This window comes from Benincasa hispida, chromosome 8, assembly GCF_027475165.1.
Source record: "Benincasa hispida cultivar pf3 chromosome 8, pf3_genome.v1.1, whole genome shotgun sequence".
NCBI lineage: Eukaryota > Viridiplantae > Streptophyta > Magnoliopsida > Cucurbitales > Cucurbitaceae > Benincasa > Benincasa hispida.
In genome coordinates, this window is record NC_143485.1 from 39351470 (window position 1) to 39473365 (window position 121896).

Below are 121896 nucleotides of genomic sequence, written 5' to 3' on the forward strand. Positions count from 1 at the left end.
CTTTAACAAATACTTCAGCCACAGATTTAGCAGAAAATGGATGTTTTAGGGTGATGAAATGGGCGTACTTGGACAGTCGGTCTACCACTACCAGGATGTATCAAATCCTTCAGATTTTGGAAGCCCTTCAATGAAGTCCATGGAGATATCCACCCATACTCTGTCAGGAATGGGTAGGACTGATAGGAGGCCTGCTGGTGAAAGGGATAAGTACTTGGCCTGCTGGCAGATTCCACAGTTTGCCACAAACTGCTGAACGACTTTCTTCATTCCCTTCCAATATACTTCCTTGGACAGCCTCTGATAGGACTTCAAGCTTCCTTGGTGTCCTCCTATGGGGCTATTGTGGAACTCATATAATAATAGGGGTATTGTGGGTGAAGTGGCCGATAGTACGATCCTTCCTTTATAGCATAGCAATTCACCCTTAATACTGTACCCGGTAGGAGCAGGCTGATCAGTTAACAATGTTTGCCAGATCCCACTCAATTCCTTATCCGCACCCATTTATTTAACAAAAACAGAGGTATTCAACCCCTTCATTACACTGAGCACTCCAAGTTCCAATGAGGTTGATGGTCGAGAAAGAGCTTCTGCTGCCGAATTTTCAGTTCCTCTCTTGTATTCAATGCTAAAGTCATATCCCATGAGTTTGGCGATCCAATGTTGGTATTCTCCGGTGATTACCCTCTGTTCTAGAAGAAATTTTAGGCTTTTCTGGTCTGCCCTGACTATGAAGTGTCTTCCTAGAAGGTAGGGTCTCCATTTTTGAATCGCAAACACCATGGCCATTAATTCCCGCTCGTATACTGCCTTGAAACGATGAGTAGGGGGTAGTGCTTGGCTGAAATACGCCAATGGTCCTTTGTTTTGCATCAACACAGCCCCTACCCCAACACCTGATGCATCCGTCTCTACAACAAAAGGCTCGTTAAAGTTGGGTAATCCCAACACTGGTACATACATCATGGCAGATTTAAGACGTTGAAATGCATCTTCTGCTTCCTCACTCCAGTGGAAACATCCCTTCCTTAGTAATTGAGTCAGTGGCATGGCTATGACGCCATAGTTGGCCACAAATTTTCTGCAATAGCCTATGAGGCCGAGGAAGCCCCTCAATTCCTTCACATTACGTGGTGTAGGCCAGCTGCTCATTGCTTCCAACTTGGATGGGTCGGCCGATACCTCCTGTGCAGAAATAATATGCCCCAAGTACTTATGTGGTTGATAAATGGCTCATGTGTTCCTTCAATGTCTTACTATAAATCAAAATGTCATCGAAGAAGACCAACGCGAATTGACGAAGATATGGTTTGAGGATTTCATTTATGATGGCTTGGAAAGTAGATGGAGCATTCCTCAACCCGAAGGGCATTACCAAAAACTCATAGTGGCCCTCGTGTGTTCTAAAAGCGGTTTTGTGGATGTCCCTTGGGTGAATTCGGATTTGATGATACCCTGATTTTAAGTCAATTTTTGAAAAGATTGTGGCACCGTATAGTTCATCTAATAATTCATCAAAAATGGGAATGGGGTACTTATCTGGGATGGTTATTCAAGGCACGGTAGTCAACACAGAAACGCTAGCTCCCATCTTTCTTTTTGACCAGCAAGACCGGACTAGAAAAAACACTTCGACTTGGCTGAATGACCCCTACCATTAGCATCTCCTTGACCATCCTTTCAGTTTCATCTTTTTGGAATTGTGGGTATCTATAAGGCCTCACATTGATCGACCCTGCCCCTGGAAGTAGCTCAATGGTGTGATCCTGTCTTCGTTGTGGAGGCAGTTTAGATGGTGTTTGAAAAACTGCTTCGAACTTCCTTAGTACCTACTGAATTTCCTGAGGTACATCAGTTTTATCTCCCATGGTCTCAATTGTACTGTCTTCTTCTTCTACTGCCTTATCCCGGTTCAAGTCCAGGCTGTTTAATTCTATCAAGACCCCATAGTCCCCTCCTCTAATTGCCTTGGCCATGGATTTCAAGGATATTTGTGACTTAACCAAGCCTCGGTCTCCTTGTAATTGGACTGTCCACTCCCCAACTTTGAATTCCATGGTTGACAGTCTATAATCGAAAATGATCTGCCCAAGAGTTTCCAGCCACACTACTCCTAGGATAACGTCCGCATGCCCAACGGTAGAGGGAGAAAATCTTGTATAATTGATAAATCGAAAATGGTGATATACACACCTTTACATACTCCGGTGGTTTGAATGGATCCCCCCGAGCCCAACACTACGTCATATCCTTTAGAGAGCGATATTGGCAGCTGCAGTTCCGTGACTAACTCTGAGGTGATGAAGTTATGCGTTGCTCCTTCATCAATCAATACAACAACCTCCCGATCACCAATGACTCCCCGTACCTTGATCGTTTTTGGTGAGCTCAGCCCAACCAATGAGTTTAAAGAAAGATTCGCAATCTCCTTCGCGTCCTTCGGTGATGTTCTGTCTGGTTTGTACTCAAAGATATCAGGTTCCTCCCCATCCTCTGCTAAATCTTCCCCCTCCTGAACAAACATAAATTGCAGTTCCCTCTTCTTACAGCGCGACCAAAACTAAATTTCTTGTCGCACCTAAAGCATAAGCCCTTATCTCATTTCTCCTTCATCTTAGCATCGAATAGTCTTCGAAACGAGCCGTCGCCGACCCCCTTCATCCCTGTTTCTCCTCGCGCTACAATCGTGGTAGACGACTCGGCCGAGCTTCCTCGATTTGGGTTGATTGTGATAGTTCGACTAATCGGGTTGTTTGATCCACGGCTACTCGATCCACTCGTACTTCCCCCCATCTTCGCATTCGGGTTGTGGATCCCCTCCGACCCAGCCCCTTTACCTAGGCGCCGTTGCAGTAATTGGTCTTCCTCGATCAATTGGGCCATCTGCATTTTGGCCTTCAAACCTTCAGGCTTCAATTTCTGTATCTCGCTTTGAATTTCCCCTTTAAGCCCACAAACAAATTGACTCTCTAAGGCCTTATCGGCTAGCTCCTTCAGCCCAGCAGAGTATCATTCGAACTTCCTCCGGTAATCCCTTACTGTCGTCTTGTGTTGTGGCCGCATTACTTTAGCGTAACGGTCTGCTTCACTCGCCGGCCGAAACCTCATAAAAAATAACTCTCTAAACTACGACCAGCTGCTCACCAGTGACCAATCGTTTTCCCATTGATACCAGTCGAGCGCTTCCCCCTCCAAACATAACACAGATGCATTTAATTTATCCTTCTCTGATAGTCTGTTTACCACAAAGTACCTCTCTACCCTATGTAACCAACCGTCGGAATTTTCATCTTCTTCCCCTTTGAAGATCGGTACCTCAAGTTTCCTCAGTGCATATCAAACAACGGAATCTCCTTGCTCCCAGGTGCATGTATTCCCTCTTGATTTTCTGCTTTTAACGAAGATCCTTCTGTTACCTGCTTCCCTTTATTCGTTGGAGTTCTTTCTGATGATGGGGAATGCTTCTCTGGGTTGCTCATCGTCTCTATCTTCGACAAGACTAAGACCATTTGAGCCGACATGCTACCCATCCAATCCTTAACCTCCTTCGACTGCACACTCATCCTTTCCTCCATCTCCAATTGTTTTTCTTCCATAGCAATTAATCGTGCTTCCATCTTTCCCACCATGCCCAGGTGAGTGCTCTGATACTAGTTGATAAGGTTGGAATGCCTTTCCTTATTTTATTAATAGTAGGGAAGAATTTGAGAGCTTCCCTTCTCTCCCATCAGTCTTAACATATAAGAATTGATACAAAATTGCCAATGACTCTCATGGCCTCAATGACCCTTACAAATAACTCTCCCCTTCCCGTGGGCCCCCCCCCTCTCTCTCTCTTTTCTGTTTTTCCTCCTCTAACTAACAATATTCCCTAGCCCTTATATTCTCTCAATATTTTCCTAACTTGCTTATTTTCTTTCCCTTTCTTTTTTCTATCATATACTTTGGTTATTAAGGGTCTATCAGATAATACCTCGGGTAATAGAAGAATAAAATAGTCACAAACTCTGTTATAGTTGGGCCCTTATATTATAGGCTTACATGAAAGAACGATAAACGTAAATTGGCCAAAGTCAGTGGGCTTCCTTAACACCCTTGCAAACCGATGGCAGCTGCAGCAGCAACATTAAGCTTGCTTTTCAATTTGTGAAAATTAGTAGCTGAAAACGGTTTGCAGCTACTTGTTCAGATGCAGGATGGCGATGAATTACAATATTCTGTCGGAATACCAAATCTTGGACATAATATATATCAAGTTCCACATATTTTATCTTAGAATGCAAAATAGGATTAGCACTTAAATGTACTGCACTAAGATTGTCACACATAAAGTAGGAGGGTGAGATAAATCAATACAAAGTTTATTCAAGCCATCAGGGCAAGACACCTATATTCTGCCTCCGTACTGGAATGAGATATAATCAATTGTTTCTTGGAACCCAAAGTAACCAAGTTTCCATAAAAACACACACACACACACACACATACAAACCAGAAGTCAATTTTCTATTTTAAGGGTCCGATGCCTAATTAGCATCAACAAAACCATACATAGTCAAATCAGTTGAGCCTTTAAGTAAGAAACCATGAGCCAAAACACCTTTTAAATAACGTAAAATTCGTTTAACTAACTACCAATGAAGATTAGTTGGTGGGTGCATGAATTGATATGCGTTGTTAACATTGTAAGAAATTTCTAGATGTGTGAGTGTAGCATACTGCAATGCACAAACTACACTTATGTACAAATGAGGATCATCAAACTTTTCATCTCGATAAGCAGACAGAATAGGACCATTAACCATAGGTGTGGCAATTGATTTTGCCTCAGCCATCTTGGTACAGTTTAAGAGATCTAAAATATATTGGGATTGAGAAAGAAACATACCTCTAGTAATAGGATAAGAAACCTAGATTCCAAGAAAATATCTAAGTTTTCCAAAATCTTTTAAAGCAAAAGTAGAATGTAGAGAATTGACTAAGGCATCCAATTCATGTGAAAAGTTGCTCATGACAATAATATCATCAACATAGATTATAACATAACAACAAGCAGTAGAGTTAATACGAATCAACAAAGAATTATCAGCTTGAAAAGTCCAAAAGAAAGATGATGTGAACAAGAGCTCAACCACTCATACTAGGCATGAGGGGCTTGTTTTAAACCATAAAGTGTTTTCTTGAGATGAAAAACCAAAGGTTGGGACCCAGAGACCCGAAATCCAGGGGTTGTTCCATATGAACAGACTCGTGAAGATAGCCATGAAGAAAAACATTATTAACATCAAGCTGACAAATGGTCCAACCCGTCATAAGAGCAAGCGAAAATTCTAATAGTAATCGGCTTAACAAAAGGACTAAATGTCTCAATGTAATCAATATTAGGAGTTTGATGAAACCCTTTGGTTACCAACTGAGCCTTGTACCTAGAAATAAAACCATTTGAGTTTCTTTTAATTTTAAAAGCTCATTTACAATCCATGACCTTCTTATCAATTGCCTTAGGTACTAACACCCATGGTTTATTTTCCATCAAAGCATTATACTCGTCCTCCATTGCCTTCTTTGTTGGTTTGTATGTCTTAAAACTTGTAGTTTGTAAAGTTAAACATTTTCTATTATCAATAAAAATGTTATTTGACATTTATTCAATAAAGTTGTTATTGAATTTATAATTGTACTTGTAAAGACTAAATTCAATAAATTAAGATCTATGGCTATCACATGAATACTTGAACTTTATATGGAGACATAAAGATGAATCAAGTTCGAATAAATAGCCAAAACGATCTATAATATACGAATAAGGTTGTGTGCCTTATTTTGGTAACACTATCGGATGCGACCCATTCTGTAGTTGTTACAATTTGTTGTAAGGTATTACAAACGAAGTGATCCTGATTCGTTCATGTATTGACCTGAGAAGTGGGGGTGTCCTATGCAATGAGTTTGCATAAGGTTGAACCAAGAAATAAGTCACTCTTACTTTATAACGTTGTTTACTGTTTAAGACTGACTATTTCACATTGATGACCTAGGTAGCTCGATCTTAATTCTGAGCTAACTATGAACTCCTATTTATTCGGGATTATACATAGATTTTCATAGGTGAGAGTTAACTCAACAATGGCGGCTCAATAAGCCTCCCATTTCAGGGGTAAGACCGGGTAGATAGTTGGAGATATAGGGTGCAAGATGGAATTCACGCATACCTAATTTAGAGATAGGAGAAAGATTGTTCTCTTAAGTGCTGAATCCAGGTCTTGAACAAAGGGCTCCACCTTCTCATTGGCTTGAGAGAGATTCAGTTATTCATTAGTGAATGGATCAAAAACCAATTATTCATTAGAGGATCAGTGGAACTTACGTAGCAAGATGTAATTTCGGGGGTAAAACAACATTTGACCCAACCGTTATTACGAACAACCTGTGAAGGGTCGACTTACTAATTATGGTTAAATCAAGTAGACACAAATATATCTATAGTGAAGAGAGTGCAACTATCGAGCAATAGTGGTGTGACTCAGTAGTTAACGAATATTGATTAATTAAGTCTAAAGTGTTTTAGCGAATTAATCTCAAATCGTTGGAGCTCATGATTTGTAGGTCCATAAGGTCTCTCTACTAGCTCGTAAAACACGAACACATTGAATTAGTAAATTGAGTAAATTTGAAATGATTTCGATTTGAAGTGTTCAAATTGATTTCAATTTGAAATGTTCAAAATTGAATTTAGGGGTTTTCAATTTGAAGTGTTCAAATTGTAATTAGGGTTTGTATAATTATATTCAATATAATTAACGATTTATTAAAATTAACAAATTTAAAGAGTTTATAATATTTAAATATTTATTTAAATATTAAATACATGAATAATATTCATGTTCAAAATTAGGTGTGCGATTAATTTAATATTTGAAATTAAATTATTATTTTAATTAATAAAAATTGTTTAATTAATTAAAATCAAAATTAATTTTTCAATTTTTCAAATTCATTTTTAGAAATTGAATTTAAAAATAGATTTAAGTTTTGTATTAAACCAAATTAAAAATTAAAAATTAAAAGATAGTGGGAAATTCCAATTATTTGAAAATTGGAGGTGTTTTCACATCAATCTTCTACCTAGCCCACTTAAACTTTGACTTTGATGTGGCATTGAGTCAATTCTTTAGTGCCTACATCAAGAATTAAAACAAAACTCTCAAAATTTCTTAGAATGGAGAAGGGCTTGGCTGGAATTTTCTGAAAATTATGATGCTCTCTCCTTTTACCAAAACCCTTGCAATTCCTTCACATTTTAGCTCAATCTTGAGTTTCCCACTCAAATTCAAGGCTGAGAATAGTAGAGAAGATCTTTTGGTGGTCCATTGAGGTGTTAAAGCTGAGAATTCATGGAGAGCACCTTGGATTTGGAAGATTCTACAAAGGTATGATGTTCTTGAAACCCTTTTATGGAAAATTTGTTTCTGCATGCTTTTAAAACTTAGATCAAAGTAAAGTACTTATTGATTCTAATCGCTTCCATTCCGTGTGTCTACATCTTATCAATTGATATCAGAGCATGATTTAAGCACTCAATTAACGTTAATTTGAGTGGGTGAACTTCTATGATTGCATGTTTGGGGATTGATATAGTGCTTTAATCAACTTTGGCATTAGATTTCTCTTTAATCAACTGTGCTCTAGAGCTTGTAATTTATTTGGAGTCAATAGAGTCGAAATTCGGTTTTAATTTAAAGGTTCAAGCAAGAAAGCACAATAGCAGAATTCTGGAGAAGATGCACCAGGCAGCGTTGCAATGCTGCTTATATGCAGCTCGAGGCATTGCAACACTGGAATAAGCATTGCAATGCTGCTCATCCAGACCAGCAATGCGCGCGTTCTTGAGTCGGTTCGTGTGGGAGGCCTGATTCAATCGATTTTCAAAGATTTCGGTCTGGTTCAGCCACCCTTGGTTCGGTTCAACATCTTTTGAAGGTCTGAAGATTTAGTTTAGGTGCTTTAGGTCTGGTTTGGGTCAGTTTGTGTGGTCCAGAACGGTTTTGGAGTAGATTTTAACCTATTTTGTAATAATTGCTTGCTTAGGATGCCAAAGTTGAACCATATCAGTGTTTTTTAAATATTTATGCATGTGATGTATGTTATATTTAAATTAAAACATGTTTGTGCATTGTGTATGCTATGTAGATTTAAAATTCCACTATAGGAAGCATGTTACATGCATTGGATATATGTTATAAATTGTTATAATATATCGTATGCATGTTTAGGGTTTCTCTTGTTTAATATAAGTGTTATATTAAATGTTGAATGCCTTTGTTGAATGTTATGGATGCAAAGCATGTCCTTTTATAAGTTGTTATAAAATTAAATTAGACATTAAAATCCATAACAAAGATAAGTTACATGCTCACATAGGTTAAACACTTGTTTTAATAGTTAAAATAGGTCGTTATCTTATAAATCATGATTACAAACTCAACCGGTATATAATCCAGTCTAAGGCTGGAGGTTTTTAAGTTGACGGTCTATGGAACATCTAGATGGGGATTATAGTCGAATAATTGAGCGTTGTTAATTGATTTAATAAGCGTACGTGAGCGATGTGAGGTAATAAAATAGTTTATCACCTAGACATCGTAGGTTAAACCCATTTATAAGCATTATAATTGGATAAACCACATAGACTTAGGTTGTTTAATTAGCCGGAATAAACCTGAGTATAAATATACCCAAACAATTAATAGAATACTTCAATGAGAATTTAATAACGTATATGATATATTGTTAGAATGCTTCAGTGGGAGATTAATAACATATATGATATGTTATTTTTAGCTCTCGCGTCCCTAAGAATTCACATCAAGATTCATGCTTCGCTTCGTGTCACCCTGGGAGTGGCCTCCATTCGGAAAGTGTTTGCATGAATCAAGATCTAGGTGAATAAGGGAAGTTGCTCACAGTAAAATCAAATATACAATGTTTTGATTTTAATTCTCATGTCCCTAAAGAGTTTTTACCGTGAGGTTCATGCGACACTTTGTGTCACCCTAGAAGTGACCTCCATTCGGAAAGTGTTTTCATGAGTCAATATCAAGGTAAATAAGGGAAAGTTGTTCATTGTAAAATCAAATATATGGTATATTGATTTCAACTCTCACGCCCCTAGAAAGTGTTTGTTCATATGACGCTTTGTGTCACCTTGGGAGTGACCTCCAATCGAAAGTGTTTGTATGGATCAAGATCAAGGTGGATGGGGGAGGTAGTTCATAGTAAGTGGGTGAAGGATATGTGTTAACATGTCCTGTGGTCTCTTCCGTTGGTTTGGACCGTGAAATTCCTATGTTGCATCTGCTTGTTGACTTTAGGTAACTTTGCTAGTCGTTTAGCGACGACTATCCTCTCGGAGGGTTTTAACATAGGATTCGGAACAACTCAAACTCCAAAAATGGATAGGTTTCTTAGGTCCATTCCCAACCTTGACTCTCCAATTCGGTAGCATCGCTGGGCCGACCTCTGAAGTCTGAAAATGGAGGGTTACACTTACAGAATTACTAAATGTTAGTAATTTTTGACAAAAAAGCGATAACTAAATGACTATAGGAACAATAATTATTTTGAAGATAGTATTTAGTCAAGAATTTTTTGCTTTAGTAAATGAGTATTTGACTGCCCTTTGGTAGTACTTATTCTGACTCACTATAGTATCATTGCAAATAAATAATGATCATAGGCAAATGATTACTTTTTGCTAAAACTTGATTTGGATTTATTTGAAATTTACTAATAAGAATTTGTTTAAATTTTCAGCATGTCAAATTTACTAATAAGAATTTGTTTAAATTTTCAGCATGTCAAATTCTTCTAAAATACTCACTTCTGTTTTAGTTAACAGTAATAACAATTCAACATGTAAAGTACTAGCAAATGATGATTCAAAAGAAGTTTTAAAATAGGAATGTTCTCTATCTCCCAACTCATCTAAAGTTTTGAACTATATAGATGAGAATGCGGAAATCGTACGACATAGTAAATACGATTTACTTGTCATCGACACGTGATTAGTGAAAAACGATAAGAAGACCTGGACAATAGATTCAGGTGCCGCTAATCATATCTGTATTTTCTCTTAGGAAACAAGTTCATGAAGACAATTTACAGAAGGCGAAGAAACCTTTAAGGTAGGAACCGGGGAGGTTGTTTCAGCTAAAGCAGTGGGAGGTATGAAGTTATTTATAGAAGATAGGTACATTTTACTTGAAAATGTTATTACGTTTCTTCTATGAAAAGGAATTTAATCTCTATCTCATTTTTATTGGAACAAAATTACAAAGTTTCTTTTGAAAATAATGAAGTGTTCATTACTTTGAAAGATATCAAAATTTGTTCCGTGAAACTAAAAAATAACTTGTACATGTTAAAATTGATTTGAGATTAAAGTCGTTTCTAACATAGAGATGTTTAAAACATTTAAAACTCAAAATAAGAAATAGAAAATTTCCCCAAATGCCAATCTTTGGCACTTGAGACTTGGTCACATCAATCTCAACAGGATCGAGAGATTGGTGAAGAATGGTCATCTAAATTAGTTAGAAGACAGTTCATTACGTCCATGTGAATCTTGACTTAAGGGTAAAATGACTAAAAGATTTTTTTTTTCTGGAAAAGGTCTTAGAGCCAAAGATCCCTTGGAGCTAGTACATTCGGACCTTTGTAGTCCGATGAATGTTAAAGCTAAAAGAGGGTATGAATATTTCATCAGCTTCGTTGATGATTATTCAAGGTATGGCCATATTTATCTAATGCTTCATAAGTCCGAAACACTTAAAAGGTTCAAGGAATATAAGGCTGAGGTTGAGAACCAATTAGGTAAAAGACTTAAAACACTTCGATCAGATCGATGTGGTGAGTATATGGACTTAAAATTCCATGACTATTTGATAGAACATAGAATTCAGTCGCAACTCACAACTCCTGGCACATCAACAAAATGGTGTGGTAGAAAGGAGAAATAGGACCTTTTAGACATGGTTCGTTCTATGATGAGTTATGCCCAATTGCCAAGTTCTTTTTTAGGACATGCAGTTGAGACTGTGGTGTATATAATGAACACGGTGAAGGATCTCTTACTGAAGAGTTCCATGAGCACGTTTGGATCGCTCCGATCTCACGTGACCGAAATACAACAATATACATTCAAACGAACAATTATGCAAAAAAATCTTAATTAACGACCTGCTATGAACAACAAAATAAAAAAGGAAAGAGTTCCATACAGTTGAAGACAGTCTTCGAAAGTTCGAAACTCACCGCAGTAGAAAACTCCACCCAATCGTCAACGTAGCAACACACACAATTGCAAACTCACGACCGCAACGGGGACGACACCACCAGAAAAAAGCCCCAAGTATTCTCGGAGTGAGAACCCAAAGCGTGGTCTTTGGTGAATTTGGTAAAGGAAGGAGGAAACACGGATCGTGTAGGCGATAAGCAAGTGGAAGGGAAAAAGACGCTATCACATAGCAAAATGCTTATCGTTTAGGAGAAGCTACACGATCGTGTAGGTTTTACTGAATGATTGTTTAGAAAATGGTATACGATCGTTTAGTAAAATCGGCACACTATATGATCGTTGAGAGAAGCTATGTGATCGTGTAGGAACTAGTGTGCGATCGTTTAGGCGCGACGTGGATGATCGTCTAGACGAAAAGCGACTATCGTATAGGCTCTCGATTTTCTTAAGCGATCGTTTTCTTTCACCAACACGATCTCTATAATTTCTTTTGGACGATGATTGAACCAAAACTCAAAACTCAAAACGAAACAATTTCATTTTTATTTCATCGGTTACAATAATCGACTCATTCCCACTAACAAACGTCCAAACGTGATTTTTGGATTAATTATCATATAATTAACCAACTAAAATATTAATAAATATAATCATATTATATTTTTCTCCTATAGTTTGATATCACATATCTACTTGATATAAATCATATTTATATCTAATTTCCTCCAAAATAATGTATCTCATACATTTAGCCAATTATATCATATAGAATTAACCGGTCCAATTATATAATATATAATCGAACTTCCTCTTGTCAATTTGAACATTTCAAATTAATCCAAACACTAGTTCTCGACTTTATCCAAGCTACCTAGGGGACCTAATGGACCTGTGGCTCGAAGTTCCAATGGTCCGTGAATAGTTGACTAAACCATTTAGCCACAAGATCTACCATCCGTTAACTGTCAGACATTCCACTAAAGACCAACAGCTGAACTCTTCTTACCACAGATATATTTCTATGTCCATAGGATATAACCAATCATGAGTACGATGAACCTTCATAAATGCTCGTAAGTACAACAGGGCCAAATTATCGTTTTACCCCTATAGTTACATCTCACTCCTTAAGTACCACTGATTCCTCTAATGAACAATACAACATAGTTCAACTATATGTGAACCCCTCTTGGGCCAAGAGAAGGTGTGTGGCGCCACATTGTTCAAGCCCCGGAATCAGCCTTTAAGGGAGCTATTTATCTACTTACCCTTGCTTCGGGGAAGAAGTGAATTCCATCTTGTGTAGCTGAGTTCCCAGCTCCCAAATCAGAAGAATCCCCAAAATGGTAGGTTTGAATCAACGACCTAGCCACTCGCACCCATACAAATCAAAGAATCGCCCTCAATGGAAGGAGTTCCCAACTCACTCAGGATTGAGGTCATGTTATCTATGGTCATCCTAGTGAAGTGAAGTCTCTGCATGAACGGTGTTATATAACAAGACGTTAATACTTCGTGCTCAGGTCTTATACAAACTCTTTGTATAGGACGCTCCCGCTCACATGTCCCCAACACGAATGATCAGAATCAGACCATATGTGACAAGTCACAACACTTGTGATCATTCCACAAAGCGGGCCGCATCTGTAATATTACCAGGATAAGGTTTCCCTCCTTTATCCATATACTACAGATCATTTTGGTTATCACTCAAGACATGATCCACTTGTATGTCACCACATACATGCTTGAGTCACATACAGATAACCAGGGATTTTATGTTTATTGGTTTGTGGTAAAGAAAATAAAACAAGCAACTGAGAAAAAAATACAAGATGTGAAATAAATATCATATATTAATAACACAAGCACTCGTATAAACTGTTTACAAACTACAGGACACGAGACTTTAGGACATCAATCCCAACAATCTCCCACTTGTCCTAAAGCGAAGTGGGGTGTACAAAATCCTAGTACAAGACAATAAACTAAGGCATAAAATCCCAGTACAAGAAAATCTCCCACTTGCCCTAGTCCAACCGCGGGCGATCCTGTAGACCCATGCTCTGTAGGTGACTCTCAACCATTGTAGCCGCGAGAGCCTTCATAAACAAGCCAGCAACATTAAAATGGCCTGGATTAGACTGATCCGTCTCATCTCCTCAACCTTTTGAGGCGTCTTAGGACATATTTCCTTGGACAAAGTGACTTCATGCCTGAACGGCAGTAGGCCCTTCTTGGAGTTCTGCATCGAGTACGTGAGCATCATCTTATCAATGTACGATGCCTAAGACAGTGCTAGCACTTTGTTCTTACGATCTCGAAAGATCTGTATACCTAGAACAAACTAAGCCTCTCCCAAATATTTCATTTGGAATTGGGTCGCTAGCCAGTTCTTAATTGCATTCAGTAGATCAACATCATTTCCAATGAGTAGGATATCGTCTACGTACAACACTAAGAAGACTACTGAAGTGTTGATGATTTTCTTGTAGACAAAAGGTTCATCAACATTTTGGTTAAAGCTATACGACTTGATCGCAGTATCAAACCGTATGTTCCAAGATCGAGATGCTTGTTTCAGTCCATAAATGGACCGATTTAGTTTGCAAACCTTTTGCTCTTGACCTTGGGCTTTGAATCCTTTGGGTTGCACCATATAAATGGTCTCCTCAAGATTGCCATTCAGAAAGGTCATCTTAACGTCCATTTTCCAGATGTCATGATTATAATAAGCTGCAATGGAATAAGGATGCATATCGACTTTAACATGGCAACAGGCGAGAAATTCTCCTCAAAGTCGACTCCCTCTACCTAGGTATAACCCTTTGCCACAAGTCGAGCCTTGAAGGTTTGTACCTTCCCATCAGCACCCCGTTTGCACTTGTAGATCCATTTACAACCTATAGGTCTTACCCCATTAGGTTGATCTACAAGATCCCATACTGAGTTGAAGTACATCGATTCGATCTCGAGATCCATGGCCTTCACCCATTCATCCCGGTCAACATCCTCCATTGCCTTCTTATAAGACAACGGATCTTCAACGTCACCATCTGCTCCATAACATGGATTTTCGTGAAACCCAGATAGCGAGCGGGTGGGTTCGCAATCCTCCCACTACGTCGAGGTACCCTTAACTCTTGAGGTGGAACTGACCTACTGGATGAACTCCCATCAACAACTCTTGTTGATGTAGCATGCTCTTCAACAACTCTTGTTGAAGTTTCAGTAGTTTCATTGGAAAGCTCACGCAACACAACTTTGCTTCGTGGACTGTGCTCTCTTATATGATCCTCCTCCAGGAAAGTAGCTTTGTTGAAACAAGCACCCTATTTTCCGTTAGATCATAAAAATAACCCCCTCGTGTACCTTTGAGGTAGCCTACAAAGAGGCATAACTGCAACCGTGGTTCCAACTTCTTGGGATTAGCCTCAAGCACATGTGCAGGCAATCCCAAATGCGAAAGTAACGTAAACTAGCTTTACGCCCGTTCCACAACTCCAGAGGTGTTCTTGCAACACTCTTGAAGGGAACACAGTTGAGTATATATACAGCAGTCTCCACTGCGAAACCCTAAAATGAGTCTGGTAAGGAAGCGTAACTCATCATCGAGAAAACCATGTCTAACAAGGTCATATTTCTCCTCTTCGCTACACCATTCTGTTGAGGTGTACCCGACACTGAGAGTTGGGAAATGATTCCATGTTCTATCAAATAGTCCTAGAATGCCGAGTTCAAAAACTCTCTACCTCGATCTGATCGTAGTGTTTTAATCTGTCTATCTAAAGCGTTCTCAACTTCAGCCTTGAACTCTTTGAATTTTTCAAAGGATTCAGACTTCCGTTGCATAAGATAAACATACTCGTACCTTGAGTAATCATCAGTGAAACTGATAAAATACTCATAGCCACCTCGGGCTCGCACATTCATAGGACCACAAAGGTCAGAATATACTAACTCAAGAGGCTTCTTGGCTCTATAAACTTTTCCAGTAAAAGGTCGTTTAGTCATTTTACCCTCAAGGCAAGATTTGCAAACTGGTAAAGAATTTTCTTCTAACTCACTTAGAAGTCCATTTTTCACCAGTCTCTCAATCCTATTGAGATTGATGTGCCCTAAACGAAGATGTCAAAGTTAGGAATTTTCTTTTGGAGAAATTCGTCGACGTTTTGATTGAGTTACAGCAGTTCTGAACAATTCAGTATTATGCAGGGAATTAATGGCTAACAGCCTTAGCACATATAAATTTGATTCCTTATTTGCTGTGCAAATAAAAACACCATCTTTATGAATTAACACTTTATCCACATTAAAAGATATAGTATTTTTACATTGCAATAAACACTTTACAGAAATGAGGTTCCTCTTTAGTTCGGGAACAATATATACATTATTTAAAATAAGAAACCTATTTTGTAAAGCTAACCGAAGTCCTCCCACTGCCATAGCTGAGACGACGTGCCCAGTGCCTACTCGCATCGTCATCTCACCAGCCTCCAGCTGTCGCCAATATCTAATCCCTTAAAAAGAAGAACAAACATGGTTAGTGGTGCCTGAATCAATTATCCAGGCAGAATCATCATTCTCCACTAAACAAGTTTCAAGAACAAATAAATCACATTTACCTTTATCAGCCTTGGCTGTTTTTTTCTCTTTCAAATACCGAGGACAGTTCGTCTTCCAGTGTTCATCTTGGTTACAGTAGAAACACTTTCCTTTAGCAACCTGTGGACTTTTCCTTGGGGCGACAGACGATGGGTTAGTAGGTGCCTTCCCTTTTCCTTTACCACCCTTCTTCTTCTTCCCTTTTGCAGAGTTAGAAGCAGAAGGTGCAGACTTCGTTCCTGAGGTCGAACCTCCATGGAACGTCCTGGAGGATAAAGCAAAATTTGCCTCACCCTTCTGCCTCTCTTTACTTTTCAGTAAAGATTGGTATGTCTGCAACTCGTTGAGAAGAGTTATAAGGTTATATTTCACTTTGTTAAAAATCACATTACTAACAAAGTGCAGGAAGCTCTCCGGAAAAGAATGCAGGATTATGCTAACCTGGCTGCCCTCATCGATGGTAGACCCATTCAACTCTGCCACATTAAAGTGGACCATCATGTTTAGCACATGTTCACGAATAGAGGTTCCTTCTTCCATTTTGGAGTTGAATATGTATTTAAGAGCCTTATGCAAAAGCTGTTCAGATGGTTGTCCAAACATCCCCGTAGGGGCTCCATGATCTCACGTGCTGAGACCATAGGCTCGTGTTTCTTGGCCAAGATTTCAGAAAATCTAGCCAAGATGTAGGCTTGGACCTTTTCATTCGTCCTTGTCCATCGCTCGTATGACTCCCGAACATTTCGAGCGGCATTGGGAGCTGGAATAGGAGGACAAGCCTCCGTGAGAGTGAACATGAGATCCTCGATGATCAGGATCGTCGTGATCATGTGTTTCCATGTTGCAAAATTATCGCTAGTAAGTTCTTCGGCACTTAGCAACGCCAACGTGGTTGTTGCCATTTTGAAAATGTTGCTGAAAATACGAACAAAATTTTATTAGATTTTTCTAAACCACTTTTAAATCAATCAGTTTTGCAAAACAGTTTAAAGTATCCTAAATTATAGACTTCTATTTTGCAATGATGCCCAAGTGAGGTAGGACAAACATCACCGGTGGGGTGATCAGTTGCTCCTTCGCTGGGATGAGACATTCTCAACCATTAGGCAGAATCAAATCTTGGATTTAAACCTAACAGCCACCATTTTTCGGTCCATAATCATTAACCTTTAATTATTTCGCGTAAGTATAACCCCTCGCTTTCGGTGCCAGAGTCCCGTCCTAATTAGCCCACCATAGGGAAGAAGTAGATTAGGACAAGAGATTAAGTTACTTTAACCTCTTACAGGAGATCAAATAAAGAAACGTGAAAAACTGCCATCCTTTAGGGGGACACTCCCAGGGTGCTTCGAGGCGATGCGCAGTAACTTTATTCAACTTAACGAGGGAGACCGAGGGATATGCTGTCGCACTTCCCACTCCCACTTACTATGAACACTCTCTCCATCCACCTTGATATTGACCTACCCAAACACCATCCGTTAGGGGGACACGCCAAAGGTACCGCGAGGGCAAGGGTAGATCTCACGGTGTGGACTATTTAGGAGAAACGTGAAAGATTTAAGTGAAGCATCTTATGCCCCAAGTAACTCCCACTGAATGTTCTACCTAGGGTTCATTAACCTAGACAATCCGGCTACTGATTGTGGTCTATGTCATCTTTTTAAACTCTACTCATAAACAACGTTTGTCTATGAAATATGAACAAGTTCAAGTAGTCACATTTAAACACTTTAATGGAATGTCCTTAACTTGCATGCATGCATCAAATCTATCTAATTCACCTTTCCAGATAAGTTTTCAGGTAGGGGTATTACGTTTCTATCAACTTAAATACCCCAGCCTAGACAGAACCCGCCTTAGACAAAAGGTCCCTTATAGATAGATTTGCTACACTTTAACCTTTTGTTAGCCAATTTAATCCTATTAAAAGATTAAAGCCTTAGGGTTGCTAATCGTATTAGAACCTGATCTTAAGTCTATGTGATCCAAGTTTTAAATACTTTAAAACCATGAATGAAACCTAAGTGAGCATGCATGTCTTTCTTATTTCTTTTAGTTCTAATTTCTTTTTAACTTTTAAAAAGAAACAACTAAAACCATTGCGTATAATGAGGTGTTTATAACATTTATAAAATAATCTATGTGTCATGTTTCATGCAATTTCCGGTCATTACTATATATAACTTTTATATAATGCGTAACAACCAAGAAAACATGCTATCATTCACCCTTATACTATAACAATTATGATATAAAGATGATGCATGTCAATGCTTTTTATGCATGTATAAATATAACTCTTATATTATATGATGCATGAACATGCTTTTACATAATTAAATCATGCGTCTCTAAATTATAACAATTACAATAAAGAGATGATGCATGACCATTGTATAACCTAAGGTGGGATTTACTATATGTGTATACCATATGACATATAAAAAGCATACATCGCATGTAATAAATAAAGGATTAATGGACCGGGATGAGCCTTTACAAAAAATCGGAATGAAAAACTCTATCTATTACATTTTCCATCAAGCAAACCGGTTCATAGGCAAACCGCCAGAGAACTCCATCATGTAGTAAATGCAGTAGGTAGAAGATTGTTCAGCGCGCACTAGACGATAGGAGCATAATTAAACGATCGCGTAGACAACGACGAGGCTGCAAAGCCTGATCGTCTATGCGATCGCGTAGCGTGACGACAGGTAAACGATTTACCTTGCATTACTAAGCGATCGTTTAGTCAGTTACTAAGCGATGAAGCTTGCTGACCTAAACAATCGTTTAGTGCGCGTGTGTTAAACGATCCGTGAGCATCTCATCGTCTACACGACGAGATACTCAGCGATCGCGTACCCGATCGTCAAAACGATATGATCAACTCTTGATCGCATACCCCATCGTTTAACCGATGCGTTTAACAGCGATAGCATACTCTATCGTCTTTATGATGCGATCAACAGCGATCGTGTACCACATCTTTTGCACAATGCGATCAACAGCAGATCGCCTCCTTCCTCGAAGAACCGCAACACTTGCCCAGAACTTCTTCGAACAACTCAAAACTTCAAACAAACTTTGAAAACAGACTCGATAACGATTATTAATGCCCAAAAACGCAGGGGCCTTTACAAACAATTGAAAATGTAAAAGAAACTAAATCAAACCGAGGCTAATCATCCCGAAAACATCCATTAATCCGGCAATTCCACAACAAATTTAACCATTAAATAGTGTAGAAATGCACCGACCAATAATGAAATTTTCATTTCATTGTAACAAATGAAATCAGAGTATCAGAACCTGGCTTTGATACCAATTGAAGGATCTCTTACCGAAGAGTTCCATGAGCACGTTTGAATCGCTCCGCTTTCACACTGACCGAAATACAACAATATACATTCATACGTACAGTTATGCAAACAATTCTTAATTAACGGCATGCTCTAAACAAAAAATTAACAAGGGAAAGAGTTGCCATACCAGTTGAAGACAATCTTCAAACTTCGGAACTCAACGCAGCGGAACTCTCCACGCGATCTACCAACACCTAACAACAGCGTCAACAACAGCAACACGAACAACCGCACAAACACGAACGCTACGAGGACGACACCACCAGAAAAGAGTCCCGGGTATTCTCGGAGTGAGAACCCAAAGCGTGGTCTTTGGTGAATTTGGTAGAGGAAGGAGGAAGCACGGATTGTGTAGGTGATAAGCAAGTGGGAAGGAAGAAGTGCTATCGCATAGTAAAATGCTTATCATTTAGGAAATGGTAGACGATCGTTTAGTAAAATCGACACACACTACGATCGTTTAGAGAAGCTATGCGATCGTGTAGGAATAAGTGTGTGATCGTTTAGGCACGAGGTGGACGATTGTCTAGGCGGAGATGAGCTATCGTATAGGCTTTCGAAATGCTTAAGCGTTCGTTTAGATTTTACCAGCGCGATCTCTCTAATTTCTTTTGGACGAGATTGAACGACTCAAAAAATGAAAATAGTTTTCATTTTGAACAACTCAAAAAATGAAAACAGTTTTCATTTTAATTCATCAGTTACAATAACCGACCCATTCCCACTGACCCACATCCAAATGTAATTTTTGGATTAATTATCATATAATTAACCAATTAATTAATAATAAATATAATCATATTATATTTTTATCCTATAGTTTGATATCACATATCTACTATAGTATTTTCACATCTACTTGATATAAATCATATTTATATCTAATTTCCTCCAAAATAATGTATCTCATACATTTAGCCAATTATATCATATATAATTAACCAATCCAATTATATCATATATAATCGAACTTCCTCTTGTCAATTTGAACATTTCAAATTAACCCAAACACTAGTTCTCGACTTTATCCAAGCTACCCAGGGGATCTAATGAACCTGTGGCTCGAAGCCCCAACGGTCCGTGAATAGCTGACTAAACTCTTTAGCCACAAGATCCACTATCCGTTAATTGTCAGGCATTCCACTAAAGACCAACAGCTGAACTCTTCTTACCACAGATATATTTCCGTGTCCATCGGATATAACCAATCATGAGTACGATGACTCTTCACAGATGCTCGTAAATACAGTTGGGCCAAATTTCCATTTTGCCCCTGTAGTTACATCTCACTCCTTAAGTACCACTGATTTCTCTAATGAACAATACAACATAGTCCAACTATGTGTGAACACCTCTTGGGCCAAGAGAAGGCGTGTGGCGCCACATCGTTTAAGCCCCGGAATCAACCCTTAAGGGAGCTATTTATCTACTTACCCCTGCCTCAAGGAAGGAGTGAATTCTATCTTGTGTAGCTGAGTTCCCAGCTCCCAAATCAGACGAATCCCCAAAAGGGTAGGTTTGAATCAACGACCTGGCTACTCGCACCCATACAAATCAAAGGACCACCCTCAATGGCAGGAGTTCCCAACTCACTCGGGATTGAGGTCATGTTACCTATGGTCATCCTAGTGAAGTGAAATCTCTGTCATGAACGGTGTTATATAACAAGACGTTAACACTTCGTAGTCAGGTCTTATACAAACTCTTTGTATAGGACGCCTCCGCTCGCATGTCCCCAACACAAATGATCAGGATCAGATCATATGTGACAAGTCACAACACTTATGACCATTCCACAAAGCGGGTTGCATCCGTAGCGTTACTAGGATAAGGTTTGCCTCCTTTATCTATATACTACAGACCATTTTGGTTATCACTCAAGACATGGTCCATTTGTATGTCACCATATACATGCTTGAGTCACATACAGATAACCAGGGATTTTATGTTTATTGGTTTGTGTTAAAGCAAATAAAACTAGTAACTAAGCAAAATACTAGATGTGAAGTAAATATCATATATTATACAACACAAGCATTCGTACAAACTATTTACAAACTACAGGACACGAGACTTTAGGGCATCAACCCCAACAGAAACCTCTTGGCTCTGTTGAGTTTTAGTATGTGGCTGCCAATTTTAATTTGTTTGGAACTGCAAATATCAATTTCTTTACTATATTTAAAAATTAGTTAAATAATATTACATGTGACAAAGGTTAGGGTTTTTGTCCAAATGATAGATATTTAGTGCTACGAGAGTACCATACTTTCTTTGTTCACACTACAAATTTATCTCTATAACTATTCATAGACCCCACATTAATGTCAAAGGTCCCACCTTATTTTTAAAAACGTGTTGACATGATATATAATAAGTGGAGGTAGTATAAAATAATATTCCGTATTTAATTAAGTTGTAATTGACATGTTTATTCTTTTTCTTGAGGCCAAGAGTTCAAAATTCTAGCCCAAGTGAGTTTAGCTCAGCGGTAATTGACATGACCTTCCATCTCAAAGGTAGAAAATTCGATTCTCCATCCCACAATTGTTATATACAAAAAAAAAAAAAAAAAAAAAAAAAAAAAAAAAAAAACCTCAAAATTCTATGCCCCATGTATGTTGTACTTGAAGAAAAGAAATATATATACATTGGGTTAGGACTCTGACAAATTCCTAGAAAAGGGGTCCAAAACTTCTTACTTATATATAAATATATATCTATATGCTTGGATTGGTAAAAATATATATATAAGCAGCCATTATCATGTTGCCAATTTTTTTTTCTTCGTTTTTTTTGTTTAGCACATGTATCATATTCTTAACTATTTTAAGAAATTTAGAAATCAACTAAATGATATTACAAGGTGACAAACTACAAGAATATTAATATATGTAATATATAAATTAGCACCTATATATTCGTTATATACACAATATTGCGTGTTGATAAAAACTGAACCATTAACTTTAAAATTATAATTGATATCATATACACTTAATCATGTTTGGATCGACAATATATATGTTTAGGTCAATACGAATGCTATGTCAAATAGAACATAACTCAAATATATATATATATATATATATATTGACATCATAAAAGGATACAAGTCTTGGATAAGAATCAACAACACACTAGAACGTCCTTGTTGACAATCCTTTACTCCGACAGCATCTAGGGTTCCTCGCACAATGTGATATCTCACACCAAGTAAATCCTTAACCCTTCCCCCTCTTACTAAGACTACAAAATGTTCTTGTAAATTATGGTCAATACCAGATATATAAGTAGTTATTTCAAATTCAGAGGTCACACAATGTCTTCCAGCTTCGCTCGTGAATCCTGTCGATTCCTGGGGAGATTTCCACAAGTTGTTATTCTAGCGAGTCCTTCTGATCTTAGAAAATGTCTGGAAAACCCTGCCATGGAATTATTGAGCAGGGGCAAGTCCTAACTACATATCTACACTCAAGAGAAAGGTAAGGCGCGCTCTTTCATTCATTAGTTAGGGCTTTGCACGCTTATGTCCCCCCAAGGCCTCCTCGGTCTTCTCGGACTTGATTTACTTTAGGAGACTGCAGGCTTCAATACTATTAAAAACTAACTTGACTTATCCGATTCCGTTCTTTTTTTTTTATATACCTTGGTCTCTATCCATTGATAGTTCTTGACAGTATTGAATGGGAACAAGTTCATCTTAGAAGTCTTTTTCCCTTCCAATATTTTTCAATTAGAGCTTTCCTCATTCTTTTTATTGAACATAATGATACAATCTGTGCTTTAATAAGTCCTAATATACATATATATAGAACCAATAACAATTTTTTCTTCAAATATCTAATTTCACAACCGCCTAACGTGCAGAATCTCTAGTCAACGAGGGAAGATTATATAATAATGATGATAGCAAACGTGTTGATACAATTAATAACTCCACTATGTTATTCAACCCATGGAAAAATAAAGGCCTCGTTCCAGCTTCTTATTTCAAAAGGATTTTGTTCGTCTTATGAGTGAATTTGGGCCTAGCCAAATCAACTAAATAATCCTATTTATTTGAAATTAGAAAAAACTCATATCTTAATCCATATATGATTAAGATAAACCTTAGATCAAATCTTCTATAAATACGTTATTGTAGTTCCGTATGAAGTAACTTAAACTTTTGATTTCTTCGTTATAGCGTTATTATTCTGACTTTGACATCGAAATCCCTTTTCTTTATTTTGAAGGTCTTCTCTTTCCCAAATTACAATTTTTTGTTGTTAAGTGAAGGCCAGGTGCGTTTTTGCTGTTCAAATTTTGTTATCCATAGTTTAGATGGTATTGAAATAATGAATAAATATAAATAGTATGCAAGACTCAAATGTTGATATCAATGAAAATATTGAAGTCTCAATTTCACAAAAAAATATTAATAGAAATATTGATAAAATATCAATGTCGATAGATAATTTTGAAAAAAAAAATATAAAAATTAAATTAAAAATAATACTTAAATTAGCAAACAAATATTTCTATACTTTTTAAACAAAACAAAAAATATTTATTATTTATATTACTTTGACATACTAATAATATTTTGTTGTTTATTCTTTTCATGTTTCATGGATTGTTTATGAAGTAATGGACATATTGATTCCATTCTTTATATCGATGTCAAACCATTAAAAATAAAAAATATTGATGAAAATATCGATATGTCGATGAAAATCAATAATTTTGAAACCTCACGAGATCAAATAAATACAAAATCTAAATCTTAAAAGACAAAAAATATAAACAAGTATATCTTCCATTGATCCTTAATTCAATATCCTTGTATCTAAAAGAAAAATATCAACGTCCTTATTTTAATAAGATTATTATAAATTTATTAATGTGAGGACATGATGAATGCTTTAACATTTTATTTGAAGTACGTGCAAAGTAGTAATTGGTCTCAACGCATATGTATCTCCAAATTATATTTATATAAAGATTCATCAAATAACATAAGCTATTATTATTATTATTATTCTTGGGATCTAATCAATTACAATAATTAAAATTAATTGTAATAACATCATCTGATTTAATTACAAAACAGCATTAATATTTGGTGCAGCAGTATTGTGTAGTCAATATCCAACCAAAATTCCAACCTTGTTAGTGGCCGCCACCTTCTTTTTCTTCCTCCATTATATAATTACATTAAAAGTGGGCTTATAACGAACTAATAAATACACACAAATTAAATCAATCCTAAAAAAAAAAAAAACTATAGACGATATTAATAATTTGCTTTATTTCATTAATTCTCATAGCCAGCAACGGCCACCGCACATGGCGGAGCCGGTGAAGGTTCTTCAGGGCATTCAGTTTCATCAACTCAGTAGCCTAATATCTCACGTTCTTGTGTTCGGGTTAGGATTAATTATTGGGATTAGTTTTAATTTCTCGATTAGTGGTTTTTCTTCGACTTTTCAGCTCAGCCAGTGGCCGGTTACTCCATCGCCGGTTCCGCCGGTGGTGGTGGGGTTGAGGGAATTTAGGAGCTCGAAAAGTGTGGGGCAGGAGATGAGCGATGGGGAGTTGGTTTCCCGGATGAGACGGTCACCGGTGAAGGGAACGGGGAAGGTGGCGTTTATGTTCTTAACAAGAGGGGGTTTGCCGTTAAAGGCATTTTGGGAAAGATTTTTCAACGGAAATGAAGGATTTTATTCGATATATGTGCATTCACATCCTTCTTTCAATGGAACTTACCCTAAAAATTCTGTCTTTTATGGCCGTACGATCCCTAGTAAGGTCAGTAAACCCTTTCTTTTTATTTTTCTTTATTTATTTATTGTTAATTTGATTCTCTCCCTATCTATTAATATCTTTAAAAAAAAAGAAGGGAAAAAAAAAAAAAAAAAAAAAAAAAACTGACCCCGGCCGGTAAGTTTCATGATTTGAATGGTGACTAAAATGCCGGGATTCAATTTTCTGAAAATATAAATGAAACTATTGGTAAAATGTTGATGCCCGTAGATATTTTGAAAAAGCTTATCAAAACAAAATAAATAAATATTTGTTCTTTTTAAATTCATTAAAATATTTATTATTTATATTATATTGACATACATAACAATTTGTTACTTGTTTTCTTTTTAATAGATTTTTTAACGATATAATGGAAATGTCGATTCACTTCTCTGTCAATGTTGAACTCATAAAAACGTAGAAATATCCACATGTCAACGATAATTTAATACCATATTGTATTAATTTTGTATATATATGAAATGTATATTATTTTATAATAATTTGAAGTATTCTCTTTTCGAAGTTATGTGATTTTTTTTAAAAAAAAAATTAAATTGAATTTTGAAAGAACAAAGAATTAAAAGTGGTCGTCAAATTATTTTTTTTTATTCTAAAAAATAAATAGGAAAAATAAGTAGTTATCTTTGTTTTTCTTTTTCTTGTAATGTATATCCTCTTAATTAAGAAGCTAGATGTTCAAATCTCTCATCTTCACATTAGGTAGAATTAAAAAAAAATATCATCATACATGATGAAAATAGATGTTTTTGTAGAAAATGAAATACTTTTTATGTTCTAACTTATAAGTCAATTTACGTATATAACTCAATTGATTAGGACATATATTATTGACTAAAAAAATAAGACAAAATCCTCACAGTATCTTAAATTGTGTAAGTAATTATTTCTAATACATGTCAACTTTGCTGTGAATATTGATCATACAGAAATCCACTGTTGTAAACATTGATTTTGGAAAAGATATAGTATGTTTTATATGGGTTGATATCGAAGTTATATATATAGAAAATGATCAGGAAGCTTTACATACACCATAATGTAGTAGTATATATTAGGTAACGTACAGTCGTAATGGCTTTTTTTTTTTTTTTTTTGGTTATACTAAGTGGCAATATGGGTATTCAAACTTCCAACGACCCAAATAGAAACTAGTAAGAATTACATATTAGTTATTATTAGCTTTGTTGAGTTGATAAAATTTGTTTATTTCTAATATAACCTGTTTTAAAGATGGGTTAGATATAAGATCTACCATGGTTGTTGGAATACTATAAAACTATATATGACACAAAAGGATTTGATGACATATTATTTTATATCATCAATTCACGTGTTTTTTTTTTTTTTTTTTTTTTTTCCAATGAACTAGCTATAAACAAGTAATATATAATATAAATAATGTTCCTTGTTTCTTGTCAGTATTATAACGACGGTCTATTAATTTTTAAGTTAAATTATAAGGAATATCTTTAAACTTTGCTATTTGTTTAAGAAAATATTCTTATACTTTCAAAAGAGGAATATTATTTATGAACTTTAAATAAGGTTTCAAAAATAAATTTGGAGTAAAAATTCTTTAGAATTTTGTACGAAAATTGAGATATGAAATAATGTAACAATGACCTAGAACAAAAATTTGGATTGCCAAATTGTTTTAGGTCATCGTTACATAATTTTAAGTCTTGATTTTTGTTCGAATTTCTACTTTGAAAATACTTTTGAAACATTGACGAAACTTGACGGATAATTATATTGCAACCTTTGATAGTATAAAAGATATTTTTGAAACAATCTTAGTGACCTTAGCTAATTAACATAGTCTTCCTTCTTAGAGATTGAAGATTTGATATGTGATTCTTGCAATTATTTTATTTTTTTTGAAATAACGTATTTATTATAATTTAGTGTAATTTTGATAATATATATATATTAAACTTGACAGGAAGTTGAATGGGGGCAGCCAAGCATGATTCAAGCAGAGCGTCGTCTCTTAGCCAACGCTCTTCTCGACTTCTCTAACCAACGATTCCTCCTTCTTTCCGAGTCTTGCATTCCCGTCTTCAATTTCACCACCGTCTACACTTATCTCATGGGCTCGGCCCATATCTTCGTCGAGTCCTACGACTTACCGGGCCGTTTGGGCCGCAACCGCTACAGGCCCAAAATGAAGCCCACAATCACCGAGGCCCAATGGCGGAAAGGCTCCCAGTGGTTCGAAATGGACCGACGGACGGCGACCGAGGTGGTGGCGGACCGGAAGTATTTCCCGCTCTTCGAAAAGCACTGCCGCCCGGGTTGCATTTCGGATGAGCACTACTTGGCGACGATGGTGAATATAGAGTTCGGGGAAAGAAATTCGAACCGGACGTTGACTTGGACCGACTGGTCGAAGCAGGGGCCTCACCCGACCGGGTTCGAGAGTAACAACGTCACGGTTGGGCTTTTGGAAAGGATACGGGACGGCAGCACGTGCGTGTATAATGGAGAAAGCACTAGAATTTGCCATTTGTTTGCAAGAAAGTTTATGGGAAGCGCTTTGAATCGGCTGCTGGAAATTGCTTCTCAAGTCATGTTCATCCATTGACTTGACTTCCTCATTGACTTGCAATGTAAATCAATTTCCAGTTAATTAGGCCATTACTAGTCTCCAAATACTTACAAATCCAAGCCTGCTTAGATGTGATACTAATTATCAATTTATAAATCAATAGTTTCATTCTCACTCTATACTTATTAAATTAAAATTTTATTATAAATTAAAGTCACGTTTACCTCGATTGAAACGTAATCCATCAATGGTGAATTAAAAAGTAGACATTAGTTGATTACATTTATTGTAGATTACCTATATTCCGTAATTGTAATAAATTGTAGGGTTTAATTGACGAAGGAAGGGTATTCAATCTGATTCTACTTTAAAACTACATAGGACCCATTACATTTATCATTATCATTACCGATATTGTTAGTGTAACAGTATGTGAATTATGAATCTATTACATTTGTTGTTATATTTACCTTTATCATTATTATTAGGATCAAACAATAACGATAACGATAATGGTAACCGTAATACTAAAATATGAAACTTAAAAAAGAAAAAATAGTTTTAAATGAGCTATTTTTATTGTTAGAATTGGATTTAGAATTCAAACGTGTACTTGGTTTGGTAAACCTTCAAGCACGTTGTTTTAGTGATTGATTTTTTTTCTTTTCATAAAAACTTATTTTGGTCCTTGCTTTTCTTTTTATAAATTTTTAAATAAATGACTTAATAAGTATTCCAAAAGCTGTGGGTAGAAGATTAGTTGTGAGGATTCTTACGAATTTCAACTTTGATAAAAAATAATAATAATAATAATGAATGAAAATCAATGGGAAGAACTACAGTGATATTTTACAAATTGTTTATAAATTAAAATGTAATGACGATGAAATTCCTTATTTTTTAGTTCAACCGTACTAGGACAACTAGAGTAGATGAATCAAATTCTTCACTTTTAACATTATGATAAATTATTGTCTACTTGACTATGTTTTAGAAAATAATTGTAAATAGAGGTGGTAGATGAATTGTACATGAAAAATTCTTGGAAAACGTTTGAAATGAGATGGTTGGTAATTTTATATGATTAGATATAGGTAGATATACATATAACTTAATAGTAATTTGTATGTAACTTTTCTCTTAAGAGATTGAGTTCCAAATTTCAATACCCCTCATTTGTTCTCCTAGAGTTAAATAAAATAGATAGAGATTAGAAACAAATATATGATCTTTCTCGCGAAAGGTAATAGCAACGTCTATTTTCTTTCATCAATGATATATTTTTTTAAAATTTTTTAAGGACATAACGATAGCGAAATATGATCTGTTCTAATAATAGAGATAATGAAAACAAGTTGAAAATGTAATTAGATCATATTGCGATTGCTGCTTACCATATGTAAAACAACATCAAACGAATCATATCTTCTGTCTATGTATATATAACTGCCTACAAATATGATATTGGCTAAATATATTTGTTTAAGTTCCTGGCATTAATTTTTGGGGTTTTTTGGAGTTGTCTATGTTTTTGTCTCTAGTGGACTTTGTTTCAAAGGTTGTTCTTCCAGTTATCAAATCTGTAGAATATTTCTTTCCTTATTATTTAACTTATTATGCTGATTATTATTATTTTTAAATATTTTTCCTTTTTGGTGAGCGAATGATTTTATATGGGAATATTTTCCATCATTCCGCTCTGTTATTTAAGCAGAATAAGTTCTCTTGCTAGTGTTGTCGTATCTATTGTTTATAAGATTGTTCTGTGAGCTTTACAGAATTTTTACAGTGTTACATTATTGTTTTGGAGAAGAAGTTCCTTGAGTTATTTGTGATAGTGTATTCTTCATATGTTCTTATTAGATTCACAAAGTTTTGATTGGTCTTAGGGGGAGCTTAAGACATTGTTTGACGAGAAGGATTTCTCAAGCCGTAGGAGGAGCCTAAGGTGTCATTCATTGAGAAGAGACTTCTCAAGATTTAGGGAAAGTCTAAGTTCTCATGTGAAGGAGTTCGTAATTAGAAGGAAATATATAATCAAGTGGGAAGGAGTCCCACACACTTAGGGAAGCATAAGTGTTTCAACACTAATATTCACACACTTAGAGGAAACCTAATTTCAAGAGAGAGGAAGTCTCACGGGAAACCTATATGATCAACTAAGTTTGATTCTACGTTTGTCACTGTCATCGTTGTAATTTAAATATCGATGCCAATAAAAATTTCAAGATCTAAATTTTACAAACAAAAATATCGATGAAAATGTTAATAAAAAGTTGACGTTGATGAATTATTTTTTAAAACAATAATGACAAAAATTTCAAATAATAAAGAAACATTATGTGTGTTTTAAAAAACTTAAAAAGTTTATTGTTTATATTAAATTCATGCTAGCGATAGTTTGTTATGAAATTTTTATGATATAATGAAAATGTCACTAAGTTCTTTATATCAATATTAAATCCATAAAAAAATGAAATTACGATGAAAATGTGAAAAGTAATTAAATGGCATAAATATCTTGCAAGGACAAAATCTAAAAAATGCTAAAATGTTTCTACAAAAACATAAATGAATCTTACGTAATTATGATGACAATTGGATTGGTCACCCTCTCATCAAATTAGGGTTAGGGATGAAGATTGCAACTTTGATTATAAAGTCCCAAAATTCATAATTAATTAGGATTGGGACATTTTAAAGGTGGGCCCAGTGAGGAGCGTGGGAAAGACGGAAGCAGCGGTAGTGTGACAGTGGACTCTATATTTTAATATTATTATTGTTGGTAGTCATTTTTTTAATCTAACTTATGACTTACGATGATGTGTGGGACCCACCTCTAGAAGCATTCAAAAAAATCTTAAAACTATTATTTAATACTTATTAGGGGTGTATATGAGTTGGGTTGGTATTGGATTGAGAGTGTTTTTTTTTTTTTTTTGACCAATTCAAAAATTCGAATCGGTTAGATTGACAATCCAAATGATCAAAATAAAATTTCCAACCGAACTCAAACCCTTGAAATCCGGATTGGGTTGGGTTTGGTTGTCGAATTATAACTTAATTTTATTTTTAATGAAAAATATGTAAATTTATATATACTAATAATTAAAATCTCATAAAATTCAAATGTTAAATATCAAATATCTATGATATTTATTACAAACTTTAAACAAAGATAAATGTCATAAAAATTTTAAAAGAAAAAATATTAAAATTTTAAATTAATAAATATAAAGTAATCAAATTTTAAATAAAGAGAAAATACATATATATTATTAATATATATAAAATTCAGGTTAGGTTGGTCAAAATTCAAACTTTTTTAACCAATTCATAACCTAATCCAACCAAATAAAAATAAAAAAATTCAATCCAATCCAATTCAAGAACAAAACTAATACAACTTAATTCTTATATTTTGGATTGGATAATCTAAATGGTTGGAATCTCGGTTATTTAAATATCTCTTATCTTATCCTTCCAAATGCCGACAACATCTCTAATCTTCCGCACCAGACAAGCCTTACCCATCCAAATATATAATATATATTTTTCTTTTAGAAAGACCGAGTAAATAAAGAAATAAAGCAGTCTTTTTCAATATGTATTTTCTTTCTACAAACAAAGCACCGAGTCAGTTGTCTTTCTTTTTTCTTTTTTCTTTTTTTGAGGAAAAAGAAAAGGAACATACCAAAAGTTAAATCAATTTTAACCGTGTAATAATAAAATCAAAAATAAATTTATTTTGATTGACGTTCAACTTTACAATTAAATAATTTGTCAAAATATATAAATTTTAACTAAAAATTTATCTATGTTACGCTGTCTTTTTTTTTAAAAAAAAAAAATTATCAACTTTATATTGTATATATAATTTTATAATTTATTGAAAGCGTAAAGAAAAAGTAATGATATTTGAAACCAGAACTTATTTGAAGTGCAATTTTAATATGACTTAATAAATTTAATTTAGAGAAAAATTAAAACTGATTTTTTCCTCTAATTTCATATTTCTTAATATATTCTCCACAAATATAATCAAAATAAATATTTCTAATTATATAATTGATTAAAATTTACTATTTCTTTTACTTGAATAGTCTAATAGACTAAGCATGTAATGGAAGTTTTTCTCCGAGCTATAAAGCACAATTACTTCATGTGAGGCAAAGAATCAGTATCAGACACGTATCGGATACCGATACTTCCCAAATATGTATCTGACACGCGATTTGACATAGATACTTTCCAGATACGTATCTGACACGCGATTTGACATAGATACTTTCCAGATACGTATTTGACACGTGATTTGACGTATCTATTTCTATGCGTACTTTTTTAAAAGAAAAAAGACAAGTAACTCATCTAATCTCTCCTAATCTAAAATTAGGCAACTTATTTAAAAAGTTTACTACTCGAGTCTAAAACTAAAAGAAAAAAACAATAACGGACCAAATCCTATACTAGAGTCATCTAATCTCTATCTTCACATTTGAGTCCCCACAAAGTTCACCAAAATATAAACCATTTGGATATCTTCAACAATAAGTTCTTCGTTTATCTTCATACTTTTCTATTGCATTTTATTAACTATTGTACTTCAACATCTTAGATGTTGCTTTTTTTGTATTGTATTTCAGTGTTTATATTCTATTTTGTGTTGATATTATTAACTTATATGCTAAATTTATCTATGTCTTATATTTTTTTAAAGAAAAAAATGTATATTCAACGTATCGGTATTCTCATTTTTTAGAAATATATATATTAAAAAAAATATATAAAAAAATGACGTATCCTTAGACGTATTCGTATCTTAGTTTTTTAGAAATTGACGAATTGCCGTATCCAATCGTATCCGTATCATATAGTCATATATGTGTCTGTGCTTCATAGTCTCCGAGTTATAAACTTTCCAAAATAGTCTTCTCAGCTGACAAGGATTTTTTATGAGTAGTCGAAGGCTACAATCATTTCCATCTCTCGTCCCGATGCCAACGTTATTAGTAATTAATTTGCTATATCTGCAAATTTCCAAATCTCAAATACATGTTTACAAAATACCCAACCTATTTTGTCACTCATTGCAATAATTTTCCTTGAAATATCATGCATTAAACGAATACCAATCGAAATTAATAAATAACAAAAACAACATCAAAATTCAAAAATGAAAAGAACTAAAAGATTTCAAAAGTTTATTGATGAGAGATAATGAATTCTTACCAATAGAAAAATCCCAAAAGTATTTACACTTTATAGCAAAAGTTCTAAAAATAATTTGTATGTTTTAAACTTTTTGCTATAAAATGTAAATATTTTTAAATATTTTTTTATTTTTAAAAATACCCCGAGATAATTACTAGTGAATCCGAAAAGGATATATTTTTTATTTTAAAATATTACAAAATTAAAGAATGAGAAAAAATTTATTAAAATGTTAAAAATATCCCAAAATATTACTAACATCTAATTATGAAATATTGTAAAATTTTTAAAACATTTGAGAAATGTTAATTATGTAGGAGACTAATCTCCTAAATCTTTGTTATGTGTAACTTAAAAAACAATTTTAATGGATATGTAGTTTCCAGTAATAAAAGATTAGTTTCAATCGTTGAAGAAAAGACAACTTTTGGTTTCATGAAGCTTACGTCTGATGTCTCTGATCTGTCTTCTCATTGGATGGTCTAGTGCAGGCTCGTGGGAGGTTCCTAATTGATCAATACAAAGAAAGTCTAACCCAAAAGTTAGGTTGAAATTGAAATATTTTGGATTTAGCTTAGAAAAATAAAAAGAAAAAGCAGTACTGTGGAGATGGAGGCGGCGGATTTCGGCTGAGGTTGCCGCCGCCGCAACATTATTATTGACCCACACAGTGACATGAGGAATAATTGAATCCATTATATTTTGGTAGAGCCTCCGTATCGGAAAATTACGCCGGATGGACGATGGACGACGGAGATGGCTCCAGGGGCTTAATGCATTGGTTCACAATTCCATCCCCAGGGACTGCTTCTAAGGCTTTGTGGCAATTCCATCTGCTGCTAGAAAACTATTCGTGATTATATTCTAAGACGACGTCCAATCTGATCTGATGTGCATGTTTTGCCGGGATCATGTGGAAATATCAACACGTTTGTTGTGGTAGTGTTTGATAACTAAGAAGATCTGGTGTAGGTTTATTCCAACTAGTGTTAATATTATTTCATGATGACAAGTCTTGTTGGAATCGTTGGAAATGACACTTGGGCTTAGGCGTTGCGTTAGAGGTATAAATACAAAAAAAATGTTAGAGGTAAATCTAAAGTGTGATGGTAATGGAAGTATAACTCTTTTATACGCTCTTCTCATTTATGATAGTTCTCTTCTCGTTATGACTGTTCAACCCTACTCTATGAAGCACAGATACTTCATGCGAGACAAAGAATCAATATCAGACACGTATCGGATATCGATACTTCCAAATACTTCCCAAATACATATTTGACACGCGATTTGACGTATCTATACTTTCAGATACTTTCCATATACGTATCTAACACGCGATTTGACGTATCTATTTCTATGTGTACATTTTTTTTAAGGAAAAAAAACAAGTAACTCATCTAATCTTTCCCAATCTAAAATTAGGCAACCTATTTAAAAAGCTCACTACTCGAGTCTAAAACTAAAAGAAAAAAAATAAATAAATCACGGACCAAACCCTAAACTAGAATTATCTAATCTTCATCTTCACATTTGAGTCCCCACAAAGTCCACCAAAATATAAACTATTTGGATATCTTCAACAATAAGTTCTTCGTTTATCTTCATACTTCTCTCTCTATTTTTCTTCTTCTTCTTTGCAATATGAGTCACTTTTCTATTGCATTTTATTAACTATTGTACTCCAACATCTTAGATGTTGCTTTTTTTGTATTGTATTTCAATATTTGTATTCTATTTTGTGCTATGTTATTAACTTGTATGCTAAATTTATCTATATCCTAGGTTTTTTTTTAAGAAAAATAATATATCTTCAACAAATCAGTATCCTTGTTTTTTAGAAATATATATATTTAAAAAAAAATATAAAAAAATGACGCATCCTTAGACGTATCTGTATCCTAGTTTTTTAGAAATTGACGAATCGCCGTATCTGATCGTATCCGTATCGTGTAGTCATATTGCTTCATAGACCCTACCCATCCTATTCAATCCAGAAACACCGATCTGAAAATTTAAGTATCGTTTTCCCCTTGATTCCAATCCATCTCCTAGGGAGTGAACTATATAATGTCGGGTTTTTTATATATAAAAAAATAGATTTTTAGTGTCGGTTTTAAACCGACATTGAAGATAGGCTACAATGTCGATTTAAAACCGACATTAAAGGCCTACATTTTTTTTTTTACTTTATTAAAATATGTCTCTTTCATTTCACTAACAAACTTTCCCTCTCCTTTCACTTCTCTCTTACCAAACTCTCTCTTCTCCTTGGCCATGCGAATCACAACGTTAGCATCCAACAAAATTTGAGAAGAGGGTGTTTGGTAATTTTAGTCTATCACAAATAAAAGTCTTTAGTGTGAGTTTTATTTTAGTCTGTCATAACTATCTAAAAGCAACAAAACTGAACCCAATACGTCTAAAATCTCACCCTTAACGGCCAAAAATCTGAACCCAAAACGTCTAAAATCTCACCCCTAACGGCCAAAAATATGGCAAACTTTTGCGCTAGCAGCAATAAGATAGTGGCAACATGGATTGGGCTGCACGGATCTAGAGTCAAAGGAAGAAAGAGTGAATCAAGTAGAGAGGGAATAATCGGCTCACCGATGGCAACGTACGACTACACGATAGAGAAAAATCAAGACCCAAATGGTGGTGGATTGACGATTGGGCATGAGTGCAATGGAGTGTATGGGATTGGAGAGAGACTGAGATCGAACCGAAGAAGAAGAAGAAAGTATGTAAATTAGAGAGAGAGACCAAGATCAGACGGACAAAAAGGAGGAAGAAGAGAGAGAGAAAAAGGAGTAAGAAGAAGATGAAGAACTTTTCAATTCTTGTCTGTTTAATAATTTACCCCATGTTGACATAAGTAAAAGGAAAAAAAAAAAAAAAATTTAAACGTTAGGTCAAATCTCATATGGGCTTCTAAAGTTAGGCCATTGGTGCCATTTTTAATGGGAGAGAAAATGGAGATTTTTAGAAGCCTACCCATGGGATGGACGAGAAAACGAGGGTGTCATTTTCACCCCATGGGATGCACTCTCATTTCAGTTGACGTCGAGATTTTTCATCTTGGTTCATGTCCCTCATTCTTTGTTTTAGAAAAATATATATATATATATATACTTAAATACATTCCAAATAGCACCTATTTTCGTGCATCTCACAATGATAATTTACCATGTATCAAATTCTTCTTCTTTTATTAAAATATTTTGGTTCTTTTTATGTGTGTGATGAATTTAGATGTATAAAAATTGGTGATTCCTAAGTATTATTTTTTAGTGAGTTGGGAATCCTTGATGGGTATCATGTCTATGTGAGAAAATTCCCCATGTTTTATTTTTTTTATTTAAAATTTAGTATTTATAATGGAAATATAAATATTTTAAGCCACAAGTTTATTAGTATTTCATTTCGAAATTAATTAGCAAATAGAGAATAACATTTGGACTTCATGGGCTAGATACCAAATCTCTTCATTTTTCTAATGTGAAATATTTGAGTTTATCATTCTTGAGTTGAATTTAATTTTTTTAATCAAATAATATGTTTAGGTTTCATGAACTCTGTTTCTAAAAATATTCTCATACTTAGGGTTAAAATATCAATATTGATAACGATATCGAGATTTCAATTTTATGGATATATCGCAATAAATATTTCTATATGTAAAAAAATTTATAAAATTTATTTTAGATTAATAATCAAGTTTTTTATACACTAAAACAAAGTTGACGGATATTGTTATTTATATTTCTATTATATAGAACAAAATATATGTTATTCTTGTGTTTTATGAGTTTTTTTTTTAAAAAAAAAATCAGAGATATCAATGAATCTTTCATATATCAATCTCAAACACTTCAATTTACATATATATTTTTTCAATAACGAACTCTATTTTCTTTGGTCACATTGTGCTATATCGTCTGTCCAGGGCACCGACCAATGGTTTGACGGCGGCCTCATCCTCTCCACAGCTGACGGCGGAAACAACAACCGATCTAGAAGAGCGGCGCGTGGGCTGGAAGTCCGCCATTATTATAGGAACTTTTCGGAGTTTTATGGAACACAACAAGGTCAAAGGTCTGAAGAAAAGGGTTTTAATTAAGGTAATTACACTTGGTAATATTTTTAGGGATAATAATCAAATATATTGAAAAATTGGACTCTACTAATAATATGGTCTATCACTAATAAATTATTTAAATTTGATCATATTTGTAATTTTTTTTTACATTATATTATATCTGCTAATATTTTTGATCTAATGTCTATATTTGCAACATTCTCTTTAATTATTTATTTATTTAAGAAAATATATGACAAAACCATTTTGTTTGGAGTTTAATATTTCCGGGCAAAAGACTAATTAAAATATTTATATATCTTTTTGCATGTGAAAACAAAAAAGGATTTGTTGAAGAACATGGTTAAGAATTTAAAATATATATATAAAAGAAGACAATCCATCGTTTATAGTATTGAGAAAATCAGCAGAAAACTAATGTGAAACCTGAAACGTTTTCGAAGATAAATTGGTACGATTTTGATTCTTACAAATTAAGATAGAATTTTCTTCTCCCTTTTCTTTTTCTTCTGACCATTTGAATCTACATGTCTTAGAAGAGAAAAATCATTTTTATTTAACCAATTTTTGATCAAATTTAACATTGAAAGGATGAAAGGACTATTTTAAAAAAATATAATAATAATTTTAAGATATTTTGAGAGTATTTTAACTAAATTTGAACAAGTTTAAAAGTATAGAGATTAGATGGTATTTTAACCCATATATGAATTAAAATAGCTTTGATGGAACCTTTTCTAAAATTAAGAGTGGTTTTCAAATATAGTAAAATTAGCTAACTTATTTACGAATATAGCAAAATGTCATTATTTATCAATGATAGAAAGTGATGAACATGTCATTAATAGACTGTGACATTTTGCTATAATTATAAATATTTCTAACTTTCTCATTTAAAACCATTACCCTAAAATCAATGGTAGAATATTGAATCTAATTAAAAACTTAAGATTTTTTTTAAATAAAAATATTACATTACAAGTATGAAGGGTGAGTAAGAATTTGAACATTTTACTTTTAGGAAATTGATACAACCAAATTGATGTATTAAGTCAAATTTATGACCAAACAACGAAATATCATTCTCGAAGTTTGAGAGAGCATCCTCCAAAAACAATGTTCTATATTAATGAGATTTCAAGAAAAATATATTGAAATCTTAAAGTAACTATTTATAACCTTTTAAAAAAAAATAATTACCTAAAATTTTATAATACTAATTAAACGCTAACTAATTAACAACTAAATTAATATTAATTCAAATGTATTAATTAATCTAATAATTCTACTCATCAAACATATTTATTGTGTCTTAATGAGTTGATATATACTTATGGTTGGCATTGTAGCTACCATAAGTTAAAAAGATTTTAAATTTGGATGTTCCCTAGTAATAATTACATAAAGATATAATTAAAATTATTTGTTATGTAATAATTACATAGCAGGTAAAAGTCATCCACCACAAAATGTGACAATCTCCCACCGTAATTTGAAAAAGTATTGAGATGCTTTAATCATTCAACTATGCTCAGATTAAAATCCAAATCTGTTTTTTTTTTTAATTCAAAATTTATAGGCTAAAATAGAAAACTTAAGAATGTATAGATTAAAATAGTTGATATATGTGGAGTTAACATAGGTATAGGAGAAACTATTAAGGAATGAGTTGCGTTATCTTGTAAGCATAGTATTAAATTTTTGTCGACATGTCATTATTTTTATTGATATTTCTATATTTTCATGGATTCGACATCGATATTTTCATCATATTATTAAAAAAAACCATAAAACATAAAAGAGTAAACAACCAAATATTCTTAATAAACATTTTAACTTTTTTTAAAGAAAAAATGTTTATTTATAATAAATTTATTTTTTTAAAAAAAAAATGTCATTTTCAAAAAAAAATCCCAAAATTATAATAATTATTGATATTTTATCGATATTTTTACTAACATTTCTATAAAATTGAGATTTCGATAGATATTTCTATCAATATTGATATTTTAAACTTTTGTGGAGAGAGAGAAGAAGAGACACTTAAGTTTAGAAATTCTAATCTAAAATCTCATTTTAAAATCATTACTTTGTACAGCAAATGACACGAAATCAGGTATCAATTATCATTTCTTCCCATAAAAGAAAACACAATGGCTCATCAATGGAATAATAACTTCTGCCACAAACCAGAAACTTCTTAGATGTTTCTCAAATTTAATTTTATTCTTGCAAATGCACACAACTCAAACTAGGTCATCATCTTTAGAAAATTGTTCTATCATCTTTACATATAATACTCAACAAACATGAATTATAAAATAATCAATTCTTATTAAAATAATGGGTGAATCAAAATATACCTTACATCGTAAAGAATCATATCTCGTTCTTCTATTTTGAGATCTTAAGATACGTAAGATCATAACGGAGTCCCTTATACTTGATATTAAATTACTAAAGTTCCCGCAATTCTAACATTATATATAGCGACCAATTTCAAAAGCTGACCTTATTAGAGAAAGGGGTGACCTTATTAGAGAAAGGGGTGCACTAGCCTAACGCTAGAATAATATACAAGATTAGGGAGTTGAAAAGCTATTGTTTGTTGTCTACCTCGTGAGTCTTCACAACCCCATTCTGTAACTTCCCTTTAATTCGCTCGTCCACGAGACGGTATGATTGGATCGACCAAACCAGATTATGAGTGAAATATCGGATAAAAAGTAATAAAATATTAATCTATTAAAAAATAAATATTCTAGATCTTAAATAAAATGCAAAATATTTATTTCTTAATTGAAATATTTTATATGTAATGGGTTTTTTTTTTAGAAATATCTGATGGTTTATCAATATTTTATCAACATCAAGGTTTAAATTTTCCTTACGCTAGATCGAGAAACAACTAACAACTGTCAACCAAATCCACCAAATTAAGGAAAGGAATAGAAGAAAATCAATTCAAATTGCCCAAAATTAGCTCCAACGGCTCATTGACAGATCATTATTACAAACATCCTATGAAAAAAAAAATTAATGTTGGACCCAGATATGAGGTCTCAATTTTATAAAAACATGACAAAAATATTCTCTAGAAGTTATAGAAACCAAAAATTCAATTTGTTTTTGTTTTTATAATTAATAAATAAAAATTTTACATTTTTTAAATAGATTAATCATCCATTATTTACATTATATTTACATTAAAACATTTTTGTTACTCATTTTTCTTTATGATATAAAAGAAATATTAATTCACTATTCATGTCGATATCCAATCTATGAAAATATCGACATGTCGGCAAAAAATTAACATAATATTAATAAGTTAACTACCAAATCATATATTTAAACCATTTCTCAATTTGATAGATTTAAGGCCAATTTGAAAACCATCGCTTTTAATCATCATCTTTTACATAAAAAATTTTTTTTTTTTCAATTTTCTTAGTATGATATCCACATTTTTTTTTGTTCTTGAAAGATTTATGAGTTCTTAGTCGTCACATTATATAAAAAACTGAAATTTATTTATTTTTTTTAATTTTTAAATTTTGAATTGGTTTTTTAAAAACATTATTATATTATCAAAGGAGTGTAAACTATTATAAGAACTTATAGTTATCTCCAAACTGAAAAGACTGTATGCAATTTTAATATTTTTATTTTGGTCTGAGGTGGCAGTGTGACAACCCATCAAGGAGACCCAAAAATTTAGGTCTCGATGCCATTAATTTTTGAAAATTAAGTATATGGACATTATTTCTATCTCCAAATTTCTTCTTTATTATCTACTTTTCACTGCCCGTTTAAAAAACAAGCCAAATTTTGATAACTAAAAAAGAGTAGTTTTCAAAAAAATTATTTTTATTTTTGAAATTTGGTTAAGAATTTTGTAAAAAGCGTGGATAAATAGACTTAATTTAAAAAACAAAAAACAAAAAACCAAATAGTTATCAAACGAGACTTCAAATATATGTTTTGGATTTGATTTTAGAATGGTTAAAATCACTTTACAATTTATCTTTAATATTTAAATATCGTTTAAACGTAAATTTTATGTAATCAAAATTATTTAAAATAATTAAAAACATATTCTAAGGTAATTTTAATTATTTAAAAATCAGTCCTAAACCTGTTTCTAAAAGTCAAAATGACCCCACAAAAGAATTAGTCGCAAAGATACATTGCTTTGGACTCTTGTTCACATTGATATCTTTCACTTCAACTGTCCAACCGCCATTATAATAGTGGAACCAAATTGGGTTTCTCACTACATTTTCATGTTATGGAAAATTTAAGAAAAATTCATTGAAATTAAGATCTATTTGGTAAATAATTTATTTTCTATTTTTGATATTTAAAAAATATCGTTTTAGTTTTCTCACAATTTCTTATTCAGGATTTGTACATTTTCTAGGTAAACGTTTGAATTCTTAGCTAATTTTTAAAGAAAAATATTCAAATGCATTCCACCTGATTGTCTTATCATAATGTGACATGTGGCAAACTATTCTTATTTATTTTTTTTGCAACATTTTAATTATTTTTTTGGCGTGAGTGACGGGAGCGGGAGACATAGGGATGGTGCATCCATTTCTAAAAAAAAAATATAGGAAAATTTTTTAAACTACTTTTCTTTAGTTTTTAAAATTTGACTTTGACTTTGAAAACACTCCTAAAATTAATATTTATAGATAAAATTGATATAAAAACAAAATAGATAGATAACAAAAGTGATATCTATCAATATAATTTTTAAAAATAAAAAACAAAATAGTCATCATATACGTTAAATAATTTATACAACTTTTTTTAACTAAAAAAAAAAATCGTTAAAGATTGTGAATAACAGTATAAAAGAAGACCAAGACGATCCACCGTTTTTCTTTAATTAAAAAAGCAGTGGATAATTTACATGAAACACGTTGTCCAAAGTAATTAAATGGAAATCATACAACTTTTTAATGTATCAATTAGATTAGATATGCTTTATGCTTTAGTTAGATCGATGCTCACTAACAACTATTCTTTTTAATAAAATATTGCTGACTTCTAAATTGGTTGGATAAATTTTGTATCTGTTCAAGTTCAATTATATTCATTTTGGTGGTGCTGAGATATATATATATATAAAAAAAAGTTCTTTTTAAATATAAAAAAATATTTAAAAATATTTATATTTTATAGGAAAAAAATTTCAAAAGTATAAAATATTTTTCGAACTTTTTACTATAAATTATAAATTTTTTTGGTTTTTTTTATTTATAAGAATTCTTATTTTGTAATTATTTTTCTTAATGTATTCAACCATGTATTTTTTTAAAAATATATATATATAAAGGTATTAATTGGTAAATCATTTGAAAATTTAGAAATCATATAATTGTATAAACAGAAATTGATCTAAAGATTTAAAAAATTACGTAATATTTTGGTATATTATTTGGTAAAGATAAAGATTACCTAATATTTAGAAAAATTAGTAGAATGATATTTAATCTATCGAGATATGTATCGAGAAAGGCTCAAAATTGCCAAAACAATCGATAAGTTTAGAAAATGTGAATTTTTTTAACTAAATGCAAGTGATCGATAAAAAAAACAAACTATTTGAACAAATTTTTAAAAAGGATATTAGTTTTGTTTGATGAAAACTTCAACGTGTTATTTATAATAATTTCTTATGAATTGATTTGTGTAAAATATTTTGGTAAGAGGAAGAAAAAGTAAACAACATAAGTGTGACTCTCTTAAAAAAACATGGTGCATGATGGAAATTAAATAGCACCGTTGTCTCGAACAAGAAACTTCTTAGAAATTTCTCAAATTCTAAACCCACGTAGGTCTTTAGTTACATATAGACTTAGTAAAATAGAAAATTGAAGGTTTCATTTATAAATTCGGTTTATATGTTTCCTAAAAAATTAAAATTTAATCCTATAATTAAAAGAGTAATTCTTATAAAAAAAAAAAAAAAAACAAAAATATTTACCATCTATAGCAAAAAAAATTGTCAACCGAAGTCAAGTTTTCCTTTTTTTCCAAATTTCCTAAAATATCCTCGCGATTTGAAATCCATTCATTCTCACCTACGACTTTTTTCTCGTCGTTCTTTAGCTTCTTCCTCGACGTTCTTCCTCGACCACAGTACAACTTCTTCCTTGATTTTTAGAACTTGTAAACTTCGTCAAATTAATCAACGATGTAATTATTATAGTTGCATTTTTTTCCCTTGTATTGCTAAATGGATTGATATTAGAATTTATGAAAGCTATTTTTTCCCTTGATTGGTTCTATTATTGAGTTTATAAATGAATGGATCAGTATCTTTATATGAATAAATTCTTCAATTTCTTTGTTTATACAAAAACTGATATAAACTGATAGACAATGATAGATTTCTATTAGTGTCTATCATTTATACACACTGATATACTATTGTGTTGATATACATTGATTAATGTATCTCACTGGTAGAGAGTAATTTTTTTCCTTTCTTTTGGCTATTCTGAAAATGAAGATACAGATACTTGATGAACTGAGGATCGACATATGGATATTTAAGCTTATCTAATAGTCAATGCTTCTTCTTTACCATATGATGCAATATATCAGTTTTGGTTATCAAAATTTATATATCGATTCTATTTTTTATTTAAAATTTATTGCAATATTAGGATTATGCATGGTAGATTCAGTTTTAGCATCAGACACTGGAACTAGAAGCACTATAGCATTATAGTAATTGAGCTGAAAGTTGATAGATATTAATAGAAGTATATCAAAGTCTATCAGCTAACCATGAAATTTCTTCCACCAATAACTATCACTAATAGATATTGATAGACTTCTATCATTGTCTATTAATGATAAAATTCATGATGTACCTAATAGAATTACATTCAACATATATTTGATAGTGGTTTATTCATCATGTACCTAATAGAATTTTATCTAACATATATATATATATAAAAAAAAGTGATAAAAGTGATAAAATCACACCAGATAACATCATTAATATAAACTAGAATTCTTATAGATATAATTCTAACATCAATGTTCATTGTCACTGGTATTGCAACATTCACAAAATAACATAGTTCATTGTCGTTAGTGTTGTAGTCTTTTTCAATAACATTCTAAAGTCAAGTTCTAACATTAAGTTCGAGAAGGTTGAGATTCAGATTGAGAAGGTTGAGATTGAGTTTAAGAGCTTAGTTGAGAGATGTTTAAGTTGAAGCTTGGAGCACCGTTCATCAATGAAGTTGTTTCCTTCTTTTGCTTTGTTTTAGGAGGTTCTTTGTTCACTTCCTTTGCCTTTATTGTTTGTTTCCTTTCTCTCTTGGGCCTCTCATTCACAAATTTTCTTTGATCATCTAATACTTTTGGTCTAAACTTTATATATTTCCATCTTCCTTTACCTTCACCAACCTAAAATAATAGTAACAAGAAAGAAAGTTAAATGTTAGAATGTGAAAACTACATATATCATGTTATCATCAACTATTTATATCTATGTATCAAGAAATATATTAACATAATATTAACATACAAATTGGTTTATCATAAAATCTCTCACTATATACTATTGATAAATAGTGACGACTCTCTATCAATTATAGGCCGTAATGGACAACCATCACTCTATCCATCATTATATGAACTAATATTGTAACATCCCAAATTTTAGGAAAATTTAAGTTAATTATCTAAAATTATCGAGTTTAAATTTTCCTTTCATTTGGAAAATTGAGATTAAATTTAAATAATTGAAAAAAATTTATTGATTAATTGCATTTAATTCATTAGATATTCGAATTGATTATCTTGAAAATATTGAATTTTGGATTTTAGCGCCAATTAATAAAAAAAATTAAAGAGATAATTAATTTCATGTGGTTTAACTAATTTAAATATTTAGAAGGATTTAATTTGTATCAAATTGATGGTTTTATGCCTTTTAATTTTGGTTTTTGAAGCCTAAATTAAGATAATTTGAAAAGTCAATTGATTTATAAATTTAACAGAATCTTTGGAGATTTTAGAGATATTGTGATAAAATATTTTATTTATCTTTTCAAAATTTGAAAAAAAAATAAAAGAATTGAGATTCTTTTTTCGAAATCAAATGAGAGTGAAAAGATGTCAAAAATTAGGGAGAAAGCAATTCGGTTTTTCAGCGACAACTTCCACAAAATTGTCGATTTCCAGAGTTTGAACGGTTGGATTGTGCTCAAATTTGGTCAGTCTGTTCAAAACATATGGAGTTTCATTTTGAACAGTTGGATCGTTGTTTGAAGCTATGGTTTGTTCTTCTGAATAAAATCTGTAAAACTAGAAATTTCCTTTCTCGCTCACTCTCGTAAACCCTCCTCATGCAAGACCCTCACTACTAGTTGCAATCCTAAACAATTTATGTCGTCCGACAACAACACCCGCTGCCTATCTATGGTAGCCACGCGCCGATGCGCCATCAGCCACCATTGCCCGATCTTTGTCGGAATCTTGAGAAAAACCTTGAGTAAGACTTATTTTTCTTATAATTTGGGAGGTGAAATTCACTCATCAAATTTTGGGTTAAATTAGTAACCTCTCTTTGGTGTGAAACTTAGATTCAAGATTTGGAAGTTTTGAGGCATTAATCATCAAGCTAGAGACCATCTTTCGTTTTGCAGAAAATTGGTAAAGATTGGTAAGTTTTGGGTAAGTTATTGGTTGGTTGTTCTTTTGGATTGAGAGTAATAAGGGAAAATTAAGTTATTGATTTTGGATTTAATTCTTGATCAGATTGGCTAATTGAATCAAGTTTTGGAATTTGTCGTGGATCAAGCCACAACTTTAGGTTGATTCAAGTGTGCTCAAGAAGTTCTAAGGAGATTTTGTTTTGCGTTTTTTTACCAAGTTGAGGTAGGTGATACTATTACCAATACCTTCATGCCAGGCGACCTAGATTAGACCTATAAAGTTACTTGGTGAACTCTGGAGCATGATTTTGTTTGTCATTATGTTTTGCTAGTTGCATAGCAGTTACAAGTATTATGAGCATGTTAAAATTTTTAATCAGTACTGATATTATGTATGTGATGCATGAATAGACTAGTAGAGCGGTTTATTGTCTCGCCTTGACACATGTTATTATTATGTTTGACGGTGTACCTACGGGCCATTAGACATGTGTGAATCGACAGGTTTACGTTCATGTTATTATCATATTTGACAGTGTGCCTATGGGCCGTTAAACATGCGTGAGTCGACAGGTTTACGTTCATGTTACTTTTATTTTCATGTTTCATGTTTTGATGGCAAGCCTACGGGCCACTAAACATGCGTGAAACGACAGGTTTACGTTCATATTATTATCATGTTTGATAGTGTGCCTACGGGCCGCTAGACATGCGTGAGTCGATGGGTTCACGTTCATGTTATTATCAAGTTTGACGGTGTGCTTACGGGCCGCTAGACATGCGTGGGTCGACGGGTTCACGTTCATATTATTATCATGTTTGATAGTGTGCCTACGGGCCGCTAGACATGAATTTCAAGGCAAGATAGTACGTCTTTTGGTTTTCCTTTCATCATAAAAAATCGATGTAGCTGGATGAGCCACGGGCTATCTTTCTTTACTCGTGGATGCATAGCCTGATCCCGGTAATGGGATCACTTACTGAGTATTTTATACTCAACCTTTCTTAATTTATGCTTTTCAGGTAATGATAGGAACGGACCGGCGGATGACGAGAGGGACCTGTGATCGTACCATATAGGATATGTAATCGCTTCCACTCAATTTACATTTTTAAGTTATTTGAAAGTTTTGATTTGAAACTTAATGTTGGTCAAAATTTTATTGGTTTAAGTTATTTTTTTCATTATTTTAGGGGCCCTGAACAAAGGTTTTACTTATTTGTTATTTATTTTGAAAAACTATATTTATTATTTTAATGAAATTTATTTTCCTCAATGGTCAAAATGTTTTAAATTTGTGTAATTATGAGTAACGACCCTTATCAGAGTACTCAAAATGTCGGGTCGTTACAAATATGTACAAATATCTAGTGATATAACTGGCAACAGAAACTATTTAGATCTATATAGCAAGAAATATATGAACATAATATTAATATATAAATTGATTTATCAAAAAAATAACAGTATCTATAATTGATAGACGGTGATAGTGGTATACCACTCTCTATCATTAGTGATAGACAATGATAACCACTATATCTATTTATCATGATATCAAATATCTGGTGAACCTATTATTGAATAAACAATAATGCTCAATCTAATATGTGAACCTATTACAAGATCTAAAATTTAATAATCTTTCAAACATTTTAAGAATTGATTAGTCATTTTAAATTATAACAAAAAAAATTATCAATAAAGATGCACACATTCCCAAACATCAAAATACTATCATTGAAACAAAATGAAATAGCAACTTGATCACAAGCTTGGATGACAAAAATCCCAATATAATATCAACCTGCTTCAATCACTTCCTAAATGAGCTTAAAGTTATATCAATCAAAATTAATACCAACACTAGCTATCTCAAATTTACATAAAATCACAATGTAAGGTATTTGATGCACAAAAGGTCAATTTGAAACAAACATATAAAGTACCCCCAAATTCTTTTGCATTTTCATATAGATTGAATTTTGTGAAATCTCGTACTAGCTCGTCACCATCAAAATTAAAATCTGGCATTTAAACATTGAAATATGTAAGCACATTAGAATAACAAATTGAAGTAGGGGACATAATGACATTCACAAAATCCAATTTCTTACAAACTATAAGAAAACCATGTTCAATATTGAGAAAAAGAGAACACATGAAACCTATCTGAAATCAAAGCAGGCTCCTAATGGCAAAAGTATTTAGGGACAAATACCAAAATACAGGACCAATATTAGAACATTTCCAAATTCTTATATCAAGTGAAAAGAAAACCAAAATCGTAATATAAAATTCAGGACAAACACTTCAAAGTACAATCACCTTCTATCTTGAAATAGCTCATTTTCATAGAAGTAATGATCATTATATCAACAAAAGTAAACAAACCTCGTTAACATGAAGAAACTAGAATTGTAAGAAGAATGTCTAATCCAACACTTTAACAAACTAGAATTGTAAGAAGAATGTCTTATAAATATTACCTTTTAACTATCATCCGACTATTCCGAACTCCTTTCTGTGTTAGATGTCCCTTCTTGAGTTGTCAATCTTCTTAAGATTTCTTCAATCACGGCTTGTTGTGATTCAACTACGCTTTGCAAATGTACAACTTAAACATTTATTTCTTTAGCATGCTGATAACTTGCATCATTCCTAGTCTTTCTTGATCTTGGTCCTCAACCTTATAACAATGATTTCATTTGGAAAATATATAAAGCAAGTAAGCATATCATACTAAAAGAAAAACTAATAACAACTATTTCATTTGGAAAGTATATAAATATAAACCAAAAAGCTTATAAATACAACAACTCAATGGTAACAATAAATAAATTTATCAACCCAAGATAGTAAGCTTATTTAAATTAAGAAAAAAAAGAGTAATACCAACCAAATGCATTTAAACAAATACATAAATATTAATAGAAACCATAAACAGTAATTAAGTTATGACTACCATAACTGCAGGATAGCCATAATACTCCAACACATATTTTAATTTAACACTTTAGAACTAGAGTTTTAATAATAATGTTATAAATATTACCTTTTGAGAGAACATAACATGGCTAGTTTGAACTTCACTTACTTGTTGTGCTCCTAATGCATTTGCAAGATTTCCTACACAACAAGAATATAGATTTAGAGATTAAACTTAGTCAAATAATCTTAATCATACTAGAATAATGTTCAAGGGAGATTTCCTTATCTTAATACTAAACTTACCGAAAATAACTTGGGACCAAACGAAAAAGTGTTTGAAGAAGTGTGAAATAAATCCAAAACTATGAATCCGTGAAATATCATCGGCTATAAATTGGAGATATGTCATATTTATATAAATGGCATTCTAATTTATTCCATTTGATATTTGCACAATGTAAACAAGGACATCTTGTTCTTCCTTCTTCATCTAAATAACTCTTCGCAACTTCGATAAACTTATTAATATTGTTAGAATATTGACTAGACCTTCGATCTCTTAAATTAATCCAACTACGATCCATAACAAGTACAAATTAATAAGTACCTAAGTTAAAAATCAAAGTGTTAGAATTTAAGTCTTAGATAAATTGTAAATGGACAAATTCGATACCAAAGTTAGATAGATCTTATTTAGTATCAATGTCAAATTAAGTGGAAAAACAACGCTTAAGGAAAATTTTGAAGTGATCAAAACCCCAAAAGAAATGAAAAGCAATGATTTGTTGCCTTAACAATTCATTTCAATGACAATGTCAGTTTCTACAAACTGATAGGGAAACATACAACAATGATAACATCCCAAGTGACTAATTTCAAATAACCGCTTAAACTCAACAAAAATTAATACTATATTATATAGTACTTGAAAATTTCTTGTGACACATAATATCTAATTCCCATTCATCGAAAATAATGTTAGTTAGTTATGTGAAATTTATTCGTGCAAATCAAAATAATGAAAAATAACTCTGAAAACCTCACCTTCTCTCTCAATCAATTGCAGATAAAACATTCATCTATGGATTTCAAGTTCAAGAAGAAGTAAAGAAACATTGATTCAAGATTACAATCAGACAACTCCTTCTCACATAAAACTCTTCTCTTCTTGGCTATTTCATACAGATCAAAGTTAATTCAATTTGTTCATTGATTTGTTTACATTTTAAAGGAGAAACCATAAGATTAGTTAGTTATAAACTTGTTTTTAGTATTTTACTTCAATTTATTTTTGTTTTAACAGCTTTATTGCTGGAGTGAGGGAAATTTGCTTCATCTCCTAAATAAGAAAAATACCCAAAACAGAATCCTTAAGCCCTATTTAGAAGACCTTGATCCAAAATCCCAAACTGAGAAAACCTCACAAATAAAAAATTGCTAAAACCACACAAATAATCCGAAACGAAAGAAAGTTGGAAATGGGGAATGTAAAAGTTTTTCTCTTTTTGGAAATTGTAAAAGTAAGTAAGGGGAAAAAGTGGGAGGGAAAACAAAAATCAAATTTGGCCCTTTTTTAATAATATTATATATATTTAGTAACACCTCTAAAACTATTTAATGTTTAGTCGATTAGTTGACGCGTTGCAAATTCTTTTAGTAGTGCTGCTTAAAAATTCGTTGTTAATGATGATATTTTGTAACATATTTTTAACGTTTTATTATAAGTTGGCTTTTATCGACAAAAATTGCTTACATCATTATAAATTTATCACTAAACGTATATTTTTTTAGCACTATTATGGGTGGAATTAGATTACTATACAAAATATAAAGTATATGAGGTACAATTAATGTATTAGATTTATCGTTCGTGAACCATATTTATCAATCAATAAGTCCTTGTACATCTACTATTATTCATAGACTTAATTTGAATCTTGTTTCATTTTTATAAAATATTATTGTTTGAGTGCATTATAGTCAATTTGTAATAGTTCAATATGTCATGCTGGTACCTATTTTAGATGAATGTAGATAAATTATTAATGCAGAATTAAAATCATGGTATTATACAATCCAACAATAAATCGAGTTACCAAAATATAAAATATATCATATATATAGAGATAGATATAGAGATGTCCCCGGGGCGAGGCGGGGTGGGGGATGCCATTCCCCATCCCCGTCCCCGCTCCCCATTTCATTCCCCATCCGCATGAAATTCCCCACGGAGATCGGGGCAGGAATTCCCCGCACAGAATTTTTCCACGTTACCTTTTTTTCTTTTTATAAAAAACTAATTAATTTAAATCACTAATATGAACAAATTTTAATTAAATAATTAACTTTATCACTAAGTTGTTTATTATGATTAGTTTTATATGACAATTTGAATTTAAAGATAAATTACACAAATTTTAGCTTAAAAAAGCTAATTATTTTTTAGTAGAAATAAATAAATATAAATCAAATTATTCACAAATATAATCTAAATTTAAAAATATTCATTATCTTTTTTTAAAAAAAATCAATTTTGAAATTTAAATGTAATATTTATATAATAATAATAACATAACATTAGATTACTATACTAAATAAATATGTAAAAGCTAATTGGGTTGGGGACGGGGAATGCACGTCCCCATTTAGCTCACAGGGAATTTTTTTCCCTCATTCCCTGCCTAATCAAAAAATCTCGTCCCGTTCGAGGCGGGGCCCACGGAGTCTGTTCTTGTGGAAAAATTAGACATCTCTATACAGATATTGATAGACAAATGAGAGGTTAAAATAAGAATAATAAAAGAAAATCTGGAAATCAGGTTTATATATGTGCTATAGTTACAAATTGAGAAAATTATTACTAAACTTGTAAATTAAATTAAAATACCCTTATATTTTGCTAGCTATTGTAATTTTTCTACACAATTTTCATACAAGGATAAGATAGTATTATAAATATTATCGAAAGATGAAAGAGACAGTAGCTTGGGGGTGGACCCTACATTTAATTGTAAATTCGGTTACTGACATTCGTCGTTTTTCTTTTTTTCTTTCTTTTTTTTCTTAAAACGAATACTGACATTCTATCTTTGCTGACATACGACGTGTGAGCCCCAGCTGTCTGACATTTCCAAAGACTCTAACTATACATACACGGACCATGCCGACTGAAATATTGAATTTATTTATTTACTTTACTACCTTATAATAAAATTTAAAATGTTGAAGTCCGTCAAAAATGTCAAAATCTTATTTTTGCGAAAATCTCAATAGGATTATTCGAAAAAAAAAATGTTGATATCCATGAATATTTATGAAAAAAATTATAAAAATATAAAGTTTAAAAATAAATCTAAATTAGTAAATAAATATTTTAAAATTTTTAAATAAATTAACAGGTCTATTATTTATATTATATTTACATTAATGACATTTTGTTACTTAAATATGGTCGTGACCTTCATATCCAGTCTCTTGGATAAAGATTGAAGCACTTTGCAAACTTATTATTCTCCAGGCACCTTCTCACCAAGAGCAAAAGATTTGTTAGCAATATCGAGTAAGCACACATTGAAATCAGCTATCCTTTCTTCCTCAAGCATCTTCAAAGTTTCAAATTTTACGGTCAATAACTAAAGTCGGATTCCTTATGTATAGATTTATGCGAAGTCTTAGTTATTTTAGCCTAACTACAATACTCGCATTTACCAAATTCATTCATGGATAACTTAAGTATCATTTCCAGCTTAATCATGTTACTAATTAATTTCTTATTAACATGACAAAGTCTAGCATGCCAAACATTCAAAGAAAACAATATATAAACAAAAATTTTCCTTTTATTTATGTCTATATTTAATTTGAACATTCCCTTAGTTACATAACCATTCCCTACGAATACATTATTCTTAGTAAGAGTATATAAATATACTCCTATTATTTGCGTAAACTTGACCTTGTTGAGGAGATAACCTGAGACCAAGTTCTTTCTTATCTTTAGAGTGTGAAAGACATCTTAGACATCTTTCAAGGTAAGAGTCTTCCCGAATGTAAATAGCTCCACCTCGTCGGTTCCAACAACTTTCGTTGAGTGATGATCCTCCAATAGAATATTCTTATCCTTAGTTTTAGTATAAGTTTAAAAGCAACTAAGATCGTGACAGACATGGCACATAGTGCCTGTGTCTATCCACCACCCCTTAGAACCAACGATCACATTAACTTCTATGATCATGACAATTAATGTTTCTTCTGTCAGGTTTGCCTGACCAACAGGACGATGCCTGTTCATATAGTTTCTACCCATGTGTTAATGTTTATTACAGTTAAAGCAAAAGAACTGTACTGTTTCTCCTGGGGGGACCACAGTTTTGACCTTTCTTCTTTGTCTCCTTGGACTTTATCACAACAGATACGGATCTCCCAGGAACGATTTTCACCTCCTCCCCCTGGTCCTTCTTCCAGGCTTATTCCTTAATCCTTAGTCGGGCGACAAGATTTTCCAAGGGAACTCCTTGATCTTATCCCTCAAGGTGTTCTTAAAATCCTTCCACAAGAAGGAAAGTTTGTCAATGATAATGGCAACTTAGAACTATTTGTCTAGAGGAATACCTTCAGTTATTATTTTATAGACTATATTCTGTAGTTCATGGAGCTGGGCCTCCACAAATTTATCATCCTTCATTTGAAACTTGAGGTAATGACTAACGACATATTTTTTCAACCCAACCTCCTCAGTATCGTACTTCTTCTATAGGGCATCCCAAACTTCCTATGTTGTCTTCATTATGCTATAGTAATCATACAAATCATCAGTCAGACCATTTAAAATGAAATTTTTACATAAAAAATCTTTTTCTTCCCAATCAACAACTTCTTTGATTTGGTGTTCAGTCGGATCTTCTTTCAGAATGATTGGCTTCTCCGTGGTACAAATGTCGGCAACTTTCTTGAGGTTGGAGGTCATTGTGTCGTTATGACTTGAAAGAGTCGTTACACTTGGCAGATGGATCGTCTTAAAACTGTTGGAATCGGCTACCCTCCGATAGTAATATGGAACTTGCAAATCAGAAAACGCAGACACACACGCGCCTCGCCAGGTGATCCAGTTTGGCATAACCACATCTATGTCCGGGGGGCAAAGTGCTAAATGGAAAGAACTTCACTAGAGAATTAAATTATTACAAACAAATACTTATTTAATAGTCCATAGTATCAGAATCACAAAGAGCTTACTACTTTTAATGAAAAGTTTAGACCTCCTTAAATTTGTGACTCTCTTTCCTGATGCACGTCATGTTTTTAGGCTCCCTTAAACTTGTATATGTAAAATCGCAAGTAGGTAGTCGAATTACATGGACAGATAGAATAGTGACAAATGACTTTTAGGACACGAAACATTGGATATCTATTTTTGTAATATATATATATATATATATATATATATATATGATATTTTATTAATAAAAAAAGAGAAATTTTTTCCCGTAGAAAAAATGTCAAAGGAGATTAAAATTTTGCTATTATGTATAGATGGTTTTCTTTATTTTTTTATTTTTAAAAATCTTCTGATAAAATATTTTTTAATTAAAAGAAAATTAGTTGGAATCCATGGTTTAGGGTTAACAGGAAAAGGGTTTTGGCAAAGTGGAGACATAATTAATTTAAGAAAAGATGACAATAAAATATTTAGGGTGTGTTTGGTATATGATAAAAGTAGAGAGTTGACTTGAGTTAAGTTGGTAATTTTTATCTGGAGAGTTAAATTGTCTGTGTTTGTTGTGAGTTGAGTTGGTAATTACTGTCTGTGTTTGTTGTGCAGAGTTGAGTTGAGTTAAGTTGAAGGATCTGATGCAGTTTTTTTGTGAATGAGATTAGTTCTATTTTTTTCTGTTTGTTTTTTATATCATTCTTTTATTTTTTTTTAATTTTATGCTTCACTATTGTTGATTAATTTTCAAATATACACGTATTTTCTCAAATCATTTATGACATAAACTGGACAATCTCAATTTTTTTCTCAATTTGTAGAACATAATAGATTATTTTTCATATATTTTTTTCAAAAACTGTAATAATTCTAATTCTCTTCAATTGGTAAAACATACCAACAAAATATATTTCATATTGCTACTCAATTAATTGGTATATTGTATATTGTATGTATATATATTGAATGTTTGTATATATGTTGAAGGTATATATATTTCATATTGAATGTTTGTGTATATATATATATATATATATCCAAAAAAAAATTCACAAAATATATGTTCTTTTCGATACTTATAATATAGTTATATTTACAAACACAAAAAGTACATGTTTTCAAGTATGCAAAAGTTATCATTCTTTTCGACATGACAGTCCATTGTCCATTTGCTGTTATCCAAAAGAACTATAAACAAAATGTAGGGATATGGTCAGTCTACATGTTTCTTCCTAATAAACGGAGGCAGTACCTCTTCCGTGCGTGTTCTGGTACTGCAAGAAAGCGATCTGTCTTTTGAATATCTGTGACAATGAGGTCAATAAGGATGATCTGATCATCCTTATCCAGGCCATCAATGTTGTATATGGCATTTACTACTTCCTTCCGATGCCCGAACTCCAACCATACTTCTCCTTTTGCCACGATGCAAGTCTACCCATGTGTGTGCTCTGCATTTCAACAGTCGATCTCATGATGTCGATCATTTCAACCGTAGCATATTACATAGAATCGTAAAGGTACGTCTATCCATTCGGGTGCTTTCACGACATGCCAAGTCACTCTCGTAAATTAGGCGAAAGAAGGTCAATTGCCTAATGCAGTGCCTAGCATATGTCAGTTATCTCTCTATCCTTCGGTAGTTGTTCAATAACGGGGTTAGTGTTATGAACAACTGTATTTGAGAGTGCGAAATAATTCTCATGATTGAAAAGAGGTCTTCAACAGTATCCATCTTTATAGGGAAAGGGATACACAAGTTATTCCTGAAAGGGTAAGGTATTTGGCGGATTATGTTTCATGATTAAGAAAGAATAGCAAACGATGTCAAGCGTCCGTATTGGGCATATTGGGTTATAGTTTAGATTTATGGTGTTATTTCCCAATGTACCTATAATAATCTAAAAATACATGTTTTCAAGGGCTTAGTGGGTTTTTTTCCTAAGGATAGGGTTGAGGGTATTTTAGTTAAGTCTTTTTAAGGGCCTAGTGGGTTTTTTTTTTTTTTTTTTTTTTTTTTTAAGGGCCCAATGTACCTATAATAATCTAAACTTGTCATAATCCTAGTTCCTAGGACAACAAATTTTCACCGAAAGATGTGTTAAAACGATGTATATAGAAAAAAATATGCATTTTTCCATATTTTCAAAACTTGGTGAACCGATTGTATGAATATTGGTGTGCAATATTTTTTTAATTCTTATGTCACCGATTAGAAACTATATTTTTCAGAAATTAAACATTGGTTATAATATTAATACCATCGTTTCATTACAATTACATAATTTAAAAAAAAAAAATCAATTTTGATTGTGAAACGATAGTAAGACATACTAAAATTAATCCTGAAACTAGCTTGATAATAATACAACAAAATGTATAGAATATGATCTTATTGAAGCTGAAAAAAAAGAAAGAATTGAAATGAACGTATTATTAGATAAAAAAAATTACATAACAGTATTATTTCACCAATAATTCATCAAAAATTTGAGAAGTATTAGAGGAGGTGAAAAACAATAAGAGCGAGATCCTCCTCATGAGCTAGATCCTCATTGTTTTTCACCCATTGAAATGAACGTATTATTAGATAAATAAAATTACACAATAGTACTATCTCACTAATAATTCATCAAAAATTTGAGAAGTATCAGAGGAGGCATGAGCGAGATCCTTATGGTTTTTCACCCATTGAAATGAACTTATTATTAGATAAAAAAAATTACATAATAGTACTATTTCACCCATAATTCATAAAAAATTTGAAAAGTATCAAATTTAAAAATATAATGTCGCCAACCATTAATAAAAAAATTTGTGAACTAGTATTTCAAAAAAAATGTGACCAACAATTAACAAATAACATATTTCCAAAAAATAAGTCTAAAAAAAAAAGGAGATACTCTGGACCTCAAAATAACAAACCTCTTCAAATTAATTAAGAATGATTTGTGCAATTAGTTTGGACTCCACAAGAAACACAAAATAATGATAGTTAGATTAGAAATAAAATAAAATAAATTGAACTAAGAAGTAACCAACAAAAAAAAAAATTGAACTAAAGAGTAACCAACAAAAGCATACATTTTTTAGTGGAGAAAGACAATGGAAATATGAAACGTGGAAAAAGACAGTGGAAATATAGTGGAGAAAGGCAGTGGAAATATAAAACGTATGAGTGGGAAGTCATCTATAAATAGAAGAGGGAGAAAGAAGTGGTTGTTGGAGAGAGTTGAGTGCATTTATTAAAGACTGAAATTAATTTAACCTCATTAATTAAAGAGTGAAATTAATTTGAGTGTTAGTTGAAAGTAAGTAGCAGCCACGTTGGTAGTAAAGTTAAATAAATACAAATAGTAAAGTCAATTAAATAGAAATAACATATTTCCATTAAAAAAAAAAAAAAAACAATGAGGATCTCGCTCATGAGGATCTTCATGAGCGAGATCCTCCTCATGAGTGAGATCCTCATTTCTAGCGAGATTTCCGAGATCCTCATCACAAAATTAGCGAGATTCGGCCCACATTTCTAGCGAGATTTCTTTCTAGAGTGAGATCCTTATCACAAAATTAGCGAGATTCAGCCCACATTTCTAGCGAGATTTCCTTGTAGAGCGAGATCCTTATCACAAAATTAGCGAGGTTCAGCCCACATTTCTAGCGAGTTTTCCTTCTAGAGCGAGATCCTCATCACAAAATTAGCGAGATTCAGCCCACATTTCTAGCGAGATTTCCTTTTACAGTGAGATCCTCATCATAAAATTAGTGAGATTTACTTCTAGAGCGAGATCCTATCACAAAATTAGCGAGATTCAACCCATATTTCTAGTGAGATTTTCTTCTAAAGCAAGATCCTCATCACAAAAGTAGCGAGATTCAATCCACATTTCTAGCGAGATTTCCTTCCAGAGCGAGATCCACAAAATTAGCGAAATTCAGCCCACATTTCTAGCGAGATCCTCATCACAAAATTAGCGACATTTCACTTGTCCAGTGTTGAAGTTTTGACTTATGTACAACTCTTTATACATATTGTTTCCATGTTTTTCTTTGTTTGTCGAGTTATGTATGTCGAAACTTCAACCTATGACAACCCTAATATACATATTGTTTCCAAGTTTTTCTTTGTTTATCGAGTTCTCAACGTTCGACCTCTACATTAATCCAATCCTCAACCCTCGACTTCTAGCAAAACAACAATATTTCTCTAATATAAAAGGTCTAATATTTCTCTAATATAATAAGTATATTTCTATAATATAATAAGTTTTGAAAACAATCATATTAATATAAAAAGTCCTAGTTTTGAGGGGATAAAAAAGGAGAGTTTTGAGTGGGTAAAAAAGAGAATTTTACTGACCCATAGGTTTTCTTTATGGACTTAACAAACATGGATAATAAATACCCACCCAACTCAACTCAATTCATACCCATTTATTAAACACCCCTTATTGAAGTTTGGTACTAATTGAAAAGAGGCGTGAAGTGAGAGAAACGAATATGGCACAAAAAGAATAATTAAAATATTTATTTATGTCTTTTTCCAAGTGAAAACAAAAATTGGTTTGTTAAAGAAGATTTTGAGGATTAAAAAAAACTATATAAGAAAGACGACACATCATTTTTCTAGTTGTATTATGAAAATCAGCCGATTACTAATATGAAAGCTGAAACGTTTTTCGAAGATAAATGCTACGATTTTGATGCTTAGAAACTTTTACAGAACTTTCTCTTTCTCTCTCTCTCTCTTTTTTCTTCTTTTCATGATTTTGAATTTGAATCTTTTTTCCACACGATAACGTTTCTAAAGAGGGAAATTGTTGGATGAGACAAATATAATATGATTCTTTCTTTCTTTCTTTCTTTCTTTTAATTCAACGGTATACAAGTCAGGATTTTAAAATCTGACCTAGAACGCAATCGTGATATCAATGATAGACTTATAATTTGAAAAAGAGATGGTCTGCAAAACAAAGAAAAAAGACGATACTAAAATTAGAGATGAGAACTCCATAATAGAAAACAAAGTTAGAGGTTTAATTTATCTTATATGGAGTTATGATTATGTATTTATAGAGAAAGATGACCTTAATTGTTCTCCAGGGTTTCAGAGTCACCTCAAGATAATTAGATGACCTACTGAACTTGGTTTCATGTTTGGCTAGGGTCGGCCTCGATCTTGGTCGAGATTGAACTGACTGATCCAAGCTAACCCCTTTTCCCTAGGTCTATTTTAGTTTTAAGTTTGCCACTTTCGACCTGTATTATGTTTTCTTTTTTACTTTGTCATTTCTATTTATGCTAAATATCAATTATACTATTCGGTCTAAAATCATTCCTAATAGTGTGGTTTCTTCCAATAATTTCTCGAATAATTTATTGGAGTAAATATTGAGATATTTTAGTTCTAGATTATGTTTAGATCAACGAATAAATTGAACTGTATTTGAATCTTAGTGAAAAAACAATGTTATTATCTCTTTAAAAAATACTAAAGATTAAAAATTTTTATACACAGGCTAAAATGGAAAGCTTAAAAATGTATCAAGGTAAAAAATATTATCACTTTGATTCTAGTAGGGGTGTTCAAATGCCCAACAGCCTGAACAATTCGACACCACAACAAATACTCCTATTAATAACTTTTCTTTATGACATTTATTGAAATGTGCTATAAAAAAAAGAGGGAAAACGAAAAAGCAAAAAAGAAAAAAAAATGGAAAGCTCAATTTTCTTTAGTGTGCACACTAAGATTTTAGGCCCGAACCCACCTTCCCTCAACCTCTCTCATCAACACTTCCATTTCTCCCCTTAATTGTTATGTTTGTTGTGCACATTTCTTCATATTTCCATACTGACATGATTGCCATTTTTTTCTAATAAATTATCATTAGACTTTCAAATTGAGAGTTAGGAGCTCTAATCTTGAATTGCATTGAAATCCTAGTAATTTTTCGTCTATCTTCTCGGTATAATTCATCGTCGTCACTTTTAGTTTACGTCTCTTGTGCTCAACTTGGATGGTACTTATTTTTGTTTGTTTGGAGTTCTATGAAGAGATTTCATGCATAACATATTGCTAAAACAAAAAATGTATACTATTTCTTTTTCTTGAAAAGTGGGGTTGTTTGATTGCTATTCTTGTTAATTGTTGCGTTGAAAAATACATATATTTTGCTGACTGTTGAGGTTGAAAGTTATTGAGTTTCAAGTGTCTTTAATAATTCGATTTTTTTTTTTTTTTTGGACTAATAGAGCTCATGTCTTAGTTGAACTATTTGATATATTGTTTTCTATTAAAGTTTTAGTTTTTGTTCCATAATTGATTGGCTCCACTTAATATGGATGTTTTGTTGCACTATCACATGTATTAAGATTTGCAAGAAGATTCGAAAGTATTTAACTATTGTAGGTATTTTTTTTCTTGAGCCATATTAAGAAGAATTAGTATGATAATATTGAAAACTTCATCTAGAAAATGTTCCATGTCAAGGGCTTTAGAATAGTCCAAAGAATTGGAGAATTTGAAAACGAAAAAGCCAAGCCCTAGCTCGAAGACGTCCAAATCTCCGATGAGATGAAGATGACGGCGAAGACGAAAGGCGAGTAGCCGTGGATGGATCTTGTTGCCGACGATCGAGCTATGAGAGAGTGATTGAACTTCTAAGCGATACAAGCTGTTTGCGAGGGAGAGGTTAAAGACGGCGGCGGGGAGGTGGGTTTGAATTTGCTAGTGGTGGTGGGTTCGTCGTCGGCAGTGGCTTAGTGGCCGTAAAGGGGGTGTTTGGATTGAAGCTCGGCCAGAACAGAGGATTTAACTTTTGAGATTGGAGAAATGGAATGGGAGTTCTATGAAGGAGATTTGAAAGGGAAAGGGAAATGCTAGTGGAGAAGTGGGAAAATGGGGAAAAGTAGATTTAAGTTTTCTAGGGAGAGGGAAATCCAAAAATTTAAACCACCGCCTTCTTTTTTTTTTTTTTTGGGCCCACTTCCAATAGCAACTTTGAAAAATGCTATAGACAAAAGCTATTATTGTTGTATTTTCTTATAGTGTTTAAATTATCTTATATCTAGCTATGATGATGTATTCATAGAGAAAGTTGACCTTAATTGTTCTATATGATTTCAGAGTCATGTCAGGATAATTAGATGACCTATCGAACTGAAGTTTATACTTGGTTTCATGTTTGGCTAGGGTCGGCCTCGATCTTGTCCGAGATTGAGCAGACTGATCCAAGCTAACCCCTTTTCCCTAGGTCTTTTTTACTTTGTCATTCCTATTTGTGCTAAATGTCAAATATACTATTCGGTCCAAAATCATTCTTAATAGTGTGGTTTCTTCCAATAATTTCTCGAATAATTTCTTGAAGTAAATATTGAGATATTTTAGTTCTTGATTATGTTTAGATCAATGAATAAATTGAACTGTATTTGAATCTTAGTGAAAAAGTAATGTTATTGAAAAAAATATTAAAAATTAAAATTTTTTATGCAAATTAATTATTGATGGGCTAAAACAGAAAGCTTAAAAATGTATCAAGGTAAAAATATTATTACTTTGATTCTAGTAAGGGTGTTCAATGACTCAACAATCTTAACAATCTAGATTACTCAACCTAAAATGTAGAAATTGAGTTGGATTAGGATTTAGTTAAATTTTTTCTATTTTTTTTGTTATATATATATATATATATATATGGGTTGAAATTTGTGATCTTTAATATTTTTCTTTTAAATTGTTATGATATTTGTCTTTATTTGAAGTTTGTAACAAATAAGTTATAATCCAACCCAAATTTTAAGGATTGAGTTGGAGATTTTATTTGGATCTTTTGAGTTGCCAACAGAATCCAACCCAACCCATATAAACCCTTAGATTCTAGTATTTGAGACTTACACTACAAGAAATCTAGTACTTTAAATAAACCTTAAGTTTGGTATCTACCATGCTAGTTTATGCATGTTGATTTTTCTATTTTTGTTATTATTATATATGAGTTGTTCTATTAAAATTTTTAAAAACATATTCACATGGTACATTTTCTTATAAGAAAAGTATGGTTATAATTTAACCAATCTTAATAAAAATTGATTTTAAAAAACTAAATTTATAATTTATTAAAAATATTTATTTTATTTAAAATTGAAAATATATAACTCAAAATGACTTCTATGTATGGAATAAAATAGTTTTGATTGAAGTGTTTTTGGAAATAAACAGTAGGATATTAAATCTTAACAAATAATATATATATATATATTTTAATAAAAATATTTGGGTATGGATTTATTTGAATCAATATTTAGAAGAGGATAAGGATGAGGTTACTTGATCAATGTAACCACCCAAAACTAATTAATCAATTAATTATTTTTGACCTCAACAATATGATGTGTAATAGGGATAAACATGTATTATTATCTCATAATATATTTAGTTTTGAGTTTCTGTAAATTGTGTGCATAGTTTTTCTTGGTTTGAACATTTTTAGAAGAGATGATAAGAAAAGACATTTAATTAAGTCTAGAAATTCACCAAAGAATTTCAATTAATCTAAATCTCATTTTAAAATTGTTATTTTTAATTTCTATAGCAAATGATACAAAATTAGGTAACATTTTCATTTGTTCCAATAAAAGAAAAAAAAAAGGCCCATGATAATAAATTTTGTCGCTAGCAAGAAACTTCTTAGAAATTTCCAAAGTTAATTTTAGCCTTACACACAACTCAAAGTAGGGTAAGTTGTTGAACAATAATTACCTTTTCTTTACCGGTCAGTAGTTATTTTCTCACTAACCGCTATTAAAACTTTTAAATTTTATCATATTTCTTTGAATTTAGGGGATAAAACCTCCCAACTGATTTTAAATAAGAAAAAATGAGTCAATTTATTTATAAATATAGTAAAATATTACTATCTATCACCAATTATATTTTGTTATATTTGAAAATATTTTTAACATTTTTTCCATTTAAAACAATCATCCGAAATTCTCCCTTCTTTTCCTTGCTTTTTTTTTCCCCTCAGATTAGGGTTCATGTGGCAAATGTCACCATTTTTTTTTGTTTTCTTCTGCATCCTCTTTTTTCTCCTTATTCTCCTTCTCTACATGTTTCCCATTTGTTTACCACTATTACACACTGCGAGTTGGAAATGTGGAGTGACTCAAAATAGTGCTGTAGAGTATGTTTGGCCAAGAGAACAATGTCACAACCATGGACCATTGACACGATACTTTGAGCGTCTCAACGCTATCGCTCAACCATTATGTGTTAGGAATGTAGAATCAATATGGTGCTGCAGAATGTGTTCAAGTCGAGAGGACAATATCGAGACATTGCAAGGACATGAAACGTCGCGATCTTTATCACTAACACCTAATGAAGACATTGTTGTTGCTGTTATTTGTTGGCCAGTTTCAGTGAGTTCCTTGCAAATTATGTCGCAGATGGGATAGTATCAGAAAAATCACAAAAGTAGATGAAGATACACAATAAGCTTAAAAGGTAAAACCACACACCAATTCTTGTACTTATGAAAACCAAAAGATATGTCTGAAAGATACCAACGAAGACCATGACAATGTTTTGGACTTTGGTTTCTTGGTTCTCATTAATCTCCTTCAGCTCATTGCCATGACAATTGTTTGAGTAGAACAACCGTAGGAGATTGAATTTTCGAATTTTATGAAAGAAGATTATATCAATTATTGTTGAGCTAATCTCACTTCAACCGTTGATCTTGTTTTTTCACAGCATTATTTCAGTTGGTTTAAATTTCAATTTAAATTGAACATTGATTCTGTAATTCAAGGGATCTTGTCGGAGACGTGAAGAGAGAGAAACTAAGTATTTATACATCTTTTCCTATCGAAAAATGATTTTGTAAAGATTGTGAATGAAGTATAAAATAAGACCCCACCATTTTTTATTTTAAAGAAAGACCCACCATTTTGTTAATTAAAAAACAACCAATGGACAACTTATACGATACACGTTTTCCAAAGTAAATGGAGGAGCGAAAATAAATCGAGCTCAATTTCACACATAGATATTTAACGTCGAATGAGTCTATAGTTCAAATTTTCCTACTCATAATGTATTAAAAAAAGGTAAATAGAAGGATACTGAATAGTTAGAGATTTGATTGTTGAACAATAATTATTTTACGAATGTTGTAGCTATTGTTCTCTATGACATTTTACATTTTGTAACTTGGTTGTCCACCAAGATATCTCTGCAATTGCTATTTAAGATAGTCTGATGTCCCATAGATTGTTGATTCTGCTTAATATATTTTTTCTTATTTGAAAAACCTTGGCGGTTTATTCTTCTGATTTTGTTTCATTTTCTGAGACGTGTGCAAAATTTCTATTAGAGTTGTTTCTGTTGCACATATTTAAGACGATATGATTCTCATGTTAGGGTTGACTGTTTTGAAGAATCATTGAGCTGTTTTGTCTTGTGTGTATGCCATAAACCTCAAATGTGCCAATTTTTGGGATTGTGGAAGTGCATTGTTGTTGTAGATCTTGAGCGCTTCTCTCGATCTTGTTGAATCGTTCTACTGCAACTTGAGAAGGAATTCTCAAACTTAGGGGAGCCTAAGTTCCTCAAGTGTAGTGGTCTTCATTTGAAAGTAGAAAGATAAAAGTCTTGGTAAGAAGGAGTCTCACAATTAGGGGGAGTCTAAAGTTCATTAATAGGGAGTCTCACACTTAGGTAGAGCCTAGGTGATTGTTCACTAATATTCTCATACTTAGGGAAGCATAAGTGATCGTTCATTAATATTCTTATACTTATGGGAACCTAAAAGTTTCATTTAGAGGGAGTCTCACACTTGGGGGAGCCTAAGTGATTTTTCTCTAAATTAGACTATTCGAGTGTCATTGTTAGAGGTGCAAGTAAGTTGGGTTGGGTTGAGTTGAGTTGAATAACTTTTTAGATCAAATCCAATTATTTGGGTTTTAATTTTTTTCAACCAAAATAAGCATCATTAAAAAATGAATCCAACTCAATCCAACCATGAAACATTTGGGTGGGATTAGTTTGGGTTACTCGAATAATTTATATAAATTTTTGTTCTAAAAAGAAGTAAAATGCTAATACATAAAAAGTTTATTTAATTATTTTCATATATTGAATTAAATTAACAACTTAATTTCAATTTATATAATGTAAAATTTATTTCCAAAGTGCTAAAAAAAATACTATTTTTAAGAGTTGTTGGAGAAAAAAATTATTAACAAACTAATGAAATTAAGTAAAACTAAAATAAATATATGTATATCTAATTGCATTATAAGAAAAAAAAATATACATTTTAAAGTTAATAATAAGTTTGGCTTGGTTCGGGTTATTTTCGGTGAATCCATGAACCAACCCAATTTATAAAATTTTCATTTATTTAAATCCAACCCAAACCGCCCGACTTGGGTTGGGTTGCGCCCCCTAATCATTATAATTGCCGCGTACTTACAGACAAGTATATCATTGTAATTGCTTGACTTTATATTAATGGAAACATCTTTCCATGAGCAGATTGTCCCTAGACATAGGTGGTATTGTAGCGAACTTGGTTACCAAATGATGTGTTTTGTTCTGGCTTTAGTTTTTTTTTTTTTTTTTTTTTTTATGTCAAAAGTTGGATACAAACACAAAAATGAAAGTTAAAAAGTATGATTCAAGATATAAAAGAATTAATTTACTCTTATTATGTATCGTTGTGTCAGTCAAGTGACTTCTTAGAAATTTCTCAACTCTTGCGATCACACATGACACGACCGGTAGGTATTTATTATAAAATATTCAATTGTTATATTCAAACATCGAAAGTATACAACAACACATTTTCCATTACTTTATTATATATAAAAACACAAAAGTAGGAATTAAATATGGACAAGAGATAAGAGACATAGTGCTTTTAATAAGTTGACGCTTAAGTCTATAAATTAATAATGACCTTCCTTTCATGTGAGCCCATCTCAGAAATTTCTTAGAAGTTACTAAGAAATTACAACTCCATTGAATATTGATTTCTTTTCTTTATTCTCCGCTTTAAACGTTACATCAAACTAATACGATTATTTTATTTAGATATAAATACGACAAGTTCCATGAATGCTTCATCAGCTATCAGGAAACTCAACTCGGAAAATGGCTGCTAAGAGATCTTTCAACGGAACAGAGTCTTGTTTAGAACAGAGGATTGAAAAGAAGCGCCCACGCCAAACATTTGCTAAGTATGTGTTTTAGCTAATGGATTCATGTAATGCACCTTCAAGAGCATCCAATTTCTAAATTCTTGATCACTGATTATTCATATTCTAATTTTCCTCAGGATCATTGGGGAAGTTGTAATGGTAAATTCCGTAAGGCATCTATCCAAAGCATTGGAACCATTACTTAGACAAGTGGTATGTGAATTAATGTACATTTTATCGCGTTTGTAATTGTGGATTGAGTTAGGGCTTTTGTTTAATTCCTTAGAGATTTTGGAATCGTACAGGTGAATGAAGAAGTCGATCGATGTTTATTGCGATATTCAAGATCATTAACCAGAGCATCTTCGTTGAGAATTCAAGCTCTAGAACCATCTAGTTTTCAACTATATTTTGTAAATAATCTTCCGTCTACCATATTCACGGGAAGTAAAATTACTGATGTGGAAAGTAAACCGCTCCGCATCGCCGTTGAAGTCGGCGGAGAAGATCCGTCGTTGTTGCCGATTTCATCGTTATTAAAAATTGAAATCGTGGTGCTGGACGGCGAATTTGCAGCGGGTGATCGAGAGGATTGGACGGCTGAGGAATTTAATGCTAGCATTGTGAAAGAAAGGTCTGGAAAGAGGCCGCTGCTTCACGGCGAGATGAACGCAACGCTTCGCCATTGTGCTGCGACCATTGGGGATCTTGAATTCACAGACAACTCAAGCTGGATTCGGAGCAGGAAATTTCGGCTTGGCGCCCGGGTTGTTTCCGGTTCCGACCGAGATAAGTTCCCTCGGATTCGTGAAGCCATAACCGAACCGTTTGTGGTCAAAGATCATCGCGGAGAATGTGAGCATTAACAAATTTTTTTTATCTCATACATTGAGATATACTTATTTAAAAACAATAATAATAATTTAATATTTTTTTAAAAAATTTTAAATATAGAAAAATAAACCAATATATTTATAAAATACAGTCAATATCATATTGATAGACATTGATAATCTATCCTTGATAGTTTTAAAATTTTACTAATTTTTTTTTTTTTTAAAGTTAGAACTTTTTGTCATGTCGAGGCCAGTCTAGTGACTATGAATTGGGAAAAATTTTTAAATGTTTTTTTTTTATGAAACTAAAAACATTGCTTTTAAAAGTCATGTATAATTTTACAAATTTTTTTGGGTAGTGAAGAAGTTAATTAAAATTGGTTTTTTTTTTGGTGATTGAAGTGTACAAAAAGCATTACCCTCCAATGTTGAATGATGAAGTTTGGAGACTGGAAAAGATTGGAAAAGAAGGAGTCTTCCACAAGAAGTTAAGCAATCACAATATCAAGACAGTTCAAGAATTTTTAAAGCTCTACACAATTGATCCACAAAAGCTAAGAATGGTATTTATTCTCATATATTATCGATAAATAAAAATATCAACAAATCGACGAAAAGAATAACAATTTATAATAATTGTTTAAATATTTATGTGGATGTAGATTTTAGGAGTAGGAATGTCAGAAAAGATGTGGGAGGCAACAGTAAAACATGCCAAGACTTGTGAACTAGGAAGCAAACTCTACATGTTTCGTGGACCCAATTGCCTACTTTTTTTGAACCCAATTTGTGAAGTTGTTCGAGCCATGATCGGGGACCAAATTTATTCATTTCGTGACCTCCATAATATTCCTGAGGTACGTTTTTTTCCATCTATTTGATAACGATTTCGTTAAACGAACAAAAAAAAAAGTAAAAAAAGATTTTGATACAATATAGGCATACTTAAAGAATTTGAGGAGACAAGCATTTGATAACTGGGCATCGCTACAAGACTTTGAAGGGAACTTAAGAGAATCATTGTTATTAACACAAGGTAAATATTAAATTTGATTAATTTTGATAAAAGAATTGATTTAAATTATGAAAAGGAATAATAAATTTTATTATTATTATTTTTTTTTTTTGAATTTTATTGATAGGAAATGAAGAAAGTGATTGTACATTGGGGAAATCGTTGTTTCAAAGTAGCGTCGAGTTCCTAAGTGAGCAACTTGAATGCCAAGATTGGGATTCCAATTCCGATAATCAGTTTAATATTTCTGCAACAATCCAAGGGAATTTTCATTATAATTATGGATAGTTTGTTTTTTAATTGGGGTTTTGGCAACAAAATCCCAATTAATTAGCTGCTAATTACATTAGCAGCGTCCACCAATTTCCATCCACCACCGCTACTATTACCACCGCTACTACTACTATTTGCTATATTTTCTCCAAATTTGGTTTCTTTTCAAATTTATTTTTATGTCTTAGTTTTTATTTGTATAATTAAGTATTAAATAAAAGCCAAATTAAGTCTCTTTCTCTCTCTCTTTCCCTTTATCTCTATCTCTCAGACCTCAATTTCAAGTTTCCATATAATATATATATATATATATATATATATATATATATATATATATTTTTTTTTTTTCCTTTTACCCAACTTCACGTTAAAGGAATCGAATAATTGACTTTAAAAATGGTAATTGTTGAAATTAAAAAAAAAAAAAGTAATAATAAAAGAAGAGTATATATGAATCCATACTTTTTATCTTACTTTATCTATTTCTTTGATGCAGCGGAGGAGAAATTCAAATTTGGAGATAGTTTCCCCAACGAAGGAGAAATTCAAATTTGAGACAAATTCTCTCCATCTAGAAATATTTCTATTGAACAATAAAAGTGACAAAAGGATGGACTTGACTATTCATGGCCTTAAATGAATAAAATAAATAATCGAATCCAACCTTTTAATTAAAATATTGATAAAGATTAATCAACTCTAAAATAAGTACTTACTTTACTAAATTAATAAATTAAATAAAAATTCAACCAACAAAACCCACCTGAGAATATTTTATTACATTATCTCTTATCCGTATTACCTACTCATCTATATAACTTTTCCTAACTCTTGAATTTTTCTTGTTTATCTCATATTTCTATCTCCGTTCATTCTTCAACCCTATAATTATGATAAATGAATAAACTAAAAATATATTCCTAAATGTATTATTTATATTTTATTTCAAAACCAAAGTAAGAGAAAAAACAAAAGAATTTTTAAGCATATTTTTACAATATATGTGGACGAAATATACTTTCGAAAATTTTCTAATACTATAGTTAGTATATATGTATTTTTCATACTATTTTAAATCATTTTTTTCGTATGAAATAAGCATTGTTTAACTTTTAAAATAAAAAAGTATATATTGTTTAATGACATGTCAAATATTAGATAGGAGTATGTAATAATATTAAAGATGTTTACACATATCTAAGTCATTAAGGCAACTATCTCTGTAAACTTTGATTTTTCCACTGTTTTTTCTAGGTTTTCAATGGTAGAATGAGAACAAGATGCAAATATTTGTTCTAATCACCACGGTTATATCACTACAAGAATTTTGGTTATTCTCGACGGTATTTCTCTCAATGCCCAAAAAAGTGTCGGTGGATTCAACCTATCCCGATGGTGGAAATCAGGGGTCGAGATAAAAACATATCCCGACGGTCTACTAACAAACTGTCGGGCTTTTAAATACTTCCGATGTCTACTAAGAAACCGTAGGGCTTATTGCACTTTTGCTCGATGGTTATATTCAACCATCGGGCCTTTTACTTTATCCCGACGGTTAGCAAAAATCGTTGGGAGTTCTTATTTAAGACCAACGGTGGTCAAACAACCGTCGGGCGAGCTGTGCAATATATAAAAACCATTTATTGGAATTTTTAAAGCTAGGCCGACGATGGGCGTCGAATCGTCAGGATTTTATAATAACGCCCGACGGTTCCGTGTAACCGTCGAGTATTCTAAGTTGTAATATAAATATAAAAAGATTCTTTTGGGAATTCGGGGAACTTTAGATGACGTTTAGATGAGGACCGTCGGGATAAGTTTAATAACTACGATGGTCAACACTAACCGTCGGTCGAACGTAGAAATCTCGACAATTTTCAGTCAACCGTCAAGTATTGTAATAAATATAAAAAAAAAAAATTCGAAATTTGGGGAACTTTAGCCGACAGTTTGATGAGGACCGTCGGGATACAGTTAATAATTGTCGACGGTCAGTTCTAACCGTCGATCGAATGTTAAAATCCCGACGGTTTTCAGTCAACCATCGGGCATTCTAAGTTCCAATATATATATAAAAAGATTCTTTTGAGAATTTGGGGAACTTTGTCGATGGTTGTGTCAGAACATTGGTGGGAGTGCGAAGTTCTGCCAACGATTAGTGGGTGACCATCGACAGTTATTAACTTTATACCGACGGTCTGGCAGATGACCTTGGGAGAAGTTCGATATAAATCACGCCTCGAGCTCGCCGTCTCCATCTTCCCAGATTCTTCTTCCCCTCTCGATTTCCCCCTCTAGCCCGCCATCCGCACGCCATTCTTCTCCGATTTCCCCCTTGAGCTCGCCGGTCACTTGTCCGCATGCCTGTTCTTCTCTGATTTCGTTTGTCTGCACGTCGTTTGGTCCCTCTCGAGTTCCATCTACACGCCATCTCCGGTTTCCTCTCGCCGGACAGGTAACTCTTTTCTTTCCCTTCACTGGTTTTTCTACAGTGGCCAATGGTTCGATATAAAATCCCGACGTTAAAATCCTAGCGATTTTCAGTCAAGCCTCGAGCGTTCTAAATTCCAATATAAATATAAAAAAATTCTTTTGGGAATTTGGGGAACTCTGGCCGATAGTTGTGTTAGAACAACGTCGGGAGTGCGAAGTGAAAGATCTCTTATCGAAAAGTTCCATAAGCACGTTCGGATCGCTCTGATCTCACAGTGATCAAAATACAACAATATACATTCAAACTCACAGTTAAATCTTAATTGACGACATGCTATGAACAAGATATAACAAAGGAGAGAATGCCATACCAGTTGAAGACAATCTTCAATCTTCGGAATTCAACGCAGTGGAACCCTCCACCTGATCAACCAACACCCAGAAGCAGCGTCAACTATAGCAACACGAACAATCGCACGAACACGAACGCCGTGGACATGACACCACCAGAAAAGAGCCCCGGGTATTCTCGGAGTGAGAACCTAAAGCATGGTCTTTGGTGAATTTGGTAGAGAAAAGAGGAAACACATATCGTATAGGCGATAAGCAAGTGGGAGGGAAAAAGGCGTTATCACATAGCACGATGCTTATCGTTTAGGAGACATTACACGATCATGTAGGTTTTACTGAACGATCATTAAATACTATACGATCATTTAGCAAACTTGGCATACACTACGATCATTTAGAGAAGCTATGTGATCGTGTCGGAACTAGTATGCGATCGTTTAGGCGCGAGGTGGACGATCGTTTAGGCGAAGAGTGACTATCGTATAGGCTGTCGAAATTCTTAAGCGATCGATTAGCTTTCACCAGCGCTCTCTCTTTAATTTCTCTTCAGACATACAATCAAAATGAAAACTATTTTCATTTTAATTCATCGGTTAACCGACGCTACCCCACTAACCCACGTCCAAACGTGATTTTTGGGTTAATTATCATATAATTAACCAACTAAAATATTAATAAATATAATAATATTATATTTTTAACCTATAGTTTGATATCACATATCTACTATAGTATTTTCTTCTTTAGTTGATATAAATCATATTTATATCTAATTACCTCCAAAATAATGTATCTCATACATTTAGCCAATTATATCATATATAATTAACCAGTCCAATTCTATCATATATAATCGAACTTCCTCTTGTCAATTTGGACATTTCAAATTAACTCAAACACTGGTTCTCGACTTTATCTAAGCTACCCAGAGAACCTAATGGACCTGTGGCTTGAAGCTCCAACGGTCCGTGAATAGCTGACTAAACTCTTTAGCCACGAGATCTACCATCCGTTAACTGTCAGGCATTCCACTAAAGACCAACAGCTGAACTCTTCTTACAACAGATATATTTCTGTGTCCATCGGATATAACCAATCATGAGTACGATGACCCTTCACAGATGCTCGTAAATACAGCTGAGCCAAATTACCGTTTTACCCCTGTAGTTACATCTTACTCCTTATGTACCACTGATTCCTCTAATGAACAATACAACATAGTCCAACTATGTGTGAGCACCTCTCGGGCCAAGAGAAGGTATGTGGCGCCACATCTTTCAAGCACTGGAATCAACCCTTAAGGGAACTATCTATCTACTTACCCATGCCTCGGGAAAGAAGTGAATTCCATCTTGTCTAGCTAAGTTCCCAGCTCCCAAATCAGACGAATTCCCAAAATGGTAGGTTTGAATTGGCAACCTGGCCACTAGACCCATACAAATCAAATGACCGCCCTCAATGGCAGGAGTTCCCAACTCACTCAGGATTGAGGTCATGTTACCTATGGTCATCCTAGTGAAGTGAAGTCTCTGTCATGAACGGTGTTATATAACGAGACGTTAACACTTCGTGGTCAGGTCTTATACAAACTCTTTGTATAGGATGCCTTCGCTCGCATGTCCCCTACACGAATGATCAGGATCAGACCATCTGTGATAAGTCACAACACTTGTGACCATTCCACAAAACGGGCCGCGTCCGTAGCATTAACAGGATAAGGTTTCTCTCCTATATCCATATACTACAGACCATTTTGGTTATCACTCAAGGCATGATCCACTTGTATGTCACCACATATATGCTTGAGTCACATACAGATAACTAGAGACTTTATGTTTATTGGTTTGTGGTAAAGCAAATAAAACAAGAACTGAGCATAAAATACAAGATGTGAAGTAAATATCATATATTAACAACACAAGCGTTCGTACAAACTTTTTACAAACTACAGGACACGAGGCTTTAGGGCATCAACCCCAACACGAAGTTCTGCTGACGGTTAGTGGGTGACCATCGACAGTTATTAACTTTATCTCGACGGTCTGGCAGACGACCTCGGGAAAAGTTCGATATAAATCACGCCTCGAGCTCGCCTTCCCCAATTCTTCTTCCCCAATTTTCCCCCAATTTCTTCTTCCCTTCTCCGATTTCCCGTCTAGCTCGCCATTCACACGCCTTTTTTCTCCAATTTCTCCCTCGAGCTCGTCGTTCGTTCGTCCACTCGTCCGTTCTTCTCCGATTTTCTGATTTCCCCCTTGATTTCGTTCGTCTGCAAGTCGTCTAGTCCCCTTCGAGTTACGTTGGGATAATCTCGAATAAACATGACATAGTTAACTCAGGATTAAGATCGAGTTACCTAGTTCATCTAAGCGAAATAGTTAGTCTTAAATAGTAAACAATATTATAAAGTAAGAGTGACTTATTTCTTGGTCCGATCTTATGCAAACTCATTGCATAGGATGCCCCCTCTTCTCATGTCATTACATGAACGAATCTGGATCACTTCATTTGTAGTATCTTTACAACAACTTGTAATAACTATATAGTAGGCCGTATCTAATAGTGTTACCAAAATAAGGTATCTAACCTTAATCATGTACTATAGACCTTTTTGGCTATTTACTCGAACTTGATCCATCTTTATGTCTCTCTATAAAGTTCAAGTATTCATGTAATAGCCATGGAACTTAGTTTATTGGATTCAGACTTTTACGTATGTAATTTATAGAATCAATAATAAGTTTATTGACTATGGAATATGTATATCTTTTACAAACTGCGAATTTTAGGACATAAAATCTAATACCTATTCCATAATTATAAGTAAATGTGTGTGTATGTGTATGACTTGCATAAAAAAAATCTATTTGAATAGAAATTTAACAAGAAAATATACATTCTACCATCTGCATATCGATAGTCAACATAAAACTACTTTCTAATCTGAGTGAAAAGCTCAGGAGGTTTTCCAGATCCTCCAACTCCACCAGAGGCAGCACCAAAAGTATAGAAACCACCACGTCCTTGCTGACTACTGAACGCCCCAAATCCACCTGCAAAGCCTCCACCTGGTAGCTATTCTAATTTCTACATACCCCAATTTTGCATTGACACTTTATAGATTTACAAATGAAAACTAACCTAGTTTAGCGAATGATTTCAAGCGCTGGAGTAGGTAGGGGCAGAGGGAATTTTTGGTGGAGTGGTGAAATACGTAGAGATCGGAAAGAACACCAACGGCGAAAGTACTCTGCTGGGCCGACACTTACCCTGCTTCACCTTAATTGTTATTTGAATAAGTAAAAGTTATGTCTTGGTCCGAGTGGGGATAGTATTTCTCTTCTGCATGTCCATGAAGTTTTGAAAAATCCAAACATCTCAGAGATAGATAGAGAGGTAGGAATTTATTGAACGAACCGCATTCCTATCAAAAAGAAAAAGTACAAAGAATGGAAAGCAATAAGGAAATCAAAGATTGAACGGATCTGACCCAGAGCTCGAAGATTGGAATAGATCTGAGTTGAGATCGAGTTCAAAGAACGACGAACCTTAGTGACTTTTTCTTTTTGAACGTCGGTTTGATCTGAGCTGGGATCGAGTTCAAAGAATGTCGGTCAAAAAGTTAAAAACGACATGTCCCTAAAACCAAGGCAATGAACCTGTACATGTACAAAATAAATTCTTAATTGCTTTAACAAATCCATAATAATATGTCACAAAAGAGGAATTGGAGATGATAATTTAACTCTAAAACCAAGGTAATCAACAAATTACCAAAACTCATAAGTGTTAAATAGGAAAATTAAAATTTTGTTAGATCCAAACAACTTTTATTGGTGTATAAAAAAGGGCAAGAACTTACTTTTAAACTATAAAATACCAACTAAAACTTGTAAATATATGATTTCGAGTCTTCGTGGGAATTTGCAAAGAAGGCCAAGATATCATGTTATGTTATAAACAACCATACATAAGCTCGGATCACATAATAAAAATCCAAAATATGCCAAAACATAAGCATAAGCATATGAAAGAGGAAATGAGGAAATTAGCATCTCCAACTAAAAAGTTTTACATTATCCATATAACTAAAAAGTAAAAAGCTCCCTAATGCAACACTAAAACTTCAAGCAATTAAAAAGCACACCAAACAGATACAAGACTTCAATCAAATGAAACCACAAAAAACATCTTCAACTAAAAGATGCTATCGAGAGTCAATCCTAGATTATCCAAACAAGATTCCAAGGACAAATTAGATTCATATTGACGAAAAAGCACAATAAATTATTAGACAAGAGATAACAAAAGATTCGACGATGATAATGAAGAATTAACTTAACCCACAATACATGAATAATCCATAAACTACCATAGTGCAACCAGATTCATTTGGACAAATAATGCATAAATATAAACTACCAAAGGATACCTAAGAAGTTCCACTACCATAAACCACTCAATGGAAGTCATAAACAACTAAGCTATGACTACCATAACTGCAGGATAGTCATAGCATTCTGATACTGAATCTAATCCAAAATTTTAGAACAAATAGACTTTTAAGATAAGCATCTTATAAATATTACCTTGTACTTGTTATTAATGTTGTTATGAAGTCCTTTTTGTGTTGGGTGCACCTTCTCCACTTGTCAACCTTCTTAAAAATTTAGAGTGATTGACTTATGAAAGTTAAAGAACTTAATTCAAACTGTAATTATTTTGAAGGAAATATTGTGTCGAGTTGAGTCTGACACCACCAACAAGGCGACCTTGATATTCTCAGTGTGAGAATCCAGAGGGTAGGCTCTATTCGGACTTGATATGAGGCAGATGAACGAAAGAAACCACGATCGCGTACACGATTGGGCAAGTGGGAGAAGTCGGGGACCTATCGTATAGGTCGATGCCCAATCGTTTAGATAAAACTATGCGATCGTCTAGCAAAAACTATGCGATCGTTTAGCTCGGTCTGTCACCTACAGACTCTACACGATCGTTTACCTTGGGCCAGTGATTGTCTAGCAAAGCTATGCGATCGTTTGGTAAATACTGCACGATCGTCTAGCTCGCACCTGCACGATTGTTTAGCTCGCCTAGCCATCATTTAGTAAATCTGTATTTACTTGACGACTTCCGTGAGTTCCTTTTCGCCGGAGAGAAAACTCAAATTCTTTTCAAACTTTTGTAAAAACTTCTTTTCAAAATAGGAAACTACTTTCCTTTTAAACTCACGGTTACCATGGTCTAATAACCACCCACTACTTTGGTTATTTAAAAGAAAAAGTATTAATTATCTAATAATTAATATTATTATAAACATAAATGATAACCAACTTATCATACTATATTTATAACCTATAGTTTTAATATTTCATCTCATGAAACATATAAACCATAGTTCTTTTTCTATTCCATGATACTTAATGTAAATCTCATTTACATCAATCCTCCACTAGATGTATCTTACACATCATACCGATTATATCATATATAATCAAAATATCTCTTGTCAATTTGAACATTTCAAATCAACATCAAAAACTGATCCTCAACAGAATCCAAGCTACCAAGAGGACCCCATGGACCTGTAGATCCGAAGCTCCAACGGTACTTGAATAACTGACTAAATTCTTTGGTCACAGGATCCACCATCCGTTAACTGCCAGGCACTCCACTAAAGATCGACGGTTGAACTCTTCTCACTACAGATATATTATGTGTCCATCTTAACCAATCAGCAGTACGACAACCCTTCAAAGATCGCTCATAAGTACAGTTGGGCCAATAACCATTATGCCCCTGTAGTTACATCTGTCTCCTTAAGTACCACTGATCCCTCTAATGCACATAAGTCATAGTTCTACTATGACTGAGTATTCTCTTCCAAAGAGAAGCTGTGGCCACTATGTTCAAGCCCCGCAATCAGCTCTTAAGGGAGTAATCTCTCTACTTATCCCTGCTTCGGGAAATGAGTGAATTCCATATTTTGAATTGAGTTCCCAGCTCCCAGATCAAACAAGTCCCCAAAAAGGTAGGTACGTTGAGTTGGCAATCTGGCCACTCTCACCCAAACTAATCAAAGGACTGCCCTCAAAGACAGGAGTTCACAAAACACTTAGGATTGAGATTGTGTCATCAATGGTCGTTTAGGTGAGATGCAAGTCTCTAGTATTAACGGCATTATATACAGAGTCTAGTTATCTCGTGGTCCAGGTCTTATACAAACTCTTTGTATAGGACACCCTCGCTCCACGTCTCCACACGAATGGTCACGATCTACTATTTGTAGTAGTTTACAACACTTGCAAACCTTTACAAAGCGAGTCGTATCCGTAGTGTCACCAGGATCAGGTATCCCACCTTAATCCTTATACTACAGACCAATTTAAGTTATCACATAAGGCATGATCCACTTGTATATCACATATACATGCTTAAGTTCACATAAGATAATCAAGGAGTTTTGTTTATTGGATATGAGTAAATGCCAGAATTAAATAACACTTATTTTATTCATTAAACAATGTGTATCTTTACAAAACAACGACACTCCGGGAGAATTAGGACACCAATCCCAACAAATTAAATTCCACTTTTCGAATTATTCCTATTTTGAACATAAAGAAGTGTTTAAGGAATTTAATGAACTCACCAAAACCGACTTTGGAGGCTTAAATTCTCTTCAACTTCACATCTATTTATCAGTAAAAAAATAAGACCGAATCAGCCCCTCCTTCACTGTTATAGTACAACAATCCATTCTCATAAAAACCCAAGGTGAAGGCCCCATAATTAGATGGAATTACTAATGGTTGGACTTGATTTCTACTCTAAATTCGTTGACCTCTTCTCCACGTTGCAGTGCCAAACTGTAGAATAACAACTTCCCTTCTCCTTTGTCTTTGTCTTTCTCTTTCTACAGATTAGAGTTCATTTCTACAGATCTACGACCCATGGCAAAGACCCACGACTACAAATCTACGTTGTTGATGACTGACAGAGACCCACGGCCAAGGAGAGACCCAAGCGTGACGGAGACTGATGGACGGACGTGATACGCATGACAGAGACCCACGGACAGACGACAAAGACCAACTGATGGCAGACACCCACGATAAATCTACTTTGTTGAAGACCCATAGAACTATTGTTGATTTCTATAGATCTACAAACCCACGACAGAGACCCACGACTACATATCTGTGTTGTTGAAGACTGACAGAGACCCACGACCAAGGAGAGACCCAAATATGACAGAGACTGATGGACAGACAGCAGACAACCACGGACGGACGACAGACACCTTGATTCGCACGACCAAGGAGAGATAGGGTTTGGGTAAGAGAGAAATAAAAGGATTTAGGTAGGAGAGATAGGCGTGAGAGTGTTGAAAAATGAAAGGGATTTTTTAATAAAGTAAGAAAAAAAAATTAGACCTTTAATGTCGGTTTTAAACTGACATTAAAGCCTATCTTCAATGTCTGTTTAAAACCGACATTAAAGATTCGTTTTTTTTAAACTGACATTATACATCCGATTTCACTTTTTCCAACCGATATTGGAGCCCAAAATTCTTTTAGTGATTTCGACTTCATCCTTGGGCTCTAACTTTCACTGACACCATAAGGAGGGAGACTCAAATTTAGATAGGCTCTGATGCTTTAAACCTTAGCACTGGATTTTTTAATAAAGTAAGAAAAAAAAAATTAGACCTTTAATGTCAGTTTTAAACTGACATTAAAGCCTATCTTCAATGTCGGTTGAAAACCGACATTAAAGATCCATTTTTTTAAACCGACATTATACATCCGGTTTCACTTTTTCCAACCGACATTGAAGCCCAAAATTCTTGTAGTGATTTCAACCTCATCCTTGGACTCTAACTTTCACTGACACCATAAGGAGGGAGACTCAAATTTAGATAGACTTTGATGCTTTAAACCTTAGCATTAACTTATTGTGCTTGGAGATTCGATGGGTTTGGGCGCTTTCATACTTTACACCTCTGACTTTAGCATCAAAGTCATTTTTCTTTATTTTGTAAATTCTCTCTTTTCAAATTACAAATTTAACATTGTTGTTATGTAAAGGTCTAAGTTCTTTTTTCTCCAATGTGACTCACAAGTTATTGACTCATTCAAATCGTTTCGTATGCAGTCGGTAATGAATGTAGTCGACGCCTCCTTTCATTAATTTCAACCCATATTATTCTAAAAATCCTAGAAAATGACATTTTATTTTTATGAAAAAATGTAAAATCAATTTTGGTAGGACCCTGCCTAATGAATGCTCTCCATTTACTTGACTTCACGAATACAAATATCTCCTCCATTGGAAGACAAAAAGGAGAGTTGAACGAACCACAGCCACAAAAAGTGTCAAAAATATCAGTGTCATATGAGAGGTTTAAGTTGAGCAAGAAGCAGTTGGGATAGGCCTGATTTTGAAGATCAACTTGATCATGATGGAAAGAAACAAAATTAGAGGGAATTGCCCTACTGCTTAAATAATAATTAACCATGGTTAGCAAATTAGATTATATAGAAAGATTGACTAATTTTATTACCGACAAAGTGTTTTGTAATGTACCGTGACAGATGTCAAGCACCTTGTTACGTGTTGTGCAGAGTCTGCTAGAGATATTTTCCTTGTTAGTTTGTTATAGCGTATTGTGCAGATTCGCAGGACCTGCTTCTTTTTGTTGCAAAGAAGATTATCTACATCTTTGAACATCTACTCAACGCTAGCACTTTGAATGAGATGTGGTATTACAGTTTTCTAAGGGTGTTCACACAAAATATTTACATGTACTGTTAGTGAATTTTGTTGTACTCGATTAAAAGGTGTTGTTTGTAGTCGTTTAGTCTAGGTTGAGTGCTTAACTCTTTTGATATTGAAGTTTCTTTCCACTAAGTAAACAATTCTTCGGAATAGGTGATATTGCATCGAAGTAGTTTACCAATATTTGTATCTCTACTCTTGTTGTTTGATATTTAAATTTGTCTCTTTGTTAATTGATTTGTTACAACATTGTGTTTTACGTGTGTATTATATATTAAATTCACTATAGAATTTCAATATTTTAAACAGATGATCAAAAAAATTTATTTTCTTTTATTTTTATATATTTACAAATTCGTGTATATATCATTTTGATAAAATTAGAACAGACAACATATTATTAGATTCCAACCAGCCAAATATATAAGCACGATGATATGAATTCTTTTATTTTGTTGTCTATTTATAATAAGTGTTTTCACAACTTTCAAACAAAGTTTGGAAAACATATTTTTGTTTTTGAAATTTAGGTGAAGTAAAATGTGTAATCAATAAGTCAAAATAATAAATGAACAAAATATTGAACTACAAATATCTTTTAAATTATTTCGTGTTGTCACCTTATTCAAGATTGAAACTCTACATTTTTTAACGTAACTAACTTATTTGGTTAAAGAGTCAACAAAATCTTAATATATCAAAGACTAAAAAAACTATTTTTTAAAAAATGTAAGAACTAAAACGAACATTTTTAAAAGTTTAGAGATCAAAATAAAATAATATTAAAAGCTTAAGAACTTAAACAGACATTTTTAAAAATTTAGGGACTCAAATAGAATATTATTAAAAGTTGATTGGACGAAAATAAGATTTAAACCTAGATTTGTCTGCTTAATTTCGTTGGCGTTGGTTGGAAAACACAATAAAGTTTGTTTGTGAAATTGCAGTTATTAAGTGGATATTGCAATAAAGTTATGCGGCGGTTACCAACCTACCATGAAGATGATGAACGAATAAGCCAACGGATTTTGATATAATATTGCTATATATAAATGACAGTTATGCAGACGTCAGCATGCTATCGGTCTCTTTTAAATGTCACCTGACAAAACCTGCCGGCCTCACCATTTTAAGAAATTTTACACTTTCCGACCGAAACCTTTTCCAACACTTTTAAAAGCTTAGAGAAAAGTGTCTTTTCCTAAGGTTACTTTTACCGTCAGAAAAACCTACCTACTTGACGCCATATGAAACTAGCTATCTCCACGCCATTTTCTTAGGTGCCGGGATTGGCTGGTATTTCCGATACTATTTTCTGTTTGTAATTTTGTATAAATATTGTTATTAGGTGCAATCTCTTAGACAGTCTGTTATTCAGTTCTTCAGTTCTTCATGCTACTCTTCCTCTATTTAATGAGTAATCCTTTTATCATAAAATTAATGAGAATGAAATACATTCCCGTGCCTCAACCCCCCACAGCATCCCCTTTCCCATTTCTTCTTCCTCACGTTGTCTAGGTGTTGCCACCCATATCTGTTCCCATCGCCGGTACCCATCCCCCGCCGTCGAACCCTCTGTCTGAGCTATCATCCGGCAAGTTCTGTAGCCCTAGGTTCCGACGTTGTGCTGTAGCCAGTTGTATCAGAGCTCGCCCGTGCTGCCGTTCAGAAGGACTTTTGGGTAGTTTATTTTGGTTGAAAATTTATGGGTGCGATGATTTTGAGGTGAATAAAAGTTATCTGTTGCAGGAAATGTGAGAATGAAAATGAGGGATATTGTGGGGATGGAAGCAGAACAGTGAAAGAGGAAAATGTTGTCGAAGGAAATTCAAATCCGAAGCATGCTTCTGTTCTTTGCTCAATGTGTTGAATCTTCTCCCTTTTCAAAGTTTCTGCAAAATGTCATATTTTTACCTTTTTTATGTTCTTTCTCTAAGCCCAGATTCTAATTTAGGCTTGCATCTCTATTTTCTTACGCTTTTACAAAAATTAAATTAGTTTTGTAATTTCGTCTTAATTTCACTTTTGTTCATGTAGTTTAAAAGTTTTCAATTACTTCATTCTTACATTTTGGTTATACCGCAAACGTTTCAATATATATATTTTTTTTCGGTTCAAGTATAGAATTATACATCTTTTTGTTTAAGTTTTGTATTAATGTTCTTATTGTTATAAAAATAAATATATAATATATAAAGTTAATTATTTAATAGCACATAAACTATTTTAATTTGTATTTGTAGGTATCTTGAGGTTTATGTTCAAGTAAAAAAGTAGAGAAGAATCAAGATATGTTTTGTGGTTATTATATAATAGCAGGTTTGTATTTGTAGGTATTTCAAAACTTATGTTTTGTAGATATTATGTAATTGTAATTAACTTCTTGAAACTAATGCCAATAAGAGCGTAACTCAACTCGCTATAGGGTATTTCTCCCAACACTAATAAACCAATTTTTGGCGTAAAAAAAGATGACTTTTGCCGAATAAGCCACCATTTTGGCACTGGCATATTTCCTCCCAATTCCAATCGTCGTAAGATCAATTTCTCGATGAAGGAATTTTTTTGTGTTGGGATAGAGTTTTTCTGACGAGGCTTTTTTGATGACCTTGCCGGCAGTCAAAAAAGCGTTGGGAAAGCCTTTCCTGACACTTTTTTGGCTTTTCCTGAGAATTTTTTTCATTGAGAAAAGTATAATTTCTTGTAGTATTTCATTTTATAGGATAGTAATAATATATTGTGTAATTGTTCTAAATGACATAACTATTGAAAATATTTTCAAATATAGAAAAATATCATTGTCTATCAAAGATAGATATTGGTATAGACATCTATCAGCGACAGTAGTAGATAGAAACATTTTACTATATTTGAAATATTTTGCAGCAATTTTCTATATTTAAAAACACCCTTAATATATAAAAGAAATTGTCCTAGTGATCACCGAATACAAGTAAAACATGTCAAAATGTGTATAGGTCAACTTGTATGCAGAGGTTTGTGGTTTGAATATTTCAATTTTCTAAGTAAATCTACTATACTTTATGTTTGATACATAATGTATATTATTGATATTATTGATATATTAATTTTTTGTTTGTCATTATTTATAGATTTAATTGGAATTTATATTCATTTGATTCAAAATATATTTTTTTTTCTAGTACATTATCAACAACTTACAAAGGTTCAATTTGTTCTAGAATGTTGATAAGTTATTAATAGATCAATGTTACATTTGAAATTGAATTTTGAATGAGTATTGATATATTATCGATATACTTGAACATATGCTTCTTAAAGAAATATTTGTATAAATTTTAAATTTGTGTTGTTATACAATTAATACAACAATGTAATATTTGGAAATTTAAAATGAATGTTTGATATATTACAAATACTTTGAATATATTCTTGAAATTAGTTTTCCAATGACTTACTTTAATTGAATTTTGAACGAGCACATATCAATTATTGATATATTAATAATATACTTGAATTTGATGCTAATATATTACATTGATACAATATTAAATACCAAATGATATAATATGACACGCGGTTGTTATACTTTAAATGAATGAATTTTCAATGGCTAGTGATATAATACGATACATCAATGTTATATTTTAAATGAAGTTTGAATTTGTGTCAATAAAATATTAATATAATATAAATAATGGAATTTTTTTAAAAAATAATGTTATTTTAATATTTATTGACAAAAATAAGGTTGGTTTGAAATTATTGAGAAAAATAGGATTGTGCAATCGTGGACGGGGTCCACAAGTTTTGAGTCAACACATAAATTGTGTACCCGTCCACGATTTAAGACTAAATCTATTTATTTTTTTTCACATTTTCCCCCAACTTCCGTCTTCTTCTTTTATTTTTTAGCGTTTTTTTTAATTTTCGGAGAATCTTTGACTGTGAGATTCAAATTCTTAAAAGGCCTATGATAAAATAAAAATTAAATCAAATTTATAGCCACAAATTAAGGTTAATTTTTTTCACATTTTTTCCCAAGTTCTATTTCTTCTTTTATTTTTTTAGTATTTTTGGAGAATTTTTTACTGTGAAATTAAAATTTTTAAAGACCTACGATAAAATAGAAATTGAATCAAATTTCTAGTCACGAATGAAGATTAAATCTATTTTTTTCACATAGATTTGTTTTCCCGTAGATTTTTTTCACATATCTTTGTTTTACCGTGAAATTCAAATAGATTTGTTCCACTTTGTATCCACTAAAATAAAAAAACAATAAAAATATAATAAAAATATGGAGTCCACGAGTTCGATAGTAGGGTCATATGCTGACATGGAGGTTTAAACAAAAACGTGTACCAAGTACACAATTTTGCTACTCTATTTTTATCAAATACTTTTTTCTTCCCTCTTATTTTTGTAATTTCTTTTCTATGTACCATATAAATATGTCATTACTTTTAAAAAATAAATTAATCTTGAACTTAGCCCGAAATAATGATGGTATAGTATAGTATTGATGAGGTAATGATGTACCAAATGTGAAAATATAATAAAAGCAATATGTGAGATGTTAATGGAAATGTAATGGAGTGTTGGACTATTTAAAATAGACTTTTTTTTTCATGCTTAACAAAATTAGGAGTCATCGACGTCAGGACGTTGTCTTATATTGACGTCAGGTGGCTATCTCATTCGATCGTTGACTTTTCAGTTTTTCTTGGTCATTGGTTTCATTTCCTTTGCTGGAGTTTTCTATCACCTTCCTACAATTTTCCAGTTTCTTTCATATTTTCTTTAAGCAAATTCAGAGAGAGAAACATTTTGTGTTTAGCTGGTCAAATCTCTTCAAAATATGTTATACTCTGTTTTTGAAAATTTTCCATTTTGGATCAAATCAGTGGGTTTTCAATTTTTGTTCTTATTTCTTAATCGTATACTTTGATTTGGAAGAAAGGTTTTGTCGATTTCCACTGATGATGTTGAAAAGAGATCGGCCTATAAATTGTTAAGAGTATTTCATATTGATGTAATTACATTCTGTTTTATGTTAATTAGTGTTACTTTTTTATTACAATATTTTAGATTTTTCTGTGTGTTTGATTAAAGTGGAATGCACAACCAAAGTATTGCTCATATGAAATGGGATTTTCTTGCCATGCGTGGCGTAAGTTCTGTTACTCACTAGTTACATTTGAACACAAAATTAAAAGAATAATAGCTGGACAGCAAAAAAAAAAAAAAAAAACAATCTTACTACAATTCAAGATCATACAAGATTGGCCAAAAGTTTTGTCCAGTTGGAATACAATCATATAACCATACTTTCAATCTGTTTTGAAGTGCATACAAATTACCAGATAAACTCACTTCAATTCAAGAATATACGAGACTGTCCATCTGAGACTAAAATTTTTGCCATTCAAAGAGAGCAAAATTTCACCTTTGTGATCTCCAGTGTCATGTGGTGGAAGAAGAAACAACTGCAGGATGTCCAAGGAGAGTTGGTTTCGGTGGAATCTGTAAGCCATCGACACTCCCTTCCAACATAGCCCCTACCTCAGTCATCGACGGCCGGTCGTCCGGCAATGTTTGAATGCAATTCAAACCCACAACAACCATTTTTCTAGCTATTTCTTCTTCTTCCTCTGTTTCTCCCCACTGCTTACAATCTCTATAAATTTCACTTTCTGCAAGATTCTTATATATCCAATCAGGAAAATACTCTTCACTATTATCTCTCACTCCTTTGTCGGGACTCTGCCTTTCACCAACCATCTCAAGAACCAACATTCCATAGCTATAAACATCTGACCTGTGGGAAACTTTGCCAAAGCTTCTAATTATTACTTCTGGAGCCATGAATCCTATTGTCCCTTTTGCACCTGTCATGGACACATAACTGTTTTTCCCTGCATTGCTTGAAAAGCCCGAAATCCGAGATCTTTGGGCAAAATTCATCGTCGAAAAGAATGTTGTGTGGTTTGATATCAAAATGCAGAATCCTTGTATTGCAGCCACGATGGAAGTATTCCAATCCTCGAGCCACACCCACTATGATGTTATACAATGTCTTCCAATTCAGTTCAACTCTACTTTTTTCTAGTCCTTTGTGAAATATGTATTTGTCCAATGACCCTTTAGGTATGTATTCATAAATCAAAGCTCTCGCAACAGAACCCCAAGAAAGTGACTATATTTACATGGGGAGTTGTCGTGATGCATATGACTTCATTGATAAAATCTTGGCAATTGTCTTTGGATTTATTTAGAAGTTTTACGGCGACGTTGCGACCACCAGGCAGCTTTCCCTTGTAGACTATGCTGAACCCTCCTTGGCCAAGCTTGTTCTTGAAGGAATCTGTTATTTTCTTCAGGGTTGAGTAAGTATATCGCTTTGGTATTTGGGTGGAATATCTTTTTATGGTTTCTTCAATAATGTCTTGTTTGTTTGAGCTGCTAATGGTCATCTTCCTTGTGTAGTAGATCAAAGGGATAATGATAAAGGTTATCAAAATGATGCTTCCTGTGACAGTTGAAGCTGAGGAAGGATTTCAAAATGTGTATGCTCAATAAAAGCCAGAGAGGTTTGTAATGCAATTTTAGTACCTATAGAGAGTGTTTTTCTCGACGTATTTGATTTTTCTGCAATACAAAACATGAAGGAATATGAACTCAAAATAATAATAAAAATGGTTTTTTTCTATCTCTGTTCTGGACGTAGCTAACACAAAACCAGGTTATTATACCAATCATCACCAAATTCCTTTAGCAACCGTCGTGTTATCCAACAATATCTATCAAGATTAAACCGGGTTATGTTTTCAAATGGCAGGTACCTAAATTCAGTTATAGAACAAGTAGGTTTGTCTGATGTTTGGGAATGCCTGCAATCATTAAATGCAGGAACTAACGCATAGATGGAACTTGACGAAATGTTTTTTTTCTAGCAAACAAAATTGATCTGAAACACCGATTTAAGCTATTATAAGAATAGAATCGTTCATACTATAACCCAGGAGTTCGTAATCTTCTCCCAGAATCTGTATGGTTGCATCGAGTCCATCGCATTTGACCTTCATTGACATGGAATAACCACCATGACTACACGTTTCTGTTCCATACTTTCCCTGGAGAGGAAAATCCCCTGTAGGAATACTGTCGCATCTCAACGGATCTTCGCAGTTGAGGAACCATGCAACATAAGCAGAGGGAACAGGGGAAGAGTTGAGAAGAATGAGGAGCATAAAACTCAAATAAAGTTGTGAAAGAAGAAATGGGAAGGATCTGGAATTCAATTTTGGGGAATAGAAATCTGGGTTTTGTATAGAGTATTGGATAGGAGTGAATAAAATGGGTTATGAGGAAGGAATAGCGGAATCCAAGCTTAGCTCTTATGTGAGGAAGAGGATGAAGTGTGTCATCTTCAAAGAAAAGTCGGAGTAATAGAGACTGAAATCTAAAGAGACAAGACACAACGAACATGACTATAGGCAACCAATTGTTTGGATTTATTGATTTTGCAAACGTCACATTCCTGTGATTTGATATGAATCGTGTTAATTGGGTTATTTTTGCACTTCACTTTGAATTTTATGGATGACCCACAATTTGGGGAAATGAATTTTGCTATTTTTTGAATTTAAGGTTTTTTTGACATTTTGTTGACGTCAAGTGAAATTATCAAAACAAGACTTTGTGTATGCAGATTGGGTCTCTCACTATTTATTTCCTCTCACATAGATCAATATCTTCTCGCTCTTGCTGTCAGGCTCTTGCTCTACAGCACAACAGCCAAGAAGAAGAAGACATAAACTCATAGAGAGAATAAAGGAGAAGAAGAAAAAAAAAGAGAGAAAAGTGAGAGAGATGAAAAGATCGAGAAGAGGAAGGAAGATGAAAAAGGGACAAAAAGAAATAAAATTTGGGAGTAGAAGGAAGAGAACGGAAGAGGAGAAAAATATCTATCCCGAGTTATCCAACAAACGATGTCTATCCCCTTCTTGTATCCGTCGAAGGAAAGGAGATCTATATCAACAATTAATTCAACTAGTCAACATTGACTATATGAGAATCTTCGTGGAGTATCTACAATATGACCTAAATATATAAATTAGATAAGGATATACTCATAGAAACATTTAAAATATTTTAGACCCATGAAAAGTCTCGAAAAATCTTTTTGATTGGACTCCAAGGAACTCGTGCCTAGAAATAAGAAGAATATCCACATATAAGCCAAGTTAAAGAAAGAGTGAGCGCGTGAGTACTGTTGGGAGCGTGAAAAAGTCTTTTGTAGGTTAATAAAAGTTTTTTTTTTCCTTCCAAGTGATTATCTCTATTTTTTTTTTTTTTTTTGTGCTATTTCTTTAACACAACGTTGCATTCGTCAGGAGGCAGTTTAAAAATAATTTCAAGTTCAAATCTTCGAGGTGCACTGAGAAGAAGAAAGTTGAGGCAAATATGTTTAATCCCTCCAACATATCTCTAAAATTGAATGATATGGTCTCGTTTTATTTTTGATTTTACACCTAAAAGATCTAATAGAGATAGTTGTCTTTATTCATGTATCATGGTGTTGAATGAGAAATTTTGGACCCATCATAAATTGTCACATCATTTACTAAATTAATGACGAAATTCCAAATAACTGAATTTGAGACTAATTAGAAGTTAACATATGCCCAAATTGAAGTTGAAAACATAAATTGGCGAATTTCGATGATGCCACATGTTTACTTTATAACCACTGGATTGAATAAAATTAATTCGGTCCAATTTGATATTATTATGTGGGCTAAAAGTCCAATTGAGCAAAAAAAAAAGACTTAATTTGACCTAAATGTCATATAAGGCTTAATTTGACCTAAATGTCATATAAGGCCCAAATCCAATTAGTTGGGCCCAAGGGCTAGGTCCATGGACCAACCAAGCCCAAGTCCACGAAACCCACTTGAGAACTCTATAAATAGAGAAGCTTTCTTCATTCGTAAAGGTAAAAAATTCTATACTCCAGAGAACCTAGAAAGAATTCTCCCAATAATCAGAAGACTCCTTAACTCCTGAAGCTGACTATACTTAAAGACTGAAGTCTTTTGAAGATATAAGCATTGTTCCAAGACTTCAAGCTCAAGAACATCCACACGCTCTGATCCATACATCAAGTATACGTATTCAATCGAGAGAGAATTAGAGGATCAAGTACTAGAGATCAAACCACATTCGCATCAAATCAACATCAACACAAACACAAGTTCAACTCCACAAAACAAGTTTCTCCAGAAACCTCGTGCAAACACTGATTCTCCAAAAAGATCATCAAAAGGTTAATCATCCAAAAAGATCATCAAGCTCAAAGGTCGGTCACCCAAGAATATCAATAAGCCTAAAGACCGATCTTCCAAAAAACTCATCAAGCCCAAAGGCCGATCATCGAAGAAGATCAACAAGCCCAAATGTCACACCTCCTTCTAGATTACCCTCTCAACCTGAAAGGAGTTATGACTGCAGTAGTTACCAATCCTTTTGCTGGCACTTACTGCCTACTAACCTGCTTAGAAACCCTAATAATAACAAACATGCTTATATAACCAATAGTCACAAATCAATAGGGTTTAACATATAGCTAACATATATACATAATATACACAACACAAGATCCTGTGGGCCCCAACTTGCAACCTAGTACTTGTATAATTCTCGTAAGTGTGACCCTCCATTTTCAGACCTCAAAGATCGGAATCATTATGCTTCTGAAGTTGGAAAGACAAGAATGAAAACGGACCTGAGAGACCCTATCAACTTTTAGAGTTCGCGAAGTTTCGAATCCTATAATACAGCCCTCCAATTGGTAAGGTCGCTCTAGGACAGACATGCAGACACATTATAGGAATCTCACGGTGCGACCTAATGGAAGAGACTGTAGGATGTGTTGACACACTTCCTTCTCCCACTTATTATGAACAACTTCCCCTATTCACCTTGGTATTGACTCATGCAAGCACTCTCCGAATGGAGTCCCCTCCCAGGGCGGCCTAAAGCCAAGCATGAATCTCACGGTGTGAACTCTTAGGGACGCTAGAGCTAAAAGTACATTACTTCTCTCTAGCTGAAGTGTTCTCGCTAACTAAACATATCGTAAGTCTAGGTGATTCATCCGAATATAACTTTTATACTGGATTTTAACCTAAGATGTCTAGGTGATAAAAAAAATTTATTACCTCACACCACTCACGCATGCTCATAAAATTGGTTTAACCTAACTCAGACGTCGGCTCGGTCTCCAGGTAGTAGGTGTTCCGTGAATCATCAACTTAAATACCTCCAACCTTAGTCATTTTATCTGACTTTTTGCCAAGATCTTACCGGTTGAGTTTTCTTGTAACTTCGGTTTTATAAGATATCGACCTATTTTCTATAAAAATTGGGCTTACTCGATGGTTAACCCTAAATTAGCATGTATCTTATCTTTGTTATAGATTTTAGAAGTCTAGGTTATTTTATAACAATTATAAAATAAATTATAACAATTATAACCCTAGAGCATTTATCTATAACATGCTTCCTTCAAACAAAGATGTTTTAATATAACACTTATTTTAAAACTAAGCATGTATAGTATATATTTTATAACACTTATAACAAATAATAAATGCATGTCACATGTTTTTCCTATGGTGGGGTTTTAAAATTATATGGCATACTATATGCATACATAATCAAACAACATTATACATCACATGCATAATAGGTAAACAACACTAAAGTGAACCGATTTTGGCATTAAAAACAAACAAATAACTAATTTATTACACAAAATAGCAACCAGCTTCCCAGAACTGACTTCAAACACTTTGAACCATCTGGAACCGCTCAGAAACAACTCGAACCGGCCCAAAAAACACTAAAAACCAAGTTGAACCAATCAAACCGGCTTAACCAGATCAAACGGACCGATCCAGACAATTTGGACCGGCTGGTCAACGCTCGCTAGCACGGTCAACGGAGGTGCGGGGTGGGTCGGGTCAGACTGAATGCGCGGGTCGCGGGCGAACGACATACGCGAGGCAGCTTCAGGCGGAGAACCAGGTCGGGTCGCAGAATGGGCTGGAGCACTTCGTCGATAGCTGGCACGCGTGGGGCTTTTCCGAACCAGGTCGGATCGCTGCTCGGGTTGGGTCTGAAGGCTAATTCCGGGTCTGTGATAAAAAAAATCCTTCAATTTTGCTGTTATCCTTTCTCCCGGATTAAAAAAATTACAACCTAATTTCAACTCTAATGACTCCAACAAATTTATAGACCCTTTTTCACACATTAGTGCTCATAAACATGTGAGCAATTATAAATTTTCACAAGAAATTTAAAGAAAAACAATGCCAAAATCATAATAAATCCACTTTAGTCCACATTTCATTCAACACTTGAATAGAAAGGAAAAAAACACCTACCAAAAGTAATTGAGCGTAATTAAAGCATGCTCTGATACCATGTGATGGAACACGAGACATACACAGAGAAAAAATGACCTAATTACACTCTAATTTCTTTTAATTTAAAGGAAATTAGCATGCAATTGAAGGAAAAAACAGTAATTAAAAATTACCTTTGAAGATCCCAAGATGCTTTTCCTCGTTAAATCTCAACCCGAACTCTTCTGAACCACTACCAGAGTTGATATACTATCCTCTTGACTCAGAACTGGGTTGTGGGACCCGATGGATGAAGAACCCGAGATAGAGAAAGAGATGGAAAAAAAATGAAGATTTTTTGGGTTGGGTTTTTATTTTTTCAGCCCAATTTTGAAAACTATTTTTTGCAAACATAGCAAAAGTTTTTAATCCAAATTCAAAACCCATATTTATAGAAACCAGCCATGCAAAAATAACATGAAATCAATTCATAAAAACCCAACACCTAGAATCTACTATCTAAGTGGGCTTAATGTCTCCATTATAAGCCAACACCTAGCCCACTATTTTGTTAGTGGAATTATCCAACAAATGTTTGGATTTTCCCACTAACTATAGTCAAAGGGAAAAATAGTCATTTTGTCAAAGTCAAACTTTGACCAAAAGTCAACATTTTGACTTTTTATGATTTTTTCCGTGTTGACTAATTTTGACCTCCCGAGCATGAATCCGCATTCATTTTCTCGAAATTCAAATCACATTTGAATATAAGGTCGATCAAAGTTGGACTTTTCAAAGTCAAAATTCAACTCTTTGACTTTTTACATCTTTGACCATTTCCATTAGTTCTGAGCTTCCGAATATGAACGTATTCATATTCTTGGTATTTAAATCACATTTAAATATTAAAGTTGTATCTCTAAACTGAAAAATTGACCACTATATCACATATACTTGTCGGTTTCTCTCTCTTCACCTAATTCGAACAATTCGAATTATTCTATCATACTGTTCTACGTTTATTCCATATGAGCTAGTAGGGGAACTTAATGGACCTACAGATCATGGGTTCCAACAATCTGAGATTAACCGATAAAACTCTTTAACCTAATTAATCAACATTTGTTAACTAACGGGTCATTCCACTAAAGTCCCGTAGTTGCACTCCCCTCACTATATATATATATATCTTTCTGTCCATCTGATATAACCATAATCAGTAAGCTAATCCTTCACAGGTTGTTCGTAATCATAGTTGGGTCATAAAAACCGTTTTATCCCCAAGACTACATCTTGTTCCTTAAGTTCCACTGATCCTCTAATGAACAATTGGTTTAAGGTCCAACCTATAAACCGAACCCCTCTCGGGCCAAGGAGAGGGTGGGGCCCCTTGTTCAAGACCTGGATTCAGTATTAAGGGAACAACCTATCTACTATCCCTATAACAGGTATGAGTGAATTTCGTCTTGCACCATATGTTCCCAGCTATCCACTAATCTTACCCCTGAGATGGGAGGCTTATTGGGCCAGCGATAATGAGCTGCCCTCATCTATGCAGATCTAAGGATAATTCCGAGTGAACAGGAGTTCATAGTTAACTCAGGATTAAGATTAAGTTACCTTGGTCATCAATTAACGAAATAATCAGTTTTATACATAAAACGGTATTTAGAACGTAAAAAGTGACTATTTCATGGTTTAGTCTTATGCAAACTCATTGCATAGGATGTCCTCACTCACATATCTCTATATGAACGATTCAGGATCACATCGTTTGTACTAACTACAAAGTGGGCCACATCCATAGTGTCCTCAGAACAAGGCGCTCAACCTTATTTATATACTCTAGACCATTTTGGCTATATATTTGAACTTGATCCATATTTATGTCAATACATAAAGTTCAAACTACATTAAATAGCCTCAAGACCTTAGTTTATTGGATTTAAGATTACAATTTCAATAACAACTTTATCGAAAAACAAAATAGAATATGTTTATTAATTTACAAACTACGAGTTTTAGGACATAAAATCCAACAACGTTAACACATTTTCCTGCATAAAATACATAAGTTCGCTGTTTTAATGCGATGGACGCATGCGATCAAAATGTTGCAAAATTAATGCTTTTGGACGCAATATTATATATTTTTATCGTCGCAATCCTGCATTGTTTTATAATTTTGTACTGTAATGACGTGCATTTCTGCCCGTTATCATCAGGCACTTCACTATAGATTGATAGCTACACTTTCCTTACTACAAATATATTTTGTGTCCATATCAACCAATCAACAGTGCGATATTCCTTCACAGATCGCTCGTAAGTATAGTTGGGTCAATTTACCGTTATGCCCCTGTAGTTACATCTAACTCCTTAAGTACCACTTGTCCCTATAATGAACATAAGTTATAGTCCTACTATGACTGAATCCTCTCTTCCAAAGAGAAGCTGTGACCACTATGTTTAAGATCCGGAATCAGCCCTTAAGGAAGCAATCTATCTACTTACCCCTGTTTTGGGGAAGAAGTGAATTCCATCTTGTGTAACTGAGTTCCCAACTCACAAATTAGATAAAACCCCAAAAAGGTAGGCTTGTTGAATTGGCAATCTAGCTACTCTCTCCCATACTAATCAAAGGACCACCCTCAAAGGCAGGAATTCCCAAAACGCTCAGGATTAAGGTCATGTCACCTATGGTCGTTTAGGTGAGATGTAAGTCTCAAGTATCAACGACATTATATAAAGAGACTAGTCATCTCGTGGTCCAGTCTTATACAAAATCTTTGTATAGGATACCCCCACTCGCATGTCTCCATATGAATGATCAGGATCAACCATCTGTAGTAGTTCACAACACTTGTAAACTTCTACAAAGCAAGCAGTATCTATAGTGTCACTAGGATCAGGTATCCCTCCTCAATCTTTATACTATAGACCTTTTTAGGTTATCACTTAAGACATGATCCACTTGCATATCTTATATACATGCTCAAGTTTACATACAATAACCATGGATCTTTGTTTATTGGATATGAGTAATAAATAAAATAACTTTTATTTTATTCAAAACAATGTGTATAGTGTTTACAAACTACGAGACTCCGGGAGAATTAGGACATCAATTCCAACAATCTCCCACTTGTTCTAATGCCTCGGGTGACTAATGTACAATACATGAAAAATACAAGTACAATATACAATAAACTAGGTCGGTCATCTGTTCAATCTGGAATTCCATCTCTTGTTTTTATTGTATCGAACCCCCCCACATGGTAGCGATCCAACTAAAGATTTTGATTCCAGTGGGGACTGCTACTCTATACCTCAGTATCATCTCCCACTTGTCCTAGACAAGATGTCACATGTCTCGTAGACTCAAACTCTCCAGATGACCCTCGAAGACTTTAGCCGTGAGAGCCTTTGTAAGTGGATCGACAACATTGTACTCTAACGCGATCTTAGTGACTATCATATCACCGTGATGCACAATCTCCCTGATCAAATGATATTTCCATTTTATATGCTTGCCTCTATGATGACTCTGAGGTTCCTTCAAATTTGCCACAGCCCTGCTGTTATCACAATAAATAGTGATTGAAAAATCCATATTTGGAACAACTTCCAAATCAGTAAGGAATTTCCTTAGCCAAACTGCCTTCTTAACTGCTTCACAAGCGACTACGTATTCGGCTTCCATAGTAGAATCCGCGATGCATCCTTGCTTGATGCCGCCACACTACAGCCCCTCCATTCAGAGTGAACACTGACCCCGATGTTGATTTACGAGAATCTCTATCAGTCTAAAAGTCAGAGTTTATGTATCCTATAAGGATCAAATCCTTATCTCCATACACAAGCATGTAGTCCCTCATTCTCCGAAGATACTTGAGAATCATCTTGACCGTTGTCCAGTGATCTAATCCTTGATTGTACTGATAACAGTGACAATCCCTACTGCATAGTAAATGTCGGGTCTGGTACATAACATTGCGTACATTAAGCTTCCAACAGTTGAAGCATAGGGAATCCGTTTCATCTCCTCAACTTCCTGAGGTGTCTTAGGACATTGATCCTTAGAAAAAACGATTCCATACCTGAAGGGTAATAAACCCCTTTGGAATCCTGCATTCTGTAACTGATCAATATTTGATCGATGTACGATGCCTAAGACAAGATTAACCTCTTGTTCTTACGATCTCGAATAATCTGGATCCCTAGAACATACTGCACCTCACCCAAATCTTTCATTTGGAATTGGGCAGCTAGCCACTTCTTAATGTCAGTCAGAAACCCTACATCATTCTCAATGAGTAGGATATCATCCACATACAGTACCAGGAAAGCTACTAAGCTATTAATGATTTTGTTGTAAACACAAGGCTCATTAATGTTCTGATCAAAGCCAAACAATTTTTCTTCCTTAGTCTCTGTAGGAAAGAGGGTAACTGCACTTTCACGGTTCCCATCTCAGTTGGCTTTGAGGTTGACGCAACCTCTGGTTCTATTGCTTCTTTTTCTCCTTCTTCTTCTTGCGTCACTGCAATTTCAAGTTCAGCCGCAATAGGAGCTATCCGACTAAGCTCCTTCTTTTCTCCCTCCACAGTCTTCCCACTTCGCAATGTCACAACTTGACATTGCTCTTTACCTGATCCTCCTAGGTTATGTGGGAGTTCTGTTGAACTCGGCAGAGCCCTTTGCGGTCTACTCTTTAGCTCACTCGCTATCTGGCCCATCTGTAATTCTAGATTGCAGATGGATGTAGCCTGACTTTGAAGCACAGTTTCGTTTTTCTCTATGTATTGCTTCAATAGGCTTTCCAAGGAAGAGAATTGTAGTGGTTGTGAGCTACTTGCTTGATTGTTTGTTTGACCGTTGTTGCGTGGGAGGAATCCTGGTGGCCCCTCTTTTTGCGCTACGGATTGGAAATTCTTTGCTGATTCTTTCAAGCAAAATTGGGGTGGTTTCTCCACCCGAGGTTGTAGGTATTCGAAAGGGGATTATTTTTCACAAATTAAACGGATTGTGGATTTTGCAGGCAATCTTCCATCGCATGCCCATCACCGCAAGTCACTTACGGTGTTTTGACTGATTGCGTTGATTTTCCTATTTTGCGGTATTGGGCTACTGATCGCAGTTCCCTAGATTAAGTTCATCATTGCGGTCATCTGATTTTGTAGTGAAGCAATAGCACCATTACTTGCGTCATTGTCTTTGATTCTCAATCTCTGGTCACTCTTTCTCCAATATTTGTGGTTCTTAGAGATGCGATCTAAGATATTCTTCGCCTCGTCCTACATTTTATCGAGCAAACCACCAGCGGTTGTCGCATTGGCAGCGGTCTGCGAAGCGGGATTCAAACCATGATAAAAGATTTTCATTTGAAGGCAATCTGGCAAACCGTTGTGTGGACAATCCCTGACCAACCTTTTAAACCTCGCCTAGGCATCGCTGAGCGATTTGTCCATGTCTTGTTCAAAATTTGTAATGAGACTTTTTCGTCTGGCATTCTCAGTAGGTGGAAAGTATTTCTTCATAAACTTTTCCACGACCTGTTCCCATGAAGTGATCTCTCCTGGTTCGAGAGAAAACACTCATTTCCTAGCCTGATCACAAAGAGAAAATAGGAACAAAGTTAGTCGAACTTCTTCGATAGAAATATTCGGGAACACAAAAGTATTGCATATTTCAATAAAGCTTCGGAGATGGGCATGCAGGTCCTTGCCATGCCTTCCTTCGAATTTTCCTGCAGTCTGGATCATCTGTAGCATCACCGACTTCATTTCGAATTGACTTCCATCGAAGGCAGGCCTCATGATTCCTGGAGACAAATCATAGAGGTTTGGCGATGCATAGTCTCTAATGGGTCTATTGCGATCATTTGCCAGTAGGATTGGATTTGTCATGACATTGTTATCATTTGGTGCTCCGTTTCCAAGTTACTTTGCCATCTCTTCTTTATCTGATTGTGGTTGCTATTAGCGGTTTCTCAGTCTCCGTCTAAATGTTCTCTCAATCTCCGGGTCGTAATCGCCAGAGATTAAGAGTCTGCAAAGAAATCAACAAATTACCGTTAGCACACTATTTTGCTGAAGTCCCCGGCAACGATGCGAAAAACTTGATGCTTGATTTTATGAAGTGAATTATGGTTGATATGCGATGGTGAAATTGCGTTGTGCACTCAAGTTTCCTCAGCGGAATCCAAGTGTAAATTCCACTGAGTTTCCTAGTAAGTCCAGGGTCGAACTCAGGGACTTGTGAAAATAGGTTGCGTTGGTAATTTTTATGAAAACTTTGCAGTAACCGAATAAATAAATAAATTGTTGGAATTGTTGGTTGCGTTAATGAAAAATAAACAAATGCGGCAGAGTTTGAAAAGAGTTGATTAAATGGGAAATGCGATGAGTATGCGGTGAACAGGTTGATAAAAGTTTCGGCTAACACTTCCTAGGATGCATTCATGCTATGCGATCATGCAACATGCATATAATAGTAAACCACCTCTCGGTGCGAATGCCACGGCTTCTAAGGCTAGAACGCATGCGATATATGCGCTAAGTCTATAGGACCTATACATAAGCCTCTATTCTTATTTATGTGATGACAAAATGACACACACAAAAATAAGGTGACCACATAATATCATTCCCATCTCTAAGATGTATGCGATGCAGGTTGACAAACAGAGCTTATCTCCAAGTCTCTATTGTTTATGTAGTTTTAATCTTGCTCTCTCGAGTCCATTCTAACCTAGCTCTCTCGAGTCATTAGGTTCTTTCTTTAGACTCTCTCTCAAGTAGCTCTAAAGGATATTTGGCACAACATAAAACAAGACAATCGCAAGCAATGAACTTTCTAGGTCATGTTAGCTTAGTTCTTCTCAACCCATTCGACTAGTTTAGCTACTCATGCATACTAGAAGAGTGAACAGCTGTAGAACAAGAACTTCCATTATACAAATATAAAGATGAAGTACAAAATAACAATGCAAGTATATAATAAAGTTGCTACCCAGGCTTTTACGCTGTTTTTCTACTCGTGTTTAAAAGATTATCTCGCTCTCGCGAGAGTGGCTCGCTCTTTACTTCTACGCCTCAAGGTTCTCTCTCGAGTTGTCCTGAGCGATCTCCGGCGTCACCACTCTTCTCTTGCTCCACGTTAAAACGAAAGGAAAAACTATTGATAAAGACGAGCTGAGCTCTTAATTTCGTAAACTGGTGAATTGATTAACCCTTTTTCTGAAGGATGCCTTTGGTATTTATAGATCATCCAGGGTGAAAGGCGACTTTTCTCTCATGATTGTACAGATGGGACGACTTTAATTCCTGACTGATGCGCCGAATATTTATCACCGAAGAGCTGAATGTAATTGTGATCGTTATCAACTGTCAACTTAATTCAGATTCGACTGTCATCAGCTTTTTGTCCCATCGCGATTAATTAGCCTTTCACTCAGATGCATCCACCATGTTGTGCTGACTAAGTTGCGACAATCCTTCTCGATCAAATATTTGCGAACACGATCACCGCAAAGCCTTACGGTGATGTTGCGTTCAACCAATGATTTCCTATGATCGCAAGATGACATCGCATATTCTGCACAAAAATACGAAAATCAACTGTTCTAATGCGATAAACGCATGCAACCGCAATATTATGAATCTGATGCTTTTTTTATGCAATTTAACATGTTTTATCAATGCAAGCCAGCATTGTTTAAGAACTTAGCACTATGATAACGTGCATTTCTACCCGTTATCAACTAGCAGTCAGAGATTGAGCCGAAGGGTTCTCTCTTGACTAGCAGTTAATGTTGGGACTTAACCACAACAGAGTTATTCTCAACTCAGGATCAGTCTTAATGTTTTCTGATAAAAATAGCTTTATATGCTTTATGCTTGGAAAATGTTTATACTGCAGTACAAGGTTATTGTAGAAATTTATATTTCAGTTTAATCTCTTTATTGAGACTTTTGCATGAGAACCAATTTTCTTTCTTACGTCATTCACTGGGCTAGTAAGCTCACCCATTTTCAAATATTTTCCTTTCCCCCAGGTAGCGGTCAAATCCTCAGGAGATAGTTCTGCATCTGCTCTGCCACTAAAAGACAAAGACATTGTAACCCATCTGTTAGGTGATTACTGTAAATATTGTACACATGTTACAGTTGTTCATATACGGACTAAGGTTTTGGGCATCAGGACTTATGAAACTAGTAATGTAATCACTCTAAATATGTTGTGTTTTTAAAATTAATAAATTTTTCCGGAGAGGCATCCGCTGTGTATGAGTTACATCTTGGTATCAGAGATTTTTGCTAGATTTTTTAGGTAGTAAGTGTCAACAAAAGGGTTGATAACTGCTGCAGTCATATCCTTTCCTAGGCTCAGAGAGCAGTCTGGGACGGGGTGTGACATTAACACTTCGTGGTCAGGTCTTATACAAAATCTTTGTATTAGGACGCCCTCGCTCACATGTCCCCACATGAATGGTCTGAATTAGACCATTTGTAGCAAATCACAACATTTGTAACTATTCCACAAAGCAGGCCGCATCCGTAGCGTTACCAGGATAAGGTTTTCCTCCTATATCCATATACTATAGACCATTTTGGTTATCACTTAAGACATGATCCACTTGTATGTCACCACATACATGCTTAAGCTACATAATGACAACCAGAGATTTTAGTTTATTGTTTGTGGTAAAGCAAATAAAACATCCAATGCTCAAAGACAAGTAGTGAAGAAAATATCATATATTATACATCACAAACGTTCGTACAAAACTGTGTTTACAAAATACAGGACACGAGAGTTTAGGGCATCATCCCTAAAAAATATTTTTTTATTAAGCAGATGAATATCATCTAGTACACATGGATTTCTCTCGATGTCGCTCTCAATTGCTCTCGCTTTCATGACTCTCGTTGTCGCCTCTCACTGTCGCTCTCTCTCACTCTCACTATCGCTCCCTCTGGCTCTCATTGTCGCTCTATTTCACTTTCTCGTTGTCGCTCTCTCTCTCTCTCCACCTTTCTCGTTGTCGCTCTTTCTCACACCTCTTTCGTTATACTATTTACATACCTTTTTTGAGATCACGTTCCTACAAACACTAATGAAACCATGTTCAAGAAAAGTCCGTTTCGTTCTAAAAAATCCGTTCTGAAAACTCCGTTTGGTTCCGAAAAACTATGTTCAAATGAGTTTAGATTTTAAAGAATTCACCATTACATGTTTGCTATGTGTTAATGATTTTAAGTTGTAGACAGATGATTTCTTGAAAATTTTCAAATTAATCGTACAGTGATAAACAATCATATCACGATGGAAGATAGATAGACAGCGAGAGCGAGAATCATCTAGCGATAGCGAGACAATTATCGGGGGCAATTATTGTAATTTCACACTGTCATGACGTCAACAGAAGGTCAATTGACAGTTTTTTAAAAAATCGGATCATTTGACATTATGGGCCAGATATTATGTTATTGGCCCAAATTTCTCTATTATTTTCTCCGTTATAAAATACACAATATTTTTCAATAAACTATAATTAAATTATCATGTACCAGAGCCCTAGGGTTCAGCGATCGCTGTCCGATCGTAATCTGAGCGTGGATGTTCTGTTCGTGTGGGTCTTTTGCGTGGAGTTTTCCGGTGCGTTTCCGGTGGTCTCTGTCTGTTCCGCTGCTCGAGATCAAGCTCGTGGAGCCCGATTTCCAGATTTCACGTGGTCTGTGTGTTCCGCCGTTTGTGGGTTCCTCAGATTTTAATCCGATGTCAGTCCGGTTTCAGTTTGATTTCAGCTGTTCCTTCAATTGTAGGTTCGTCCCGTTCAGTCCGTTTCGATTGACCGTGGATTGCCATTGCTTATGATTCAATCTGTGTGCTCCGTTGCTCCGTGCTTGTGGGTTGCTTCGTCTGTGATTGCTCTGTTGCTTGTGATTCAATCTTTGTGGGTTTGCCCGTGGGTTGCCTGTGTGCTTTGCTTGAGTGTTTGTGCTGTCATATATCTCGTCCAAGATTCAATGGAAAAAGGCCATATATTTTACTATTCTCGAATAAAAAGTTTTCTAGTTGGGCGAAAATTATGGTTTCTAAACCCATCAAAACCGACGTTGAAAAGCTTAGAAGATTTGGATAGGTAAAAACATCTATTCATCTCCAATTTCATGCAAATGCTAAGAATTTCTGGACTTTCTGGACTTTCTGTCCACCCACTTTCAATCCATTGGACTGGATTTTCTTGCAATGCATCCCATAAGTTTTGTTCCTTACTAGATACATTTGAACTAAAAAAGATAATAATAAATAGTTGGACAGGAAAATAAACAAAAACATACTACAATTCAAGATTATAAAAGATTGCCCATGCAAGGGCAGTAGGGGTAATCATATAATCATACTTCAATTTGTTTTGAAGTGTCAGCTAAATTCATTTTTGAAACGTTTGGATTGATTAGGGAAAAAGATTTTTTTTTTTCAAAAAGAACATTTTTGAAAATTTGAAGGTACAATGAAATATTAATTTAAAATAGTAATATTGATATTATTTCAAAAAGCAATGAAAGAAATAATGGATATAATTGTATATATTTTATATAGTGAAATATATAAGATGATTTATAATTGTATCATACTTGTAGAATTGTATTCCATTGGACTGTGAAGTATATATTCAAGATTATTAGAGTTTGCATTCATTTTAGAGTGCAAACTGAAATTTTTTATTGCAACAAAAAATTAAAGTTATATGTTGATCTTCATGGATTAAAATTAGATAAAATGATATTTTTATGTAAATTTTTTTAACCGGTAAAAAAATGTAAGCATAATATTAAATCCAATATATATATATAACTCAAATAGAAAAAGGTAGTGTTTCAATGATATAAAGATAATTACATGAGTGACGTTTAATACAACATAAAAACTAAAATGTGAAGAAATGAATATTCTAAGGTACTATTTTTAATTTTTTTTCTTAACACGTAACACTTCAACTTCTAAATTAGATTCTTGATTTTCTATTTTATCTATTTCTTGAACCACAAAGTACTCTTTTGCTATGTTTTCTTCCCTCTTCTTTTCCTTTTGAAAAATTTAAAATTTTGTTCATTGGAGAAGATAAAATTGCGATATATCTTAGAGTTCTCCTTCCTCGCCTGAAATTGTATATGATTTTTTTAAAAATAATTTATAAAAGCATTTAAACTAGAAATCATGTATTGATTTTTTAGGATTACCTATAAAATTTTGACTGCATATTAAAAAATACTACATCTAACTATAATTTTTGTAGCTTCAAAAACTATTACATGTATAGTCATTTGGCCATAAAAAATTATAAACTTTAACATATATTTTTCTTGATTGGTGTGATTCAATTGTTATTTCATTAATTTTATGTTTTGTTCCAATGATTAAGCTTTTTGAAATTTTGAAATGTTGAAATTAAATTACTTGAAGAATATATACTTGGTTGGTAGTTTTGCTTGGTGTGGTTCAAGTGTATATCAAAATTCTTTTCTTTCAATTGTATATAAACTAACTTGGTCTTACTTAGTTGATTAAGCTTGATTGGTGTGGTTCAGTTGCTATTTCATTAATTTTATGTTTTGTTCCAATGATTAAGCTTATTGAAATTTGTTAATGTTTGAATGAAATTAGTTAAAGAATATGTACTTGGTTGATAGTCTTGTTTGGTGTGGTTCAAGTGTATATCAAAATCCTTTTCTTTCAATTATATATAAATTAATTTGGTCTTACTTGGTTGATTAAGTTTGATTGGTGTGGTTCAAGTGTTATTTCATTAATTTTATGTTTTGTTCCAATGATTAAGCTTCTTAAAACTTTGAAATGTTGGAATTAAATTAGTTGAAGGATATATACTTGGTTAGTAGTTTTGCTTGTTGTGTTTTGTACTCTATTCAAAGTAAGGTTCAAGAGAATTTTCGTAGAGTTATAAATATGTAAATGTAATTGAACTTTCTTAGCTCTTAATTGAAGTATTTATGTTTAATTAATGTTTTCAAACTATTTAGTGGATTGAAAACATGGCAAACCAAGCACGATCTCCAACACCATCGGTCTTCTCCAAAATGGAAACCTGTAAAGGTAAATTTGCATTCATTTTTTTTAACAATTAACATTCATTCGAATATAAGAATAATTGTTTTCAACTTCTTTATATGCAGTGCCCCCGTTAATTAGATTATGTAGGTTATAGGTACTATATGCTTATATATATGAAATAGTGCATAATCCTACTACTCCCATTATTAGCCTCGTACGTAAATTATTTATTTTTTTATATACTAGCTTTAATTTAATAAATGACGTAAACTTATGTTGAGTTTATCTTTTTTTTTTTCTTTTTGTAGTTCAATACAAAAAAAATGCAATATCCAAGGAGAGATTGACGTAATTCGAATCTAATGGGCAAGTTTTGTTGGCCGATTTGTGTAAGGATGTACTTCTTGTTTTTGTCTCAATAGAATGTAAATGCTAGCTTAGAATGAACTGTTGATGAGTTTTGAGTAAAATATGCAAGTTTAGAATGAATCCGAAGTATTAACCGTTGGTTTGTGAATAGACGAATTGTTATCTAACTATGATCTGTTTATTAGAAAATTTATGTATAATTTTTTTGTGGGGTATTTGGTGTAAGTATTCATGGAAGTACCAATTGATATTTGTGAATAGGGGTATACATGGGATGGGTTGGGTTGGGTTGGGTTGAAAGTATTTTTTGGACCAATCCGAAAATTCGAGTTGGTTTCATTGGCAAACCAAATGACCCAAATAAAGTTTCCAACCCAACCCAACCCAACCCTAAAAATTCGGGTTGAGTTGTCGGGTTAGAACTTATTTTTTTATTTTTAATGAAAAATATGTAAATTTATATACAACACATGACTAATAACTAAAATCTCATAAAATTAAGATGCTAAATACCAAATATCTATGATATTTATTGTAAACTTTAAATAAAGACAAATATCATAATAATTTTAAAAGAAAAATATTATATATACAACACATGACTAATAACTAAAATCTCATAAAATTAAGATACTAAATACCAAATATCTATGATATTTATTGTAAACTTTAAATAAAGACAAATATCATAATAATTTTAAAAGAAAAATATTAAATATTAAAAATTAATCAATACAAAGAAATCAAACTTTAAACAAATATATATATATATATATATATATATATATATATATATATATAAAATTTGGGTTGGATTGGGTCAACCTAGTTTTTTTTAGCCAACCCACAATCCAACCCAACCCAATAAAAATAGAAAAATTCAATCCAACCTAACCTAATCCTTACATTTTGGGTTGGGTAGTCCAGGTTGTTCGGGTTATGGGTTATTTGAACACTCCTATTTGTGAATGAGAGAAATGACTATTATAGAGGTGGTTGATAATTATAATTATTGTTCTATGAAAGTGTGTTATCGATATACAAATATTGGTTAGTGTGCTTATTTCATATTTGATGAATATTTATAGAATGGATTGGAAATATTAATTCTTGTTTGTAGATAAATTATTATAGAAGTGTGCTTCATTGCAAGTAACTTTGTATTTAGTTTTGTGGTAGAGTGTATTGTTCTATCTATTGTTATATTTCAGATTTGAGTTCAGTGAATTCATAGGTGGAAGACAAATATTGTTGGCTTGCCATGTAGAATATAACAAGCACGCATTACAACGAACAATTTTTTATATTTTTTAATAAAAAATAATGACGGATATTTTTGACCCAACACGAGATGGAATTTTTAACTTTTTGACTGATATTAGAAATGATTTGACAACGGATTTTTTTTTTTTAAAAAAGGACAATAATTGAAAAAAACAGACATGGATTCTGGGCTTCAATGTTGGTTTAAAGAGCTTCAATAGATTTTGGGCTTCAGTTGACAAACGACATTAAAGGGCTTTAATGTCGGTTGCAACCGATATTAAAGACAATGTTATTAAAGCCCTCCTCAATTATACTTCGGTAAAATTTGACAAATAATTTATTTAAGTCATTGTTAAGTTGGCCCAGTATAACACTTATATTGGATAATTAACAATATATGATTTCTATTTATTAAACAGTTTAATAAATTTTAATCATTTATTGCGTGCATATAAAATGTTTGACTAATTCACGTCCCAGGTTAGTTCCTAAGTAGGGTTGTTCCCTTACGGTCAATTTAAATACCACAATCCTAGACAAATCTTCCTTAGATAGAAGTCCCATATAGGCTAATAATTTATCTAAGTCATTGTTAAGTTCGGTAAAATTCGACTAATAATTTATCCAAGTCATTGTTAAGTTGGCCCAATGTAACACTTATATTGGATAATTAACAATATATGATTTCTATTTGTTAAATAATTTAATAAATTTTAATCATTTATTGCATGCATATAAAATATTTGATTATTTCACATCCCAGGTAAGTTCCTAAGTAGGGGTGTATCAATTTAAATACCACAATCCTAGACATGACCTTCCTTAGATAGAAGTCCCATATAGGTAAATATTTTATAAATTAATCTCTTTTTTTTTTTTACCAAGTTAATCCTATTAAATGAAGATAAAAGATTAGCCTACTTATAATCATATTAGAAATATAACAATTATATTAAACTATTAATCAATATAACACTTATATTATAAATATATAAACAATTAATATAGTTTTTCTAGAAATTACAAGACAGTTTTCCAGTTGTGGTGTAGTTTTTCCAGAAACTACAGAGAAGGAAGTGCTTTTGGAAAGTTTAGCATCATAGCATCTATTTTATTTTACCATGAAACCATCAATAAATAACTCACCCACTACCATTTGGTGTTGAAGTTTTGCTAATCCAAGGCACAATCACAGAATCTGGGGATTGTCCCTTCTCTTTCCCACAACTTCTACTCCTCTATATTCTTTAGAATTTCTAAAGCCTCCAACATTGATGGTCTCGTATCCCTCACACTTTGCAGGCATTGAAATGCCAACTCTGCTACTCTACATATCATGTCTCTGATCCTTTTATCTGTTTTAAATCCAAGACATGGATCTACGAAGTCGTCTAATTCGTCATTTTGGATCTTGTTCATCGCCATCGTCGACAGGTTAATCTCATCTCTGTGCCTTGTGATGTCAACTGCTGGCTTTGAAGATATCAGCTCAACCAACACAACTCCAAAGCTAAAAACGTCGCTTTTACTCGTAAGTTGATAACATTCATAATACTCTGGATCAATATAGCCAGGAGTTCCTTGTGGAGCAGTTGAAACATGTGTCGCTTGCGTCGGAAAAAGTCGAGACAGTCCGAAATCGGCAACTTTAACGTTGAAGTTGTTGTCAACGAGAATGTTGGTGGTTTTAACATCGCGGTGGATGGTTTTAGAAGCATGGAGAAAAGCCAGAGCACTTGCTGTCTCTATGGCAATCTTCAACCTTGTGAGCCATGGAAGCTCACCCGGTCTTGCTTGGATGCCATGAAGATGATCAGCGACTGTACCATTTGGTACGAACTCATAAACCAACAAGAGTTCACGGCTTCGTCGAGAGGTGCATCCATAAAGAGTGACAAGATGTGGGTGGCACAAACGGGTAAGGATCTCAACTTCATTTAGGAAATGCTCAACTTTTTTAACGTTATTTTCAAACAATCGTTTAACTGCAACCTCACGTCCATCTCGGAGTTTACCTGTTAGAAATCAAACAGTAGTCAACTCAATATTATTTTGAGCTGCATCTATCTTTTTGTATTCTACATAAAAAAAATTCGAAAGTACTTACCATAGTAGACAGTGCCAAAGCTGCCGTCTCCAAGTTCGTTGGCTGGGTTAAATTTGTCTGTAGCTTGTACAAGTTCTTGATAGGAGAAGAGAGGAACAGTTATGTAATTTTCTCCTTTCTCAAGTTCCTTCATTAGACGATCACGAGAATTGTTTTGAAGGAGAATGGAGGAGGAAGCACGAAAATGCTTCTTTTTGTTCAAACGAAGCCTAATGAAAAAGATTAGACTCGTAATCACTATGCCTCCAAAACCAGAGCCAACACCTATAATGCCATTAGATTTGCTAATTAAATTTAGTTTCTAAACATGAGAAATTAAATAATGTATGTAATGTGACATCAAGGTCTACACTTTAGTACCTATGACAACCTTCTTCCAATTATCATTTGATCCTTCTGTAAGGCCAAGCAAATGGTGGTTAGACAAGGTTGTTGTACCAAAAGAATGAAAGCACAAGAACATTATAGCTAGACAAACACTATTTGTAAGCTAGACCAATAAGGTTTTGGATATATTTTAAATTTAGTCTACATTTTTGTTTCAATTTGATCTCTATAATTAGATTAAACCTCACATATTGGCCATTTACTTTCTTCTATTATCGACCCAAAAAAAGTCTAGCATTTATTTCAATTTTTGTTTACGTAGTTCTATACTTAAATACAATCAACTAACACAATTTGTACAAACACAAAATACTCGAACATGCAAGATAAAAGATGTGTATATATTTTCTTTTCTCGAGATCAACAAAGTATTAACTAGCTTGGATTGCATCTAAATATTTTTCCTATTAAAAATTGATGCAATGGAAAAAGGAAAATGAGACGTACTAATCTTAAGGGCAGGAGGAGGAAGAGCAGCTTTACAGTCGTAAGGATTAGCAACTCCGTTCTTACAAATGCAGTAAAATGGATACGTCTTGTTCCCTCCACATTTGCCTCCACTTTCATTGCATTCATTACAAGCTTCCTTATACCAATTCCCGTATTCAACATCGAAACCCCATTTCACAGCCTTCTCCACCAAACTTTTCCCCCCTTTTATACCTTCTTTCAACAAATCTATCGTAACCATCACTTCTATATTCATTGTACATTCTCCCTTTTCCATGTTCCGATTCGCCGCCGACGATTCGAATGCATAATTCGCTCTCCCAAGCTTTCCCCATTTCCCACTGCACCAAAATTTGTACCTCTTCGGAGTTGGAATGTAGTTTTCCCCCGAGCAATTGTACCACACCGATATGTTCTGATTGTTGGAAGCGTACGCGAACAGATGCGCATCCATAGTCGCCACTTGGATTTCATTTTCTGGGCAGTAATTCTCGAATAGGTCTGATCTTGCTATCCTCATTCCATTATTCGATTGGTTGATTTTCAGAACGTTGTATTCCACAGAATTTATGTAAATTGTGGTGGTTTGATTTTTCCTGCAGTTCAGTTTGAATTCTTGCCGCCCGCAAGACTTCTGCTTCTTGTTCCCCCAGAAGGGATACTTGATGTTTACCAATTCTCCACAATTGTAACTCTCACCGCAAACTTCAAATGCATCGAGGGCGCCTTCGTTGAAACATGGTGAAAGATGAATCGCGATGAAGATTATGAAGAAGGTACTATTTCTGGGTTTTAGGTAGATTTTCATTTTTTTTGAGTTTCTGAACAATGAAAGGATCAGAATAGAGATAATTATTAGGTATCAATCTTCTTGTCTTTTCACTGACTGAGAACGGTCATCATCAAAGAAAAGTCGGAGCAACCAATTGATTTATGAATCCGATGTTTGCTTCTTAAGAATTGATGCATGGAGTAAGATTCTTCCGAGACAACGTGTCTTACTTATGAATAATCGATATGGGGTAGACTGTCTTCCATAGTTTTCGTGTAATAAATCAAAAAGTGGCCGTCAAACACTCCAGCTAAGTAAGTTGTATATACAAAATTTTCCTCATCAAAATTTCTTAGGTACTTACGGACTTGCCATCAAATCCAACAAGTTTGAATGAGTCACTTGTTCGGTCAGGAAAAAAGATGGTCATTTATGAGAGTCTTTGTCCAGGGGACCTGCGGAGACTTGGAACTTTCCAACCCTCAACTTCCGCAAGGGAAAGATTGATTATAGAGATGTAAAAACCCTTTCATCCTGCTTAGTAAATGACGATTATGGTAGAGATTATTTTACTGTGATTTTAATTTTTTTCATAGTACGAACAAATGCACACGTGTGAGAGTTTGAACTTCTGATCTCATGGAGTAGATATTTTAATGATGTTGGACTGTGCACGTGTACTATATGGTTTCCTGCTTGCCTTCAAATCATACCAGTTTGGAATAGTCAATTGTTAACTCAAAAAGGCAAAAAGATATCAAATTTGGGAGTCTTCAAACAGGGGAAATTGTTGTTCTTATGTTGCTTCTGCTGGACTTACAAACTAACAATAGGCATTCAAAGACAGATGGGATGTGTCCCACGAGCAAGAGGGCTTGCATCTAAAGCAGTGTCATTAGTATGAGTTCGATGAAGAAGAAGCAGCACCAGCAGCTTGGAGTAGATCAGTTGATGGAGGTCCAAACAAGTTGGGTTTTGGTGGTATCTGTAAACCATCAACACTGCCTTCTAACATTCCAACCACATCGGTCATTGACGGCCTGTCATCCGGCAATGTCTGAATGCAGTGCAACCCCACGATTATCATTTTTCTTGCCATTTCTTCTTCCTCTTCTGTGTTGCCCCAGCAACAAGAACCTCCATCTATTTCATGTCGTGTAAGATCCTTATATATCCAATCAGGAAAGTACTCTTCACTGCTCTGTCCTACTCCTTCATTGGGACACTTTCTTTCATCCAACATCTCAAGAACCAACATTCCATAACTATAAACATCAGATTTGTGTGAAACTTTGCCAAGATTTCTAAATATTACTTCAGGTGCCATGAATCCTATTGTTCCTTTCATACTTGCGATTGACACACGACTCTCTTTGGCTATGCATTTTGCAAGCCCGAAGTCTGAGATCTTAGGGCAGAAATTACTGTCCAAAAGAATGTTGCTTGGTTTGATGTCAAAATGCAAGATCCTTGTGTTGCAGTGGCAATGCAAATACTCTAAGCCTCGACCCACACCAATAACGATGCTATAGAGTGTGCTCAAACTCAACTCCACACCATTTTTTATCTGTAGCCCTCTTTGAAATATGTACTTGTCCAATGACTCATTAGACATGTATTCATAAACTAAAGCCTTTTTACTTCGCTCATAGCAGAATCCCAAGAGGGTGGCTATGTTTACATGTGATGTTTTGGTGATGCTAACAACTTCATTCATAAAATCTTGGCCATTTTCTTTTGATTCATTCAAGAGTTTCACCGCCACATCACGACCGTCTCGTAATTTTCCTTTGTAGACAGTGCTAAATCCTCCTTGGCCAAGCTTGTTTGTGAAGGAATTTGTGATTTTTTTCAGTTGTGAGTAACTGTACCGCTTTGATGTGTGCATGGAATATCTCCTTATCGTTTCCTCAATTTTCTTGTCGTCTGAGATGTGTTTCCTTGTGCAGTATATGAAGATGATGATGGAGATTGTTAAAATGATGCTTCCTGTAGCAATTGCAACTGAAGAAAAAAGGGTTCCAATAATTTATATGATTGGTAAAGCAACAATTCAATGCTGAAATCTAGTGAATGATACCAAAAAAGTAGTAAAAGAGGAGAATGAAGAGTAGTGAGAATGGTTGGTTATGAAATTTTAGCATAAACTAGAAGTGTGTAGTACCTATGATTAATATTTTCTTGAGTAGGTTGGACTTTCCTGCATAAGAAGACATGTATTATTAAGATTTGTTGGAAATAAAAAAAAAAAAAAATTCCATAAATTCAATGAAATGTTCTTCTCTAAATATATCTATATATACACATATATGTTGGAAATAGGGTTTTTAACTTAGGGGCATTTATGTAATTGTGTAAGACCCTTAGGGTTCCCTACTGTCTATTTATACAGTGAGTCCTTGTGTATTTAGAGTATCAGTTTTAAAACAAATAAGAAAAGACTTTATATCGTGGTTTTTCTCCCTGCACTAGGGTTTCCACGTAATCTTGTTGTTTTTTTCTTCCCTATTCTCTTTTTTTAACATGGTATCAGAGCACGGGACGAAAACCTAGCCGTTATGGAAGAGAATCAACCTCAATCCTTCTCTGTTGATGGATCTTCAAGTTTTGACAAGGAACGGCAATCCGAGCAACGGTAAAGGAATGTTTTCAGGATGCCCTATCGGAATTAATATCTGTCGTTTAGATACAATCCTTGGAAAATCACCCTCAGCCAATCGGGTATCACCATTATGAAACCAGTCAGAATCCGATTGGAGCTAGAGCTGGAGCTGGAGCCGGCCGCAAGGAACCATCGATTCATGATTGGAGCTATCACGATCATGGCAGAGTCGCCGGCAGTCTCAGACGTGAAGAACAGACTGGCCGCGAGGAGGGGTTGACCGTCGTTCGGAGCTATCAGGGCAGAGGGAGAAGTGTCGGGGGCGAAGAGCAGAAGAGTGATCTGATTAAGGTTAGTATCGGTCTGGAGCAAACCGGACCGGTTCGAGTTGAACCAGGGTAAACCAGCCAGACCCGGTATGTTGATTTTAGTTCCAACTCGATCCGATCCGACCCACGCCAGGCCCAACCCGAGAACGCAACCTTTAATTCCGACCCGCGATCCTTTAATTTCGACCCACAATCCGACCCACGCCTGGCCCGACCCGAAAACTCATCTGTCCAGTTTTTTGCGCCAACTGATCCACTTTCAGCCCATTCAGCCCGACCCGGTGATCCGTTTCCTTCAACTGTCGACCCGATGGTTTTTTCACATCCAACAGCCGAGGTCTCGAGCAACCAGCACCTATTCCAATCAATTGTGGTTCAGCTTGTTACCCAGACGATGTGAGACAACGGTTGGCTTACTTGCAACAGCAGATTTCTGATTTTGATGCGATGTTCAGTGCAAATCCTCAACCGATTTATTCAGAAAATCCGGTAAACTCATTACCTATAGTGCCTAACGTTTCTTGCTTATCTGGTTCGTTGGGTAATACTGCAAGATTTAACGTCGGAGAAAAATTAAATAGCCAGAACTATTTTTCTTGGTCTCAATCGATCCGGATGGCCTTGGAAGGGCCTCACAAGTTTGGATATTTGACAGGGAAAATTCCAAAGTCGGCCCCAGCTGAACCACAAGAACGAATTTGGAAAGGAGAAGATTCGTTGCTACGGTCTGTCTTGGTGAACAGTATGGAACCCCAAATAGGAAGACCGCTATTATATGCTGCCACAGCCAAGGATATCTTGGAAGCGGTGTAAGATCTATATTCTAAACGACAGAATGCCTCTCGGTTATATACACTCCATAAACAGGTTCATGAATCCAAACAAGGGTCTATGGATGTTACCTCTTATTTTAACAAACTGTTGATGCTGTGGCAGAAAATGGACTTGTGTAGAGAAATTGTCTGGAATTGTCCACAGGATGAAGCCCAATATTTGAAGATTGAGGAAGCAGATTGTGTTTATGTGTTTTTGGCTGGATTAAATCCAAAGTTTGATGGGGTTCGTAGTTGGATCTTGGGCTAGCGCTCGATTCCTTCATTTCGAGAGGTCTGTTCTAAAATACGGCTAGAAGAAGATCGGTCGTGTGCCATGAATAATACCACCTCAAATACTGATGTAGTTGCTTTCGTTGCCAAGCCGTCCAGTACTGATGGTGATAAGAAACCTCCTCCCATTTGTGAACATTGTAAAAAGCTTTGGCATACGAAGGATCAATGTTGGAAATTACACGGGAAGCCCTCAAATAGCAGGCGACGACAGTCTCATGAAAAATCTAATACTAGTCGTGCCCTGGTAAGTGATTCAGTAGATGGCCAAACTCAAAAGAAATCTCCTGGTGACGGTAAACACAACTCAAGTACAGTTGGGGTGAGTGCAATTACACAGTCAGGTAATTTTCCTTCTTTCGTCCTAATTAGTGTGAATGGTAAGAAACCATGGATTGTGGATTTAAGAGCTATTGATTATCTTACAAGTTCCTCAGAGTTATTTATGTCATATAATCCGAGTGCTGGTAATGAGAGAATTCGAATTGTAGATGGATCTTTTGCCCCTATTGCATGAAAGGGCAATATCTCTCCGTTTCATGGTTTAATTCTACGTGATACCTTACATGTGCCTAAAATATCATATAATCTATTATCTGGTAGTAAACTAACAAGATATTTGAGGTGTAAGGCGATTTTCTCACCTGATTCAGTTTTATTTTAGGATCTGAAATCGGGGATGACGATTGGCACTGTCCGGCACGATAGGGGACTCTACTTCTTTTCTGACGAGGCTTCCTCTAGGAATGATCACCAATCGGGGTTTATGTCTTTAAACTTCTCTGTTTCTGAAAATGATGTTATGTTATGCCATTTTCGCTTAAAACATTCGAATTTTCAATATATGAAATATTTATTTCCTCATTTATTTCGTAATGCTAGTACTTCTTCTTTTAATTGTGATGTTTGTATTCGTGCCAAGCAACATCGTGTTTCTTTCCATTCTCAGCCTTATAAACCCTTGAGTCCTTTTTCTCTTATTCATAGTGATGTATGGGGTCCCTCACCGGTTACTACTTCCACGGGAAAACGGTGGTTTGTCACGTTTATAGATGATCACACCCGTTTCACCTGGGTTTTCCTGCTCACTGATAAATCTGAAGTGTCCTCTGTTTTTCAACAGTTTTACACAATTGTCGAAACTCAATTTAAAACAAAGATTGAGATTTTAAGAAGTGATAATGGACGAGAATTCTTTAATGCCTCTTTCAGAAAATTTCACGACTCTAAAGATATTGTTCACCCGAGCTCATGTGCTTACACTCCGCAACAAAATGGAGTAGCTGAGCGTAAAAATCGACATCTGGTTGAAGTAGCTCGATCTCTTATGTTATCCGCCACCCTTCCATCATACCTCTGGGGAGATGCAGTTCTTACTGCTGCTCACCTCATTAATCGGATGCCCTCTCGTATTCTTAATCTTCATACCCCTTTAGAATTGCTTAAAGAGTCTTTTCCCACTACTCGATTGAACTCTGATGTTTCTCTTCGGGTTTTTGGTTGTGTTGCTTTTGTTCACTCCCATGGTCCAAACCGCACGAAATTTTCTCCTCGTGCTCAGAAGTATGTCTTTGTTGGATATCCACTCCATTAACATGGATATAAATGCTATCACCCGTCATCTCGAAAGTACTATGTCTCTATGGATGTCACCTTTCTCGAGGATCAGTCGTTCTTCCCTGTTAGTCATCTTCAGGGGGAGAACATAAATGAAGAGACTAACTGGTCCTCTTATGCTATTCCTTTAGAGTCAGCGCTCATTCAAACCTTGTCTAAACCTAGTCCTGATCATGATAGTCTGGTTCTTCCTACCAATCAAGTTCCTTGGAAAACGTACTACAGGAAGAATCTCAGGAAGGAAGCAGTGTCACCTGTTGAACCAGAACTGTCGGCTCCAGTGCAGGAGTCAGACCTGTCATCAGGTCCAGGTACGTATATTCCTAATGATGTTGATTTATGTATGGAGAATGATGAAGGCATACATGACAAGGGGGAAGGAACCAGTGATACTAAGAAAGTGATAGAAAGGGAAATTGTAGAGGATGAAATGATTGAAGCTACAAAGGATGAAATGGTCCATGCTAATGATGATGTGGAAGATACTACTGAAGTTTCTGATAGGCAAATGGTAAATCAAAGAACGTGATGCGTCACTTGATCTTCCTATAGCCCTGAGTAAAGGTACCCGTTCATGTACTAAATATCCTATGCATAGTTACATGACATATAGTAATCTGACATCCGAGTTTAAGGCTTTTACTACTAGCTTGGACACTGAGGTGGTTCCAGATAACATAAGTGTTGCAATGAAAAAACCAGAATGGCGGTCTGCTGTTATGGAAGAAATAAGAGCTCTGGAAAAGAATAAAACCTAGGAACCGGTGACTTTGCCTAAAGGGCACAAAATAGTAGGATGTAAATGGGTGTTTACTATAAAGTATAAGTCAGATGAGACAATTGACCGATACAAAACTAGAATTGTTGCAAGAGGTTTCACCCAAACATATGGAGTGGATTATTCTGAGATGTTTTCACCTGCGGCTAAACTTAACACGATCCGAGTGCTTCTGTTAGTAGTTGTGAATAATGATTGGCCCCTACACCAGCTTGATGTTAAAAATGTGTTTTTGAATGGGGAACTTGATGAGGAAGTCTATATGAGTCCCTCTCCCGGGTTCGAGAGTCAATTTAAAAATAAAGTGTGTAGATTGAGGAAATCACTATACGGATTGAAACAGTCTCCAAGGGCCTGGTTTGACAGGTTCACGACGTTTGTGAAAGCACAGGGATATGTTCAAGGACATTCCGATCACATTCTTTTTGTAAGAAGATCAACATCAGGGAAAATAGTTGTTCTTATTGTCTATGTTGATGATATTGTTTTATCTGGGGATGATGATGTAGAAGTTACAAGACTAAAAACAGAGATGGCTAGAGAGTTTGAAATTAAAGACCTCAGAAAGCTAAGATACTTTCTGGGAATGGAAGTGGCTCGCTCAAAAGAGGGTATATCAATTTCTCAACGAAAATATACACTGGACTTGCTAAAGGAAACAGGTATGACTGGGTGTAAACCTGTTGACACGCCAGTAGAATACAATGCGAAAATCGGTGATAAGAATGATAGCATTCCCGTTAATAAAGAAAGGTATCAGCGGTTAGTTGAGAAGTTGATATACTTGTCTCACACAAGACCAGATATTTCTTATGCAGTAAGTGTTGTGAGTCAGTTCATGCAAGCTCCTTGTGAGGATCATATGATAGCAGTTGAACGTATTCTTCGGTATCTGAAAGGAACTCCTGGTAAAGGCCTAATGTTTAGGAAAACCGATAAACGATCTGTTGAAGCTTACATTGATTCTGACTGGGCAGAGTCTATTGTTGATAGAAGATCCATGTCTGGATATTGTACGTTTTTCTGGGGAAATCTAGTCAGCTGGAGAAGTAAAAAACAAGGAGTTGTTGCTAGAAGTAGTGCTGAGGCAGAGTATCGGGTCATGAGTCCAGGGATTTGTGAAGAAATCTGGTTGAAGAAAGTATTATAAGATCTCTAGCAAGATAATGAGCTTCCAATGAAATTATTTTGTGATAATAAAGCTGCCATCAGTATTGCAAACAACCCAGTTCAATATGACAGAACTAAACATGTGGAGATAGACAGACACTATATTAAGTAGAGGTTGGACAGTGGAAACATATGCATCCCTTATATTCCTTCGGGTCAACAAGTTGCTGATGTACTTACAAAAGGGTTATTGAGACAAAATTTTAATTATTGTGTAAGCAAGTTGGGGCTTGTTGATATCTATGCACCAACTTGAGGGGAGTGTTGGAAATAGGGTTTTTAACCTAGGGGCATTTATGTAATTGTGTAAGACCCCTAGGATTCCTTACTGTCTATTTATACAGTGAGTCCCTGTATATTTAGAGTATTAGTTTTAAAACAAATAAGAAAAGACTTTATATCGTGGTTTTTCTCCCTGTACTAAGGTTTCCACGTAATTCTGTTGTTTTTCTCTTCCCTATTCTCTTTTTTTAACAATATATATTCCATAGAGATTTGAAACTGAACCTTTGTAGAATGAACATGTCAAAGTTATAGAATTATGAAATAGAAATTTGTGTTTTCTATGGGATTCACTTAACAAATCTAGAAAAGAAAGCAAGCTAGTTGTGATTATATAGTACTACCACTTATATTATATTGTGCATTATTTTCTATATAGACAAAGGACGAAATAGGTTAAATTACGAGTTTAGTTTTTAAACTTAGATTTGTGTCTAATTTCCACGTAGTTGATCTCGAATACTTCAACTTTGATGGTATTGGAAGAAAGAAATGGACATACCAGGTCGAGGAGAAACTATGCAGACGTAAGGACGATGCTGATCTTGGGTTTTGCAAATGCAGTAAAATTGGTACGTTGCATTTTCTCCACACTTTCCATGAATTTCTCTACATGCATCACATGCTATAGTATAGAGATTCTTGTATTCAACTTCCAACTCTTGTTTCGTCCTAATTGCTGGCTTCTCCAACAGGCTCATTCTATGCTCTAGCTTAGTATAGATAGAGACCTGGATAATATGTTTGGAGACGGACTAATTATATTAAATTGATTTTAGAAAATTAATAACATTTTCAAAGTCATTGGAGATGTGCTAAAATGAGAGTATATGCATAGTTCAACAAACATAAAATATGAATAATTAATTGATCAAAATTCGAATCCTCATCCCACAAGTTATTGAATTAAAAAAAGAAATGGTCATTGAGATGACACAATAAATAGAATAAGGTGCAAGGACATCTTAATGTTGGATGGACCAAACTAATATTCGCAGTCACACCAAGATCATCTAGCTTAGGATGTTATCAAAAAGAAAAAGAAAAAGATAAACTTAAGTTATTGCCACCATGTCAACATTTTTAGTTAGCACAACCAATGGTCAACTAGAGTTCGAGTATTTAAATGTCCAGTTCGGATTTTACCAAGATGCAGCATCTGCTTCAATCACCAAGGGAAAAATATATATAAAAAGGTTTATAAAAGAAAACTTTATCGTAAGGTAACTTTTGATTAGGCTCTTAAGTAGGTTGCATGGATGTACCGAAATATTATGGTTAAAAAACACTTTTGATTCCTAAACTTTCATGAAAGTAACAATTTAGTCTCTAAACTTAATTGCTAACAATATAGTCCCTCTACTTTCAATTTTGTAACAATTTAGTCCATGAACTTTAATATGTAACAATTTAATCATTGTACTTTCAAATTTGTAACAATCTAGTCTCCAAAATACAAAAATTTATCAAAATTTGATGTTAATTTTTATTATTTTATGATGTAGACTTTGTATTTTATAAAAATATCGAGTCTCTAATTAGTCTACCGGTTTATTTATACAATAAATCTCATTAAGTCTTAATATTAATTTCTATAATAGGGATTAAATTGTTACAAATTTAAAAGTATAAGGGCTAAATTGTTACATAGTAAAGTCTAGGGACTATATTATTACAAAATTAAAAGTTCAGGGACTAAATCGTTACAAACCAAAATTTACTAAATTATTACTTTTACGAAAGTCTAGGGATTAAGAGTGATTTTTTATCCCTTTTTTTTTGTTTAAAATTATTTTTCAAATATCAATAACTAAATATCCATTTTGAAGTTTTACAAACAACTGGATATCAACACAAAGTCAAAACTTCATGGATTGAAACTGCATTTTACCTCATTTTTTAATTTTCATATTAACCTTCTAAATAAATAATTTTCACTTATAACATGGCCCATGTAACTCGCAACAAATTTTTTTGGGATCTTTACACATATAGCAAAATAGGGGAAAATTTTGCAAATATAACACAATTTAAAACAAACATAGCAATATGAGTTTTTTAGAGTTCGAACTAAACTATACCTCCATGAGTTAAGACCCTTCTGATTTCCCTCCTAAAATTGTCCATCTTCTTCATTACGATTCCCGTTTTTCTTCTCCCTTTCATTGCAATTTCTTCCTCTTTTTTGATCTTCACAATTTTCAAGTCCTAATCGCTGGCGCTGGTATCAGCTCTAATCACGGTTCCTTTTGATATTTCTTCACTAATCGCTGCCTAATTGTTGCTAATCAACAGTAAGTAAAACTTCCTCCTCCTTTTCCAACATAAATATACTAATTGCTATCGAAGGTCTACAATAGATTCAATGCATGTGATTGAATGATAAACAAGTAAAACTTCTTCCATTTCTTTTCTTCTTTGCTGTTGAGGATAACGTACCTTCACATATCCTTACAATTGTATGATATTGTTCACTTTGGATATAAATCCCCATGGTTTTGCTTTTGGAAAGCATCCCAAAAGATCTCGTACCAATGAAGATAATCTTCCTTACTTATATACCCATGATCATTCCCTTTCCTAACCAATGTAGGATTTGCATTTGCATATCAACATTAATTGTTATCTTTATTGAGTAAATTTTCTCGCGTAAAATCAGTACTTTTTACCCATTGCTCCCTGAGGTATGTGATAGATTCAGTGCATGTGAATATGCATTATTTCTAGTATTCACGTTCTTCACTGAGACTAGAAAAAAAATATAGCTCATCAGATAGAAGTTTAGACATATAATGGTAACAAACATCATAGTTTAACTGTGTTTGTGCAATTTTCTCTATATTTATTTATTTATTTTTATTTTGAGTAAGTACCTTGTTAGTTTGCTCCATGTACGGCAAGGTGAAATCAAGTATCCCAGCCTTCCCTGTCAGAGTCATTCCATCCTTTTTACCTTCCAAGCCTTCTGTTATATCCTTATGCAGATTGTTGGATATGAAGCCGAACGATCGTGTTCTACCTTTCACCGCCATCCTAACCGACATCATTTGGTTTATTCTACCTTCCGACCCGTTTATCTTACCTGTCACTTCGGTCTTCATTTTAGACCCTCCAGTTTGTCCACTTGTATAAAAAACATAACGCCCCTCTTTTCCCTGTTTTGAGCCCCAAGGAAATCTGTAATACTCTAAGTTCTTCTCTTTTTGGGGACAACCGTACCAGACAGAGATGTTTCGGTCATTGGAACAATACATAAACACATGGTAATCCAGAGTTGCTGTTTCCGTTTTATTTAGTGCGCGAAAATTATCAGGGCGGTCTTCTCTCCTGATCGTCACTTCATCATCCGACTGGTTGATCTTCATAACGTTATATTCCAATGAATTCATTCCGATTATGTAATCCAATTTCGGCCTCCTGCCAATTTTGAGATGGGAGATGTTTGCCAAGTCTCTGCCATTGCAGTAATTCACACCACATGCTTTAAATTCATGGAGGGCGTCTTGGCTAAAACATGGAGCAAAATGGAATGAGATGAAGGCGATGAAGATGATTTTGATGATGCTGGGGCTAAGAAACTAAGTCAATTTGAGATGGGTTCTCATTTCTTGAGCTTCTGAGCAATCAAATGCATCAGAAAATATTGTTGGTTTTCTAGTCTTTGCAGATGAAGTTAAATAATTGTCATTTTCAAAGAAAGTCTGCAAAAAACATAAACAAAAGAAAGGAGAAAAAGAAACAAGAGACGACCTTTGGCATTTGGCAACATTTTGATATTTTAACGTGTGATACTCGCCCTTTGCCAAAATAATAATAACAACAATAATAAAATGTGATACTCGCCCTTTGCCAAAATAAGAATAACAACATAAACAAAACACTATTTGCGAAATCAAGTCTGCCGAACGCGTTTTCAACCCTTCTAAGGAAAATTGTAAGAGTATGTTAGGTTCAAGGAGTAGAAGTTAGAAGAATAGCTGGTACAGTCGTAAATTATTCATCAGTGAGCAGTTAAAATAGAATTTTAAGTCAAGTTTTTCTCCATTAAATACTCTGTCTGATTGTCATCAAATCATATACAAGCTTGAATTACTCAAAGGGATAAAAAAAATGAGTAATGATTAGGTGCAGTCTAACCCTTATACTTCCTACTTATTAACGTACACAAAAATAGAATTAGAAGAAATTATCTTTTCAAAAAACAAAAATGCCACATGGTATTATTTTATTGGATAATATTTGGAGATGCACTAAGATAGGCTCATCCAAATGAGCTCCAAGTTTTTTTCATAAAAAATATGAAATCTGAGAGTCATCATTCATGTGTAAATATGATTGTAGTTGTGCTGTGCTAAACTATCAAACTATCATTAGGAAGTCAGTTGGATGAAGAGGAAGAAGGCTGGGGTTGTTCAATGGATGGAGGTCCGACCAAGTTGGGTTCTGATGGGAACAGCTCCGTAGACGTAAGGTTGCGCATCTCCATTTCCACAAAAGCAGTACAAGCCATGTGTAGAATTTCCTCCACACGTGCCACCATTTTGAATTCATTGATGGCGTCTACGCTGAAATATGGGGAAAAGGTGAACAGCGATGAAGGAGATCATGTAAACGTTGCTAATGGTGAATGAGGTTTGGATTCTCATTTCCTTGAACTACTAATGCTTCAGAAACAGAGCATCAATTCTAACTCGAGCTGATGCTGAAGTGTCAGAATTGCAGAGGTTAAAAAAATATAGGAGACGACGACTTTTACTTACCACTGCTTTCTTTGAAATTGCTTTCCTGCTTGCATTAAATCATACCAGCTTTGAACTATTCAATTGTTTACTTTACTTCAAGGAAAAAAGATATTCAAATCTTAGTGTCTTCGACCAGGAGATTTCAGTTGTGCTTGTGTAGGAGTTCCAACAGTAAATGGAAAGTCTGTTTATTGCAATGTGAGCCTTCCCACAGTTAGGAACAGGATTTTAGAACCTAATTATGACTAACCACTAAGCTTGGTTAAAGTAGAAGTTGAACTTCGAATTAAAGCCAGCTTCAACTTCCTCAAGTGTAGGATTGATTATAGAGCTGTAAAAACCCTTTCATCCTGCTTAGTAAATGGCGATTATGGCAGAGATGATTTTACTGTGATTTTAATTTTTACGAATAAATAAATGCACATAGTGTGAGAGTTTGAACTTATGATCTTATGCCTGCTTGTCTTCAAATCATACCAGTTTGGAATAGTCAACTGTTAACTCAAAAGCCAAAAAAATATATAAATATATATATATATATATCAAATTTGGGAGTCTTCAAAGAGGGTAAATTGTTCTTGTGCTGCTTCGGCTGGACTAACAAATTAACAATAGGAACTCAAAGACCGATGGGAATGCCTCCAATAGCCTCCATCTATTTGACTGTGTATAAATCGTTGTATTGAGTTGTATGTCCTAAAATTCGTAGTTTGTAAAGTTAAATATTTTCTATTGTCAATAAAGATGTTATTCAAC

The 121896-nt window shown here is 33.9% G+C and overlaps 3 protein-coding genes, 3 long non-coding RNA genes and 3 pseudogenes across 9 annotated transcripts; 4 read left to right on the forward strand and 5 right to left on the reverse strand.

Annotated features, from left to right (window-relative positions):
• Window positions 1-507: 507 nt before the first annotated feature.
• LOC150034568 (uncharacterized) lies at window positions 508-3632 on the reverse strand (annotated as a pseudogene).
• Window positions 3633-24348: 20716 nt separating this feature from the next.
• On the forward strand, window positions 24349-27811 carry LOC120082824 (glycosyltransferase BC10-like). The gene is made up of 2 exons (XM_039038153.2): window positions 24349-25068; window positions 27032-27811. Exons 1-2 carry the CDS (start codon window positions 24607-24609, stop codon window positions 27671-27673), a joined length of 1104 nt encoding a protein of 367 aa, XP_038894081.1. The 5' UTR covers window positions 24349-24606; the 3' UTR covers window positions 27674-27811.
• A 4372-nt stretch (window positions 27812-32183) lies between these two features.
• On the reverse strand, window positions 32184-33685 carry LOC150034569 (uncharacterized). The gene is made up of 2 exons (XR_016531151.1): window positions 33298-33685; window positions 32184-32667 (listed from the first exon to the last, which is right to left on the reverse strand). It is a non-coding gene; the product is annotated as an uncharacterized LOC150034569 (long non-coding RNA).
• Window positions 33686-65624: 31939 nt separating this feature from the next.
• On the forward strand, window positions 65625-68353 carry LOC120084202 (protein SAR DEFICIENT 1-like). The gene is made up of 7 exons (XM_039040096.2): window positions 65625-66033; window positions 66132-66207; window positions 66300-66849; window positions 67233-67393; window positions 67493-67687; window positions 67770-67866; window positions 67973-68353. The coding sequence occupies exons 1-7, from the start codon at window positions 65912-65914 to the stop codon at window positions 68131-68133; spliced, it is 1362 nt and encodes a 453-aa protein (XP_038896024.1). The 5' UTR covers window positions 65625-65911; the 3' UTR covers window positions 68134-68353.
• A 16551-nt stretch (window positions 68354-84904) lies between these two features.
• Window positions 84905-87901, reverse strand: LOC120083570 (LEAF RUST 10 DISEASE-RESISTANCE LOCUS RECEPTOR-LIKE PROTEIN KINASE-like 2.2; annotated as a pseudogene). The gene is made up of 3 exons (XR_016531212.1): window positions 86684-87901; window positions 86284-86319; window positions 84905-86215 (listed from the first exon to the last, which is right to left on the reverse strand). The product of XR_016531212.1 is annotated as an LEAF RUST 10 DISEASE-RESISTANCE LOCUS RECEPTOR-LIKE PROTEIN KINASE-like 2.2 (transcript).
• LOC150034570 (uncharacterized) lies at window positions 85806-86376 on the forward strand. The gene is made up of 2 exons (XR_016531231.1): window positions 85806-86057; window positions 86158-86376. It is a non-coding gene; the product is annotated as an uncharacterized LOC150034570 (long non-coding RNA).
• A 17849-nt stretch (window positions 87902-105750) lies between the features above and the next one.
• LOC120082979 (LEAF RUST 10 DISEASE-RESISTANCE LOCUS RECEPTOR-LIKE PROTEIN KINASE-like 1.2) lies at window positions 105751-108550 on the reverse strand (annotated as a pseudogene). The gene is made up of 4 exons (XR_016531211.1): window positions 107740-108550; window positions 107266-107301; window positions 106906-107169; window positions 105751-106813 (listed from the first exon to the last, which is right to left on the reverse strand). The product of XR_016531211.1 is annotated as an LEAF RUST 10 DISEASE-RESISTANCE LOCUS RECEPTOR-LIKE PROTEIN KINASE-like 1.2 (transcript).
• On the reverse strand, window positions 107662-120261 carry LOC120082981 (LEAF RUST 10 DISEASE-RESISTANCE LOCUS RECEPTOR-LIKE PROTEIN KINASE-like 2.8). 2 transcript variants are annotated; one of them, XM_039038440.2, is made up of 4 exons: window positions 119272-120261; window positions 116901-117129; window positions 110679-110714; window positions 107662-110518 (listed from the first exon to the last, which is right to left on the reverse strand). In XM_039038440.2, the coding sequence occupies exons 1-4, from the start codon at window positions 119785-119787 to the stop codon at window positions 109410-109412; spliced, it is 1890 nt and encodes a 629-aa protein (XP_038894368.1). In that variant the 5' UTR covers window positions 119788-120261; the 3' UTR covers window positions 107662-109409. The 2 variants fall into 2 exon arrangements, with proteins under 2 accessions (XP_038894368.1, XP_038894369.1); XM_039038441.2 differs by having other exon boundaries at window positions 118480-120132.
• Window positions 108101-121585, forward strand: LOC120082984 (uncharacterized). Its single transcript, XR_005483348.2, has 4 exons — window positions 108101-108241; window positions 108345-108518; window positions 116848-116970; window positions 120777-121585. It is a non-coding gene; the product is annotated as an uncharacterized LOC120082984 (long non-coding RNA).
• The last annotated feature ends 311 nt before the right edge of the window (window positions 121586-121896 follow it).

What these genes read in the sequence shown, in the direction of transcription:
- LOC120082981 (XM_039038440.2), bottom strand. Translation starts at nt 119,787, where the DNA reads ATGAATTCATTGGAATATAACGTTATGAAGATCAACCAGTCGGATGAT. An exon ending in ACATGGAGCAAACTAACAAG is followed by an intron (nt 117,130 to 119,271) that starts GTACTTACTCAA and finishes CATATTATCCAG; the next exon opens with GTCTCTATCTATACTAAGCT. An exon ending in CATAGTTTCTCCTCGACCTG is followed by an intron (nt 110,715 to 116,900) that starts GTATGTCCATTT and finishes CTTCTTATGCAG; the next exon opens with GAAAGTCCAACCTACTCAAG.
- LOC120084202 (XM_039040096.2), top strand. Translation starts at nt 65,912, where the DNA reads ATGCTTCATCAGCTATCAGGAAACTCAACTCGGAAAATGGCTGCTAAG. An exon ending in CAAAGATCATCGCGGAGAAT is followed by an intron (nt 66,850 to 67,232) that starts GTGAGCATTAAC and finishes TGGTGATTGAAG; the next exon opens with TGTACAAAAAGCATTACCCT. An exon ending in ATCATTGTTATTAACACAAG is followed by an intron (nt 67,867 to 67,972) that starts GTAAATATTAAA and finishes TTTTATTGATAG; the next exon opens with GAAATGAAGAAAGTGATTGT.
- LOC120082824 (XM_039038153.2), top strand. Translation starts at nt 24,607, where the DNA reads ATGGCGGAGCCGGTGAAGGTTCTTCAGGGCATTCAGTTTCATCAACTC. An exon ending in GCCGTACGATCCCTAGTAAG is followed by an intron (nt 25,069 to 27,031) that starts GTCAGTAAACCC and finishes TAAACTTGACAG; the next exon opens with GAAGTTGAATGGGGGCAGCC.